Raw genomic sequence first — 144,131 nt, 5'->3', positions numbered from 1 at the left:
AGGTAGAATAAATGGTGAGCTTTTTCTATGTGGTGTCTCCAGTAGACCTAATTAAATCAAATTTGAATAACTAATGTGCTTTAAAATGAATTAGCTTACTTAGTAAATTTCGCTTGCTTTCTTCTCAATTGCTAATTTTAATTAAATAATGAATTCTAATATATACGTATTTATCAGCAGCAGCTCTAATTAAATGCAAATAATGATTACTTGTAGGGGCTTGTTCAAACATATCAATTTCTAATGATTTAAAAATATATCCTACACCTACAAATGATTTTAAAATTTTACATACACTATAATTTTTATTATATTTAGGCAACAATTTTTTTTGACAATTTTGATTAAGTGAACATTATATAAATGTTTCACATTTCAAACAAATTTTCTTAATATCATCAGACGGCGACAACAAGCCTCCCTAATTATTATTATTGGAACCTAAAAGAGAATCATGCAAATTTCACAAACAATTTTTGACAAGAAGGTGTATTAAATTATATACCATTTTATAGAATAAGTCAGGACCATATAGAACTTTTTTTTGGTAATATTAGATCTCACGAAGGGCATAATAATAATCCAACGGCACTACAATTTAGGTCTATTTATAAAAAACTTCTTACTCACTTAGAATTAGGAGACTCGTTTAGGGCTAATTGCATTCCGTTACAAAATATTAGTATATTGTCTCCATCCAACCATATTAATATAAAGTCAGATAGGCTTAGAATTACTGAAGTCAATGATACTGAGGAGAATTTTGAATATTTAAATTTAGTACCAGATTTTTTAAGTGCAAGTTCTCACGAAATTGTGGCATACATAGCCGGCTATGTAGTAAAAAGTTTATACCAACCTTTTATGAGAAAAAAGCAATCTGGTTAAAATGGTCCAAACAGATGACACTTTTTACGGATGGCTTCCATGAAGGACGTAAAATATATTCAAGGCATATTTTCCGCAATTTTGGTTCTAAAGGAAATCTAAAAAACGTGTATAATATTACTAATCTTAATATGTGACAAAAATATTTACTAATGAAATATTATTTTCATCATTTATATTTAATTTGAATATAAATTAACCACTTGACAGTTTTGCCCCAGCGCGACTCGGGCGCGGAGTTTGACCGTGTATTGACGGGCTAAACTTGTTTTAACTTGTTTGGTAGTGATTTCCCCAAATGAGGTTCGGGCTCATCATGTTTTGACTTGTTTTAGTGGTGGGGATGTCCCCGAGCGGAATATATCTATTTACAGAATTTAGTTGTGTACAGTTCTTCGTCGTATTTTGTTTTATGTTATATCGTTGTCGTGTTTTCGGTTTATATATTTATTTACGTATACATATGCTAAATTGAAGTTATCCGTTTTTATATAATTTTTGCTCACACATAGAAAAATACATATATTTTTATAATCGGTTTTATTTTATTTTTCAATTCATTTTAGCCCAAAATGTTTGAAGCAGATTATGAAAGTGATGAGGAAATATTGATAAGTGAATCAGACAATGAAAGTGATTTTTCGGAGTCTTCTGATGATGATAGTGATTTGGAAGACAATGATGTCCTTCCATTTAGAGAATTTGTTGAAATAAATACAGACAATCCAACACCTGCGCCTCCAAGGTTTCCATATGTCAATACAGCTGGTGTAAATTTAAAGTTCGACGATAACATAGAGGCAACAATTTTACACTATTTTGAATATTTTTGGAATTCGGAAATCCTGGACTTGATTACGGCTGAGACTAACCGATATGCAGTTCAACGCCAAAGTCATGGAATTTTGCAAAGATTTTCACGTTTGAAGGATTGGAAACCAACAGATAGTGCAGAAATTTTAATTTTTTTTGCTGTTCAAATACTGCAAGGTATTATAAATAAGCCCGTAGGTGAATGGTACTGGTCTAAGAAGGAAATGATTGCAACGCCATTTTTCCCGAAAATCATGTCATACAGGCGTTTTGTTTTATTGAAGCGTTGTATTCATTTTACCGATAATACGACATACAATGCCAGAACTCATCAAAATCCCAAACTCAATAAGTTATGGTCTATCATTATTCATCTAAATAAAAAATTTTCTTCTGCAATTACACCTGAGAAAGATGTGACAATTGATGAAAGTTTGATGCTCTACAAGGGTAGGTTAGATTGGATTCAATATATCCCCTTAAAAAGGGCCAGATTTGGCATAAAATCTTACATGCTATGCGAATCCAAATCTGGCTATATTTGGTCATTTATCATATATACAGGAAAAAGAACAATAATTGACAATAATTATAAAGATCATGCAATGGGGTTACAAATTGTAATGGCTTTGATGAAGCCAATTTTAAATTTAGGACACTGTCTTACTACGGACAACTTTTATACATCCCCGCAACTAGCAGATATTCTTCTACAGCACAAAACAGACACATTTGGTACTATGAAATTAAATAGAAAAGAAGTGCCAAAAGAGTTGCAAAAGAAAAAACTGGAAAAAGGAAAAATATGTGCATACCAGAGAGGGAAAGTTTGTATAATGAAGTGGAAGGATAAAAAGGACGTAACATTATTATCAACAGTACACAATCCAGAAATGATAGAAATCGAGAGAAGAGGAGATTCGAAAAGAATTCCGAAACTTGTTGAGGACTACAACAATTCCATGGGTGGTGTTGACAGAGTTGATCAACACATAACTAACTATCCTTTCATCAAAAAACGTGGCAAAAAATATTATTATAAAATGTTTTTACACCTTATGGACCAAACAATTTGGAACTCATTTGTTATTTATACAAAGCAGGGAGGTACAAAAACTCATTTGCAATTTAGATTAGATCTTGTGGAAGAAATTATAGGAAAATATGGAATAAGTCAGCAGCATCCAGGACGTCCATCAACAACACCGTCACCATTACGTTTAATTGGTAGACATTTTATTGAAGCTATACCACCTACAGCAAATAAAGATAGGCCTACCAGACAGTGCAAAGTGTGTTGCTCACATAAAAATGAAAATGGCAAAAGAATTCGAAAAGAGAGTAGATATTATTGCCCGGACTGTGATGTAGGATTGTGTATTGAGTGTTTTAAAATATATCATACAAAAAAAAATTATTGAATAAATTGTAACTTTTTGAATAATTTTTTTTTTTTTTATAATATATTACTCGGTGATTATTTTCCTTGAAAAAAAATTATATTACTCGGTAATCTGATCCAACCTTGCGTTTCTTCTCATTTCCCTGGGCCATCAGTTGTCACAAGTTATCGTAGTCTGCTCGCCATTTTCGAACCATATGAAGATCCAACATCTTTTCTTTACATAAGGCTACAAGATTTACGTCCCAGGAGTCCTTCACAATTCCCTTTTTGTACTTTTTGTAATCGGTGTTACAAATGAGAAAATATAAATAGTGTAGCACTAGCAATAATCGCCACATGTTGGCGTTCACCTTATTTTAACTAGGGCTTATTTTCGGGGGAGGGCTTATATTCCAAAAACTCCTGAAAATCACTCTAGAACTTATTTTCGGAAAAATACGGTAGTATGTAAGTATCTAGTTTTTTTCACGCAAAAAATATAAAATAAACTAATAAGCAATCGCCTTTTTTAATAAAACGCCTATTTTGCGGGTGTTTCGATTTTTTTGTGCTGAAACCAAAAGGTTGTCAATCTCTGAATTAAAAAATACAGAAAACTATTTGCTGAGTGCTCACATTAATTTTTATAATTATTAAAAAGGTAGTTTTAGTAGTTTAATATGGCAATTTAAAATTACAATAATTTGTCATATTTTTCAATTGCGCACAAATGTGCTGGCTGTAGGATTGGTTTTTTTCGCATCAGCGAAGCGATAACTGACCGCGGCGACAGGCGGTCCAGTTGTATTATGCGATGTTGCATCAGATCGCGTTCTGTCTGACAGAACTGATGCAACATCGCATAATACAACCGGACCGCCTGTCGCCGCGGTCAGATATCGCTTCCCTCCGCTACAGACCGCTCTCTGTGTGGCCGAGCCTTTAGTGTTAAGATATGTTTATTATCAATGTTACGATTAAATAAGAAAAATACAAACTTTGAAAGAGGAATATTAAAATAAACATTTTATTTTAAAAAAAGTCTTAAGAAGGAATAATAACAATTTATATTTAACCACCTCCCAGTCACAGTACTTTTTTTTTCAAATTACTCAAAAGCGTTTGGCACGGATCCATCCTTTCTTATGCAGTGGTATTAAAAAAAATGCAGCTCTTATAAAACATTTAGATATATTTGTACAAATTTAATTTTTAGCTTGAAATTTATCAAACCCCTAAAAACTCTCGAATTCCTTACTAATAACTTATATTCATGTAACGCTATTTCGAAATTACTGCAAAACTTTATACTTGTCCCAAAAATGATAAAGAAACTGTGACGACCACACAAATAGGTTCACATACAAAAAAGGGCAATTGTCTCATTGTTAATGACTGACCAAAAACGATCATTCATTAACAATGAGACAAATATCATGGCACAAGAGGAATTTCTTTTGACCACACAACACGAGTCGTTAAGAGAATCCCTTTGTGACAAAATGGTTACGGACGCAATAAATCACCACATCGCAAACCCTTTCCGAAAAATTCGAAAGTCTAGACAGACAAGCAAAAAAACTCGCTTTCGAAAATGCACATCCGATTTCTCGAGTTCTACGAAGCGACTGCAGCGATTGGCTAGAAGATCGATGCACAATCGCGATTGCCCAGCAAGCGTGCAACCCCTAAAGGATATAAGCCCGGTGAGGAGAGGGCAGACGGTCTGAGGCACCCTACCAGACAAGCAAACGATCTACCAGCAGCCTTCTGGAGGAACCAGCCACGCGCTCTTACCGACAGACCTGAAGATCACTCCTGGAACTCTCGAACCACCAGCCGCTCGAAGAGTCACACCTGACACCCGCCGCACGTAGCCATAAGAGCCCGGAGCATCATCTACAGCCATCACCACCTGCGCCACCTTCACCGCAGTTGAGAGAGACGTCACGCCGTTAATCGTCCATTTGTCACATGTAAATATAACTTAATAAAAAGTCCACTAGGATTCACAGAAGAGTCTCATTGGCCGCGAGGTCAACCACCCCTGTGGCTACGCCCCCTAAAAAACCATTGATATGTTTCACTTTTTACTTTTAGTCTTTATATTCGTAAAACCATTATCAGTCTACATAACTTCACCGCCAAAAAGTAAGCAAGGAGCGCTAAACAGCATTTCTAATTTTGCAACGACACAACCATCGTATTTTTCATACCATTCGTTGTTGAATGGTATGAAATGTATTTTTTGTTTTTACTTATTGCTGTTTGCTGAATAATAATATATGGAGTAGATCAGCGTTTTCTTTTAATTTCAATGTAATGACATTGAAATTAAATCAACGTATTTTTTTTAATATCTTCCACACTAAAGCGTGAAACAAACCCAATTCATCAGTGTACAATGCGTCATCGCATGTTAACTTGTGCATATTGTTTCTTGTCGAAATCTACATACTTAATACGTCGCGTTAATTCAATGCGATTTCATACGTTGCGATGATGGATAGCCTATTTAAGTTCTCAGTTGATCGTGTCAAGACACAGACAGAAACAATTGATTTAATTGAAGAAAAATTAACAATGTAGGTATGTTTTCATTTTTTTATTGTACAAATATTTTACAGGGTCTATAATGATTGTTGTTGTTGTTGTTCTTGCAATTAAGGTTCAGTTGAGGCCTGCTCTGTATGACAAAAGTCTTGAATTATATAAAAAACAAATAAGAGGGAATACTTATGGAACAAAGTGGCCACTGCTGTTGATTATAGTAAGTAGAAACGAGAATTTACATGTATACAAATTTATTGTTTAGTTTTTACATATCATACATATGTATTAATCGAATTGTATTGCATGTGAAACATATCATGAATTTTTTTGGCTTGAGAAGTAGGCCTTAGATATCTTTTAATATTTTGGTTTTGTGGGTGTTCTTTTTGACTTATTATTGCATTTGGTTGATCCTCCAAATAATTTCTAACGAAATCAGCAAGGGGGACTTGTGCTAAGTAAAATATTGTGCCAAACACAACATGCAATGTTTATTAACCATTTACCAGCCGAACCAGTTGTACCTAATGTCTTGCCCTATTCTTTGTATTTTTGAATTTAAAAAAAAGATATATGTCAAGTGTCAAGATACAGATCAATGATAAGGGCCTCTGGGCGATGTTCCAGATGCATTTGATGTCCATTCTTGGCAGTTAAAAATCGAAGTGCTAGGGTTGTCACAACGAAACAATAATTATGAATTATTTTTTGCTTTATTAGCAAAATAAAAAGTAATAAATAAATTTTGTTGTAAAGTAAACTATCAAAATAACGTTGATAATAATAACCATGTCTATTCCAGAATAAAAATTTAGAAATTTAAATATATAAATTAATTGTAATTATTTTATAGGACTAATTTATAATTTTCAAAGAGCATAGGATTATTACTATTATTAATAAAACAAAATTAATTCGAGACTTCAGTAATAGTAAGGAAAATTAATACGAAGATAACTATTTAAAAAATAAATATTTATATTCATATATTATTTTAGAAACTATAAAATTCTACAAAATCTATTCAATTCGAGTTTTTGTTGTTGACTCCCATGGAAGCGGAAATATTTATAATTATTATTATTGTTTTTATTTTAATGGTTTATATTTTATAAAAACGATATATTTAATTATTTTGTATAAAAATGTTGAATGTTGAGGCCTTTTAGGGTTGTGAAGAGGGTCAACTTTATTTTAAATCTAAAATGCGCACCATTGCACTCGTTGAAGTAAAAGAGATCCTAATTGGGTGCAAAAATGCATATATGTTTTCCACCATTTTTACATAAAATCATCAGCAACTGTTACCCAGTGTTCTTTTGTAATTATTAGAAGATACTTTGGCTGCACAATTTATTTTATGACACTGCAGATTTCTTTGACTATCTCATTGACTCGTTTCTCTGTAAATGAATTACCGGTCGCCAATGTTCTGAAATATACACTAAATAAAATGATAATGCTAATATTATTTTACGATAATCGAATAAGACTAGGACGTTAACATGTCTAGTTAGTTACACATAAATAGTATTACGTCTAATTATTTATAAAACTACGACGGTTGATTTACCTAATGATTTGATTTTGTTTTTAGATGTTGAGCTATGTAAAAACACTGGAGATCCTTACATGACGTCTCCATTAAACAATATAGATCACTAAAAAATTGTCCTAGTGGATCAGCTAGGGGAAAAATAAAATACTGGTGTTATTATAGCCAGTTAGAATTTTTAATTCCGCATGTGGAATTCAAAGAATCCACGGGGAATTACGAAAATGAGACTCTAATAGAAAATCAACCAGCACCATTAGAACAAATAGACCAACCAGAAAAAGACGCAGACCCCTGCAGATGGACAAGCCATGCTATAAAACGAAAATGGCCAAAAAACGAGGAAGATACTGAGCGAAAGATTTTAAATAATATCATATAAAAAAAATTGATGATAATGAAAACTTTTGCGTAAGTTTAGTGCCAACTTTAAAAAGCCTTTCCCCGCAAAAAAATATCAAAGCTCGAATAAAAATTCAGCAATTGCTGTATGAATTAATTTGCTGAACAACAAATAATATATTCACAACCATCTTCAGTTTCAATTCTCATATATTCATAAAACGAAAATGATATATTATTACATAATATGTAAATTTGGTTAATAAAATTTTTTGTGTATTTTTTGAATTTTTACTAAATTATTATAAAAAATTGATATTCTGATTCCAAATAATGAATGAAGATTAGTAAATGGAAATATATTATATTAATTCAAAATTTTATCTTAATTTGTATCATCCTTATTTTATTTTCTATTAGAGAATGCAGTTCCGAACGGTTCTTTAATCATGCGGAAATATTAGAAGTAGCGTTCAGGAACACTTACTAATTATCTACAAAGTCTGTGATATTCTCCGAATTTCTCGCATCCCAACATCTACTGTATCTTCTTTTTCTCTTTAACAGAAAATAGTAAGCTATTGCTTTTTTAGAATTGTGAAATTAGAAATGCTCTGTTTCGCTTTCCTTGATTACTTTTTGGCGGTGAATCTGTAAAAATGAAAAACGTCAGAATTCTAAAAAACATGGTAAATGTGGTTTCATCATTTTTGGGACAAGTATAAAGTTTAGCGGTAACATACAAAAAGCGTTACATTGATATAATGAGAGTTATTCCTCAGAAATTCGAGAGTTTTTAAGGGTTTGATAAATTTCATCGCAACCTTTGATCCTTCATCATAAAATATTTGTTGGAATTTTAATATAAGAACAGTTAATACAGTTTTTAAAAGCAAAGAAATGTTTTTAAGAATTGCAGTCCTTTTTTGTTTTTAAGAATTTTCCTTACATTCAGGTACTTCTAAAAATACTTCATACGCTGATCTTTTATTATGTTGTTTGTAAAATCAATAAGTCAACTGTGTTCAAACACTTTTTTGTCCCATTTATTTCTTCTCTTTCATTAATTTATTACATTGTCTGTAAAAAGATTTCTGAAAATACAATGTTTATTTTATTTTCTTCTTTTAAAGTTGGTATATTTTTCATTCAATTATAACGTTGATAATTAAATTGGCTATTAAATAGCACCTTTGAACTAATAGTACAGTAACAGGTAATATCTTACTACTTATTTCTGTAACATAATATTATTATAAATAAAAAAAATACTATATCCAAATGTAATTGGACACTAATCGAACGCAGCACCCCTATAATTTCAAGCCAAGCTCCCGTAACACTTACTAGAGCACTCGGTCGAATTCATTCGCACGCGGAGACAGTCGTGTGTTGTCGACACTGCCCGAACTAGCAGCTCCCGTAACACGTAACCTAATTATTGTATTTACGGCACGTAAAACTGTGCAAAACCTTTTAGAATTAAGATACGACCATTGATAAGAATGATTTTAATATTTATCTTAAAAATGAATGTTTAAATTTTTAATCAAAGTAGAAAAATCATGATAATACAAATTTAAACATATTTTAACTTTATCATAATATTTAACCCTATAAATATTTATGTTTGACGCGGGAATGATTTATCACAGTAACCGACTTATCAGTGTGATTGCAACCATTTCCGTGCATATCGTTTATTATAGTCTACATACATATATCTACTTGTTCAAGTTAAACAAGTTTAATTTGTATATTTATCACGTCTGTGAAGTTGTATTGTTTTATTTTATGAATATCTCTTTGTGTGAACATTTTGAAAAGTTATACCTTGAAGGTGGTATTTTGGATTAATCAAATAACAGCTTAAAAATATCGAGTTATTTCCTTAATTCTAGAAAACAAAACATATATTTTTTTATCAGTGGGCTCTAAAATCCTAATCCTAAGAGATTGCCGTGTAGCTGTTTACTTTTTGCTCACACTAAACGCACTGCTTCCAAATGTAATTGAGGCAACAATTTGATCTAGACTGTGACACTAAAGGCGAAAATGTTTTCATTTATTGCATTCTGCGGGCCAATAAATAAAATAAAAAAGTTTTATGAAGACATAAATACGGTACTTCTCAAAACAGGTACCTCTGTGTAGATAAAGACACAGGATGCACAGATAAATCGCGTTTATAAAAAATGCGTGACATTCATATAAAAAATAATTAAATGTTTTTGTACTACATGTGTCCCTTAACATACGTTACTAATAATATTTTTATTTTGTCGCACGAAATACTCCAGTGCCCACTATTACCACATAGACTTAAAAAATATGTAATGATACAATTGAATTTATGGAATGTACTGGTAATCAATAAAAACAATATTTATATTATTTAAAATCTTTACATCCAAGTTTACAATTACAAAGAGTCCGAGGAATAGTAAAAATCTAATTTAAAATATTATTTTTTTTATGTCTTGTCAAGATGTATCTAACTGAAATTATTCAAAAATGAAATCAACGATATCTGAAAAAACTACTATGTTTGTCTTGTGCATTCATATATTGCTTGTGCACAATTTCCCTGTAAATGTTATGTATTACTTTTAATATTTATTATTTTACATTTTATATTATTATATTTTTATATTATTAGGATTTAAATCCTCCAAAAATGTCACCAGACGAAGAAGTTGCAAGCACCTCCCAAGAACTAAATCTGGATGATCTGTGTTCAACTCCAGAATCAGACGATGATACGAGTAGTTCTGAAGATGAAGAAAATGGAAATGAAGAAGCTCTCGGTGTATCAAAAAATCTTGACTTATTTCAATGGACCTCTGATACATTTCATCCAAATATACATGATTTTGACTCCAGTCGATCTGGTATAAATGCTGAAATTTCAAACGATATCACAGAAAGCGATGCTCTGAAATTATTTTTCGATGAAAATATGATGAAACACATAGCAAAGGAAACCAATCGACAATTTTTATTTTCCACTGAAAATAAAAGCAAAACCTGGCGTTTATCAAAATGGCAAGACACTACATCTGACGAATTATATTTATTTTTAGCTATCATCTTGCTTTTGTCACGAAATTCCCGGAACCATTTAGAAGATCATTGGTCGATGGATCCTTTGCTTTATTCGCCTATTTTCGGAAAAATCATGTCGAGAAATAGATTTCAACTACTTTTGAAAATGCTTCATTTCAGCAATAATGACTGCCAACCTGCAGGTGACCGTATATATAAAATCCAACCGATTGTTGAAATGCTACGGAAAAAAAAATCGGATTTATTTTACCCACACCAAAATTTATACATAAATGAATTTTTGACATTATTTAAAGGACATCTTTCTTATCGGCAACTTATACCGAGTAAACCTTCACGCTTTGGAATAAAATTGCTTATGATTTGTGACTGTAAAACCGGATACACACTGGACTATATTGTTTACACTGATGTAAAAACAAAAGTCATTCAAGATGAATCTTTGAGTGTATCTGGAAGAACCGTCATGAAATTATTCGAGCCGTATTTAAATCATGGACATACGCTTTATATAGATAATTGGTACACTAGCCCAATTCTATTCAATACTTTACATGCCAAAAAAACAAATGTTTGTGGGTATGTTCGGAGGGATAGAAAAGGTTTGCCAAAGATTATAAAAAAATTGAAAAGAGGAGAATCTATTTCGAATCACACAGATGTGATGATGGCACTAACATGGTGTAACAAAACTGAAGTTACAATGCTAACTACCATTCACACTGCTGAATTTCAAGAAACTGGTCAAATAAACCATATGACGGGAGAACTGAAAAAAAAACCCACCTGTGCCATCGATTATAACAAACATATGGGTAAAATCAACCGCAGTGACACAATGGTCTCATTTATACCATCAATTATAAAATCGATGAAGTGGTATAAAATATTTTTTTTACATTTGGTAGACTTGAGCCTTTACAATGCGTACATATTGTATAAATTAAAATCGGGGAAAAACATAACGCTTTCTGATTTTCAACTACAAGTTATCGAACAATTATTAGAAAGCCACATAGAAACGCGACCAAGAAAAAGGATTCATTCTTCTAATTTACCATCTCGATTACATGAGCGTCATTTTTACGGTGAATATTCTTCCACACGTACCCGAAAAAATGCATGGAGAAGATGTTTGGTTTGTGCGTCCACTAGTATCGGCAAAAAAAAGCGGAAAGAAACAAAATATTTCTGCAAACAATGCGAAGTTCCGCTATGTGTCTTTCCCTGTTTTGAACTTTACCATACCATGAAAATATATTGATTTTAAATGAGACGAATTCAACACAAATGGAAGTGATTAATGGATAACTAATTGCCATTGATGATTGTAAACTATCGGCGGATTTGAAAATCTTGATAATGCTATAATGAGAACACAGAGACAACTATTTTGAGGTTATGTGAACTGGATTTGTGTGTCTGCAAAGTGTTGGAGTAAAATTAAATATTTCAATACTAGAGATAATTGATAATTATATCTAAAAAAATGTAATTATGTACAATACATATCAATAATGTATACTTTTGAAAACTTTTTTGTACCCCTAGAAACTCTAAGAAATTAAATAGATTACATCAAGATGAAACAGTTATTCAAAAATGCCATAAAATGTATAAACTCAAGCGCCAATGTTTCTTCAAATCACAGTTTACTATTCGCTCAAATTATAACCCAACTAAACAGAAAATCTATAAAAATACTTGAAGATAGAAGAATTTATTTCAATGCAGATTCAATTATTTATAACAATAATTTGAAATTGAAAGTCGATTAATAGATGAACTTCTATATATTATTTATAATAGAAGACATTACAAAAACAAAAATGAAAATAAATATTAAAAAACTGAAAAGAACTGTCATTGCACGACCGTGAGTCGAATGCATTATCAGAGGGAAGGGGGTTCTCGGAACCAAAATTGTTATCAACGAGTTTTTTATAGAATGAATTTATTTCTGGTTCCTGGAAGCGTTTTATCGTTGCATATGGTTTCCACAAGACGAGCTAAAACTGAATGATACTCCGAAATTTAATTATATGAGAAGAAACATGAGTTATTTTATCTACACGTCAAATTTAAAGATATGGCAGTGTATGCCTGTACAAAAAAAAAAACAATGTTTGTCAATGCAAACATCTACCAAAACTAACTAAGCAGATTAGATACTGTATAAGAAATAGCAGATATCCGAAAACATAAAGGAGATTCTAACATTAATGATCGATGATATAACATAATGTTTCACATTAATTAATAACTAACTGATCAACCCCAAGCTCATTAAATAAAAATTGCATCTACAGGTTCATTGATTATGATGAAAAAGGTTGAAAGAGCAATCACGTATAAAGTAATGGGAGTTTAAATGCAATTTATAACAAAGGTACTAAAATCACGTCTGTTACAGTAGCAAAAATATCAAGCACAGAGAGTAATGAATATAGTTTAATGATTCATAAATTAACAAAAGATTGTCAAAATACAATATAGTTTTGGAACAAAAATAACTCTTTTCTCTATACAAGTTTTGATACAATTATGTTGCGATTTTAATGTAGATGCTTATCGACTTTGTTAAAGCTTTTGACAAATCATATTAAAATTGCCAGATCTTCGAATTATTGCGAATTTCTATTGGCAACCAAAAGTGAGAATTTCAATGTATAGAACAAAAAATCATCAGAAGTTCAAAATATATCGAAGAGTGAGACAGTGTTGTATTCTATCTCCTATGCTTTTCAACATTTGTTCTGAAAGAATTTTTCACAAAGAGTTGTGAGTACAGGCGAAATAGTCTGTAAAAGAAGAAGCCTAAAATATAACTAGTATTATGGCATAAATCCAAAAAATTGTCTTCCCGTTCTTTGTCATTCAATATGAAGTAGAAGCGTGGACTCTCAAAGAAAAGGCGACCAAGCTTTTAAATGCCTTCGAAATATGGATCATAGACAAATATTGAAGTGATGTTGCAGATGAAGAAACATCTAAATGCAATATAACAAACAATAAAACTACTTCAATTCAGTAATGCGTCAATCTGAGAAATACAAACTTATCATCAATGACAATGTATAAGGAAGAAGAAGAACATCTTGTATGAAGAATACTACACTACCTCCTTATTTAGAAATATAGTAAACAAAATAAACAGATAAGCCATTAAAAGAAGAAACCTTACTATTTGAGCAATATGAAAATCAAACTACAAATCATCAGAATGGTGAGTAAAATATATACATATTTTTTTTATACTCTTAAGTTTGTTTGTACCTTATAGTTAAAAACTAATTGTTGAAATCAGCGTGCAATCTTACATGTAAATCGAGTTATTTTATTTTTGTGGCTTAATAAATGCAATGAACTAATTTAAATATTATATATATATAATATATGTACATCTACTAAACGCAACTATATCTATAATTTCATCTGATTTTTTCCAATATGTCTCGCCCAACAATATTTTTATCTACATTCCATTTATTTTCAACAATCAGTGCACAAAAATCAATGTGTGATCTTAAATTTCTGCCCCGTGATTGGTCGGTCGCACTGAGGGGTGGTACTGGTGTATGTAAGTACACAGGGCGGTATTTCTCGAGTTTATTATCGTATCGCCCCTTTCACTAATTTTATTAATGTATATTTTTTAATTTAAATGAATACTGTTTTATTTCTTTTGTTCTTTGAACTTTGCATGTATTTGTTTTTGTACACTGACTTGCGAAAAAATAAAGCATACAGTTTCTGATATTTGATTCACAGTACATAACGGTAAAATCTCTTGTTTGCCTCACTGTAGTCAAGTATTATAAATTTTCATTTTTTATAGCTGCAAGACATCACACAGCAGTCGTCACACAATGAACATAGTTTAAATTTAAAACGTATCGAGTTGACAAGTAACACAAACGTGAATCGGGACGAGTGTACAATATTCGGAGAAATTGTAGCATGTAAACTTAGAAAGATGGATTCAGATACTCAGCTTGATGTGCAACGTAGCATCGATTTTCTTATAAGTGAAGGAGAAAAGAACAAAAGGAATTCATCCTAATAGTTATACACTTAATTTTTACGTACTTTTGCCGTCAAAGCAAAAGTTTTGCATGAAAATTTTCAAACTTAAAATAAAACTATAGATACTAGATGAAATAACGGGTGTAAAAACAGCGCGCGTTTTTATTTATGAATAGGTTATCGTCTCTTTGTAGCAAAAAATTGTTACACAGTGTTATTTAATAAGAAGAAATTAGGAATACTACGGCAAATGAAGATGAAACATATTACAGCAACTCAATGGTAAATTTTATTATTTTATGAAACAATTAATCCATTGCTTATGTATTTATTATTTTGCATATTTTTTATTTCCAAAGCACCATTTTAAATACTGAAATATACCTAAAAATATTTTTTTTATAATTAGATATTTCAAGTACTTTTTTTTCAGAATGTAACTGAAACTCTTTCACCAGTGGCCATTGAATTAATTTTGAAGATTCTGTCTTTCTTGATTCATCGATAAATAATCATTAAAAGCAGCTTACAACTTTGGCCATAAGACAATCTCTAACCACTTCCATTGTACCATCCACAAAATCATCTATTTATAAAATAAATAATGAATCGTATTGACTGAATTATTGAAATGGCGATCGGAGAAGCCCACATAGAAAAAAAATAGAACAATAACAGTATTTTATATTATAATTTCAAACATGAAATTTTGTTGGTAAAAATTCTCAAAAATAATAACACCATACATGTGCTGTTTATTTACACAATATCGGCGAAAAGACAATTTATGGGCTGTGTCAATTGTACTAAACTGTTAAGTTAATTAACTCTTTACTTACCGAGCCTTTTGAGATTATTATAACGTAAAATATGTTCGGAAAATTTTCATTTACTTTTAAAGCAAATACCATACAATTCATTTTAAATGTATAATGGTATCGGATCTAGCAGTTCTCGCTAAAGTAGATAAAGCCAATGTATCTGATTTTGGCAACCAAAAGGTTAAATTTAGTATTTTTTCCTTTTCCAATCTTTTGTGAATATTTTTATATCACCAAACCATTCAAACTAAATTAGAATCAATATCAGACATTTTAATTTTTTTAAAGTTGTCAATCTAAAATAGTATCATAAAAAGCATTACTTTATTGAGTTTTGTTGTTTCAATGACACCACTAGTTGCTTGTTAACCTGATATTATCATATATTTTAGAATAACTTTTATTCTTAAATTTTATTATGCATATCAATAACAATAAACCATATTAATGTATAAAAATAGTTTTTATATGTTATACTATGTCTGATATTGCTTCTATACTATATTTGCGTTAACACAGTCAGTTCGAGAGCTATCTATTTCATCATTATTAATAATTGCAAGTTTGGGTTTACTATTAGCTCTAAATCACAAATACGTTCCTTCTATTTATATTTTGAACAAATGTATAGAAATTAAAATCATTACTATATTTTTTATATTTATCAATCAATCAATCGTAAACCAAAACTTGCCATCTCTTAGCCAATTATGAATAATGGTGAAACAAATAGCTCTTGAACTGACTGTGTTAACGCAAATAGAGTATAGACATATTTCTAACATGTATGTTAAATTAATAAATAAAATAAACTATATTTAATTATACTATTTTTATTTTACCCATTGATATAAATATAATATTCCTAATATTGTAAATATTATGTATCCATACTTAACTGGACTATTTTTGTTATTTACTAAAGAAGTAATTATTCAGATTGTATATATTAAAAATATTCTTAAAATCATGTATTAACTAATTATTATAAAATTAACATGTAGTGTTTTTAATATGAAAGCTGTAAAATAATAACTTGAGCTTAATCGAAAATCTCCATTTAAAATTACGTTTTATTTGTAATTAACACATTACTAACGAGAAGCCAATTTTTTGATTTTACGCGAAAATTTATTTAAAAGTGTATTGCGTTTTTTATTTTAAATAGTTGCGACGTATTTTAAGAAGTCAATAAAAAATAGAAAGTGTGTAAAATATGCCCGCCTATAAAAGATAATTGGTGATATGTTCGGGAAAAAAATTCTCTTGTGAACTGTCCCTATCTACCAGTATTTAGCTCGCTATTGATAGATAAAGTAAAAAATTGACATTTTTCTGAAAGATTTAATCTAAATAAATATTATTTTGTAATGCACAAAGAATAAAAAATTCTAGGAATATATAACCGTTCTCTGTTGAAATTCTAACTATCATAATATAACAGACTTTAGGTTAAAAACAGGCCATTTAATTAATTTACTTAAATTTAACCCTTTGGCTACCGAAATCCGATATATCGGCTTTCGCTACACTAGCGAGAACTGCCGGATCCGACGGCTCCGAAATCGTAGTATCCAATACATTTTCAACCGTCTGTAGGGTAATTGCTTCAGGGGTTTATAACATTTTTTTCAAATATATGTTATAAATATATTATAATCATTATTTTTGTATATACATATATATATATATATATATATATATATATATATATATATATATATGTATATGTATATATATATGTATATATGTATATATATATATATATGTATATATATATATATATATACATATACATATATATATATATATATATATATATGTATATATATATATATATATATATATATATATATATATGTATATATATGTATATATATATATATATATATACATATATATATATATATATATATATATATATATATATATATATATATATATTTACATATATATATATATATATATATGTATATATATATATATATATATATATATGTATATATATATATATATATATATATATATACATATATATACATATATATATATATATATATATATATATATATATATATATATATATATATATATATATATATATATATATATATATATATATATATATGTATATGTATATATATATATATATATATATATACATATATATATATATATACATATATACATATATATATACATATATATATATATATATATATACATATATATATACATATATATATATATATATATATATATGTATATATATATATATATATATATATATATATATATATATATATGTATATATATATATATATATTATGTATATATATATATATATATTATGTATATATATATATATATATATATATATATATATATATATATATATATATATATATATATATATATATATATATATATATATATATATATATATTCAACAGTCTGTAGGGTATTTTTACTTAAACCATTATTTAAAAATATTATATTTTATTAAATTACGAAAAGTTTATATTATAAAAATAAATAACATATTATATACCATTGTTATTGATTCCTGGTTGGAGTTCGGCCGCTCAGATCTCGTATTTTTTAATACGTCATGCGATAATGACTCTTATTACAGCGCAAATAAGAACTAAAATAACACACAATCGCATATTCATCATTAATTAGGTCAAGTTCACTGCAGACAGCGTCGCACGCCGCGACAGCATGTTTACAAACTAAAATACACATTTTGACTTTTTAATTATTTAATAAAAAGTCCCGGCAGTTCTGGAACATTTTTCCAAAAATGCCCGGCATCCAAAGGGTTAAACAAACCTGGACTGATTATTACAGTCTGTTATTTTACAATATCTATTAGTACATGTTATCCTTTTGTAAAACCGAGAGATTTACAATTATAACTAAATCAGTTTTTCTGTTATTGTTTTAGATTGCTCTCGATAGTCAAGTTAACGAAGAAATCGTTTCAAAAAACGGAAGTTTGAAATTAAACAGAGATACGGGAGTGAGCTACATCACGAAACGCGGTAAAGGAAATTATGTTCAAGAAAAATTCATCGGCGACGAATGTCAGTGTAAAAGAAGATGCTTCGATAACGTAAGTTCGGAGATAAGGGAGCGTATATTTGCCGAATTTTGGGCTAAAGGTGATGATAGTGTTCAAAACGCCTACATATTGAGTTGTTTAAAGGTTAAAAATGTTAAGCGACGAATGAATCAAATGCTATTGAGAAGAAAACATATTGATTATGCAATTCGGACCAATGAAGATGACGATGAATTTATAATTTGTAAATCAGCCTTCCTTTCGATACACGGCTTGCAGAACAATCGAGGAAGATTGGAGAACATTTTGAAGAAAATCAAAAATAATTCAGTCATAGATAGTGGAGGCAAGTACCAATATGATCCGGAACAAATTAATACTGTTCTGGAATTTATAAATAAATTACCTAGATACAAATCGGAGGAAAATGCTATAGAATATATGACTTTGGAGTACAATATTGATGTTATTCATACAAGGTATGCTGAATATTGTGACGAAACTAGTCAGAGAATGGTGTTCAAAGATAAATTTAAACAAATCTTCGACGAGAAGTTTAATATTAAGTTTATTAATAAGGATAGATGTTTTAAATGTGAGCGTTTTGATCGTATGATCGAAGAAGCTAAATCTAAAGGAGACGTTGAAGAAGAAACTCGTTTGAAATGCGAAAAAGAAGCTCATGAAAATAAAGTTAAAGACGGAATAGACAATTTGAAACACGCCTTTAGTAAATCGATACCTTCTATTAAAAATTATAAAAATAATGTCCACACCATAAGCTTTGCCATGCAACAGCCTTTACCGACGCCAAAAATGCTAACCGGAGATTGTTTTTACAAAAAAAAACTCTGGTCGCATAACTTGAGCGTTCATCATTATTCAAACATAGAATCTACCCATTTCTATTTATGGAATGAAACTGAAGCCAAAAGAGGATCCGACGAAATGACTAGCTGTCTTTTCAAATACTTTCAGCATACGAACTTCACAGGTGAGACCTTATACGTGTTTTCGTATCAAAAATCGTGGTCTTTCATATTATTTTGGCTGTGTTTAATCGAAATTGGTAGATTTGATAGAATTACGCACATTTTTGTAGATATCGGTCATGAAATTTTATCTAACGATCGTGATTTTGAAACGATAGAGAACAACGCGCGGGGAGAAGATAAATATATTTATACCACTAAAGAATGGTTGGATTTCATAGAAAAATTAAAAAAACCGACCCCTGCGTTCAACGTAACGAGAATGTTACGAGACGATTTCTTGGCGTTTTCGAATCGAATGGATCATATCATATATCCGAAGTATAACAAAGACGGCACACCGTTTTCTTTATCCGATGTCGTCGCTTTGAAGCTGAGTGTAAATCACCCTTTTGAAATATACACGAAGAAGTCATTCAACGAAGAATATACAGTAGCGTCTCTTTTGAGATCAGGGCGACACGACGTCTATGAACATATTAACGAGAAATATGACCAAACGTTGACTGTGGATGCGGAAAGACTAAGAGATGTATTATCTTGTCTTGAACAGATACCGTCTGAACATCACAACTTTTATTATGACGCCAAATCTCAGGGTTCTGACGATGACGAAGAAGAAGAAAGTGAGTGAAACTTTAATTTTCAATCTTCTTTGGATGTTGTATCTGTGTTCGTAAACTGACTGAAGTTAGTCATGGTGGTTAATGTTGTATAATTATTATTAAAAAAAATATTTTTTAACACCGCACTCGCAAACCTAGATAGATCAAATGTAAAAATATTGACTGACATAGTCATTGTTGAAGCTTACGAAATTATCGAATTGTTAAAATTTATATCTAGTCAAATTTCAGATTGTTTTAACACTTTACCGATCAGTACATTAATTTGCAGATAAAGCTTAGTCTTTTACTGGTGAAGCATAGGCCCTAACACACTACCTTGAGGTAGTCCAACTGATATCTTTCTTATCGATGTAAATGTGTATTTTAAATTCTAACTATGTTATATAAGACTTCAACGACAAACCATATGATTTAAGTAGAAATTTTCTCATTTTAAATTCAAACCCTAGGTGCAGCACATTATCAAAAACGAGCGACGTCCAGGAATATTGCTGAGCATATATTTTTTTTCTTCAACTATTTTTTAAATATAACTTGTAATCAAATGCTCTTTCCGGATGCCAAACTGATGAGTTAGATAATAAGCTAAAAAGTTATCAGTTTTCCTTGTTTTGGTTGTTTTAAATGGAAATTCGTTTAAAAATTTTTCAGTAATAAAATCATACTAAGGCGCTATTTTCACTAATTTTGATATTTATCTGATTCACATCTATATCAATATATAGATGTGAATCAGGTGGTACTTTCGAATGTTGATCTGATATCACTGCCTCTCGAAATGAATGAGTGCGTATATCGTCTCTTGAATTCTTGCAAACCCTTTCGTATGTTCTCTTCGAGCAGCTTCAACGAATGGAAGAAGTGATAATTTAGACCAATTAGATTGTATAGTCAAACATTGACCCTCTAATAAAGCATGATTATTTCTCCATTAATGGCCATGCATGAATTTGTACAGTTGTTTCTTAACCACGAATTTCGAGGAGTACAATACATTGTTTAATGGTGACGAACGGTTATAGAAGTTTTGCTGTTTCTGTTTCTTATATCTAATAAAATAGCGATTTCTCTTGACTTTGTACCTTGCAAAACAAAAAGATGGGTGCATCTGGTTATATTACAACTATTTACTGATATCTCGTTTTTCACCACCAATAGAAATTGTTGATCCCACAAATTATTTTGAGAATTTTAATTGAACTTTTCAATTTGAATAGTGTTAGAAATGTTTTCTGTTCTCAAATGTACTGCTTTTCAATAGCTGTTTGTCTTGAAAGTAGTTGGAAGATGTTCTCTGGATAATTTGGATCAAGTTATTTTTTTGTTTGATCTTAGTACTGTATTCTTTTCGCAACAAAGGCACCGAAAATATTTTTATTTTTGGTTGGCATTCATAAAGAGCATTCCTGTAGTTTTATCCGCAATCGTTGAAAAGCTAATATATGTGCCTTTCAAAATGTCTTAATACGTATTGAAGTGGGTCTCTCTTTATGAACAAATCTCAACAAATTTCTTACAGAACGCTCGACGTTTATTTAAACCAATTGCCCTGCATTGTCAAACTCCGCCTCTCTAATGTACGCCCCATGTGCGTCTTAGTCAACCGATAATTGTAGATAAGTGCGATACCCAACTGGTGGGTTTATCATTGAAATCATTATTAGTCAGTAAAGTGTTAATATAACATATTAAGATATATAAATATATTTTTGCGAGTGCGATATTAAAATGTACCTAAAAATATTATTGTATTTGAAAATTATATTGGATCTGAGATGGCCAAGCCGCTGAAGATTCGAAAGTATTTGTGTTTATAAGATATTTTATATATTATAAATATACATGTATACATATAATAATAAAATGTTTAATCATTCGATTTGTGAAAGATATGTATGTAAATGTTAATTTAACTGTTCTGAACAATCTATTAAAATGTTTTTACGATATTAGTTTCAACATATTTCCATGAAATTATTACTTAAATTTATTATTTTTTATCATCCTCTAATAATGCAGACTTTTTAAAAGTTAACCGCTTTGCAGGCTTCGAGTCCTTAGATATACAGCTCGTCTGAGGCATTTTATTTTACATATTTTATGGCATCAGGCTTCTTATACAATTTATATAACTAATTATACCGGTGCTGTCAAATATCAATCTTGCAATAGCTTTCATATAATATCCGATCCATGTTACATTGCAACTATTATTATTTTGTCTCCTCAATGTAAGAATTGCTTTCTAGCATGGCAATTTTGACACAGTAGATGCAGATACATAAAAATACGTTAATATAGTAAAATATATAATAGTCATAAAGCTACAATAGAATTGTACTCGTAAATAAATAATAACTTATTATTTACAGAAAAAGTCACGGAATATTTATTAACTGAACTTTTAAGCCCACAAAATTTCCAAATAGATTATTATATAGATATGAGATTGATTATTGAAAGTTGTTTAGATAAAAATACATTAGGTATGCCAAAAATCATGCTTTTAATATTTTGTGGAAATATTAATATACCGACTATGAAATTTAAAATTTAAGAAACAATATTTAAATAATATCTTTACAGTAATTATAATTGTTGAAATTAATATCATAAGAAATATAAATTGTCAGTTATAGATTATCATTAGTACACTAACATTTTTTTATTTCAATATACAGATATTGAGTTTTTGGCAACATAAATACAGTTTTTTCAAAAAATTGATTTTACTTTTTGATTATACTTTTTTGCATTTTAAATAGCTCAAAAATTATATGTTGATAGTTACCATGTTTTACATATATAAATCGATCATGTTTATTTTTAATTTAACTTTTCCAAAAATATGTGTTAGTAATATCAGAAAATTATATTTTATAATACTTCTTAGTGTTTTAGAAATATTCGACCAAAGCAGGTTTAAAAAAATATTGAAACTCAATAGTAACATTTTGGTTACAAAATATTCCATCATATTTGAAATCAAAAATATAAAATCTTTTATTTGTTTGTTTTTTAGACGTATTATTGTTCATTCCAAAATTGTAATGTAAATACAATTCATGTTATACTACAAATTTATGATTAAATCATAAACCTTCAAATATCAGTATATAAATTATTGTTTAAAATTATTATAAATAAGTTTATTCATTTGCCTAAAAATGTTCATAGAAACCCCAATCTTTAACTAAATAAGTATATTTTTATTATACAACTATATATTTTATTATTCAATTTAATTTCGCATGCATAAATTCAATTATATTTAATATATTGTATTAGTTTATTTCATGTAATAGTGTGTGAACATTTGGTTATCATGTAAATTTTACCTTAGTATATATTTGAATAAATAATTACTATTTTATAAGCTTTTATATTTTACCTCCATTTATAATAAAACATTACGATAAAATAATAATAAAGGTTTTGCTTCAAAATATTCTTCTCTGGTGATGGATGTTTTACATCATTCTTCTTAAAATAATGAGGTGAGTAAATACATATTTTTTGTTATTTAGATCGGACTTTTAATGCAGAGAAATATGTGTTATGTTCTTGTCGCCGTAGTCTTGCTGGACTAGATCGGATCGAAGTGGAAGAGCCTGTTTTTACTTGAGCTTTTAAAATATTCCAAGTCGGAAGCGAAGTGGAAGTTTAGAAGTCGAGTATGGCAGTGTTCTGGTTTATATACATCTCTTCTAATCCACAATCCTTTTACTATTGCAGATGATTCGGTCCAGAACTAGAATTCTTATTTTTATCTAATACACATATTTTTGGATCATTGGAACAGGTTAATTCAGTTGCAACAATAGATAGATTCTGTAATTCCTACTACCTGATCAGTAACAATTCCTATGGGCTGATCGTTTTTTTGTTTGTAATACAGTCCACATCTTTGCTTCGGTACCATTTATCCCTTAATTGCTCTCAGTGTATGTCAAAACTGCTTTGATTCTTAGTAAATTCTAGGTATTATTATTATCCATTAGCTTTACGACCCTTTAATCAGATATTGCAGAACTAATTTCGTCTCAACGATTATGGACAATTGAAAACAATGAAATTTTAGATGTAGATGTATTTGAAAGCTTATTGCTAAACGAGAACGTCATCCATTTCTTAAGAGATTATCGATAAGCCATTGTTCCTGAAAACGTCTAATAATGGTAAAAATTTTGAAGGAAAACTTATTTTATGAAAATAACCTGTGTATAAGAAAGATCATTTGTCAAGCTTCTATTTATAGAATCCGAAAGAAAATTTAAATATTATATATCACCGAAAAATGTATCTAGGTTTATAATCATAAAATGACATTTGATCCACCTTCCGTTTATCTTTTGAGTTTTGAATATAAACATTATTAATCAGAGTAGTGATGTGACTGTGCAAGAAGTATAGTACATATAGATCACTTCGTATATGCCCTCTTTCCATCACACACTAAAAACTTTATTGTAGTACAAAAATGTATAATAATGCAAGGTTAGGAACCACTACTTTGGAATAAAGACAGTCGACTGGAGTCCCTAAGCAAAGTGTAAGAGTACAAGATATTTTATTTTATATTAATAATAACTAATTATCATCTTATAAAAAATAGTTGCATAATATATTGTGGAGGGCCTAATCGTGTATTTATTACTGGTAAGGCTCGGCGGCGGAGGGCAGCTCATTCTTTTGTCGGATCTCGACGGGAAGACTACGATGGCAGTGCCTCATCCGTCAATCATTTACATAGCATATAATTCACATATCAAATCTATGTGTAATTGCCACCTATATACTTTCTACAATCTATATTTGGAACATGGCGTACATACTAGTTATGGCCGAAGCGAAGTATAACACCTTGTGTGCAAGAGTCGTCGTATCGAGTAGCGATTCCGCTGGATGGTATTCATTGTAAACCATCGAGCGGCCATTGTTTAAAGGCATTAGTTTCCCTGTTCCTTAGAAGTCTCATTAAAACGGCCTTCAAAGCCGCAGGAAAATAAAATAAACGCTTCTCCTCGAAGGTAAAAGTTAAAAACTATCAGGATAGAAGTTGTTTGAGTCAGTTGCTGAAACCTTAAAGACCTGGATTCGCATCCCACATGGACCCTTTTATTTTTTGACTAACTAAGTAAAGAATGATCCAACTTCAGCTTCTGAACTTTTAAAAACATACAAATTTAAGATGTCTTCGGTTTTTTTTCTAATAAAACATTTGATGTTTTTCAATAATTATGCAAACTAATATCAATTAAATGCTCGTCTCTAGACCTTTAGAATAACTGACAGATCGTCAAAGTGAAAGGTGTTCATTTTGAAGCAAAGCCGAACATTTTGGAAGATCTATCACAGACGTCGTGTATACCTCTACTTACTCTCAAAAGTGATTTCGAGATCTTGTGGAAGTTTTTCTAGTGAAAATGTTCCACTGAGATCGTAGGAATAAACTGAATATCTGAATTTTATATGGGTGTAAGTGCAAGTCCTGATGCAAAATATGCCAAAGGGAGCAATAAGAAAAGCCCGAAATCTGCAAATGTCGACGAATCAATAATTCCAAGTCTTTGGCCACATTTCACTTACAGCAGCAATATTCTCGGCTGAACGGACGCCACGGTGATGCATAAGCCGTACCCTATATTCAACGCTTCCACTCTCTTCAATTTTTCTTCTAACATTTGCCAACATGGGAATCTCGAATTGGATCATCCTGTAACTGTTGATTTTGTTTTTCCCGTTGTATTAAGTAATTTATGAAAATTTTACAAAAAGTAAAAGCTCTAATTTCTAGGATAAAGTTTACACACAAATAAATTGTGTTTGATATTACCCCATTTGTGCTTTCAAAATTTTAGTTTAGTATATATTGCCAGAATTGTTTAAATAATAAATATTTTTATTATTTGTATAATTGCCTATTTAAAATATTAAATCTTGAACCTTGTAATATTTTACGATAGCAACACTGACCAAACAACTTGTATTCGAGCTGTCATTACAACTGTCAAAATGTCTCCAGTCTGTCGAACCTGTTTGAACAGCTCAACGCAAACTACTCGCCTAAACGATACTTATAGATCTGCAGATGTTTTAGAAAACAATCTTTTAACACTCACCGACATATTAAATGGACTACTAACAGCAAAAGTGATTAAATACCTAAATTTATATAAACAACCAAAACAATTTTTTAAATATTATTATTGTTTTAGTTGGACCTAGATCATAGTTTACCTCAAGATATATGCTTACCTTGCGCAGACGATGCCATCAGATCATACAGATTTAAGAGAAAGTGTGAAAAATCTGAAGAGATACTCAGATCGCAGTATAAATTCAATACGTCAGAAAATACTGTTTTTATAAAAGACGAGATCGAATCTGATTTTGATAATAGCGAATATATTCAATCTAAGAAAATAAGGCATAAGAAGCGTAAGAAAATGTATGTCGATTTTACTGAGAATTTCTTCAGGTGCGATCATTGCAATTTTAGAACCAATTTCAAAGCTAGCTTAAAGACTCATATGCGCGTTCATACTGAAGAAAAGCCATATTTATGCGACAAATGCGACGTGAAGTTCAAGCAATTGGCTCATCTCAATCAGCATAAATTGATTCATTCCGAAGAACGGCCATGGGCTTGCGATCAATGCGATTACAGAACCAAAGCCAAGAAGTATTTGGATAATCACAAGAGAAGGCACACTGGAGAAAAACCGTTTATGTGCGATCTGTGTCCTTTTACGTGTGCGTGTCAAGTTAATTTGGTGTCTCACAGACGGAGTCATAACGAGACTAAAAAGTTCAAATGCGATCAATGCAGTTATGAATCTAATTTCAAGAGGAATCTGACTATGCATGCAGTTAAACATACGGGAGTTAAAGCATTTTTGTGTCAATTGTGTGAATATAGAGGTTCTTGCGCCCAACATTTGAAAGCTCATATGATAACACATTCACACGAGAGACCTTTTGTTTGCAATTTGTGTACTTATACGACTAAGACGAAAGCAATGCTTAATAAGCATTTGAAAAAGCACAAGAGATAATCGGTTCTGGTAATTTGGATGGTAAGATTTACTATTAACGATAAGAGCTTTGTATGAAATTGAAAAATAATATTGTCATACATAAATAAAGACTGAATATAAAATATTTGCACTTTTTTTTAACACCAAAATAAAACTGTATCACTAAACAGCGTATTGTACGTAAGCAATGTATTGCGCTTATCAAAACTCACATAAACAATATTATAATTACGCTCAACAAATAGTTCTTCATATTTGTGATAGGCTTCATTTAAAGAGGGCCACCCAAAGAAATACTCACGCTTTATTAGAAGAAGAATGCATTAGGGAGATTCAAATATATTCGATGACTATGATTGATAGATCTCGTTTCTAATAGCAACCCAAAAACTATTGGGTATTGTATTGAAAATGTTGCCGAGATGATGGATAATCAATTCAATACCTAAGATTTCGAGATTGTTAAATTGAAAACTTTTGAACTAATCACACATTATGTAGATGATTATTTATATCAATGAGAAAATACATCGTTTCTAAGATAATGATCAATATAATACTTACCTAAACTCTGGTTGCTTTAAGAATGTATTACTAGCTGTGCACTGTAACGCCTCTCATAATCCCATAATAATATGATTTTAATTTTAGTTTTCTTTACTGGAAAAAGTTAATAAATGTACGTTCAGTTTTAATTGGACAGTATTGTTTGTTATTCCAGTAAATATTTTTTGATTTTTATGGCCGTTTTTAATTTTTAGTTGATATTCCTAAAATTTCATACATGCAGGCCAGCCAACGAGAGCTCCTAGCGCTCGGGAGAAATACTAATGCAACTCCAATAAAATATTTAGCACTACGGTTGGTGGGGAACCCGCTTACCTGGCTATTAAAAGCTAGGTGCCCACCCATAAGGGTTGGACTCTTATTGCGCACGCAATGGATAACACGTAGCTATACTTCTGTGCGATAAAATAATTAAATTTAAAAATCCATTGATTTCATGCTACTTGGGTGAATAAACTACACAACTTTTCTTTAAATAAGCTATCAGCCGTTGAAAAAAACAAAAAAATTAAAAATATTTCGTTGTGTAGTCAAACCACATCACTTTCTACAAATGGAAATTTATCCTCAAATTTGCTACTAATTTCTAGGCTAGTAAATCAATTCATCATATTTTGAAAAAAAAATTTAATTATGATCAATCTAGTGATTAACTCGTGACATGTGAGTGGTCAATTTACTGTGACAAATATTTTCATCCTTAGGTTGTATATGTAAGATATATTTTTAAAGTCAGTTCTATTATATATTTAATTATCATATCAAAGGAAACACTTGCATGCTTAGTTAATTAATGGTATGAAAGAGCATAATTAAAACAACGAGTTAAATTATAATATATTTTTATTGCCGAAAAACATTTATACAACACACGTAAAAAACAAATGGGCGTCTTCCTTGTCGACTCATTTGTCATAAGTATTGCAATCGACTATCTTTCTTGTCACAAATTTATACTTTGCTTTCCAAAAAAATATTACACGAAATGTATATTTTTTTCCATATAAAATTGTATTTATATATACACATATTTTTAATTTCGTTCATTATATTTATAACATGTATATCTCTTCTTTAAACTCAAATATAAATTCTCAATTTTATTTTATTTATATACGATATTTGTATTTTTTAATATATAATATATATTTATCCTTAATAATATAAAATATACTTCAATAACAAATTATGACGAGCATAACTTACTTTAAATTCTATCAGATCTTAGTTAATTATTTTTTCTCTTTTTTTAACTAATAAATTAAGAGTATTTGAACTATAACTGTAAAAAAATGCTCAGATCTTCTAATCCTCGTTTGTATATAAATAAATTTATGCATACGAACAATTCTTATAACTTAAAACTCGATATATAATATATATATATTTTTAGAGTATTTATAATTCACATAATAAAGAAGAACTTCGAAAAAATAATATAAATGGTAAAGAATTGCATGTATGTATAAAATTATAGATTTATTTTTTCCAGTAGTTATGGAAATTAAAATAAACTTTCTCTTCGTACAGAACCTCAAGTATCTAAAATAATTTCTAAAAAATGAGATTCTATTATTTTAGTATGCGTGTTCCTCATTAATTTTTGCATTTTCATATAAATATATATAAAATTGTTAAATTAAACATTGTTAAATTATTCGTCAATTCGAGCAGTTAATTAAGGACGGGAAGTTAAATCTAAATTAAGTAAAATCATAGGTGCAGAAGACCCCATTGAAAAGACGGTTAGTTTTTTAAAATCCCCCGTGTTGTTCGGTTACAATTGCTTGAGCATTACTCGGTATCTTTGTTACATCGAGAAGACTATCAAATTAAAACAATTGTAAAATTAATAAACGGCCATTTGCCTTTACAAATAAATAATTTTGCTACACCTGTATACCGTTATATAGCTTTGGTTGAAATCTCTATCTAACATATTTAACTGCATCGGAATTTAGAAGATGAGAATACAAAAACTTGCACCATAAATACTGTTACAATTAATAATAAAAAAAAATAGTTAAGTACCCCAAATAAAAAAATCTGAGGGCCAATATAAGTCGACCCTAAAAATTTATTAAAAAAAAAGACAATGGACGGGAATAAATTAAGAACAGTTCACAGTCGAATCCTCGTTTTTCGTTCTAAACGGCGATAAGTAACTGGCCCTAAATACGGATCATCAAACGAGAACAAAAATTATATATATTCGAGGTACGCAAATGGCACAATTCAACATAACATAAGTTTTTTTCAATAAGCTAACAATCCTTATAATATATTACAAATTATTATATTTCTATATAATTTTTTTTTTAATAAAGGGAGACAAAATATTTGACTCGTTGTATATTCGTGTATAATATCCCTCAGGATCTACGCTTTCAAAATATATAATAATAAAAACTAAATATGACATGATATATAAACGATATGATGACACATATATATTTTTTTATATAAACATGACTAAATCGAGAGACGTGTATTATAAAGTATAAAAGCACCGATGTATACAAATCGATTAGTTTATTTTTCTTTCAACTAATCATTCAGTAGTGTTAATTAATTTCTATATACGTACATATGAAACAATATATCATGAATTAGTTTTTTTATAAGGCACATGATTCGCAAAAAATATTAACAATGCATATACTTTTAAACACTAGATAAAATTTAAACCAATCTGATTATTAAACTATATTAAAAAAACATGTTAAATATATAATAATAATAATAAAAAAACTTGCATCTCAAATACTGATAAAAATAATTGTAAATAAATGAATTGCATGAGTAACATTAATATGTTTGTTATTTGTTTTGTTACAAATAGTTGATTTTTTTACCATATTGATTAAATAAAACACACGATGATGATAATAATAATAAAACATGATCCAATATCGTAACAAATTAGTCAAATATTCCCAACATGTATTATTATTTTATATATATTAATCGTTTCATGATATTTGTATGAATAAACAAGATTCTATCAAGCTTATCATATAACGATTACTATATTTTAATGATACAGGCATTATATATAATACAATCATAACCAGATTGTGAGTTACAAATGATTTTGGTTAACTCATCATCATCAATGCCCATTTTTATGGATGCACAATATTTTAGGAATTGTATTTGATTATCCCCATATGAATCGATCGTACGGGATGAGGCAATAAGTATGGAACAAATCGTAAACCGATCTTTTGGCTTACCCGTATATGTTTTTGATATAATAATATGGCATTGTGCAGGTTTTTCTTTCAGATTTGAGCACTAGTCGATACAAGTTAATGCTGAGTGTGTGCGGTGTGTGACAGAGCGGGCAGTTACAGATGATTGAAGCTACAGATTACAGAGATAATGTACATGTATACGTGGGTACTGGTTACGGAGGTGACACAGGGGAGGCTGCAGGCGGCCGCCCGCTGCTGTTTTGCTGTTAGTCCCGCGCCGCCGGTTAGCACTCCAAGCCTAGCCAGGGTTAACGAGAAGAGAGAAAAACAGAATGTTAGTATCGACCAAAACGTAAACGGGTAACAACTAGTCGTTGGGCAGCTATCGGGGCGTTAATGGCACGCTGTAATTCCTTTTTGGCAGTATTCAATGATCGGAGGGGTACGAGAAGCAAAAAAAACGTACTTGTATGTCGATAAAAAGTGTTTTAACAAAAACTCTCCCCCTAGCAAAAATCATTTAATATTTTAAAAACACTTATATTTTTAATTGTATACAAAATGGTACCCTGAATTGATAGTTTCACATCAAATACGCCATTTTTGCTTTCAAACCCCTCACATAAAATCCAGTCGCTAGTGCGGACCGTTACGTTTCAATCGTGAGTTAGGTTGTTTTGCGATTATATATATATAATTTTTTAGTTAATGCCCAGATTACGCGTGTTAACGCCCGATAGTTCCCATCGGCCGGAAGCGGGCACTTGTCCGCGTCAACGTGTTGATAGTTACGACAAAATATTATTCAAACTTTAAAAATATAATATAACAAAAAACACACGTTGACGCGTATATGCTTATATGTATATACAGATAGCATTACAACAAAACGCTCGCTGCGTCTCGCCGGGAACTTGGCCTTGTGGAGTTCTAGCGTTAGTTTGGTTTTAGTCTAACTATGAATATAATAATAATAATAATAATAAATAAAATAATTTACGTCCGATTAATCAATGTTACTCAAAAATTGAGATTCAATAATGCACGATTAATGAAACCATTCCAGTTGTTAATAAGAACAGTACAAAATGTGTAATTTATTTTGGTGCAAAAATTCAATATCTAAAAATAAAATACTCTTGAGAGGGTTTTGAAAAATTTATTTGATCATTTACGTCGTCGTCGAAAAAAAACAATTGATTAAAATTACGATATATATACGAAATCTCAAATTGATATTCAATAAAAATCTTAATACAGTTGTTCGTCTTAAGATACAGTCGCTATATAAGATCCCGTATGATAGAATACTTTCACTGTGAAATAGTCTCGCTTATGCAAAAATTAAAGCTCAAGCGTATATTATAATATAATATAAATGAAGATAATAATTTGGTGCTAAAAATATTAATTCACTGCATAAGTTAAAAGTACATAAATTCGTTCAATATAATATTTACCCTCTTATTTTTAATAATTTAATAAAGCAATATTTTATCTACCCATATATTAAAAAAAAAAGATCAGCATGTTTATAAAATACAACAATAATATTTTCGATGATTTAAATTATATAAAATGCAGTGAACTAATATTTCCGATATTTATAAACGAAGCGTGCAATGATTCAATCTTATAAATACATAAATGATAATCGGCAAGGTGCATTTGATGCGAGAGAATTTCACAATGGCAAAGATCACAAGTTAAAGCTATACAATATCCACAAAGGCTCAAGTCATGTGGTGTAAAAATACAAAATATACAAATAGTAGAAAAAAATAATCTTAATCTAGAATAATAATAGAGATAAACTTAACTCTCGTACGCATAACTTAGATATAACTCTATTACATTTAAATAAAATAATTTCTGACGTTTCAATAATACAAAACAAAAACAGTCATTCCAGAAGACGACAAAAACAAACTGGAACTGATGATGGCACGCAAAAAAGAAGGACGTCATCACAACCGTCGGTTTAATAAAATAAAATAAAATAAAAATGATCCGATACTTTTGATAATTAAACAATTCACATCCTTCTTTCTTGATTTATTTTATATGCGTATATTTATAAAAAAAAATATACGTATATAAATATCAAATGATGAGAAATTTAACAATTTATATAAATAATAATAATAATATAGAGGTAATGAAAAGAGCAGCCCTGTGTGTATATATTATTATATAATATGTATATAATATATAAATGCAACTCCTGATACAATTTTTTTATTAATACACAGGACTGTATGTATTGTTTTTTTTTTTAAATAATATAGACCTAATCATCATGTACATTGTACCAGTGTTGCAATTAAAAATAATAAATAAATAAATAAATACAAAAAAAAAACACAAAACAAGAAAAGATAGAAATAGGTATAGAGAGAGATAGAGCTCACCTCGCGGGGGTTTGTTAGGTGTCGTCAGTTAAGAGAGAGCCCCGGCACGTTGATAGGGGTGATCGCGCACCTGCGCAAGGTGACGCCGACCCGCGCCCGCGCGAGCCCCCGCAACACCTACTACATCAACGTAAATAATTGTCATTTTGCCTACTATATCTCGATCGATACTATCGTCAACAAGAAAAAAACCCATATTCGCATATACACCGTCGAGCTAAAAAAAACGTATATATACGTGTGACTAATAAACACTGGCTCATGACGCGTAAATATAAGTTGTACTATATGAAATCGTTCGACTTCGTATGGTACAACTTAATCATATTTGGATCCCGATAAAAAGCAATGAAATCTTAATGATATATCCGTAGTTACGTATTAAGTTTTCATCGCCTTTTGGCACATTTTCAACATAATACTGGTAAAAAAAAGTACAGTTTTATTATAGACCCAAATTTTTTCAATATCACTTGTCCATTCTATCCTATTTATATTATAATTATATAAAAAATAATACGCATCTCAGATTGTGAAATAATTTGCCGTCTCCTTTAGAGTCGTTCCGCTTAAACCGTTAATTTTTGCACATCCGGAATATATAAATTGCGATCGATGATCGTCATGTCATGGATCTCGTTAAAAAAATTAATACTGACGCTTGATACAGAATTTAAAAATTGAAAACACAGATATAATATAAAATAATAATAATAATAAAAAATGACTATGAGTCGCTAACAGCACTATGCTTAATGGTAATACTTTTTAAACTACATATTTTTGATTGATACATATAAATAAATATACGTATGTATATATTTTTTATACTCTACAATAAATTAACACTATTTATATAATAATTATATAATATGAATATATATATTTATCAATTTCATCTCGACTACATCTATTTATATATCAAATGGCTCTATTTATCCAGACGCTCTCGAGCCGAACGTCTTAGGTACTTTTGATCTCACTTAATCAGCGTCTATTCTCAATAAACACTCGATAGTAGAATTAGTACAGACGTTAATAGTTATCTCAAAAATTGTATACATATATATATATATATAAATAAATTTAAGATCATATCTTATAAATTGGTCCCGCACGCTTGTTTTACTTATGGAATCGATATATATGTATATAGAAAATCTGTGTTATTAATTAGTTGCGTAAAAATAAAAAAACAGTTTTGTTAAATCATTTCAAAATGTGTGTTAAAGCCATGTCGTCAGCATTCAGCTGTAAGATGAACGATTGTGAATCGTGTGATGGTTAGACGATCTTCTCCCATTGACTCTCGTATTAGATGCTTGTTAAAAAAAATGTTAATAGTTTTAATGAAAACTGAAAAAAAATTACTACTGAAACTCGCATTAATTTAGATTTTATAATTACAAAAAAAACAAATTTCAGTAATAATATATTTTTTGATTAATACTGACGTCGTTCGATCATTCATAGCAAGCGCATAGTGAACATCGATCGCTCGTTAATAAAAAATGCTGAAATAATTAGTAAAATTACAAGCGGGGATCCATTACTTAGTTAGGTAACACGTATAAGTTAAATCTAAAAAATCAATATAATAATCTAAATAATTAATAAAATTGTTGCTCAATTCGCCCGAATGATTCTTAAAAAGAACCACCACCAGTGTGAGTACAGTATGACCAAAAAGCTTCAAAGAAAAAAAGATTAATTTGACTAAATAGTTAAACTCGACTACTTCAAAAAAAAGCAAAACTGCACTTCATGTACCTGTACATAAAAAAAAACGTTCTAAATATACATAAACATATTGGCTACCATCTCACTAAAAAGTACATTTTTTTTTGTTGTAAATAAAAATATTTCGAATACATTACATAATAATATATAAATAATTTTTGATATACTTAAAACATAAATAAATCTAGTATACACTATGTACCGAAAAAAAGACATGGTTCTTTTATAAAGATAAAAAAAAGGGTCTTTTATATGTATATATATATAAACCATATACATATTCGAGGTTATTATAATATATATGCCCACACTGTGATATCTCAACGGTAATTCCTTGCCACAGAGATCCAATCGTGTATATATACAATATAATACGCTATTAATTGGTAATCAATAAGTGGCGTCGAAATCAGTTGGCGAAACACACTGTTCGGCGCAATATTCGTGGCCCAACGCACGGTGATATGGCGGATACGTAATCGAGTAGTGACGGATGGAGAATGGTGTAGCTGTTGATAATAAGTAGGAAGTGTTCAGAGATGAGGGCCGGAGTCAAAACCCGGCTAGCAGGTATCTGGTTGCTGCAAAACCCACACAAACATTCAGCAAAACATATTATTGAAATGATTAATATAAATACAAAATTAATAAAAATAAGAATAAAAAAAAACAAAGAGTGTTAGCACAGTGCAAAGAGCACACTCCTAGACTTTCTATGTTCGTAAAACTCGACGAACCTAAACGCTAAATTAAAGCCTTTAACCCAAGCAGAAATAATCTTTGTTCGACGCATCCGAAAACGTTTAAAATAATTTAAAATTAAAAATAAACACAACCAACATCTTCGGATACGTTTCGTATAAAACAAAAAACATCAACATTATATATAACCAAAACCAAAGACTAGACGTATAAATTATATAAATAAAATAATATTTCACATTATTAACAATAATATAAAAAAAAAAACAAGTTTTATATAAACATTAATCAATGAATCGAATACTTGGTATCCTGATCGTAAATAAAATGATTATAAATATATTATAGATCTTCGATCTGATATTTAAAATGCAATTATTAGAATGGGCAAGTGATAATACTACGTTAAAATAATATTAGAATCGTGCAAATATACGTCAAAATATATCCATTTATGAAACATAAAAATATAGTAAAATCAAATATGACGTATATTTGCAGTGTATGTATGTATATATGTAAAAAAGCAAAACACGTGTCAAATTTATTTGTATTATTATAATTAATATGATATTCTTTCAAATAAGCGATCGAGTGACGTTATGTGATTTTTTTTTGTTAAAATCTGACAGGCATTTTCACCGAGATTTTGGGTTAACGATAAAGTGAAATGTAAATAAATAAATCATATGTATATATGATATTTCTATATATATATATATATACATGATATCAAGGAACCACTCTTATACGTTAACACAAATATCGGTTCAACGCGAATGTATAGTGTAAAAAAATTGAGTCAAAATTCGAGATGTGTATTTTTTATAATAGAAAAATCTAATGACACAGAAACTAGCATCAGATTTTAATATTATTAATGATGGTAGTGGGTGAGAGGTATTGTAATGGACAATAATAGATTTCACATAATATAATAACAAGATATTTGCTACAAAGATACTTAATTTATATGTAAAATTAAGTTGATTTGTGGTAAAATATATAATGATAATTGTGGAGAGGTATTGTAAATGTGTCACAATAATTTTACATTAAAATCTATGGTACAGTAAAAAATTCCAACATAAAAATAATCTAAAGATTCCGATCAAAAACATTGAATGATTAATCGAGATAATGTGTATATGAACAGATCGGTTTACATTAAATATTATAATAATAATATATATAGACTTAAAAATTCAACATCGAAACAATCCAAAGATTAATTAGATAATTGTAATAGGAAAGTTATAGAAGAAATAAAAAAAACGCCAGAAAAATGTATATCGACATATTGGAGTTACATTTAAATGAAACAAAATGGCGTTGCCAGACAGAGGTAAATTAAAATATTGCCAACGATCTTTCTTAATATGAACTAAAATGACAAGATGCATTCGATAAACAAATGAAACAATTCGCATAACAAAAAAATAAAACAAAATGTATTGCTTTTTTTAATTAAATTATTTTTTTTTGCATTTTTCATTACTTGTGTTTTATTATCAACTATTTTTTTAAATCATATAAAAAAATGGTATAAAATAATAAAACCTTATTTTTGGTTTCTTTTTTGTTAAAAAAACTCGAGCATAAAGTGGTTAAGTAAAAATTTGTGTAATTATGGGAAATGTAAATGTATCATTTCAATGTAAATTACTAATATAATTATAGAATATTTTTAAATTAAAATCATATAAACATCTGTTATATATATATACAGACATTATTTTTTTATGTATATTGATTATCGATGATCAGAATTCTTGTTGTTTGAATCACCGAACCACTTGAAATCAGTGCATAATTTTACATATAAATTAGCGTATTTTATCTTTGTTGCAAAAAATGTTATGCATTTGACATATTATAATTAATAACACTTGTTTCATCCTAAAATGGAGGTTAAGAAATTATATAAGATGTTTGTTTTGAGTTCAAAACACATGTGTGGCATTGGGGATTGTCTTATCAACATAAAAACTACAAGTCAGTAGTTTTGCAAATAATGGATTTTGTTTACAAGATAATTTTTAAATCGTCACTAATCTTGGAGAGTAGTTTTTTGTTGATATCATCCGATTAGTAAAACTTTAGTTAGAGCCCAAAATATCAGTGACCACAAAGACACAATCAAAGGGGGTATTAAAAACTTGAAGGTAGAAGTTATAAAAAAATGAGCACACATGTGAAAATCTTACCATCCGATCACAACACCTCTCTTAGGCAAAGTGCGCACCGAAGAAGTGAGTCGGTTAGAAACCAGCTCATAACTTCGGCGCGTACCTAGTTTGAGAACTCCGTGCATTTGGCGAAAAAAATTATAAATAAATAAATCTGACACAATATATATATTTTCTCTATTTTTAATGTGTATTATATGTGTGTCGCTGTCACCGCGCGAATAACCCACCAGTGTGGTCTGCAGCCGCGGCATACTCCGCCGAGAGGAGGGGGTTAGCGGCCAGCGCGGCGTAGTTGGCTGCGTACTCGGCGTACGGTCCTGCGTAGATGAGCTGGTGGTCCAACTGTAACGAGGCCGGGTGGTGGCCCGGGTGAGTCGCATGGGGCGGCGGGGCCGAGGCGGACGGGGCTGATGGCAAACGGGGCGACAGCAACAGGGGCGCACCGAGCGGGGTGGCCGGCGTCCGGAGAGCGCCTAGAGAGCCCGGCATACCGAGCACCCTACTCGACTCGGCGGCAGCGGCGGCTACGCGCCTCCACTCTTCTTCACAAACTGTATATTTGCACACACATACACAAAAAATGCATTAATACACAACAATCGTGATAAATTACATCAATAATTTATATTGTACATATGTATATATAATGAGATAAATACTAGTTATTGTGAATTAAATAAATAAAAGCAACATACATAAGCTAAACAATTATTATTAAGAAGCTACGTTATTATTATCGATCTGGCGCACATTCAAAACTATGTTCGTATGATTTATATTATGTAGTAAATTTTTAATACGAAGAAAAGCTTTGAAGGTGTGCACAGTTTAAACAACGATCGTGTTCAACCCTTTGCCAGTTTTCATAAACTATTTAAAACGTGTTAAGTGCCTTTAAAAAGATCCCAGAAAATGTGAATAAATAGAGAATATTGAATCAGTTTCACAAACTATTGTATATATAAATTAATCTAGAAGAGGTGACAAATTAAAAAAAGATGTTTTGCTCTTCAAATTATCAAACAACGGTTCGGATGTAATCTAGTTTTTAGTAATACCTAATAAACTATATTATGTATTACTAAAAACTTGGGAATTCAATACTTTACAGAAGTATTTTTGCGAATTTCTAGCTCAATGTTTTACTAGCCGCGCACTTAATGCATCACATACCTTCGCAATAATCCTGCAAAAAAATTGTGATTGAGGCATATTTCAAGGCAAAAATGTGTTTATCCCCAAAATTCTGTTAATTCCTAAAAAGATTTGCATTTGCCACAACATATAAAATCATTTTCTCTATTACAAATCTAAAGATTTGGTTTTAAGTTTTAAATTCCCAACTTTCTGTGAATAATGAATGCTTTTCTCATGAAAATTTTATGTTGCAATGTTACGAGCAGAGCATTAAAAACACCTTTATGTGCTATTTAATGCAAATAATTTTGACCAGCACCTAATAAGCTAAAAATATATAACTGGAAGCAAACTTATTTCGGACCCTTAAATTGTTACAGCATTATAAAACAATTAGTCCAGTCAAATAAGGGTTTAACCTCGGAATGAAAGATAACAAGCTGAAATTTTGCATAGACCTTTGTTTTGGCGTTCTAAAGATAGGGTGAAAAGTCTCATAAGATATCGTGTCTGCTAATCAAGCTATTAAAGGTCAAAGGTCATAAAAATCGTTTTTTCGCAAATATCTCGCCTCCTTTGCGTCGCATGTCATTAGATGTTTTACAAAACTTATAGAAAATAAAATTTTCTACAAGTTTGTCTTAAATTATTTCTTCGTATGGTTAATGGTTTTCGAGATATAGCGCGGCGAGTGGGAAGCGCGCATCCGTTTATAGGATAACGCTATGTGAACTACGGAGCCAGAGCTACCTGCACATTTTTCCACAGTTTCATAGGAAACATCGCAAATTGTTATCTGCTGAATGAACCCATCTAAAGCATTATAACTTTCAATCTCCATATCTTCAAAAATCATCATCGATAATGCAAAAATTAATAGCGTATGGCTTCTGATACTTCTTGCAAAAGCGTGACCATCCAACATTTTTTCGACAGAATTCGAAGCATAAATTGTACTGAGAGCTTCCTTGATTCAGCTTCCATTCATTATATACCCTATGCATCTAATAAAAGACATAAGCATATGAAAGCCTCCTAGTTTCACAACTACTCTGGACAAGTCTGAGTTAGCATCTGAAGCTGCTACGATTTCACGTGCTTTTATGTACAACGGCTGATCAAAAGTTATTAAGCATGTTCTTTGTTCATGTTTCTTGGCAGTGTTTGTAGTACACTGTAATGTGTTGTAAATTGTGTCCATATTACTCGCAGGATGATGAATAAAAGTAAGAAATAGAATCCGAGAAGTTACAAAGTTCTCATAGTTTTTGTAAGTTGTTCAATAAATCCATTCCACCCTGGCAACGGTGAGATATTTTTCCACTTTCCGTACATCCACAACAAATCAACTACATTAAATATTTGTTCGGTTAGTTCTTCTACATCATTAAAATTTCGAACTTGAATCTCTTGCTCAATCCGGGTACGACATGATTTTCATACACTAGAAGGGGTAGATGTGATAGTGCTGCTAACTCCTTTGCACTTGGTTTTGTTGTAAATTTCTTTATGCGGTCATCGGATATAACTTCAGATTTTGAAGTTATTATTTTTATCATTCCCATTATATGAACAGTACATCAAGAGTATAAATATTTTTCTGCATTATCCGCTGCATACTGTACTAAGGCACTTCACTCTGATGGTTGATTACGAGGCTGTGGGTGATAAACAGCTGAAATTTAACATTTTACAGTATCACTATATGAAGCGAAAAAACCTAAACTTGACAAAACATCCAAAAGTCTTTATGGATGTTTGGCCTATCTGTATTTCTTCTATGAAGAAATACAGATAGGCCTATTAATAACTGCGAAGAAAAGGACCGTTTTCGTATGGAAGTCATTATAGCATGACTTATAGCTATGTATTTCGTTTTAAAATTCCCCGTCTTTCCTTTTCTGTTCTTTATAATAACTTCTTGCAGAAAATGTAATAAAGTTTTCGGAATTTCTTCATTAATATTTTACTCGGGGGCGGATAGGACTTGGTCTCAACAACAGAAGATCGAATATCTTCTCTAATAATCGCCGCAGCAGCTTCCACTACGCGCAAGTGTTCTTCTTCCAAAGTGCCTTTTTTATTTTCATACCAAGCTATGGATAAAATTTAAGCTTGAGCATCGCGAAAAGAAAAAATAGGGAATGATCCAATCTTCGTTATAACTATAATATCAGTTAAATATTTTTCTCTTAATTTGGAAATGATCTTCTTATCATCTGGTACATACTCCGTAAGGACATCTCTCAACTCTTTCAATTTTTTCGCACAAATTTCTAGTCGAGCAATATTTCATTCATAATTCCTAATAATACAATAAAAAAAGTAATAAAATTATGGTTCAAACGACTTGCCGAGACCACTTTTTTCACGATTGCTTACTTTTTCAAAGCTTATACCAAGTTAAACAGGTAGAAATACTCGCTGGACTCTATAAACGGATGTACGCCTCCCACTCTTCGCGCTATATCTCAAAAACGGTTAAGGATACAAAGCAAATATTAAAACCAAACTTGTAGAAAATGTTATGCTTTACAAGTTTTGTAAAGCTTCTAATGACGTGCGACGCATAAAATGCGAGATATTTGCAAAAAAACAAATTTTGTGACCTTTGACCTTTGATATCTTGATTAGCAGACACGATATTTTATGAGACTTTTCACCCTGTCCTTAGAACATCAATACAAAAGTCTGTGCAAAATTTCAGCTTGTTATCTTTCATTCCGAGGTTTAGCCTTTATTTCGCCTTATTTGACTGGACTAAATATATAAAAACAATAAGACAATTTGCCAGAAATTTTATGATTTTTTTATACTAACAAAATTTATTAAACTGACAAAGAGTTAAACAATAATAATAATAATAATAATAAAAAGATTACAACATATAACAGAAGGAAGTTAAACACAGACCATTTTTCATGTAGCACGGGATTAAAGCAATCAACAATCGGATTCAATTCATTATTATTCACAACGATAGGAAAATGGTCCGTTTCATAGAGGAGCAATTTGTAAAACGATAGTAAATACTCGCTATCGTTTTACGTAGTAAGGGATGTTACGACCATATGCAACGTTAGGATAGGTGCATATGGTTCGAGGCGGATTCGGTTAAAGGTTTGTTATTAGTTTACGTGCCTTGTTCAGAAGACTCGAGGAGTCGAGGTTGTGTCAGAATCGGAAAGAGGGACATTCCGTCCATTCTGCTGAGCCCTGTGTAAGTACAATAGCGACATTTACCTCAGAGCACAATCGATACATTTAAATGTTAATGAAAAAAATACATTAGTAATTAATAAAAAAAAAATATATTACCATACACATGTAATAAAAACTAAAAATTGGTGTATTATTCATAAAATGTTATGCATATAAACGAGACGATCGCCGTCAGACGACCCAGACAACAGTGAGTAGGATTAATCCAAATGTAATTTATTAACAATAGCGTTATTTTGCATCTTAACATAAGCGAATGCGACGTTTCACTTGTATCAAAATGCAAGATTGATCGAATTGTTGTGCGTTGAAAATTGAATATTCAAAGTTAAACATGAACAGCAAGTGACCAGCGTTAATCGATCTATTCGAAGGTATTACGGCGAGATGGAACCATGTGCATAATCATATGGTGTCCGGTTAATACGTCGCGTTTTTCGCAATTACGGTTATTTCTTGTTCACGTTCAACGATAACTCATGCTGTCTATGTATGTAAGTAAGACTTGTGCCCTTAACCACCAAAAAAAAATGTATAAAGATGCAAATATAAAAAGCAAATTACACAAACCGCTACCTGTCGCTGCAACCGCTGCTTTTGTACTAGAATCTCTGTACGTTCCATTTATTATGGCAAGTTCCATCAACTGTCTCTTCTTAAGCTCATCCTCACCATCCGCTTGCTGAAAAATTTAATATATATCTGTCTTTATGTATCTATTCTCATAAAATTCTATACTTATAATTCACAATAAGACCATTTACAAAACATTCCCCAGGGATGTCATTTCAGCTTTTTCCAGAGGAGGGAAAAAAATGGCCAGTCAATGGTAATTTTTCTAATATTTAAATTTCATTAAGATTCATAACAATTCAAAACTATAGACTTACAATAAGTGAGAATTGAAAGAAGCATACTAAACCAAATTTTTACCAATATGAGAGCACAAAAAACAATTATCCCTTCTCAGAAGTCAAAAATTCACGTCAAAAGAATAAAATCGTGCAATAGTTCCTGAGCAGAATATAGTCACGACCGTTCATATTCATTTATGAGCATTCATATAGCAATACTCACCGGTATCAACAAGCGTTTCACTTCTTCTACAGCGCGGGCCAGTTTGGCAGCGGCGCGGTTCTCCGCGTCTTCAACTGTCAACAGAACGTGCAGCTCATCCGTCAAGTGCTCCCAGTTAGGCTTGCCTCTATTGGCATCCTCCTGCAAGACATAAACGTTGCATTATACAGTCAAAAATCATAGATTAGCAAAATAAAAAATTACAGAGGCGATATCTAAACTATATATTTGCTACATTGTTACCTTTTGAAGTGACCTTTCCGATTCATGGAAAGCTATTTCGAAACACATGAGTATTAGTAAAATAGTTAAATATGGATGTGATGCATTAGATTTGTTAATTATTTCATACCACAACCATAATATTGATTGGTTTACCTTCTTTTTATCTCTCATAGAACCTTTTCCTCGCACCATTATTTTGCATCCAGTCTCCTGTTCTAGCTGCTTGGCGGTCATTCCGCGTGGTCCAAGAATCCTTCCAACAAAGTTGAACTGAAAAAATAAAGACAACATACGTTATTGAAATGCAAATGAAACAAGTTTGTGATTAATAGAAATGGCATATTTAAAATAGCATAGGAGATTCAGAGTTACAAAACATTCTCATCGAACCGTCCACAAAAGCTTTCAACGCCCGACAAACAACACGACCGACATTCGATACTATCGTTTTTCAGAAAAGATTGTATTTTCCGTGCGCGGATGTATGCACGATAAGCGGATGAAGCTTCTACCGCACGCGTTCTATGAATACCTCTTGGCCGGCAGCCAAGTGTTCCATTTGCCGGGAAGATGCCTGACTCACCATCACCACACCATCACACCACCACGGCGCAAGCTGGCGAGTCGGAAAGACTAAAACGTCGGATTTAGACGCTTCCGCGGTAAACAGACGTTTCGCAATAGAAAATTACGCGAAAATACGCAATCCTAGTCGGCGTTTCAAAAGTACAACTACGATCATAGCAGCCGCTTCTATCTCAATGAAAAAAATCGTACTACACGGCTTGATATATACATCTCTACATTGAAGCAAAACATTTGTTTTAATTAAAAGTAAACGCTGTCTGTTTCTTAATGAAAGCACAAGGACGCTGTCGCTGCCAATAGAAACTAGCTTCTAACCAGAGGTGACAACATCTAGTATTTTAATGTATTCTACAATGTAAAGAGCCTCAGCTCATTAAAAACGACAATATAGATCGTGATTAACATTTTTATTTTTAACCATCACTATAAAAATAAACTTGATTTTTACATCAACGCGAAAGTGTCCAAGGCGAGTGAGAGACGTCTAATGTTGAAAGATTTATCAAAAATGTAATAAAATATGTGTAAAATGTGCATATAGATAGCCACTCGACCGACCGATAAACAAATTTCACTCGACGTCGTAAAAATATAACTGACCATACCGATATGTTTATCAGTAACTCCTATCTGCGCCATAATCGCAAAATATACTAATTGTTTTACTGTGTTATTAATCGGTCAGGCTAGTTGAACTCGTTTCAACTATCTCTGAATCTGCTCTGACCACAGAGACATGGTTTATTTATTGAATCCAGCTCAACGAGACGTGCAAGATGCGAGATAGTCACCATTTAGCACAATCGGACGTGTTGTTCCAACATTATATTAGTAATCTCGGTTTACATTACAAAAAAAATATCATATCACGCGCATGGACGGTTTTTATAAAGAACTCCAGAACGTAACATAATAATAATAATGATTCTAGAAAGGATCATAAAATGTCCTAACATTGATTCTTCGAATAAATTACTATTACTACAGTACATTTATTTTCAACAGTTAACAATAATCGTTCAACTCATGATCATCGTATTTTTAAATTTATGTCCTGTGATTAGTCGATCGCCCTGAGTGAGGAACCAGTATGTGAAATACACAGGGCGATATTAGTTGTTCTAGAGATTATTATTTTATCATTGTTATTTATTTTGTATTATTTTTAATGTCCTGTTTTATTTAAAAAAATGTATAATTTGTTATAATTCGGCCCTGTATATGGCCGAATTATAACAAATTATACAGTGTAGCTGGTCTGAGTTCGAAGCTAAAAAATGACGTACAAATCAAATTTTAGTCGTCAAAATCGTTAGGTTTTAAAAGTCTAAAATCCGAAAAATTCAGGGTTTGGTCATTAATATTTATTTTTTTATTTATTTATTTTTTAGATTAAATTAAGACCATCGTGGCCTAACAGGTTACCCCAATGCGCCACGATGGTCGAAAACAAATTTTAAATTTATAAAACATAAAAAAACGTATATATACATAAATATAACAATACTTAAACATAACAAAAAATTATAAAATATTAAAATTAAATGATACAAACTGGATCAGATCCTCGTAGCTAACATTAAATAAGTCAATATGTAATGCCAGCGTATTAAGGAGCCGGATGGCCACAGCTATAGGCGAGTCGGCAAGTGCGGACGTCCTAGCCCTAACGGTCATCAAAAGAGGACGCGATCGTGATTCTCGAAAATGTTCCGGAGCCCAAAACTGGAATTCCTCGAGAATAGCTGGATTGTCGACAGCACATTTTAGTAATTTGAAAAAATGCTTAGCGACATACAACTTTCTGCGAGAACTCAGCGAATCGTATCCTAATGCTCCTAAAAGAAAGTCGCTGGAATATATGTACGGATAATAACCAAATGTCCTTTTGTAAAGGTATCTTAAATACCTTTTTTGAATTTTTTCCACTAAAAGGGAATATTTGGCTATTCGGGGATTCCAAATTATAGATCCCGATTCAAGAATGCTACGAACTAAGGCGTCATAGAGGATGTGAATAACTGACGGATCGTCAAAGTGAAAGGCATTCCTCATAACAAAGCCGAGCATCTTGGAAGATTTATCACAGACGTCGTGTATGTGTAGAGAGAACCTCCACTTGCTCTCGAAAATGATTTCGAGATCTTTAGTGGAAGTTTCTCTAGTCAAAATGTTACCACCGAGATGGTAGAAATAAGCTGATGGCGAATGGGATCGAGAAAATGATACAGTATGGCACTTTCCGACTCTAAAGGGCAGACATCTCCACAGAGAGTTTAAATCACTTTGTAGAGAGAAGGAGTACACATTTATATAATTTTAAATCATCTGCGTACAGAAGAAAACTTGAATTTGTAATTGCTGTATTTATGTCATTAATGAATAACACAAAAAGCAGAGGGCCCAGATTCGATCCTTGAGGAACCCCCGAATTATAAATTATTTTGTACATCTATTTACTACGTAAATAAAAATCAATGTATGTATATTCTCAAATATAATACATACATTTTTTCGTACATATCATTATATTTTTCTGGTTATTTTACCATGAATACAATATTTATAAGCAATGAAATTAGAATTTTTTTGCATAATTTTAACTAACATAAAGATATCTTAATTTTCCGAGGACGGTTAAAACCGATTAACCTGTTTTTGATTTGTAAAAATAACGAAAACCGTTTTTTTTTTTCAGAAAGTTTTTTAAAAGCCCTATTATAGTGCTTCCGCATACACATTTTGTTGAACTACGACTACAATACAAGATTTTTTTGTCACAAATCTGATCATTATGACTTGATAATTTACTGCAGTGCGTCACTAAAGTTTAATTTAACCATTTAAGCAGTATCGTGTCGGTCTTTCACTGTTTTGATCTACCCCAGATAGTTATATATTTGCATATATAACTGAAGAAATAATGAATAAAAAACATTATATTTATATAATATCTGTAAAATTAAATCCCTGCAGTACTCCAGAATGAGCGAAATACTCTTCGAAGCTACGAATACCATAGCTCACAAACTTATATAGTGATACATCAACACAATCGCACTCTTTGATTGCCTAACGATACGTATTCGTTCGAATAACTGTCGTGATCAACAAAGCAAGTCGTCGTTGTCGTCATAAAGTTATTCGTTGCGGTTGTCCTCTTTAACCATCTTTCGACGACAATGCGCGGTCGTTTAGCAATCAAAGGGTTATTGAGCATCGACTGCCTGAATAGGCTTTCAACTTTTGAATTAAATTGAATACCTTCAAAACGCATTAGCACCGGCTAAAGTAAAATATGCAAATCTATGAAATGGACACCGAATACGTCAGCCGGTGTAAAATAAATCCGTTGGCAGATCGTTCTACCAAAACACGTCTTGGTGATGTATCGCATTGTTTGCGCTCGCAAAACGCGAAGAGAGATGTACGATTTAATAGCCACCGCTAAGAGACAATAATAATAACAGGACAGCAGCAGCTGGAATCACAAGATCGTCACGAGCCGTCAGATTCGTGAAACCCCCGAAGAAATGGGACAAGAATCATAAGGTGCAATAATCTGAGAACAGTGACGAATATCAGATTACTGCAAATCTGACTATGTTGAGTGCATATTTTTTTAATCCAAGGCTGTCGTCAGTCATTCGATGGTAAAAGTGTGTATATAAAAATCTAAAAGTAGTTGGTGCTTTTTTTAATGAGAGGTGTCGACACGGCTCAGATATAAATCTGTCATCTGGTGTCATTACAGCTTCAGACAGTCATGTAATCAAACTTAATAACGCTACCGCGTAATTAATCTGGTAAATAAGTGTCGACTAGCTATGGGACTTATGGCGAATGAGCGTGTGGTACTGATAATTAATCTCAAACGCATATGTGCAACGACTGCAATGATAAAAGTGTTTCACGCAACGACAAAAAAACATTAGATAGTATTAACCTCGTTTATGAGTTAAGTTAGTAAACTCTAGTATACTGAATGGCAGTGATAAAACATATTAAAAACGATTAGACTATCGTTGTCAATAATTAATATTTGGCTAATATGGAGCATATTTTGTGCATCTGTAGTTGATGTGTGTGTTTTAAACTATTTTTAACAGATTATAAAAGAAACTATACTAGTCTAAATATGTTTTCAAATAATTAAATTCAATAAAAATGTATGTTAATATAATCAACTTTAGATAGCAATTTAGAAATCGAAACGGTAAAGAAAAGTATACTTTTTAAGGAAATGTCATTCTAAATTTATATCCATCGACATTTTTAGTTATTTTATAGCAAAAAACCTACTAATGAAAACGGATGTTCTACTTTGCCTTAAATTAAAATACAATGAACAAATTCCTCGAATCAATACAAAGTCATACACGAATATGTTGATATATACATCACAAATTAAGAACAGTATGTATAGTAAAAATATATATAAATAAAAACACAAAACGTCTACAGGTTTGTTGCTATTAGTGACGGGTTGTTAAAATTCCACGAAACGATCGCGAATCCATTTCAATTTAAAAGGCATAAAAAGTCCATAACGCTAGTCAGGAATTTAGCATGATAAAGTCATTCTAAAGAGATAAAAACGTAAAATAATCTCATAATTACAAAAGATACACTGAAAGTAACACAACGAGGCTCCCCATGTATGAAAAATGCAAAATGAATGCATATGTATGCGCATATTGAATATTTGATACCAGCAACAAAGGACACCTCTTTAAAAAATCGCAACGACACGCCACTTCGCAAAACAACGCTTCTCAAACTATCGTGATTTTTTTTGTGTTATTTCTTTCAATATATCGTTGCGTGTCGTCATGAATTAAATACACGACCGGTCTGTTCTGTGTAGCAAAAGCGACACGACGAGCAAGACAAGACAAGACAGTCGTCCATTACCAGCGAATTAACCATGCAAATTTATTAATATCAGAAACACATCAAAACGCTTTATAGATACATAGCTGCTGTGCGTTGAATCGTATACAAATCATAATGTAGGACAAACTTGTTTTAGATAAATAAAGAGGATCGTAAATCTAGTGAGAATATTGCGCCTCGAGATCTAAAATTAAAACTCATTACTAGTTCAGAACACGTTTTCAAACATATTAAATTAAACATAAGCACACACGGACGTGTCTATAAAAAATAAAGCATGCGCTCTAACAATTTTTTCTCCTCTGGTCTAAGAAGTAAAGAAAGACTGCTCGTGTTGTCCCAATGGTCTGCAAATAATAATTTTACATTTTTGGATTCAGACATTTATGGCAAAATATAAATTTTCGGGGCGGTGAAATCAAATATACACAACTTTTAAAATACTGCGTCATTATATTGTGATTACAATTTGCGCTGCATTGTTTTATTTGCGAGGTTATCATGCATGTCTGCGATTTTAAATATGGTTGAATGACACGAGCAGCGTATCAACAGCAATGTTCGATACAACGATTATACTCATGCAAAGTGAAACAAGTTATGGAGAATCACGAAGAAATGATCACCAACATAAACGTGGCGACCGTTTGCCACTCAAAGGTAATAACTATGTTCATCTGAAGCACTTCAACCCTTTGAGTAGTGAGTTAATTTATACACATGTGTTAGTTTACATCTGGGAGTAGGTAAATTTTACGTAGTTTTTCATAATTATTTCTGTTGTTATTTATTTATTATTAATTTATATTGCATTTATACTAAATTATAGAAAAATATCAGTTATTCTCAACGTTTTATTGCTTTGATTATTTAGGTTATTGCTTGTTTTTGAAGCCAATTTCGATTTATTTTCATTGGGACCTTTTGTACATCACAGTGTACAAGCATATTATTTAAAAATACACCATATTATTTCAAAATACCAACAAAATAGTGTGGGGTCTAATTCTTAAAACTCGCGTTAATTTACTGTGACCAAAATGATCGTTCATCAAGAAGAAAACAAGACAATAGCATAAAGGATGGGACCACACAAAAGCCCTCGTTACGACCAGAAATAATCACATAAATAACACGCAAGTGTTCTTACTGTAAATATTCTCCGTCATTAAAAGAATGTTTCTTTGTTGCGAAGCGGTCACGGAAACAGTAATTACCGGATCCACAAGATTCCCCTTGCAGTGTATAACCTTGGACAATGCCCATCAAGCAAATGTCACTTTTTAAAGGTGTATACCTATTTCGCTGTTGGACGATCGCTACATGATTGTAATTCGTCAGCAAGCTTAGTATTTAAGGCTTGTCTCCAAGGAGGAGAGGGTAGTTACAAGCGGTCACAAGCAGACTCCGGCAGACACTCGAAGAGACTAGCAGATTTACCCCGCCTGGCAGACGTGCACCCACCGACAGACGCGAAGATACGACTTGAGTCTCCCGAACACGATCATTGCAGCAAGAGAAACTGCCTTCAGACACTGTCGCTGCAGACACTTACAATACCCCCGAGGATCTTCCACGGACATCATCCCTACGCCAGCTTCTCCAACACCGCTCGGAGAATAACAAACTCGGCCAAAATAGATTGTCGCAACATATGTAAATATAATGTAAAAAACTAGATTCCACCTGCATCTTACTGGTTGCTAAGTCACGCCCCTTAGAATTATCAAATTAAATTAAATCAACATAATAAAAAAAATCGCAAAAAAATAAAAATAAATCAGATAAGAATCGTGATAATATCTTTCTAAAAAATATATAGAACGCGTGGACTTATTAATTGAAATTTCGACTAGTTATATGTGTTTCTGAAAACTCTTATGCTTCAATAGGCGCCAGGGATATCAATAGTTTTGAGCCATACCAGACAGTTGATCTTGGGTCGTCGACCAAAACAGAAAGGCACTTATTTTTTTTAATAGGCTTAGCGCTAGTTTGTAAAGCGCAGCGCAAGCTGATCGTCCTAATTGAATCCTCTGAAGAGGACCCATTACGGCACCTTCGACCGGGACGATTGCCTTTTAAGATGCTTTCACAGAGCGAGGACTTCATTTAAAGTTCACCCAGAAATTTGCACCACTTTGTCCTTCTAAAAACGACGAGCTCATATGGTGTCACCGAATCCAATAGCATCTATATGATAACAGTATATAACAACACCACAGTGATCTAACGTCACGACAGAAGCATTTGACTAGTTGGTTTAAAATCCTCTCGAAAGTTTGACTTATTCTACAATGAACTAAAGACTACAATAAGAAAAATGCACGAACTCTGGAGAAACTACCATACTTCGTTTATATACAGAATATGCTTCGAAAACTTATATTCTGTATACAAAATGCAATTTAAGCGCAACATATTATAAATAAAATTAAGCGTTCAAGCTAGTTTTCAAGACAGGTTTATCGCATTTAAAAGTAGACTAATCGATACTTTTGACAATCAGTTTTTTATAGAGTGGAATCGATTAAACTAATTGATGGTTTTTGATAATGAATTTGCGCTCGAATTTTTATGTGTAGCACATGTGCAGAATTGTCGCAGCTTTCGTGTGATTCGTTCACGATTTGTTATATCTATCGCCTCGTTATCACTTCGTAGCTGTCGGACAGGTAGTGCCCACGCGACAGGTATTATACCTATAATACCTGTTATACGTATGGACCTGCCCTTATGCTTATAATTCACGCACGTGAGCTCGTGATACCGGCTCTTAAATCACTCCCAATTGCCCACGCTCCAGAGAATACAAGTATGTACGTCTACAATGTATCTATCTGTACAACAATTTTGTCTCAAATCATAAATCACGAAGGGCATCAAGAAAAAAAGCAATTAGCGTCGAGTACGAGACATTGCTCAAATCGGTATGGAGTCATAAGACAAATTGTATAATGTCTATCGTTAACAACAGGAGTAACACAAATGACGCACTGAAAATGCAAAGAATACACCATTGATATGGATAAATAATGGTTAAGCCAATTTTTATCGAGTAAAGAGTGCAATAGCAATTTTGGGGGTCAGACAACTGCGTAGAATGACGCGTTTATAGGCGTTTTCAGAATACTAGTAACGTCATCATGCGACTGATTCATCATACATTAATTAGTTCTTTATATAGCATTTTGGCGTTTAAAATAACTGACAATAAGCATTTAAATAATGTTGTATAACTATGTCTAACGTGCATCGTTCTCTGCACAAGACAGACGCCATTCATCTTAAAATTTGATATTTTTAACCATACGCCCGACCAGCGCAAAGACTTTCGAAAGCTCGAGCGAATTTTGGGCGTGCTCCCCAGAAGAAACAAACAACAGAGAGGCGCACTACAAAAATAGACGTTATGAAAATAGCCAAAATGCACTCGTATCCGATTTCTCGCTGCTCTGTTGAAAACTCGAGCCGCTCTATCTCGCGAATGACACAGGTGAAGCGAGTGTGGGCTATATGAAAGAATCGAACGGAGGCCGTGTAGAAACACCCACGTCGGACCGCAATTAACGTCCAGATTTCCATTCAGGTACTCCCACTTGAGGCCGCGGCGTACGACGCGAATAGGAACGGTTGCCAACGGAGTGAAAAACAAAGTATCAACGCGACATTACTACTGCTACACATTGGAGAAATCCGGACGGATTGATTGGCGTCGGGGATGTGGTAATGGTAACTGAGCGATTTGAGAGACTCGACCAACAGCTGCGGCCAATTAAGATGCGCTGAAACGAACCGTTCATGCGTTCTGAGATTTCATCAAACCTACGCGCCGAATTATAAATAATATATATGTATACGTACAGTGCATCGAGAGATGCACGCGTGCACTAGTTGCTCGCGCTCGAAACGTGGGCGTTTGTAGCGACGTTTGTTGAACATGTTTGCGCATTCGTAAAAAGGTTGTCGACGTCTGAATGCGTGATCGTATTCAATGAGACGGTGTAATACACCATAATCTAATCGTTCATCTACAATTACATTTTGAATAGTTACTACCACTTTTCAAAACTAACGTGGTACGCTAGACACATGTATGACTATGAAGTGACAAGTTTAACCCTTTAGTTGCCCAAATCCATTTTGACAAGAATTGTTGGATCTGACATTTTCGATGAAAAAAGAATAGGGCGAAGAAAACACTAATACACAATGGTCAAAAAATAGGCAACTAAATTTAAACATCTGAAAACCTCTACCACTGTAAAAACATGGCAGATCAGCGAATTAAGCTTCGAAAAATAGTTGCAACTGTGGAAATCTCCTATAAACAGGTTTAAATTATTTTAAACAATGAGTTAGACATTTTACTACTTGTTAGTTAGCACGGCGCCACGCTCAAAAACCACCACGTGACACATTATACTTCGTATTAGAATAAAATATTTTTAGAATAAAAAATAAAATATATAACGACTGTCAAGGACTCTTATAACCCAATAGGAGCTTCCGAGTTCCGTTTCCGGTGCATTTTGACAACTAGGGTTGTCACAACAAAACAATTTTTTTACACAAAGTAAAAAATATATATTTTTTATAAGATATAAACCAGCATTTTATGCATGTCATCCCATCATCTAACGCGAATTGATCAAGAAGTATCGTTTTAGCTTTGAAAAACAAAATTGTTCTAATTATCATGTTATTAAAAATTACGTTTCATATATTACAAAGGCTAGTGACAACCCTGAAAGCAACGTTGAAAAGAAGCACATTAATTTTAGCCATTTTTAAGACAGCTGTTCAAGCGTTAATAATTTTAGATGTTTCTCTATATACCTAAATAGTCTCGTGATATTATTTCGTAGAGTAAATAACAGATAATATAAATGTCCCATATGTGGCTTTTGTAATTACGGTCGCGTACCGACTGAGCCCCGTATATGGCGCGTGGCAATAGAACGGTTAAAGCAGATTTGATTACTTTAAGCGAGGAAAATAAATGCTCTTCGGCGCACTCAATGTGTTAAAGGGAGTCGGTCGATTTTTACGACTCCGACTCCACAGCCTTGGTTTTAACAGTGAAAGAATAGGTTCACAACCCTTCTGTTGGCTTGTGCTTTTCTTGGAACACAAATGGAATATAAATGGTGGAATACAATTTCAAGGGGCAAACATAAAATTTATGCATGAAATAAAAATAAAGCTAATTGGAATGCTAAAGAAAGGTTTGCGGTTCATTCGGGATAAGCAGTTGCAATGGCTAAAATGAATCGATTTTTTTAAGAAAAACCTTGAAATAACTGGAAATTCTTCAGCGTCCAATCTTCTTTCAGATTCTTTCAACAAATAGACAAAAATCCTTCTATAGATTTTTAATTGAAACAACATATGTTATAAACAATACAATCCTTATCTATTCTCCGTCCTTAATTTACTCATCACTGGTAAAGTTGTTCATCAGTATCGAAGGTATGATCTGATTTATAAACTACATATTTCTACAACAATCCTTTTATTACATACCATTGGATGAAGCAAAATGTAATACATTCTGTTGTAAGCCAATCAAAATTATAAAACTCATAAAGTACTCATTTTAACGACCATTTAGGCAACACATAGGTGTTTTTATTTTCTCAAAAAATGGAGGTTTTGTCGAGACCACCTGCGATCGTTGCAACCAAATTGATCGTAAGGACTTGTTAAAAGCTTTTTTTTCAGAATTCAAGAAACGAGTTTTCATCTCGTCTGCGTTTTACAAACGACTGCATTTGTGAGCATATATCAATTACATCTATAGACCAGCACAGAACCGAAGGGTCTGTGCATAATGTGGTGGAATACGCGATATTCCATTAAATATATCATTGGCAATTTTACCGATTTTTGAATCATCATATGCAGATAGCATTGCTAAATATATATGTATTAGACAACAACAAACATTGTTTTTCGCTCCGAATCAATGTATTGGCCAGACGAACGCGAACTGAAAAGGGTGTGTACTTTCCCTAATTCCCAATGTAAATTGTATTTAATTCACTTCTATCAGTTATTTTATGATAGTAAAAATATAGTTATTAAAATAAATTTTATATTATTCGAACTATAAATTAGAGATCGTGACATTAATACCCTTTGAATGCTAAACACCGATATATCGTATTTTTAACCTGATAATTCAGATGAATTTTGAAGCAACTTAGTAAGCAACGGGACGTATAAGTAACAGGCAAGACGTAATAATTGTTTTTGATATACCTCTTAAGACAATTTATTTCGTCACAGTGATGCATGAGTCATCGTACTGCATGTTTATATTCTATTTAGCGTTCTACTGATGTCAGCAGATGCAAATATGATAGTTAATCACGTGCATTTTTCGTATATAATAACTTTTATAAACTATGTTTTTACCTATACAAGCCCAAAAAAACAAAAAATAAAAACCTGTTTATAACTTCATCACTCAGAATTAGATAGTGATTATGAATATGCTACCAATGTAAGCAATAATAGTGAGACTTAAAATTACGAAAAAAAACAATACTGGCAATTTTCTGAAAATTCATCGAGAATCGATATGAAAATAAATGAGTTAGTATACTAGCATTATTTGTCGTGTAAGATAAAACACAAGTCACGTCTAGACAATCGATTAAATCTAAATTAAATTTTCTCAGTCTCACCTGTTGAAAAAAACTATACTAAATCACACGAAGAGACTAACAAATTAACCCATCGCTTATGTTCTAACGCCATTAATGATATATTTTGGCAAGACTCCCAAAATTAAATAACTTCTAGAAGTTAAGTAGATTTAATCCATTTTTAAGCTACTCTTTGACATTTTCAATTGAAGCGGATACAAAGCAGAATATACAATTTCGCACATCGTTTTTTAACGACGTTCGAAGCGAGATAAAAAACGTACGCATTTTGATCGTTCGTCAAGAAGACCCAAGTGTTTCTAGACACTGAAATAATAAAACGATGTTATTCTAACACTCGAAACGCTCGCGAGCGCCACTCGAGTTGAAGAAGACGACTTACTACTCATATAACGACAGTGTAACGAACGATTTCGCGACCATCTGTCGCGGATGACCATTATTAGAAAATAATCGACGATGACAAGACGCTGTCGTTGCGGAGTTTCATCACATCGGACCTAATCGCGGACTCAAACAGAGAGAAGCATTCGACCGTGTGTTAATTTCGGAAAGATTTGGACAATTAACGCGCTTCGTTTCGCGCGCTCAAATATTTACTCAGCTTTAATCGAGAGATAAGTGGACAGTCAGGAGAGAATGCAGAGGGTGCGGCCCGATAGAAGAAGCGGTTCCCACGAGTTTCACCAAGCGTGAAAAGACATCGTCAGCAGTACTCCTTGCCTCCATTTCCTGCGCCAAGACAAAGGCAAAGACAAAAGACCTATGATGGAATCGAAACGATGAGTCGAAACGTTTTTTTGTCGTTTTAGAAAATGGAAACACTTTCACCGAAAACAATGCGAATACAGAGAGAATGAGGTGCACGAACTCGAAATTGCAAAAACAATGGCCCTCCTGTGTTCGTTATCGTGGTACCGCACACTCCATGGACTATGTTGTAATTCAATTATTCGCTCGAAGAACGAGGAATAAACGAAGATTATTCGCGTTTTTAGCACAGTTGAAAGCAATACTTGGTTAAAAGGATCGACAGATATTGAAATATTAGTCCATTCTTAATATGCAAGATCTTAGAAAACGATTCTATAATACGTATATGTTTCATGTGAAACCTTCTCAGATGTGATACACGATTAAAGATTTCTAGTTCATACTTTGGTTCATTTTTTGAATTAAGATGAAACACTATTTTGACCATTCGTTCAGTATTAATCTTATCTCCAATTAATAAAGACATCACGAGTTAATATAAAATAGGGCCCAAAATGCATTAAAGTGGTCCAATCAAACACAGCATCGTTTTAATTGAAAACAGTCTTAATTGAACCAGCGTTGCGCTACCCATTTCACAAAACCTATATAGGTGCTTTGTATATATTTTTTCTTAATTCCATACTGGTCAAGTGAGATATCGCCCAGCTTCTGACACACACGAGAGGCGCATCTGATCGTATCTTTAGACCAGTTTATTACAGCGATCTCTCTCTCTCTCTCTCCCGCCGGTTAATAACACTTGAAAACGGCGCCGACTGGCGCAAAAGACATCGTAGGTGTATTTTTGCCATTATCTAACTGAATAGAAAGGCGCCATCGGCGAATTGGGAAAATGCAAATATACAGTCAACGAGCATATTTCGAACAAATTAAATTACACCAAATCTTATGTAATCTAATTGAGTGCACTTACGAATCGAGCATCCCTCTCGCTCGGGACAAGTTACTAACAGTAATTAACGGTCTTATAATTAAAAACAGGCGCGTGTTGGGTGGATATAAGGTTGAAATTCAATCAAGATGCTAGTGCGTATAATGAAGAAGAAAAATTAATCTATTAATTTATGACAACAGTCTAATTTTTCTATTGGTACAAGATTCTAAAATACGTGATGAATGAATGATCGTCAAGAAGCAAATTAAAAACCAAAATAGATCGAAGCTTCAGGCCGTATATAGTAATTACACTACACAACAAGAGCTACCACAAAAGATAACTCAATTTCAGATTTATCATGTATGTTTTTATAGATAACAAAAAATATTTTTTAATTGGATTTTAATTAACTGTAATATATCAGTGGTCGATGCAACATTGTTAGAGGTCGATTTTGGCTCGAGGGTCAATGGAAAAAATTTAGTTACAAACCTCACTTTATATGACATACATACACGTAATATGAAATTAGAACAAGATCTGGCGCCACGAAAATTCCCAAAGTCGCTTTGGAGCAAGTAACGGTGTACGGAGAATTTGTACGTGATACGTGTCGCAGGGACCATATGGCACACGTTGACCATAAACGTAGTTCTAACGTGGCTCTATAACTAGACGGTGTCCTACGCGTACACGCGTACCTACATACATTTCAAAACCAGCCTTCTCCATTATGTCCCCGCGATGGGAACGAGCCGGACAAAGGCAGTGAAAGAAGCAATTAGCGTCGGCGACATCGAAAAGCGATTACCCTCATTCCGACAAATCTTTCGAATCAATCTTTCCCATGGAGTACACCGAATTGTTCTGCAAATATACCTGCACATCGGTAAATCACGGCGCCGATTGATTTGCTGGCCGCTCACAAGACGGATGATGTATCGCCTCGCGTGAAAAACGTTTTTCGTCATCTATATACATTTTCAATAAGCAACCTCGATTAGAGATAGGTAAAAAAAATGCATATGACGTGAGTCGTGGGAAAGTGAAATTTATTGAAACGGCAAGGTCGCGGGGCGCCACTGCGTCGCGAACTTCGAGCTGGCAATTAGGGTTGCCTCTTCGAACAATTCAATTGGCTCACAAGTACTAATTACTGCTTTTACGAATTGATCTTTGACTCCCACTCACATACACACGAATGACACGAGTCAACAATAGGATTTTTTTCAAAATATAATAGTTTGGCATTTATTTCCCACGAGCAAACATTCGGACATTGTACTTGAACTGTACAATATCATTGCCACAAATATAAGATAACTTATAAAAACAGAATATACTAAGATGATTCCTTATTGCATTTTTATTTTTGTTGATTGTTCTAAGAATATTATTATACAAATTCACACCTCCGTTCAATATTCCCCTGGCCGTACTCGTTTTCTTACACCTATCTAAATCTATATACATCTTTATTTATTATTAAATACTTATTACTTATATATAAATAGTGAAACATTAATCTTCAATATTTCTTGAATATCCAACCATTCCAATCCTTCAATCATACTTCTACAACTAGTAAATCTATTTTTATTTAAAATTGGTCTATTTTTATTTAAAACTATTTTGTAATTTTTGCAACATCGTTTTATCTAACATATATCATATTGTTGCACAATAATTTTAGTGGCGCAATACTATAAATAATGTTGTAATTTTTGTTTTATTTATACTTAACAATTTTTCTACTATTTTTTTGATTATGTAATTACAGTAAACCCCCCTATAGCGTACCCCTATACGGCAGTCTTTCATATAGTGTTCCCCCGTATAGCGTACTTTTTGTTACTGTTTGTCCCTTGACTTCGCTAGACGTATTCTGTGACGAGCGAAGCGCCGCCGGGCTATAACATTTCAGGGATATTCATTACAATACAGTAAGAAAATACTTATTTTTGTACATATAGCTATGGAAAAAATTATGAACAAGCAAAACAGGGGATTTCAAGCATTCTAATTTGTAATACATATCTATTACAAATCTAAAAAGTATTAATGAATCATAAAATATATTTAGTTATATGATATAAGACACTTTATATCCAAGCATTAAAATATCTATGGAATAAGCAACTCTTAATATAAGACAATAAGATATAAGACACTTTAGATCCATATATATAAAAATAGAGGAATCTCTTTTGATTTGTGAGCAAAACCATATAACTTTCGTACCAAGCGGCCAGTCAGAACACTTATAATATCGATTTTCACCCGAGTCACAGTTTAAATCATATTTTTAACTCAACATTTGCAGTGCATTAAGAACGTTCAGAAATATTCAAAGATTGTATAAGAAGTTTAAATCACAAATAAAGTGAATCAAATTTTGGGATTAGCAACAATTCGGCATTCAGTTTATTTTCAAGGCAGCAAATTACAAAAAAATACTTTAAAAAAAGGTAGAAATATTTTATTTTAAAGCCTCCTTAATATCATTAAAGAATCAATACAAATTTATATAAATAATAAAGAAATAAATAATTAAAAATGTAATATTATAAACAGTAATCTAGCGAAATATTGCTTCACATGTACATATGTATATATACATACATATGTACCTAAAAAGAAAATTCTCAGAAAAAATATACATTAAATTGAATTTGTCATACAAGAACAATTCCTAAAATCATCAATAATAAAACTGCATGTGCTAGAAAAAATTATGATACACATATTTTAATTTTACATAAAAAAGGGTGTAAATTTGTAGCAAAAATGTTTTCGTGTGTAATCTCAAAAAAAATACATTATCCACGTTTCCATTACGTAATTTTGACATTTTGTAATATTATTCATATATAGTAAAACTATATAAAAAAATAGTATTCAAAGCCTAAATATAAATCAGTTAAAAATTTATTAGGTACTTGATTCAAAAAAATCAAATCAATTTTTTGATTATTTTTCTGTGTTGAAAAACATATTACAAGGTTTCACTTATGATAAATATAATACGCAAAAGTCGTAGGGTTACTTTAGATGCATCGCCATCAATTTACAACATCCGGTCGACACACATTACGAAAGAAAAATGGTGAAACTTTAAGGAGAGGTCTTCAAGCTGAAATTTCGCATAAATGCATAAGTAACTATGGGAGAATTTCTGTCACGGCGCAATTCATTATTTTACAAAGCACAACTTACAACTCGTACTAAAATCAAGAAACGACAGGTAAGTCCCTTCTACACCTACGCAAAAGATCTCGAGTAATTGCAATGAGACGAAATAGTGAATTAACATTTCCGGACGCGCACTAATAGAAGACGCACTAGAAGTGATGTCATTTACTTCGAGTCTTGATGACTTCACCGACAGGTTCTTTCGTGTGGTCAAAATTAAGATGATCAATCGAGTAAGCAGTCCTTCAGACACGTGTGATTTGTGTTTGATATAAAAACTTGACAACAGTCGTGATGTGACCAAGTCACGCGTTTTGTGTATTTTTATGCTAATTTTACTTCCTGCGACGAATACAATAAAGCCATAGTTTACAGCTATCTATCAGCCCACAATAATTGCCATAATTTCGTGTTGTCGTGACAATAAAAAGGCGACCGCATCGAAATTTTTCGTTCTGCACGGATCGACAGTCTATTTGGTAATCACAGGGTTCTTCAATTGCTCGAAAGTGGGGATGGTGTTCTTCTCTAGCTGGGCTTCCGACTGTGGGTCGGCCGGCCGAGGCGTGTCAAGGTTTGGTCGGGTTGCTTATGGCGGTGACAAGTTTCGATCGAGCGCTGTCAGGCAGCTCTAGACCGAACGGGGCTAAGGCACTGTGAGTCACATATTGGAATACATTAATAAATTACCGGACAGGTAAGCAAGCAAGAGCATGCACGCGCTTCGCATGCAATGGAGAGCACGGCGGATTTGCGAAATCGCAAGGTAACCCGGTCTGGTGCGCGCTTTTGGATTTGTCAAGTTTTTGTTTCGGAAAATGTATCTAATCTATAACGTAATTCTTAAAGTTTGTCCTTCTGTTTGTCTATATTGCGAATGAAACAGGGTCAACATTATTTTTTACAAGACGTTCGGTTGCGAATTTCTAGGTCAAAAAATATTATGAATGAAGGCAAAATTCAATTACGGCAATACTTCTTGAGAAAAAGACTCCATAAACACTTCATAGTAAGTATTTTGTATTTGATATTTTTTTAGTTTATGTATTTATTTTTATTAAATCTTCCGTTGTAACCTGACATGCGTAAGCCCAATGGGTTACAGCGGGCAAATCTGTATCAACTGAGTAAGTCAATCAGACATAACGAATACCCACAAGTAAGTATTAACCACCAGACTGAAAGTCTGGGAATCAGTGACATTTATATTACTAATTATAAATTATTATCTGCTATACAATTCATAATCAATAGATAACACTGCAGCTGGTGTAGTTTTTTTTAATAATAGAGTATTTTTATAAATAAAAATTAGAGTGCCGCTACTGGGGCTCGAGCCCGCAACTTCAGAATTACTAGTCTGAAACGCTACAGACTACGCTATTTCGTCCCTATATTATAGTTCATATTCGACTACAATGTTAGTAACATATTAACATATTATGATGTCTTACAGCACAATTTAACCTTTTGAGTCTTAACCACGTAAATTGGACATCTGTTTTTTACTAGCAGCTCATATATCCATAACATTCTTAAGTTATTTTAAATTATATCTAAAAATTAATAATAGTATGAATAAAATAAATAAATAAAACATATTTTAAATATTTCATTCTTTTGTTAAATTATATAAATATCCATACAATTTATTAAAAGAAGAAATTAATAAAACAATTCTTATAAATAATAAACATTTATAATATAATATGATTAATATTAACACATTTCTTTAATTAATATTCAATTCCATGCAATTCTAAAAATTAAATTTCAATAATAAAAAAAAACTAGAAATCTATACTCAGTTTCATTTAAAACAAAGTCACTTTGATGTCTATCCATTTTGTCATTATTCATAAGTAAAAAAGAGAAAAAAACTTTGGTATAGAGAAAATTGGTGGGGTGTGTACACTGTACACACCCCACCAATTTGCTCTAAAGTACAAGATGCGGATATACGTTATACTTATTATTACTCCTTTATATATTTTAAACAAATTTAGAGAAATTAGAAATGATACTATGATACTAGTGAGCAATGAGCGTTCCCACTGCGACGATGCCGACACGATTTTATTGCTTTTGACGTGAATTTTTCACTTCTGAGAAGTGATAATTATTTTTGCGCCCTCCTATTGACCAAAATTCGTTTTGAATTTACTTTGGTCTCTTTGATCAAAGTGCAGATAAACGATGGAGCAATATGTGAGACGCGACTCTGTCTGCACTGCTTCTACCACTTATTTTTTCCTGAGATTTGAGGTGGCCTAGTTTATATTTTGGACTTGACCTAATGAAAATTCTAAAACTAAAATTAAGTCTACGGTTTGGTTAATTCGTGTAGGTTAGATTTGGATTTGAGCAGCAAATGTACGTTTCGCAACTGGCAAATTAAGTTTCATAGTCATTTTAGAGCAGCATATAATTTCACTAGCGAGTATCCGTTTAATTATATTTTTGCTAGTATAAATATATATCTACTAGTAACATTTATACATCGTACGTAAATAAATATAATGATGGAAAAGTTGAAATCATATAATTTTACTAGCACCTGCCAGATAAATTATATTTTCACTGGTAAAAATACACATTTACCTGTGAAAATGTATTTCAATATAATTTCACAGAAATGACATATTTTAAAAAATATTTTTGGGATAGATTCGACTGTTTTTTAGATTTTCTTTGAGATATAACCCGAGAATTTTTGGTCAGTATCAAGGACGTCATTTCAGCTTTTTCAGACTGACTCAAAAATGACTAAAAACGTCTGGCACGGACCCACCCTTTCCTATGCAGCAGTTGTAAAACATTTAAAAATATTCGTACAAATTTAATTTTTAATATAAAAAGGCTATGGTAATTAAATCGAGAAATTCGCTGATTTTGCCCCCTTCCCTTTCCAAAAAAGTCTTCCCTACGTCGTCTTATTATGCTGCTAATATATTTGGTTCTGTAAAAACTGCATGGAGCTCGGTTGATTGTAAAGGTATTGAAAAGACGTATATATATTCCCAGATTTGCCTCTTTAATCCTACGACAATAAATTAATATGATGCCAATTGCATCATGTTTATTATAATAACTACTAATTTTAAACTTAAGTTGTTCAATTTCCTAATTAGAAAAAAATAGATCGTCAAGGTTGGTAGCCCTATTACACTTCTGATAAATTTGGATCTAACAATGAAGGCACATATATGATTAAAGCAAAGGTCAGAACATGCCCATTTATAGGCGATAATGTGTTAATTCTTAGAATCACATTTTCCTTTTGCTTCAAGTGAAAAATTATGAATAATAAACGATAAAAATAACCTATTATTTTGTTCGAATTCAGATCTACAAAATCTGGTTACAAAACACTGTGTATATCATAAATAAAACGATTAACATGTTTTGGATACACAATAAAAAAAAAACAATTATGTCCATGCCAACTTTTGAACACGATTCCACGAAACAAAGTTTCACAATAGAATACTAAAAATATGCATGTACATATTTTTTAAATTAGCACAAAATTAATTCGCGTTGTAAGACAGCAATTGGTTAGCTTAGCAAGAAATACACGCCGTTGGTTTCACCGGGGCTTTAATAATAGATTTTCTTGCATATCTAATTTATACAAATCACTAAATCATCTACACGTATTCATAAATAACGTACCATCAACATTATATAATCGAACCTATTTAACATCACGTTACGCATTCGTCGCATCAAAAGTCGATAAATCACGTGAAACAGCCCCGAGGGTAAAAAAAATATATCACAACGGCACTATAGTTTCGCAACGGACATTATAAGATTATAACAGCACGCTGCACAACGTAAACGGTTACGTTTATAATGTAGAAGAGAACCATATATATTTATTACATTACACACAAAATCACAGCCTATTTTAACCGCAATGGCAATAAACGCGAAATATAATTAATATTCGGCCTTCGATCGAAACAAATGGTCTATAATAACGCTATAAAAATAAGCAGAAAGTTTATTATATAGATAATAAATGACGCAGACACGTGATGAAATTTAACTGATATTCTAGAGCGCTTCCTTACGCACAGATGATGTGTTACAGACAAATTTATAAACATGTTTAACAAACTTGACAGAAACGCTTTAATCACCTGGCAGCAGCACCTGTCAATCGCGATTATTACAATGTCATAATAAACACGCATACAAATTAAACGTGTATCCATCAATCACGCTCTAAACGAAATCGGAACGATACGTGCAGTATTTATTTAATGTAATAAACACATACATGCATACGTGTTCGTTGCAAATTTTATTCATAAGCATAGAGAAGCAACATTAGGGTGCCCACACATGCAACCGCACATTGCGTTGATGACACGTTATTATCGTGTATATAATAATATAAATAAGGTAGTGTATATTTCCTGTATACCTAAAATAGTTATAAATACATAGAATTCAATCCGGATCGTTTTATTGCACATCAAAGTGGTGTATTATGGATGGGTGTCCTTTGTCGGTTGGCAACCGGAAAACTATCTGCGATGGGCGTGCGTCTTCCTGTGACTTTGTGGTGGAAGTGAAACATGACACAAAAAAGCGAATGACAGCTAGTCGGATGACACGAATGTTTACTGGATGAAGGAATAGCGGGATTCTCGGCTACACACTGACGTAAGCCATTAAGAAATGACGTTTATACGCTAAGCACATGTAGCATTATTGTAGCACATTGTGATTATTTTTATTCTATAAATATAAATATGAATTAAGAGTTAAGTATTCTTGAAATTCGCGTTAAAATCTGTGACCAAAAATGATCATTCATTAACAAGGATAAACTAGACAATAATAGGATCATACAATGGCCCCCGTTACGACTAGAAAAAAGGGTTTTTTCATAAATAACAAGCAAGGATTCTCTGGTGCATTGAATGAATATTTATTTGTTACGAAACGGTCACAGGAAACAATATATCACCGGAAGACAAAAACACCCGTAAGACCACAACATACCATGTACATCAAGCAAATGTCACTTTCTAAAGGCGTATACATATTTCGTTGTTCTAAGAAGCGAGTGCAACGATTAGCTGGATGATCGCTGCATGATTGTGATTGGTCAGCAAGCTTTGCAGCCTTGAATACTTATAAGGCTGGTCTCCAATGAGGAGCAAAAAATGTGCATTGCCAAACAAAACATAATTCAAATCATTATTTATAAACACCAAAAAAAAAGCTGCACAAGTCCACGCAAATTTTCGTGACATCGTGCACTGAATAATATTACTGTACGTAACAATTATCATTATCGGTAATAAGGTTTTCACCGAGTGATAGTTCAGGGGGTGCAGTTGGACGATAATGCTATTTGTCCTAAATTGGGCTTCTTTCACAAGCATCTAAGCTGTCCAAATAAAAGTATAAAATACAACATTTGTAAGGTACGCTGATGTGCCCGTTATTATGAAACTTTTGGGAATGCATGCGAATCTAGCGTCAACATACCCCCCACCGCTATCATGGTGGGGAGTATGTTGACGCTAAACTTAACCATGATTTTTTGATAAAATAAAATAGTGAAATACGCGACAAAATAAGCATTATAAAAATATGACCTTTATGAATTCACTTTTTACCATATTTGGTTCAGTATAGAACGCATATAAGTCAATTACACTACAATGTAACTTCAAAGTTAGATTGCCTTACATGTATAGTAGGTGATGTATTAATATATACTCCTGCCGTCCGAACCCTCGTCCACTGATTAAGTTATCTACGACCTATTCCACCAAATCGGGTAGCGCATGGTCGCCGCGACGAAAGACGACCTTCTCACGTAATGAGGCGAGTTTAAAACAAACATCACGGCGGTGGGCGCTGCGATACGAACGAATGTAAACTGAATGCGAAATTGAAAGATAAATATTATCATAGCCGCGGAAGCACGTGACTAGAGGCGATCGGATTTAACAAGACCGCGATGAAAACACGATTTTTTTTTACGAAAAAGCAACGCGCCTAGAATAAATTATTTCGGTAAAAATGAAGAGGGGCTTGAAAACGTCAAATTTAACAGATGACACGAGAGGCGTACACGATTACTTTAACGAGCCAATATTTTAGAAAACCGGAAACTTTTGATGTACGCAGAGAAGGAAACATATTGACAACTTAACAACCGCTATGTAGCACTAATAATAAATGCAATTTCAACACCACTTTAAATCAGAGTCATACACAAGATAGGAATTCGCCCTTCCTAACTAAACCGCCAGTCATAGATTTGATGTTCGTGTGATGCAAACTTGATACGCGATCGTTTTGATACATCAAAGAGTAGAAAACCATTCTTTCGCAAACGATTTATCTCGTGTGCCACTTTGCGAAAGCAGTGATGAATTGACGATAAAGAGCTAAAGTCCCACGAGCCGTGCCAAAAAGACGAATCATCATCGCTGCCATCGAAATTGCAGTCGCGTCCGTCGGAGTGCCTTTTATTGCAAAAATGCATTATAAAAATAGTTCTTGCCAAATAATGGACAGGATGCAAAAGTCGTTATGAACACGGTTAGAAAATTTCACAATATTTATTATGCGGGACGGAGCTTTTAAAATGCACTCATTGAAAGCTTGCGAAGCTCGATACGTTTAATTAAGCATTTAAGACACGCTTAACAAGCCATTAAAGTTTACTTTGAGCTTCAGGTGCGCCTTGTCATTTTGTTGTAATTACGTCTGACTAATCAATAAATCAACGATAAGAAGTGATTCATAAAAAAAAACACTAAACTATTAATTTGTAGTTATTATAGGTACGTTTTTGATGATGTTGCGCGTTTATATTTAGATATGATGTGCAACGCAAAGTAGAAGAGAAAAATACGCTATTTTATTATGGAAAAATATAAATATTCACAACATAGGATTATATGTTCACGATTTAACAGTTAAACCAGTTGTCGAAAATTGACATATTCATATTCATGACAAATCACGATGAATTCAAAGGTCAAAGGATTTGTTTTCAATTTTAGAGACATGAAAATATAAGATGTTTTGAAGACTATTTCCGAATAAATTTCTGGTTATAACTACATCGCATCACATCTTGACGAGGGGTGGTCCTCGAGAGCTTTCGCAATCCGAATCTCACACCCGCCGCCCACTCTCGCTGAACTTTAACACGAGAGGAATGCGAACGACAATGGCGACGATTTCACGGCGTCCCTTCGCCTCGCCGTGTTCATGGAGCCGTAATATACAGAACGGCCGATGCGGGCGTAACCCGAAATGTCAACGAGCATGCAACCCGGCGACACTAATTACCAGACATTGCTGCTGCTGCTGCCGCCGTGTGGAACGGCGGACACGGTTCACAGGAACCGAACCGAACCGAATCGAAAACGCTACCGAAGAGAAACTTGAGACGGCTAAATCGTGTTTGAATTCGTACTCTTGATTCAGGTGGCAACGTATTGCTTTTGAGATGTGGAAAATAAAAGGGTGACAGTATCTCTAATCATATTTTAAATATATATAATTAGATAGCATTGCTACCAACGAAGATAAGACAACGATGAGAATAAATGGCTATAACATTCCAACGGTGTAAGATGAAACTCATGACAGTGAAAAAAATCAAATCAAAAAGATGATCATTGGATATGAATTATCAAAATACAAGGGGAGATTGAAAACCTTGCAACCAGACATTTTTTATTTTTGTGGAATTTTTTATTATTCATCGACTTAGCTAAAATTTAAATAAAAGTAGAGCATCGAAGCAAATTCACGAAGACATGACAAAAACATTTTCCATATACAACGATCAAAAAGTGGGCAGCTGAATTTAAAGATGGGAAGCAGAGCACTGAAGACGATCCTCACAGTGAAAGGCCTGTAACTGATACCATTAAAAATGTCGTTTTTATGATAAGATCATGTCAGATCGGCGAATCAAAAAAGGTTGTGATGAACTATGAACGGTTTCAAAACATTTTAAGCAATTTCGACTTGCTACTCCGCTATGTACGTAAGAAAATGCTTATATAGAGCCAATCGAATTATTGTTTAGTACCATCTCCGATCCATCCTTTTGATAAAAGCTCATCTTCCTAAGTGACCACTTTTTTTCAGACGTGTCTCGAAGCTAATGAGAAAATTCTAGTTTTTTATGTTGTTGTAATTGATGGCTTTCGAAACTTGAATTGGATGTTCTAAAATGCCGATTTTACTAATGTTTTGTTAAACAAAACTTTCGTTTTTGTAGTTTATGCATTTTTTAAATCGCTTCTAAGCGAGAACCGCGCGAAGGAGGGACGCACGGGAGTTTGGTCCTTGGAAATTTAATTGCAATGGATTGCAATTAAATTTCCAAGGACCAAACGCTTTTTCTTCACGGGGGAAGAAAAAGCGTTCTGCGTATTTTTTTATAAAAATAACTTATTAGAATAATTTATTAGAATGACTAGAGCCGCTCTAAAATTCATGGTCCCTTATGTGCCTTTTTTGCTTCAAAATACGAAACAATGAGACGCTTCTTCTAAACAAAAAAATGCTTACGAAAAACATTTGTGAATGACACGTTTATCGGTGGTGTCAACTATGACCGAAATACGCAGAATTCATTCTTTGAGCGAAACAAAATGTTGGAAAGGACCACCCTTTATTATCGTTTAATGCTTATCTCAAAAATAGTTGTAAATATCGTGTTACGCTTTTGTATTTATTGTTTTAAGACAAAAAGATTTTATTTCGGTCAATTCAATAATTTGATCGGGGATAATTTATTTGCAGTTTGCAAATTCGCACAAAGAAACGCCAATACAGACCCGATCTTATTGCATATCAAATTCGTTCCAATCATTATTAGCTATTGTATGTACAAAAAATTCGATAAAATTATGTATTGCTGCGATTGAGTTATTAATTCAACTTTGCTGAATCGCTGCTGATCTTAATTAATTATTATAAAGCAATAATTATTACTTAATTTAATAATATTTTACAGGCAATTAATTGATTTTTTGCACTAATTGTTTAAATAAAAAAATATCTTAGAATATTCGATTAGTTGAAAACCGCGAATAATTGAGAAACTGGTAGTGCTGATAAACATTCAGACTCTTTACTAAGTGAAGTCGAAAATAGGCACTAGCAAAGTAAGTAAGAGATTCGTTGTCTATGATTAAACCAACGAATACATAACATAGTTCTACGTTATTAATATACAAAATAATATGTATAACGTTGAATGTTTCTAAAAAACCGTTTTAAAATAATGAATAGATAATTTCGTAGATTAAGTTTGTGTGTACAATTTTATATTACAGACTGAAAGGAAACTCACATCTGGATGTTCTTTGACTGGCACGTATACTTTCTCCGTCAGCGTCGTTATCATCCCCTCAGGTTCCGGTAGCACCAAAGGATCCTTTTTAACTCCATTTATTTGGAACAGACTTGCTCTGACTTTGGCAATTTCTGAAACAATCAAACAAAAAATCAATTAAAAACGCACCCTTCACACAATAAACAATATGGCGATGATTGAGCAATAAACGGTGCGGGTACATCATAAAAGCAATGCACCAAGCACGCGACCCCTATGATAAATTAATATAATACGCACGAGTGATTCTCTAAATGCAATAAAACATAACCCGCATATATGTATCTACTCTATACCTTGAAGATTTCTAAACTCGATCTCGCCATTATTTTTACGATAAATTAATAACTGGCCATCAATGCGATAACGTTTATGTGCGCTCTCCTCTCCCGAAGCGTACGGGTATCTCACTGAGAGATGATTAATAAGAGGTTAAAGTTAAAGGATCGTACCCTCCTTGGGAAGAGCGGTGATAAATCGGCACCATCTGTTCGCCGCATTCAATTAGTGCACTCGAAAAGTTCTATAAACGGATCGGCATTTTACTGGACACATTTATGGGATCCTATACAAGTCGTGACGTACATGGTACGTTAAGAGGATGGCAGCAGTAAAGATTGAGATCTGATCGAATTTACTACTCTCGCGGGGTCAGTGTCGGATGCCATCGATCACAATCTCGAAGCACAAAGGAACTACGTTATATCTGCAAATACACGCACATTGTATAACCCTTTAAATACTGGAATGTAAATGTTTTGGTGTCAATGTATCGAGATGTAGAGAAATTTCAGAATGACCTGGATGACTAAGTAGATAAACATAGTAATGGACCAAGATTAGATCCCTGAATTACTCATCAAGGCTCGGTCCATTTAAACAGCGTTTTTTAGACGTTTCAGACCCGTTATCCGCTGGCACGCTCTTTGAGGTCGACCATAGGGAGATCGGAAGATATCATCTTTTTGTTTTCTAATCTGTGCCATCGAGCATTACGAAAAGAAAGAAATGAAATAAAAAAATACATACACACAACACAGAAACACAATGAATTGACATGGAGAGCTCTAGAAATGCGCATTTTTCTGGCATTCGTCCGACTTTTGCGGCCGGTCGGGCAATTAGCGCTTCCTTCGCATACTGCGCGCACGTAATCCAGATTTGTGGTGATAAATCGAAAAAAAAAGCTTTTTCGATCGACCGTTTAACTGAAATATTTTGATGTTTTCACTGTGGATGCCAGACGCTGGCAGTTAGACATGACGCGACGCTATGAAAACAAACACCCAGTAATCCGACAATATAATAGAGGCACGCGTGTGTATTTTGAATTTGGAGCAAATCAGATTTTTTACGAATAAATACAACACGCAATCGATTTATTTGTAGATAAATACGTGTTATGTTATTCAAATTGCATTATACTTGAAAATAAATTGTCGATTAATAAGGTCAAGCAAATAAACGCATTGCGGATGGCATTCATATTTTAACCACTTTAATGAGGGTAAGCGATACATTGATTATATGTATTTATTATTGACGTTGTGGTTCATAAAATCGCAAAGTAAAGTGGTAATGTTTTCAATGTTAGCACTTACAGACCAATGACTCAAATATGCGTCATTGTAAAACTATTGTTAGAAGCCGCTTATTCAATATGGGCAAAGAAGGTGCAGATAATTTTACATGTATTCTAATGTCATCAACATTAATTTTACGAGTTAAAAATATGATATTTTCCTAAAAAAAACAACATAAAAATAACTTATAGTGACCTTCAAAATATTTTATTATAAATTATTAAGTCTGTCCGTCTGTCTATTATAACCAAGTCTGGTTTATTTTTATATTTACTGAATGACTAGCGTGTTGAATAAGCAAAAGATACCTAACTTGATTATTAGATGTCCAACAACATTACATAAATTTAATAATATTATTCAAAAATGTACGAAACACGATGCCCGACATTCTTAAATGTTTTTTTTTTATTATTTCTTAGCGTGATTCTTTTCTGATGATTACCTAATTACTTAAAACGCCTAAAGTTAATAAATAAGATTGAATTGTAAGTTACACCAATAAAGAAACTAAACATCCAATAATTTAGCAAAATATCATTCGATCCTAATTTTGTTAAGCACCGTGATTTTTAATTATATTGTCATTCTCCTTGTCTAAACCTTTTTTCTATTATTTGGAATTTGTTGTAATTCCCAATCTCCCAAGTTTTAAATAAATATTTGTTTTTCTGTTTCTGTGAAAACAACAGTGTGTGGTTATTTTAAATGAAGACATTCTAATTTTGGATAAACTATTTATTGGCAACGATTAATCACTACCGTTTAAAAAAATAATCATGTTGATATTACGAGAAAAATATAATCACGTCCAATATAACAGTTCCACATCTAAAATTAAGTATGATTTTAATTGACCCACAATAACAGTAGGGTTCATTTTTGTCTCCCACATCCAAAACACAGATTTCTAAGCAAATTCGTGCGTTATTGTGTCGTTTATAAAAACATCACGGTAAAAGCAATCAAACTAGTAAAACATAAATATTATAAATTCATAAATCATGCTTATAGTTATTATTTATATATTAAAACCGCGCTGAGACAATTAAAAAAAGTGATTCATTACTTTTAAACAAAGAATTTTCGGTAGAGCATTGTATTTATTTTTGGTGGTTTAATGCCTGAACTACACTTTCTGGAAGTTGTCCGAACCGAAGTTACAACTGAGGTCGGCCGAGTCTTACGACTTCGAGTAAGCGACCATACTGCCGCAAATTTCATATGACATCCGGACGGCGGCTTCCGTCACGTACAGCCCGCATATTTGCGCGCGATCCAAAAATGTGCCAAATAATCGCAATTTATAAATTGTCATATTATTAAAATTACGCTACTGATAATTATAAAAGTTTGTGTGGGTACTCACCAATACAATATCAGTGAAAACTTTTGGGTCGTAAATATTCAATTTACGCAAAATCTTTGTCGGCTTTTGCAAAATGCCTTAAGACATAAAAATGATACTTCAGAATACGAACACCACATCTGTGACTATCCTAGAATTTGTCGCCATCGATTCTAAATAAGAATTCGTTATGGTTTGACATTTATATAAGCCGATCTAGGAAACTACATAAGGATATTCGAAACGATTTTTTTTAACAAAATCAAATACGACTAATTATTTTTTAATTATTTAATTTTATATGAAAAAAATATATAATAACGATATCTGTTAGAAGAATATACTATCAAAAATATAATTAATCCCTGTTGGTGCCCTACAATATTTAAAGATGTCAGTAAGTCTGTTGAAGTCCCCGATAAGCATGTGGTATTATAACTTGACCACGTGACCATGATGCAGCGCTCGACATGCGTGTTAACCATAGGACGCCTACGCGCATACTGAAATTGAAGCGAGTTACTCGTTCTATCCCAGTTTGCGAAACACCATATCATTATCTCTCTCACTCTCGTCACTTAACAAGCAGAGAGCGAAAGGGGAAGTATCTCACCGCTCGCGCTCGAAAGAGCAGCTCCGACTTCGGACTCTTTGACTCCGGTCCTTTTGCCGACAATGTTCGGAAGCGTTCGAAGCTGGCCAAGTTGACTGAATTATCCCCACTTTACCTCCCGTTCTCGGTTCCTCCGAGAGATTTTAGAGCGGACAGAACCGAACTCGACCGAAGTAACCCACTATATTCTCCGTCCTTGGCCAACTTCCAGAGAGTGTAGTGCAGGCATAAGACTAAGATTTCCAAACCGGTTTAAACAGAAAAGGATTAAAAGATTTTTCGGTATTTTTTAACTCGGTTAACCATTTTTTACGATTATTTTTTAAATAAATAAATAATATTAATTTTTTACTATTTATTTAATAGTATTTTTCGATATTTTTGTATTATAATATTTTTAATATATTTTCTTCAAATTTTATAAAATAATAATGCATTTGTATTTTTCTTGTCAATAATGTATTTTATCACAATTTGTAATTTATTTTGTACATCTACTATGAAAACAAAAATAAAAAAATAATTAATGTATGTATCAGGCGCGTGCGGTGAGATACTTTCCCTTTCGCTCGCTCGCGTGTTAAGTGACGATAGTGAGTGAGAGATAAGAGCATGCGGACCGCATGCCATTATCTCTCTAGTAAGTAACTTACAGTGAGCTTATTAGGGAATAGATTTCTGGTGACCCTTTCGCCACTACAAAGGAAATTACAATGATTCTAGTAACTACTTTAAATAAAGATAGAAATCTTATCACACGCTTCCGAGAGGTTACACAAAACCACCAGGCGTCAAGAGTTCGGGTTGTCGGTCAAAGCAGAGAGGAAAGGCACTTCTTATTTTGGCTCGACGCCGTAGTTTTTTAACCTTTAACTTGTCGGACCTCCTCGAAGGCCTCTTAAAGCCAGCACAGCACCAGGGCGCTAATCGCCAAGCTTTCGTCCTTGGCATTTGAAAACTACCTACTTTTAAGGCATCCTCCGGAGAGGGCGCAACCTTCAGAGCGGCATCTACGAAGTTATGCCTCCCTTAGAGGGTCTGCGCCCCCCAGATACATGTGCCCAGTGGTGATGAATCATCCAGTATTTTATCAGTTTTAACTAGTGCTTTCTTCTTTATGTATAAATTGCGTCTCCACCCACGATCTCTTAAGATTGAAGTTTTTCTTTAACCATTCTAATGCCGTGCGAGCATTTTGTCACGACGCTAGTGCCGCGCGAAACTTTTTTCTCTCTCGCAAGAAACTTTTATTTGCGCTAAGAAAACATATTATAAGCTGTGTTGGGTCATATATGAAGAGGTATTAAAAATTATGATGATTTGAATAGCTAGAATTAAAACCACAAAACATTTTTTGTTTTCTTGAGCGGCACCCATGCATAATGTCATTCGCAAATAAACTATTAAAATAAATATCAAGCTCTTGATTAAATGATTTACGTCATTGAAGCCTTTTAGGGATGTGAAGAGGGTCAACACGTGCTTTCCAAATGTTTATGTATATTTATGTATATATATTTATGTATATATATTTATGTATATATATATATATATATTTATGTATATATATATATATATATATATATATATATATATATATATATATTTATGTGTATATATATATATATTTATGTATATATGTATATATATATATATATATATATAGATATATATATATATATATATATTTATATAGATGTATATGTATATATATATATATATATATATATATATATATATATATATATATATATAGATGTATATATATATATATATATTTATATAGATGTATATGTATATATATATATATATATATATATATATATATATATATATATATATATATAAATATATATATAAATATGTATATATATATATATATAAATATGTATATATATATATATATATAAATATGTATATATATATATATAAATATGTATATATATATATATAGATGTATATGTATATGTATATGTATATATATATATATATATATATATATATATATATATATATATATATATATTTATATATATATGTATATGTATATGTGTATGTATGTATGTATGTATGTATATGTATATATATATATATATAAATATGTATATGTATATATATATATATATAAATATGTATATATGTATATATATAAATATATATATATATATATATGTATGTATATATATATATATATATATATATATATATATATATATATATATATATATATTATATATATATATTTATATATATATATGTATATAATATATATATATATATATATATATATATATATATATATATATATTTATATATATATATATATATGTATATAAATATATATATATATATATATATATATATATATATATATATATATATATATATATATATAAATTTAACCGTCTGTAGGGTATTTTTACTTGAACCATTATTAAAAAATATCATATTTTATTAATTTACGAAAAGTTTTATTTACATTTTAAAAATAAATAACATATTATATACTATTGTTATCGATTCCTGACGGAGCGCCGCCGCTCACATCTCGTAATTTTTAATACGTCATGCGATAATGACTCTTATTACAGCGTAAATACGAACTAAAATAACAAACAATCCCATATTCATCATTAATTAGGTCAAGTTCGCTGCAGACAGCGTCGCACGTGCGACCGTATGTTTACAAACTAAAATACACATTTTGACTTTTTAATTATTTAATAAAAAGTCCCGGCAGTTCTGGAACATTTTTCCAAAAATGCCCGGCATCCAAAGGGTTAAATTTAATTCTCAAACACGAGGATATCATTGATCAAGATTACTTACACGAACGTCACAAATATAAATGCAACGGAATTTTCAAACAGATCGTTGCATTTACAACTGTACAAATATCATATGACACTAATGTCGCATTTAGCGTTGAACCTCGCGCGGTTCTTTGACATTTCTGCGTTATTATTTCGGCTCATTCGAGGCATCTCTCGCAGGATTTCGGCGAAAGCCGACGCCGGGTTAATCATTAATCCGAGATAAATCACCGGGCCGGATTTCGCACGCCCACAGCATCTGAAGAGCCGCCATCTGTTCGCGGCCGAAACGTGTCAACTTTCGAAATTTTGAATAAAGAAAGAAAAATTCGGCGTCGTGGACTCCTACACACAAACGCTGTTTGCTTTGTCACCAAAGTGGTGTCACCGAACCGCGACCGGTCGCAGTCTCGATTTAGGGCTCCGGCAATAGAAGGTGTCCAAATTCGGTTTTAAGTAGGCAGTACAGTGGGTGGATCGTGGTGGGGGTAGGCAGGCATCGACCGCTTCCTCCCTATAAGGCGAGAAAGCTGCCAGACCGGCGCCCGCGCCTACTGCGCGGCCGCGTGGGACTTCCCGTTCGTCTTTGGCGGAATACGGCCCATCTGACTGCCACCAGGTGATCGAGATTCAATCCACCAGAAGGTGTGGAATGCGGCCGCGCGTCCGAAATTTATTTCCGCCCACGTGCTGCTGCTGCAAGCGATAGCTGCATGTCGACAATGTTATGTTCCTGACATTACCGGGTTGACAGGTGCACTCGGTCGTTTCGCACGACAACCAGGTCACGGTAAACGATACATAGCCGATACGTGATCAACAAACTGGTGAACCCGAATACTAGAGGTATCATAGAGATAAAGAACAGTGTATAATAATAGCGAGAATTTGTCCAACTGCCATTCTTACTTCCAACAAAAATGAATGAATGACAGATAAGAATATCATTACACGAGTTGCCATATCATAATCAAATGCACACAAAGCGAACTTACTGCATGCAAGCAATTAAGATAAGACACCTATTATTTCTATAACAATAAATAAACTAGCGGAATGACTGGCAATCATTCTGAGTTGTTTATGCTGTATCATATTTTCTGCGTTTTGCAGCAGAGCTCACAATTTATGTTAAGCACTTAACGTTCATTATATTAATAGTGTAAAATCAGTCAGTAATATGGGAAGGGGGGGGGTGTAATTATACGTATTACTACTGATCAGGAAGAAAAATACAAGAATGGCGTGAAAGCCATTTTCACTCTCGATCGGAAAATTCGCCTCCGCAAACGGCGAATTCCACTCCTTGCGAGCTTTCACGCCACACAGGAATGCGGTCGCAGATGCGTCTCGACAAGATTGAAACGGAATATCACTTACGCTCATATACACATACATTATGCAGCTTTATTAGTCTGTAATAATTATTATGAAATGAATAGCTGCAATATTTCACCGAGAAGTTAATCCGAGACTTTTTAGTGCCGAAAACGTATGAACCTATTCGGGGTCCTTTTTGAATTTCTAAATATTTTTTCTGCGGCTCTCTCATTCGTATCTATATATAAATAGGCATATTTTTACGTTATCATTAGTTGTGTGCCATACCTAACGGTGCATACGTATATTTTCATAGTTTGTTTAATTTGTCGAACCTTTTCGATTCTGGAGATTGTTTAGTTGGACTTTCTATGGCTTTTAAGGGTCACTTCGGTCGACCTAGCTCAGCTGAATTTCAAGTCGAAAACAAAGTGGTGGTTCTATGACAAGTTCTGAATTGGGCACTTCCTGGTGGAAGTTTCTGACGGGAATGAATTCAGCACGGTCGTATTCGAGCTTTAAAGCTGTTGATCTTATATTTTTAAAGCGCGTCTTTTCGTTCGATATGCGTAGCGCGAATGACCACTATTTTATCCCTAAAATTGATAAGTAATGCTGGATCTGTGGCTATCACTCGCGACAGCTTAGGTAGGAGGTCGTATTTGCTAATGCGCCAAAACTCCAGAGGCGGAACTACTGAGGGCTGGGTGCCCAATATACACATTTTCAACAACCTCAATACGTCACCTCAGTGCCTCTTTTTTTTTAGAATTTAATTAAAAATTATGTATATAAAAAGGGTTAATCCAGATTTATTTAATGTACAAAAATAAACTTTATAGCAATAATTGGAAGAACAAATAACTCAGAGGCAATCATCGTATGAGATTCGAACTCAGGACTTCCAGGTATTAGTCAACGACTATACCACCGGAAATTAACAATAGATTTGAGATCCAGCCGTCCCTATGTTCACAGAAGATTTACATGGTTAACAGATGTTCCCGTTCAGAAAAAAATTATAACAAATTAATTTGTAAGCTTTTACAGGCGGCCCTCGACTTTCGCACAATTCGCTATTTCGCACATATTAAAAAAAAGAACATTTTTTTTAAATTTAATTTTTTTTTTTTTTAAATTAAATAAAATATAAACACGAGTGAGAAACGGAAAAACTTGTGTTGATACGAACAAAAATAAATCAAGGACTCATAAACTTCACACGATTCAAGACATAGATGGAAATTATTAGACGTTCTGATAGCGGTGAATCTTTTGCTTCAATTAGATGTTCATATGATACAAACAGGTCTACGATATGTTCAATTTTGCAAAATAAAAATATAATTAAAGAATACGTTCAAAATTGTGGAAAATAAAGATATATTTCCGCAATCTTTAAAGATATGTTTCCACAAAAACACAGCAAAAAAAAACATGGATGAAATGGAAAATCTTTGTCATCGTGGATCGATGACCAACATCAAAAAGATGTCCCTCTGAGTATTTCAATTATTCAAGCAAAAGCTCTTAGTTTGCACAAAGATTGGAAGGATAGATTAAAAAAAGATTTTAACAAGGTTTTTCAGGTAACGGTTGATTTTACAATTTTAAAATGAGGCATTCTTTTTATAATATTAAATTTACTGGAGAATGGGCTGATGCGGATAAAGATGCTGCAAAAGAATTTATTTCCTAATTATCCAAAATTATAAGATGGAGAATATTTCTCTAGCCAAATATTTGATGTAGATGAGACAGGTATATTTTGGAAAACTCTTTAACAATGAAAAATATGAATGAAGCTTTCACGCACCTTGACAAATTTTTAAATATTATGGAAGATTGTAATCCCAATGGAAAACGCATATCTCAAGTGCGTAGGGTGATCAATAAAAACATAGCATGTTATAAATACTATATGAAGAAAAGAAAAAGAATAGTGGAAAACAGTTACCTTGATAACTTTTCAAAGGAAACACCCGCAAACCCCACTTAAACGTGTCTCTTAAACGCATCTTAAACATCTTATATTAACTTAATAAATAAATATTTTAAAATACACACAATTTCAATTTCTTTTACTTACCTCGACTTTCGTACATTCAACATTCGCACACATTTTCAGGAACCAATTATATGCGAAAGTCGAGGGCCGCCTGTAGTAAGTTTTTGTGACAAATATTGTTACAAAAAGTCGTTCATTTCATGTCATATTCAATATGACAATCTCTGAAAACACATTTACGTGTTGTGTTATTAAACAATATACCTATTGATAGAAACACCTTTAACATTATCCGATTCATATTACGCTCCGGCTGCATCCATCACTCCCCGGCTGATTTATAAGTTTTGCATCACGGCCGCGCATAAATTACGCGAAAACAGGTCAGAGATGTCGAGAGATAATTCGTTTCGTACAAAAGCTCTAAAAACAATACATCAACCTGTATGCAGGACACGATATAAATTGCGCCCCGTGCCTATCTATGACTAACGTTTGCGGCGAAACAATGCCCGCATATTAACCCGTAACTCCGGCAAGATTGACAGTTAAATTGAACGTCATCGGCGGTTGTTTGTATTCCGTTTGTCGGTCAGATGTGTAAATGTGTCAGGCGGCCATTATCGCGCTATTAACCGCATCCACAATATGTTCATAACAATCAAAAGTATCTAATGCAACATTAATCAAAAACAAACGTGTCACTTTGACTCAACAAAAATAATTATGATAATGTGTTGAAGCCTCTTGTACTATCTCAATTACTAAAATATATACAATACTTTAATTTACAATACAATATTTTAGATTGCAATAAATTTAACCCATTCTGTGTCAACATACAATGAAACTGTTTATATCCGTAAATAAACTACTGTTTCAGTATCTATTTCAGTTTCAAACGAATCAGGTCAAGTAATATAAACTAGACACTTTTATGATTGTTTATAGCAAATTTGGTAATATGCTAAGGTTTGTAATGATAACTTAATCGCTTTGACTTCGCTACATCGAGAACTGCATCAGTGTTTATATTATAAGCGTAAATATTATTAAATAAACATATTTTATTATCGCGATCGTAAGTACTTATGTCCATTATGCAAACATTAGCACAATATGAATATTTTGTTGTTCAAGAACTTCATCAATCAAGAAATCGTGATATACATCATCAAGCATTAAAATGCGTGTCTACTTCATCAAACGAAGGTGATGATAAAAGTGCGTGGGTGTCCATTACATACGTATTTCTAGCATATATAGGTACCGAAAAGAAATCAAGTTTATTCACTTTCCTTCAAAATAGCGTTTACTTCCCCCCATCAATAAAAGTTTCGATTTAACGCAACGAGTAACAGACACGCCATCTTGCCGGCAAAAAAACATCTTACGACACGTCGCAGCCGCCGTAACATACCATCTTGTCTGGCACACACGCATTACGGCAAAACACTTTTCCGCCAAGTGTTCCGGTCTGGCCGTTCCGAAAAGGAAGGCATCGTTGAATAATTCATCTTGGAACGGACAGCGAAATTCCACATTCGAACGTTGCTTTTTTCCATTCTTCGTGAACAAGAATGGATATCAATTACGTTTCACTAAAAAATCAATTTAGATGAATAATGACAATGCCCGGAGGCTTTGACCAGATTATTAATGATCTATAGAGAATGAAATTGAAAAAAAGAAACAGATGCAACGAATGCAACAATAGACAAAAAACATCGTTTAGATACGCTTGCCAGTAAATTCAGTAATTGCCAAATTCACACGTCTGTAACGCAATGGAGAATGTAAAAATAAGATAAAAATACGATTGAATCACTTTCGCCTAAAGTTATTAACCTGAAACGTGCTGGTTTAACTGACGAATTATCCAACTCCAATTAACATTAACAGCAGTATAAAAAATATGGATATTATGCGTGGTCAAAATAGTTTTACAACCGCCAATTAAAGCCAATTACATAATTACGCATAAATAAACTCTCGAGCGTTTAATAATTTACAAATTATAATACATATACATATGTATATAAATAAGCAGCTATAAATTTAACAGTTAACACACAAAATAATACTCCGTCATGTTGATGCCAAAATTATTCATAGAACTATCATATTTTGTTAACAATTTATGTTGGTCGGGAACCTGGATTGAAGCCGGCTCGGAATTTATGTATGTACCAAGCTTAATGAGGACATGGCGAAAAATTTTATAGCTGCCGCAATTATTATTTGGTACTGTCGCAGAAACGCGTCATCCTGCGACTATTGTGCATACATATTGACTATAATTATCACCGCGATTCGCTCAATCTGACGTTCGGTTAGGAAAAAACTCGATAACATTCTGAAACCCCATCCGGGCGAATAAAGCGAATTGAATCGTTGCCAATACGCATTATGTTTTGACTGATTACCGCCCGGCGGACGGTCGAAATAAAATATTGTTATAACCCGTTGGAAAAAATAAATAAAATAAAGCACATTGTAATAAATCCGACGGAAATAAACCAGAGACGCTGTTTTTTCCAATCGACCGTCGCGAGCGTGTTAAAAGGATTAAACCGTCCGAGTCGACAGTGTGAGAATTAACTCGGTCGCGTTTATTATGGGAGTAGGTAAGGCGATTAACCCTTAACACCTCGAAAGCGAAAATACAAAGTTAAAATTAAGTATAAAACAACAAGTGGGTGAAATATAGCGTTATTTTACAGGTTAACTGCCACAGTATTCACCGATGCCAGGCGCAGAAGTATGGCATTGCGCCATAGTGTGCGCCGGTGCCCGGCAAAGTTTGCTAACGAAAAAAATCCGTATGCGCTATGAGTAATTTATATAGTGAGATTTAGTGTGCCTGACATGCCATCATAATCCGGGGGAGGGGGGGGGGGTGATACTTTAAGTATTAATACTATTTTTTATAAATTTTGTAAAAAAAACCTAAATTTTGCTAATGGCGCAGAACGAACTTTCAACGCTTTAGATCAGTGGTTCTTAACCGGTGCACCGCGGTGCACCAGTGCACCGTGAACTTATTGCAAGTGCACCGCGAGAAAATTGGTAAAAACAAAAATTCCGCAAAATAGTAAAATCTTAATGTTTCAATCAATTTATATTTTATTAGAGTCGTGATACCCCACAATGGATAAATTTATTACCAAACGAAATTGTGAATCAGACCAAAATATTAATGACACTGGGAGTACAAGTGGAAGAAGTAGTGACGATGTTACTAGACATCATACGTCTCATACAAAAGAAAATATATCCAGTAAAATCAAAAAAAATAATGGACAGTATTCTGAAGAATATTTACGTTTCAGTTTTACTAGCATCAATGAAGAAGGATATCACATTCCACTATGTGTTGTATGTGGAGAAAAACTGTCCAATAGCGCGATGTATACTGACAAGTTAAATCGCCACTTCACTACGAAGCACGCCGATCTTGCATCAAAAAGTAAAGATTACTTTAAAAGATTGTTAAGCACGCAAAATAAGCAAGCGAAATATTTTGAAAAAACTGTTAAAATTTCCGATAAGGCACAACTGGCTTCATACAAGATTGCTGAATTGATTGCTGTACAATTAAAACCACATACTATAGCAGTCTCTAATTTTACTTGCATATTGTGAAATAGGAAAAATTATGTTTGGTGATGAAGCAAGAAGAAAATTATGAAAATTCCTCTTTCAAACGATGCAATAAAAAAAATAATTAAATATGTCGGATGATATTGAGAAAACAGTTAACGATAAACTTTCCAAGTGATATTTTGTTTTACAAGTCGACGAATCTACTGACATTAGCGGTAAAGCACAAATAGTAGGATTCGTTCGTTTCATAAATCAAAACAAAATAGTGAATCAATATCTATGCTGCAAAGAACTTAAGGAGCATACGACAGGACAAGATGTTTTTGATCTTATCTATTCATATTTAGAACAATTTAAAATATCATGGGAGTTATGTGTTGGAATTTGTATGAAATGTGCTCCTTCAATGGTAGGCTCATTTAAAGGATTTGTAGCCCTTGCAAAGACAAGAAAACCTAATATTATATCTACTCACTGTTTTTTACATAGAGAATCTTTAGTTTCGAAAACATTACCAGCAGCACTAAAATCTGTACTAGATCAAGTTGTAAATATAGTGAATTTCATAAAATCAAGACCTTTAAAAACACGCATGTTTAAAAAACTTTGCATTTCTATGGAAGCTATGTACGAGTGTTTGATTTTTCACACTGAAGTCAGGTGTTTATCTAAGGGTAAAGTTTTATCCCGATAGAACTTAAGAATAAATTTTTAATCTTTTTTCGAAATGAAGGTATGGATGATTTTGTAAAATGTCTTCAGAATAATGATTGGTATGTTAAAGTGGCTTATTTAGCAGATATTTTAAATTACTTAAATAACGTTAACACAAGCATTCAAGGAAAAAACGAAAAATTCATGACATCCATTGACAAATTGACAGGATTTCGAAAAAAAATAACTCTTTCGAAAAATCGAATAATAGAAAAAAAAGTAGATATGTTTCCTTCACTTAACGAAAACATTCCCAAGGGAGTTATTTCCGCAATATTAGAACATTTAACTTCATTGGAAAAAAAGATTGCACATTATTTTCTATTCTTAAATATAGAAAATTATGACCGAATACGAAATCATCAAATTAGTCTCATTGTCGACTGATCGTACTCTAAAAATTAAATTTTCCGAAATAACTATGAAGAATTTTTGGATTACTGTCCAAGAGGGATATTCAGGTCTTTACATGAAGGCACTGAAAATTTTGTTACAGTTTTCAACATCATATTTGTGTGAGCTTGGTTTCTTAACAACAACTAATATGAAAACTATAAAACGAGAAAGACAGAAAAAAATGTAAACGAAGAATTCAGGGTAACTACATAAAATATTCGACCTAATATTTCTGATATCTGCAAAAGCCAACAAGCTCAGGTATCACATTTATTAATTTTTGATTGATCATATAAATTCCATTATGTTAAGCAGGAATGTTATTTTGGGTAAACAAAGGGGGGAAAATGCACCACTTAGATTTGCCACCCAAAGAGCACCTTTAAATATTAATACAAATATTTTTAATAAAACACGTAATTAAAAATTGGTTCTAGGGCAAAATTAACTAACTAAATTTATTTTCAATACTAAACTTTTTTATATAATTTAATTTAAAAAAATATGTAAAAAATTTGTATGTAACTATTATTTTTTTAAAATATGTAATAAAAATTATGTCCACATATTTTTTTCGACCTCTAAATTCTGGTGCACCGCCACTTTTTCCCATGATCAAAAGTGCACCGTGACTTTGAAAAGGTTAAGAACCACTGCTTTAGATAGTAAAGATCAGCAATTTAATTTTTGGGAGGTTTTTAAAAACCTTTATATACTTTTATAGTTTTATAAAACATAACGCATTCAACGCTAACTAATCTTTTTCACTGATTATACGACTTTGGAAAAGTGGGAAATGGATAAAACACCTTAAAGCAAATTATGTTGTAAGTTGCCTATTTGAATATGATGTTTAATTATGAAATAATTTGCAATAGAGAAAAAATGTAAATATGCCATCTCTGGTTAAGAGTTATATATTTTTCATTGCCAGTATCTTCAGATTTTTTTAAGCTTTCTTTTATAATATAAATAAATTCAATGAATCTACAAGAAAAACATCGTTTCCTATATGAGCTGTAATCTGTTCTTTACAATCGATATTTTGACTTCTTCTAAGATTTGTTAAATATATTTATTTTACTGTATTCTATATTTTTGTTTAATCAGCTCATAAAATCACATCTTTCTCGGTGAGATTTGAAGAAATATATAAATTCATATACTCATCCATCGATTTACGCGGTAGATACGTTCCACGGAAGATCACGTAAATCGACTCAATGTATTAACAGCAAAAGTTTCAGCGACACAAAGCAACTCAGAATACACTGCATGGGCAGTGGGAGAGGTTCCAGATGTAGAGTAAAAGCAAGAAATGGGAGTGGATTTAAACTAATTTCTAAATCAAATTTTTGGTACTCCTCTGTGGGGACGTCGTTTCAGCTTTTTCCAGAGGGCGGGGGGCAAAAGTTAGTCAGTGATATTCAATTAAATTACATGCATTATTCAAATGACTCCATGTGCTCCTTCTACAAATGATGTCCCTGCTTTATCCACATCAAAAGCAATAAAATCGTGCCGTCACAGTGAAAACGCTCACTTATCTTAGCGTTAATATTAAGAGTTTTTATAACACTATTACGATTCACAATAAGTGAGAATTAAATGCAACATATGTAAACCGAATTTTGATCAATAGGAAAGCGCAAAAAACAATTATCTCTTCTCAGAAGTAAAAAATTCACTTCAAAAGCAATAAAATCGTGTCGCAGTGGGAACGCTCGTTACCGAGCGTTCATTACATTTGTTTTTTAACACACAATTTCTACCTGGAGACATCTTCCTAATATCTATATTTTTTATTCTTTATATTTTATATTTGGCATCTAGACATCAATAATGCATTATAAATACACATCTTCAGTATCTTCTTCATCATTTTTAGTATAATAAAACTATTCAGAACAGATACAACGAAAATGCTACTGATCATAGGATTGTTTCAATTCTGGTTGTTATATCATAATGTATGCTTTTATTGAGCAGAAACACTAGTCACTTTTACAAGAAGTTGAATCTTTGAATGCCAAACAACGATTTATCGTTGTTCGTGATACCAGCAAATAAACGTGAACTAATTTGGAACGATCAGGTAGGACTTTGAAAAACATAGCAGTCAAAGTGTTAAGAAGTTGTGTAGATATCGCCTCTCTATATGCGTTGAATCAAAAGTAAACATCCTCTAGGCGACGATTGGTAAATGACTGGTTATAAATAGCGGAAAGATCAAAGCGAACACTCCATTCGATTAGCGCGATCGTTAATTGCCGACATCGATTGGGTATTTGATTGGATAAACGCGTTGTGCTCCTACCGCGTTTTCCAATGTTGCGAATCACTAATTATACGCGCGACAGGTGTGTATGTAGTAGCATGGTAACCCAAAACATTGTCAAAGCAGCAAGATTAACTAATTAGAAGCGAGCACTAATTTTTAAACCTCTTCTTCTGATAAGACTCTATTTGACATATAGTAAGACATTTTTTAAAACATAATTGGTTGTATTTAGGGAACAACTTTAAAAGATAATACAATCAGAAAGTCATTGCACGTGCCATACTTATAATCTATTATAATTGGACATGTTAAAGTATCACTTTGATGTTGCTCAGACTATAAACAAATTCTTGTTTCAACTCATTTTAAAGGACATGTTTATTGCAATACATACGTATAATTTGAATAACAGATTTTCACTTATCTCATGCAATGGTTATACTGCTATGATATACGTTCATATATATACTTTACAATATCTAACGCTATCCGTCTAATGATTCTGCTCCTCCAGGGGTTAATTGAGTCAATATTTCACAACATCGACAAAGCACAACGGTTCGCTCGAGCCATTTCTCCGGCGATGTTAACAACGTGAACCACAACACCGCCGATGTTGTTCTCCAATAATATGCATATGTACACACAACTGGTACTCGCGTGCGACGGTAACGAGCGCAGATCGTATAAATAGCGTTCGCTGTTTATGGCACTGCACTCTGGCAGCGTCGGTCTTACGCCCAGTTTACGTTTCATTGTTTCCCCTTTGACAACAACTGTCGGCTTGATGTCTCGCTAATGGCTAGGGCCCATATCGGGCGTTCCAGAGAGAAATCCCGATCGAAAAATCGAGGCTGCGCTTTGCCTGATTATGGCTGGGTCGGACGCGAAACTGGGATAGACTGGTCGGTCTTTGGTCTCGAGATCCGGATGTGAAACAGTCGCGGCAATTTGCTCGACCATTGTGACGGATCGGGTATTTGGGCGCGTCGACTCGGCGGTGAATCACGGTTGCTGGTTGACGAAATTGAGCTCTTCTTTGGAAAGTTCTTTCGTTACTGTACATTCGATCTAAGGAAACTGAACCAGAACGTAATATGCCTTATGTTCAGAACACATGTATACTGCGCGAAATGGGCAAAAAATTGCCTAATTCATGAAAAGTGCAAGCCCGTTGCCTTATTTGTGAATTATGCAAATTATCTGCAGAATGTACGCATTAAGCCAGTGAAATAGTAGCGCTCCGGTAGTGTTTTTTGATTATTAGCCCTAAGGGGGTGTGACCTCGTAGCCAGAAATAAAAGGCTAAAAATATAGGCTTTAAAAAATAAAAAGTGAGATTCCTTATACGACAATATAATAGTCAATAATCAATATATAAATCGTGCAAAACACCCGGTATTGCACAATAACCACAAACATTTAACTCCCGGTGCATAAAACTAAGGAGTCAAGACACAACATGAACAATACTTTTGACCTTGCATCTAATGCTATTGTCGTTCGGACTTCTTGGTTGATGATCATAGGCATAATAGGTCTTTGATATTTAAGCTGGATCACTAAACGTACCATTGCACTGATTTATTTATACTAAATAGCTAAAATATCAATACCCTCGACTTTCGCACAATTCGCACATTTAAAAAAAAACATTTTTTTTTTTAAAACGTTCTGATAGCGGTGAATCTTTTGCTTCAATCGGACGTTCGTATGATACAAACAGGTATACGATATGTTCAATTTTGCAAAATAAAAAAAAGAATACGTCCAAAATTGTAGAAAATAAAGATATATTTCCACAATCTTTAATGATATGTTTCCAAAAAAACACAGCAAAAAAAAACATGGATGAAATGGAAAATCTTTGTCATCGCAGATCGATGACCAACATCAAAAAAATGTCCCTCTGAGTATTTCAATTATTCAAGCAAAAGCTCTTAGTTTGTACAAAGATTGGAAGGATAGATTAAAAAAATATTTTAACACGGTTTTTCAAGCAAGTAACGGTTGGTTTTACAATTTTAAAATGAGGTATTCTTTTCATAATATTAAATTTACTGGAGAATCGGCTGATGCGGATAAAGATGCTGCAAAAGAATTTATTTCCAAATTATCCAAAATTATTGAAGATGTAGAATATTCCTCTAGCCAAATATTTAATGTAGATGAGACAGGTTTATTTTGGAAAACTCTTTAACAATGAAAAATATGAATGAAGCTTTCACGCACCTTGACAAATTTTTAAATATTATGGAAGATTGTGATCCCAATGGAAAACGCATATCTCAAGTGCGTGGGGCGATCAATAAAAACATAGCATGTTATAAAATACTATAAGAAGAAAAAAAAAAGAATAGTGGAAAACAGTTAACTCTTGATAACTTTTCAAAGGAAACACCCGCAAACCCCACTTAAACGTGTCTCTTAAACGCCTTTTAAACATCTTATAGTATTTACTTGATAAATAAATATTTTAAAATACACACAATTTCAATTTTTTTACTTCCCTCGACTTTCGTACATTCAACATTCGCACACATTTTCAGGAACCAATTATGTGCGAAAGTCGAGGGCCGCCTGTATAATATGCATCAACATGCCGTTTATAATCGCAACTGTTTGAAACACATTTTGGCAAATTTTCCGTAAAAAGTGGTGCAGTTTTCCACGGTGTTGCACACCTCAGTCACGGCCGAACTCTCCAAAATTCGATCCGGCCGCATTTAGTAGCCGTCATCGTCCGATACGACAACGATTGCCAAAAGTCAGCCGATAAAATTCACGCTCCCGTAAATTGGACGGCGTTCTGCTGCAATTTCGCGAACGCCCCTGCCAAGAACGCGAACGAGGGGAACGACGCTGCATCCGAGATAAATCTGAATATAGCGCGTTTTATAACCAACGAATACAAATCTCGGCAGCTGGCGGTAACTCGCGCTTGGAGGCGAGCCAGCGGCAACAAAGGAGTAGGCAGAGAGAGTGTTATGGAAAAACTTCTGATCGATTTAGGGAAATAAATCGCGCAGGCGATAAGGACGACGCGCACGATAGCGCGAAGAGAATGCGAGAGTTTAACCCTTCGGGTGGCGGAAGGAATCTTGGCTCTGTGACAAAGTTAACGAACGAACAAATAGACGAATAAATTACGCGCGCGCGCCACGTGGACGTGAACATCTTCAAACGCGATTTATTTTATAAATATGTTCTAGCTTTCATAATATACGATGTTTTCATAGTATGTACTATAATCCAAGTAATAAAAATGACATCGACTGAAATTGGTTTGAAGACAGTTTGTTTGAAGATCGCAAATTGTATGAATTAAGAATGATGCATGATCGAGCTATCATGTTATGGAGAGAACATTACATCAACGAGTGTTTGTATAGTTATATCATAGATTTTTTAAAATAAGGAAAAACTTAAGAGACGCCTTTAAAATATGATATTGGAGATGAACGAAAATTATTAACGAGCTATGCAAATGCATGTACATCAAATTCCAGTGCTTTTGCCATTTTTGAGCTGAAACGTTGAGAGATGCAAGAGTAGATCTTCCAAAATTAAGTTTCCAATCGATTAATAAGCTTATGAATCGATAAATAAATTATCAAAATATTAACATATTGATACAAAAACTTAGCATAAAATACCAATAAATTATTATGACGTGCAAAACATCCATCAACGTCCAAGAATAAATTCGCATTCTTTCAAATACATACATCTTTCTATTGAAAGTAAACTTTAACGTCAAAACATATATACGTATATTGATTGAAACAAATATATCTCAAATTATCCATTCATGATTAAAAAAAGGCATGACTAATGTATGCATATCGAAAATATACGCGATAATAATAGTTCTCACATATTTAAAAAAAATCACACACAAAAGCATCTAAACGCAGTTGCATTTGTCAGAAGTCCCGCAGCGTTTAGTTAGTTTTTCGCGCATAATAACAGTTATTAAGTTTAATTGATACAACACGAAAAGCGCATTATAGACTTAGGCCGCCCGAGGCCATAATTCAGAGCTTGTAAAAATATGTATGCAATTATATGCGGAACGTTTTGTTAACGCGGTGCGAAAATTAGAAAAAAAAACCGCATAGAAAATGCATTGTTTACTTAATCTCGCATAGGGGACATACAAATTAGCGCATACGTGGGATTCGAACCAAGGATGTTCGAATGCATCGGTCGTCGGAAATAGAATCGGGGTCTCCTCACACAATTAAACTCGAATGCATCCATCATCATCGTTCATTCTGCAAGTGGAACACAAATAATCGGACGTTCACGCTAGATACGGTCCAAAAGAAATGCTATTTTTAAATAAAGGAATTTTCGCGATTTTTCATCTTAAAAACTGTATAGAAAATTTGAATCACTAAGAACCAGGGCTGTGGAGTCGAAATCGGAGTCATAAAAAATCGACCGACTTTTTAGCCCTTTCCACCCCGACAAATATTTTTTAATTTTTCGCCATGCGGTAGTCGGTAATATGAAGTAAACAAAAGTTATTATACACTTAATGCCACCGGCCGGCGTGGTCACACGTACACATACCTACATACAGTGGCGCGGCACTAATCCTAAGAAATATCACTATAATTATTTTTTGTTCTTTTTTCTTTGTTGTTGGGAGTCGGGAAAAATTTATAACGACTCCACAGCCCTGCTAAGAACAGTCAATAATTAACGTCACACGCAGAAGAAGAGAGCCATCATATTATTAGCACTTCAGTGGTTTTAAATATCATAATAATAAGGAATCAGTTTTAAAAAATTGTATTATAACAAATTAAGTAATAATAATCTTTGTAATTATTAATTTCATACACAGAAATTAGCTCAAACATATACACGCACACTTTAAAACACATATTATTATTAAAAATCCATATACTAAAAATGATCAGAGCGTACACCTGAAAGATATGTACACCATCCCACATAAATTGTTCCAGCTCTCCGTAGCTATCGACGAAAACATCATTGTGTATTCGAGGTCTTGCGTTTTAGTCCGTAGTAGAACAAGTACGCAGAATCGAAGAAGTATTGACACTACTCCTCAACAATTTTAAAAAGTACTTCATTGAATACACGCTACGTCGAGAATGCAATGAATTGTATCCAAAATTCATGGCAAAAAAACCTCAGGGTACAAATACCAAATCGATCCGTACTTCCTTTTGTTGATATCTGATTTTTTTTCCTGAATCCTATCAAACAAGTAGTACTTCCATTCGCTGGGATTCCATTCCAATCGAGCCATAGAGGACGCTACAAAGTAGCGTATCGTACAGTATGCGAACCGCCAAAATGACAATCGCTCCGCATAACGAACCATAAACGCCACTAGAAACAAAAAGGGCTTTAAGAGCATTAAATTATTCGTGTAGAGTAAGTTATCGAATTATCAATTGCATCGCACATCAAACATACCGATTAAATTATAATCTCAATTATTAACAAATTGCCACCGATTACAAAACCTTCGCATAGAAAAAATCTAGCCTGTCAATAATCTAACACACGTTAAATCGAATTACGTACGTGCTCGGGAGCACTAATCAGATCGTTGATTGTGCGTCACGTTTCGCCGACAGCAATGAAAAATTCGTAATGAAATTATTGCAATATGCAGATTCTCGACGGCTAAGCTAATCGAACGCCCGCTGACCGCAATCGTAATGCACTTAGAGCTAATAATGCAGAAAACAGCATCCGCGCAAAAACCCACCTCGGAGAGAGAACAAAGGCGCCGACTTTACGACGCGTTATTGAATGTTAATTCGCGAGATGACTGCGCGAGATAAACGAACCGGACGATTTAATAGGGAATCTGCTGCCCTCTTCGTCGTCGTGTGCAGAATTGCAAAACGTGCGTTATGTTATGGCACTTCTGGCTCTCACGGATGCATATATGCATGATAATCGAAATTACAGCGTGTGGATCCCTCGAGGTGAATCGTTTCCTAGTGATAGTTAACGACGAAAAATGCTCACTGTACAGTTGGGTTGGCATTTGCCAGAACTGCCTAATAAACCAGCTACGTGGATACCGCCCGAGGCCAACGATATTTCATATTTAAATTCGATAACTAAAACGGTGGTATTATTATGTACAGCTTACGGCCACATTATTAATTTTAGATTATAGATGTTGAATTAATTGATGGGGGAGACGGGAGTTGTAAATGCTTAGAATCTATTCTATACAACGTATACCTTTAACAAACTAATAAATGTTGATAGATAGCCAAAAATAAATAAAATCAATAAAACATTAAAATATTTTATATTGACATTGAAAATATGTTTAATGTCATCAAATAAAAGGGACATTGCGAAGCAACTTACAATATGTTCAAAATGTCAAAAGGCCGTCCATGGTATAATATTTATTTAAATTAAATTAATACCATCGTAACCTAACGGGTTACCCCAATGAGTCGCGATTTTCGAAAACAATAATTGTATTATCTAATACACAAAAAATAATAGTACAAAATAAAAATCATAAAATATGATATCAAAATTAAAAGATACGAACTGGACCAGCTCCTCATAGCTAACATTAAACAGGTCAATGTGTAATGCCAGCGTATTAAGGAGCCGGATGGCCACAGCTATGGATTCCAATCCCGGGATCTGGGATTTTCAATACCTGACGAGTCCTGGGATTATAAAACATAATCCCGAAATTTTCGGGATAGATTGATTTATCAAGCACAATCGAATTATTATTAACAAAATAGTTATATTTCGTGTACATACTTGCGCGAGTTGCACGTGTCTTCTGTGGAACACCGGATGCTCGCGGATAATAAATTATTTACTGCGTTACGCATTCATGGTAACATGGAATATAAAAAATCATTGCATTTAAATGAATTCGAGGGAGAAAAACATAAAATTGCAAAACAAAAGCTCACTTAAGGTAATAAATAATGTTTTAATGAATGTCAAACATACAATTTTAAAACTGAACCCAACAACCTGAGAACGTAATGGATTTGTCATCAATAAAACCTTTATTTATTACCTTTAATGAGCCCTCATTTTACAACAATAACAAACTGAAATTAAAAAAATGACAAATCAACAAAAAAAAATGCTTCTGTTAGATTGTATATAACCAGGAATATTTTAAATATAAATTAGTTATCAAATCGCATTCAAATGAGACCCACACCCTCGTACATTATATTTCAATAAAATATTTTCACCCTTCAATAATGGATAAACAACCGAAATGTAATATTCATAAAAAATATGGTGATATTAATTCGACATGGAAATACTTTTTAACATCAACGGATAGAGCTACAGTTAAATGTAAAGAGTGCAGTGTGCTTTTAAAAACTGGCGGAGGATCTACCAGAGGACTGCAGTACACAAAATGAAAACTCATGAGCCATATTCTGTCAATTCTACCGAGAAAACCACCAAATCGCCTGATCGACCGTTGAAAAGAAAATTAATATCAGACTATTTTTTCCCACAGAAGGTCAATCACTAGACGCTGTGCTTGCACGGATGACATCTCGAGATGGTTTACCATTCAATATATTTACTACATCGATTAATTTGAGAGCAGCTCTTATAGCCAAAGGATACCAATCTCTTCCTTCTTATGTAACTTCGATAAGGAATCGTGTAGTCGATTACAGTGAGAAAATTCGAAATAATATTATTGATGAAATTGATGAATGTAAAAAAAATGGAAAACGTTTTAGTTTGACGAGTAGACATCGGTCACCAATAAAAGCTACATGAATGGTTCGCGTTGGGACTTGTAATGCCTGAACAGCAATTATGCATCGTTCATGGAATTCACCTCGCCATTTCTGAATTATTTTACAAGAAAATTCTAACTGAATATTTGGAATCATGTTTTGAAAAAAAATATCAATATCAATTTACTGATGGATACGAAGATGAAGAAGGATTTGCAATGGTTTATTCTGATTCTGAAAATATACTTTTATCTGAAAATCACCTCATCAACGACATAGTAAAGTATTAAAACCTCTAAAATTAGCGGTCGAAGCACTCTGCCGACGTGATACCAACTTGTGCTCAGCCGACGCAATTTTGAAATTCAGTTTCAGACAATTGCCGAACTTAAGTCATGTATAAAAACGAATCCGAACAGATTTAACTGATACACTAAAATATTTATTTAACCCTTCATCGTTTAATGACAGCAAAACAACTCGTAAAACTATAAAGTAAACTATTCAAAAACTTAGTGAAACACAGCCATAGGCGAGTTGGCAAGTGCGGACATCCTAGCCCCAACGGTCATCAAAAGAGGACGCGATCTCGTTCCGGAACCCAAATATATGTTTCACTAATCAAAATTGTAATTATAATAAGTACACATAAAATGTTTTGCAATTTTTTTGCGAATTAAAAAACCGGTTCTTTGAGAAATTAAGAAATGGCTATTATTTTTCATCGACAAACAATAGATTATAATAGATAATAGTACTAAATTTTCTAAATAAGAGATATTGTATACTTCAAACTTGGTTTAATTCGTTTTTAATTTTCTTTAATAAACGATTATATTGTTTTATTTTTGTAAAATATAGATATTATCCTTTTTTATTATTACACTTCGTATATAGAACACGGTTTTTTATTTTATAAAAAAAAATTAAATGGTAAAAGATTTTTTTTATAAAAAACACTGCAGTTTTCGCACATCTAATGTAAAATTATCTGGCATTAAAAGGGTTTAAGTAATTAATTATGGTAATATTTTTAGGTATATCAATTAAAAGTTGTCGCAATCCATTACCGAAAATAAAGCCAACATCAACTAAATTGACGGTAACATGAATCAATGGCGTAGCGAAGGGGGGGGGTCCGAGGGGTCTGGACCCCTCCCCCTAGGCGGAGCGCAGCCGGTGATTTTATGTTAATTAAATATAAATTACAAAAATTATCTTGCCCTTTTTATTGACAAACCCCCCCCCCCTTGACAAAATCCTGGCTACGCCACTTACATGAATAATTATTTAGTTTAAAATATTTAATTCTCTATTATTCTTAAAAGTAAAATTATTAGTCTGGATACGTTTTATTGTAAACATAAATATGTAGCCTTCATAACTTGACGAATATATAATGAATAGTTAAAAATAACTAATATTTGTAAACAAGACAGCTCGAGTACGATTTTCCAACTCTAACTATAGCAAAGATCAAATTGGATTACAGATTTAATCCTGAAGACTACTAAGATTTAAGGAGCTTTCGTAACTAATCGGCGTCACATACACTAATTTTCCACGATAACGTCATTCATTCTTACGCCGTAGATCTTGCGATCTACGGCGAAGTCTATGCGATCCTGTTGATCAATAAGCTCGTGCGTACCGCCGCTCGTCGTCTTTCGTTAATGAGAAATATTATTATAAATTTATAGTGATCAAATTATAAGTAAATGTTCATGTTTAGATGACCATGTATGTTATCTGATTAAATATCAGCATCACTAAATTATTAATGTTGCTCTATGTATGCTTTGAATACAATACTTCTTGTTTAATGTGCGTTTCAGTTACATCACACCACAGCCGAGCGCATACCAACGCGACCCAAAACGACGCAGTCAAATTTTATTGCGTCTGCCGTTAAATTAATGGCGAATAAAGCAAATATTTGAGGGTTGCAACCGGTGCCAAGAACATTCTCTACAAATTTCACACAATATCTGCAAAATTTACTGCAGCCACACGACGATCGGCCAAGTATTCCAAGGCGAGATGCACCCACGTTTCCGATAATACGTATTCGAATAGGCGTTAAAATGTGGAGCAGCCCACTTAATGGACTGTCTGTCGTCAGACCCTTTTGAAACCGAAACAATTTTCACACAGTAAAAAAGATAGAGGTACAATAAGATCTTGAATAACAACAACAAAAAATAACCAGATCGAGCGTGTGTGGTGTGGACATGAATGAGAACGAACAGTATTTTTGATTTTTTTGTATGGTATGTATGGTAGCCGAATGAACGCTGGGTCACGATTCCGGTTAAAAAGTTTATAGTATCATATACGTCCATCATACATCATTTTATACGGTACTGAATACTAATTCGTACAATAGGAAAACCGCAACTTACTATATTGTAGTTAGATCCTAGCAATTATTCGTTAATTGTTACAGTTTAGGATTGTGTGTGCACAGCCTGTCTACGGCGGAACAGGAAGCAATTATTATGACACGGCTCGATCGCGATACATATTGAATATTGATGAAAACACACAAGTACGCTTTATGAATGGCATGTGTGTGTGGGTGTAGTAGGTATAATGCCCACGTTTAATGCATCGCCAGTCTGGCAACACCTTCGTTTTGCCCGAGATGACATCACTGTCGTTCTGCAACTCTAATCCCACCGGACCATATCGAGACTATCTTGCCAATATCCCAATTCTTAATGACGCGATGGATATTCAAACTGTTGATCAACTTACTTTAGCAAGGTTGCAGCAATACTACAATGCTGTCTATTGATTCGTTCGATTCGAGAACAACACAAATTCGGCAAGGCTCTTTTTGTGCAAAGACCTTCAATGATAATTCCGTCTTGCAAATTTACATCATTCTGTGAATTGAAACAAGCGTTCAAAATATACTGCATATTCATATTTCACACAATAATATTCTGCGAAACCCTCGTATTCCGATAAAAAAGAACACTAAGGGGGACACGTGAGAAAATTACATTACATACTACACAATAATATTACTTTTTATTAAATATTCACATTTAATTATGAAGGTATACAAATAACAATAACTATACGATCTCATAAGTAATTGATCGTTTTAAGTAGTCATATAGCAAATTCCTACATTTATTAGGTATGATAATTTTAATTCTCACATTAAATTACTGGTTACAGTTGCACCTTAGCTATAAAGGGTTATTGTGGCTTCTTAATCGACATATTTATTTTTTAGAACTAATTGTATAACACCAACAGGATATTTGTCATAGACATTTCGCACTACATGACTCATTCGTTCATATAAAATGCCTTTAAAAAAACAGGTAACCAAAATTTGTAAGAACGATGACTACATCGATTTGACATTTTTGAGAGCAATCCGATCCACGTCAACTACTCCCAACCAGGGCGAGGTGTAAGATGATATTGGCGCGTATTTATATTATGTGAAGTGAAGAAGAGTAGTCGAAGAGAAGCTGGAGGAGCGGATTATTATTAACCGTGATATAATAACGTCTGCAAGCCGGAGATTTAATGGCGAATAAGCCCGTGTACTATGCGTGCGTTATATCGGTGGACGGTGATATAACGAGTATTTGCGGGGCCAGCTTCTTGGCCTTTGAACAGACGAGACAGGCAGTCACCACAGGGACAGATGGAGTGCTAAAGGGGACGATCTCGTGAATGATGGATGCATCTGCGACGGCACTGTTGCTTGGCTTTCCAACTGCAGTGGAACGAAAAATCGAACGACTATTTCGAGATACGGAGTGTGTCTCGATTTTCAGCTAATAGCTCTTAACTACGACTGTATTGATTTATAAATGTATACAGGAAACTACAAGCAATTCAAAATCAGAAAGAATGAGAACATCTTGACGTAATTTCAGATCATAGAGAAGAAAATATCGAAAACAAACAGATCTATAAACCTCTAAATATCAACAGCGACTGCTTGCTATATATTTAAGATCTCATGTGCACTCTCTAATGGCATTTTCTTTACATACTCATAAAGCAAACACTCAATTTTTTTTTTTAATTATTGTACGTTATTATGATAATTTTACTTGATCTGTTTTCTAATTATTGCTTTATCATGATATATTTTTCGAATATATTGCTAAACAAATACATTTTTCATTATCGAATGATCGCCCACAATTAGCCACCTGTAAGTTTAGTTTTTTAATACCTCATTATTAGAGATATTTTAATAACTAATATATAAAACCTAGCTCGTGAGATTAGGAAAATCTAATCTGCGATGATCGACTGGAATTAGAATTATATAATAATCACTAATTCTAATCACCCAGACACGTCTAAATCAATGTGTTATTCAATGAGAAAACAAAAGACTCCTACTCACACTCTCGATTTAGCTGACCACGAGGAACAAGAGACAAGAGAGACTTTCTCAACATCCGACACTTTTTGAATCAATATGGACCATTACTCGTTTAACACTGCCGTTGATACCGACACTTATATTTTATTTGTATATCGGCAGGCCTGCCGAGAGGGGATAAATTCCCAGGGCCCAACTTATAGCAAGAATATATTTATTAAAAAAATAAAAAACGACGTGAAATAATAAATTAAAACTAAACTACAGTTGTTTGAGATGTACATATGTATATACTGATGTATTTAAGGTATAAGTTCCTTTAGCCCTTTTTATACATATTATACAATAAATAAAAGGAGCGGAACAGTCTTCAAAAGCACCTAATTTTTCAATATACATTATTCAAAAGGACAGATTCAGTTCAATAATTCTGCATATCTATTTAAAAGCATTTGTGTTATTAACCCATGTGAACCAATAAAGCAAAAAATGCTATTATATATTACGAAAATCTATATACTACGCACTCAATATATTTCACTAATAAACAGCCGTTCAGTTGTGGTCAGATTGTTCTATTCTACAATCAGATAGCGTTGAAAAAACGACCGGTTCTCGCAAAATTATTAATTATCAACTTTCAACATGACAGCGAGCAATCGAAGATTGATAGATTATTTCATTATGTGACTATTTCAACTTGGAGAAGACTCACTTTAAGTCGCGGTTTTCGCACAGAACTAAGCGAACACAAAGCGTCTACCATTAGCAATTTCACAATCGATTAACCACAAACGATGGCGATGCATCACGCAGTCGATGGGAAAATGCGAAAACGAAGGCTGTGCGAAAAGTACGCGTAGATAATAAAGCGTAAAATATATTCATATATCAAACATATCGAACGTTACCAAACAGCACCTCAATCTCAATAAAGTCATCGGTAGATTTGCTCACCTGAAACAAAGAAGAAAAAACAATTAGCAATGCGAAACTTGTACTTGTACTTGCACATAATAATACTACATGCAATTGTGTTCGTTTTCATTCACGACCATTACCTTGCGTGTGTTGTATACGTACGTATGATTATAATAAAATGTTTACATTGCATAATCTGCGTGCGGGAATCCCCACAACAATAACAACAGCAAAAAAGGCAAGTTCCCTCAGCCAATATTAGGAATACCTGAGAGGAGTTCACCTGTTGCATGTTCACCTGTAGACTATACACATTACAAGGATAACCGCAGGTGAACACCATAAAAGAACCCTCGCCGAATAAGCGGAGCGTAAAAAACGGTTTGCTATACAATGCGACTTCACGTATAGTGGGGGATATGGCGAAAGTTCTATTCAACCGAAATTTAAATGGAAAGAGATTTTGGATGCCGACACGCAGCGATAGTGACCTAGAGGTAAACGAGTTACATTTTTTTAAATAATATTTTCAGCCTTGGTATGTTGCCAAACTTGTCAGAGGAGCAAACGAAGGCGATGGTGGCGAATCTTAAAGGTCACTCGGTAGTAAAGTATCCGCAAGGTCTAGGTTACACGCGCTAAACTTTTATAAGATACATGCAGTTGGGGAAGTTGTTTCTTCACAAAGATAAAAATAAAGGCGATGTGATACAATACGAAATTATAAGCTGAGTCACTGCAAACTTCCTGCAATATGCGCAGGTGAATTAATATTTGAACAGTTTTAAAACGACGGTCGTTGGTTGGTATGGATTATATTGATAAGAAAGTTACTGTGCACCGTTAATTGTATAGAAAAACATATTGCAAAAAGTGCTAATATAAAAAAATACATTTAATGCAAATAAATTACCAACTAAAATATAGTAGTGATAAACACACAGTTGCGCAAAGATTTTAAATAAACAAATACATACTCTGTTCTTATATTATCTACTACACTAATAACGTACCCGTTGAAAAATCAACGGTAAAATGTTTTAAAACTGTTTTTTTCTAATATAAAATAATGTAGTATTATATTTCATAAATAGATATACTTATTTATTATTTGGTAAATAAAATGTGAAAAAATAAATAAAATTGTTTAAGAACATTAACCCTTTGTAGTTCAAAGTTTTTTAGCAAGTGTTGCCCCAGGCTCTTGTTACGACTAGAACTAAAGGGTTCCCCCATAAATAACACACAAGCATTCTCCGGTGAATGAATATTTATTTGTTACAAAACGGTCACGGGAAACAATATATCACCGGAAGACAAATAGCATCGTATGGTCACAATATTCCATCAAGCAAATGTCACTTTTTAAAGGCGTATACTTATTCCGTTGTTCTAAGAAGCGAGTGCAACGATTGGCTGGATGATCGCCGCAGGCTTGTAATTGGCCAGCAAGCTTTGTAGGCCTGAATACGTAAGATTGGTTACCAGGCAGACTCTGGCAGACACTCGAAGAGACTAACAAACGATCGCCATACATACGGTCATGGTAGCTCACAACCTGAGAGGGATATCACCATACGAGCACCGCAACAGAAGGATCAATCTCCGCTATACTGTCGCTGCCACGCCACCTACAAGACCTCTGAGGATCTTCTACGGACATCATCCCTCCGCCAGCTTCTCTACCACTGCTCGGAGAAAAACGATCTCGCTCTAATCTGTCGCAATATGTAATATGATCTAATAAAATTCTCACTAATATCCACCTGTGTCTTACTGGTTGCAAGTCACACCCATTGGGTTACCAAACCTGAAATAAGTATTAACCGCCAGACTGAAAGTCTGGAAATCTGGAAATTATTATTTATAAATTATTATATGCTATACAATTTAAAATCAATCGATTTTACTGCAGCTAGAGCCGGTATTTTAAGAATTAATAAAATATTTAAAATAAATTTTATTTATTTATTCTAATTTTAATATCATAAGATATAATTTAAAATAATTTGAGAAAAAAATATCCAGAAGTTATGGACATAGGAGCTGCCAGCAAAAAACAAATGTACCATACGCGTGGACAAAGGAATCCAAAGGGTTATTATCAAATATATGCATTATATATTTCATTTGTGACTAGCTTCGTGTTATCCACGCGAATTTGTGTGTTTATTATATGAACACATATACTTATTATTTTAAAAATAAACGCAAAATTGTGGGGCTTTTGTAAGATTAGTTTGTTTAAATTCTTATTATTGATGGCTAACGATAAACTGAATTATAAAACATTTATACGTTTTAAATGTCAGTGGTCGGCCATGTACTAGATTTAACGAACTGTAACAACACTAATACTAATTTTTGGAGTTTTCATTTGTTCTTTAAGAACTACATTTATACTTAGACGGTCGTCATGTAGTAGAAATCGCAAACGCTCGGACACGCACGCTGAGTCATACATAGCACCGCCATAAACAGATTCTTGACAGTTGTTTTTTAAACTGTATGTATGTAATATATTATTTTTAATAACTTGATTTTAAGTTAGCTGTTATTTTTATACATATGCTATCGCATTTAAAAAATGATTACAAATCCTATAGAAAAGTCGTTTGTTAATTTATCACATCAACATATTAATAAAACTGTATTATACTAATTCGGCGAACATATTTTCCCAGTTCATCAATTCACACGTGCATATTTGATATTCAAAAATTTACATTAACTCACACATCGCCAAAATTATCATAATTCACACTTACAAATCGCCAATTATGGTTAATTTTTACAAAATCGAAAGGAGTTTGACAGATCTTTCCCAATCGCTCGCTAGTTAACTAACTGCGATGTTAATCTCCGTCGCTAAAAAAAAGTTAAACGCTCGGTCCAAATCACGAACCGACCATTATCCAATAGCTCACATTGCGCGCTAATTTGACAGAACCGCCAGTTCTGATAAATCGAACCGTTTAAAAGGTGAAAGACTATGACTGCACGTATTAAAAAAATTACACACACACACACAGCACTACTAATTGCGATAAAATGGCGACCGGCCAAGACGATTAGAGGAATGTCGTCATTTTTTTCGAGCAATGTGTCTCACGCGAAAATCGGCCGCGGGGTTAAACTCGACAAGTTAACGGGTTAACCGTATAAGGAAATAACCGGATTAAATGATGTTGTAGAACAATATTGTCCGACGCCGACGGGCGTTATAGCAAATGGATTAAACCGAGACATAACTGTGTGAGAAGGCGTCAGTTGGTGGCTGTTGTGTGTTATTTTCATTTTTTGTCGGAGTAATGAATAAGCGATTGAGTTATTGCGTAATGAACGATGATATCATGTGAGTGATGATGAGATCACACGTATTACACAAATTTGCTAGTATTGTTTAACGCCTTGAAGAGCCATTAACGTTATAATGTCGATGTTTAAATTGAGCTGTCGGCCGTAAGGGGTTAAACTCCGGCTACGATCAGTAAATTATTAGCGAACGATTCGCGACTATAATATGAATCAAACTAATAATAAAAAAACGCAGACGTCATGTTAGAAATAATATAAGAATTACATCAGAAATAATTAGACGTTTGCATTTTTACAAATGTTACCACACGCGTCGTTAGACGACGCCATGTGGTCATGACAGGGTTAATACAAATTCGTTTAATTTTATTATAATCATCTTGGAGTACCCCCCGTCGCGAACGGGTCCATCTTGTGTAAAACATAAAAATAAATGTTGAAGGAATTTGGTTCTATAAGCAAATAATCATATAGCTCTGTTATGGCAACTAATCTAAATATAATATTCAAATTTTGAATATGAGGTATCTGAATTATCTCTAAGTTGGGATTCAGCCAATTATATCCATTCATCTGGAAAATTGTATGAAAAACTCAATGAAAAATTTCTAATAAATGTGTCAAGTGAAATATGATCATTAACTATTAAAATTTTTCATTGAATTCCATATAAATGTATCATAAACGGGGTTTCCGGAATTTCCAATTGACGTAATTTAGTAGTTAACCAAGTAGTTTCCTTAAAAAAAAAATATTTTCTGAAAATTCCAAGTAAATCGGCTGCATATATTATGATATGTATAAGCGAATATTAAAGACAAATAATTGACAACCCTAAAAGGTATTCGCTACTGATACATTAATAGTATGTATAAAAGCAATATAAATTCATAACATTTTTTTCTTCAAGAATAAAATATAAACATGACACGTAAAAGTGCATGGTGATAGAGACAGCCAATCTTAGCATATCACGAAAAACCTCAGTTTTTTATTTATATCATCTCTGGGAGATCGTTATTAGTGATTATTATATAATTATAATTCCGATCGATCACCATAGATTTGATTTCGTGAATGAATATCGTGATGTATATTTAAAATCAAGCTTGGTCGTACACATATTAGGCATGAAATATTCTTTAACTGTGGAATTTACATTTAAAAATCCCCTTTTTTTTATAAAACACATTTTATTTGTAATATAAATGGAACATACCACTAAACATTTTTATTACTTCTTACTGAAATTCGGAGTTTTTATAGTAAATGATAATTTTTATATCACACGGCGAGTATACATGCTAACGACTAAGTTTTGGATTGACGTATATATACGTCTAACGCAGTTAATAAATAATCTGCATTAGCTCATAAAAAAACATACATATGTAACCTATTATTATGACCGAGTGTTAACGGATTGTCGACACCGCCCCCTAAAAGTTTCAAAAAAGCTCGATTGAGTACACGCTACATCGAATCCGAAGAACTACACTTTAACCAACCTAAAGATACATTTACTGAATTCTATTCAACATCTGTTTCGAGAACTCTACGAGCTCGCGTATCTCAGTGGTGCTGTTACTATGATGAAACGCAATGCATGATATGCAATGTAACGCCGGCCAGCCAGCGAGAGCACGTCTCCCTGAGCGCTCGGGAGAAACACTGGTGGGAGATTCGCTCACCCGGCCGTCACAAGCTGGGTGCCCACCCATAAGGGTTGGACTCGTAGGGCCTTATTACCGGTAACGGCAATGGTGCACGCAATGGATTCCGTGTGGTTATACTTCTGTAGATTGATCATTAAAACCTTATAAAACTAATTTATTTGTAACTTTTGAAGATGGTGTTTTCTTATTCGTGAGCTTGATAAAGGACTTAATCGGTCGGATACAGTAGAAGCTGTGGGAGATCTTCATCCAAATGCGCAGACAAATATGCCTAGCGACACTTGCGAACGTGAAAAAAATGATAATGGAATATAACGTGACAATTTCGTAATTCAAACAAAGGGTTAACGACATATTAACACAGTAGACTGAACAGACCACCACGGTGTCTAGAGAAAAACAATCCTTTTGGACATAGGAATGCATAGACAATGTGTCAAGACACGCTCATTTATCGCGTAATTATTACCCTCGTAATGACCAAAGAATACATACTATTTTGTGCATTATGGATTGCATAAACAATACGTCATCTAGACATAAATAACACAATTTTTATTACCCCTTTATATTATCGACCTTCGAAATGTAATCATCCAGCAAATTTCGCTCTTTCATACAACATTTGGTCAACTGATTTCTGTAGAGACGTACCGAATCAACCACACACATGATCTGACTCTGAAGAGAGAGAGAAAAGCAGACGGCAAAGGACGAATCAGTGATTTTGTAATCATTGCCGTTACGTAGAATGAATTATAACGATATTTAGTAGACAATAACAAATTGTCTGTTTCTGCCTCGAATTGTCGGCATTGGCCAAAAAATCAAAAGTATGAAAGGATAAGAACTTTTCATAGCTCCGAGAGAGTATATAAGCGCAAACACAGCGCACTTAGCTTGCTTTCTTCAGAATTTTTTAGTCAAAATTTCTGATCTCGAATAAACAAGAGTTTATACGAACTCGCATTAAGCGAAGTTATCGTAGAAAATCGAAAAGCAGTTGCTTTTCACCGGAATCCAAAATTAAAACTGGATTTTTTGGCTACTTGATGGAAGGTATATGTATGTAATAATCGCACAAATTATGCGTAGATTTAAATATCTATTAAAAAAAGTGCACTTTAGAGGCTGCGCTCGAGTAATTATACAAACTACACAATGTTTCCGAGCTACTCAAATGAACAGTGGATGCATAGTGAATTTGTAAATTAAACTGTATCAGTGACATTCAAAATTAACAAAACAAAACGAAATAAAAACACCTACAATGGACGGAGGTACGCATGCATGACTCCCATTCTTCATTAAAATAACAACACAATTTGCACTTGAATCGTCCGAGCATGTGTTAATGGGTCGCGTCAGTCAGCCACTGGGGCAGTGGGATCCCCTCGAGCGGCGCGCCGTTTGAGAGCCGCTGAACTCGGGCTTTCCTCGCGTCATATCGCATGCGCGTATGTCAGTGATAGTGTTGTAAATAAAGAGTCGACAAAAACTGGAACGCAGCAGCATATCGTGAACACAATGGCGAAACTGGCTCGACCTTGCCCGACGATATTCGCGTATGCCTATCTCGCTCAGCCGCAAGCGAAACGAGCGAGACGGGAGACGCAACTAAAATTATTTTACAGTTAAATGTTAACTGGTGTGTGACACGCAGAACTAGTTTGCGAAAATAATGGGCGACGATAACGCCATGGGAACGCTTCTGGAACTATGTGAGGCTCTTGCGATGGAAGTAACAAAAGCAAAAGCCGATGCGAAACACATCAGTGTTGATTATAATGCACTTACGATGCAGTGCCCGTATGTGTGCGGAATACGAAGGCGTCACACATGTCTGGTTGGTATCAGATATTGTTAGTGTATGCGAAATGCAAATGTACACATGTCACAACACATATTGTTGGTTACGAAATGGACCTTAATCGAAATAGCAAACCTATGACGTCACATCATAGCAATTCCCAGAAATGATTACAATGTTCATAGATAAGAAACAGTACAGTATACGCTTAAACCAGTGATTCCCAAAGTGGTCTATATCGACCCCCAGGGGTCTATGATAACCTGCAAGGGGTCTACGTCAGCGAAAAAAAATTTGGGGGTCCATGAAATAAAAATGGGGGTTCACTGAAGTGGATCTCAACAACCACTGATAGTACCTATCTACTTACGTTATAATCTTATAAAATAAAGACATACATTATTTATAAAAGTACCTATGAAGTAAAAAAAATATTATATATGTTTATAAAATTGTGTAAGTTGTAGGATGTAGGCATTCGCTTTGTGGTCGCAATACATTTTGAACTTGTAAAAACCTGCACCGTGATTCTCAAAATGGTCTATATCGACCCCTAGGGGTCGACGACGACCTGCAAGGGGTCCGTGTCAGTGAAAAATAAAATTGGTGATCCATGAGATGTAAATGTGGGTGACTTTATTTTTGGCTTTCAATGAATGTAATAATCCACATACACATATAGTAGAAATCATTCAAAGTGAGTAGCACGATACCAGCTGTCAAAAACACATTTGAAGTTGATGAATTTGCAAAAAATCAATATCAAGCAAGCAGGGGGTCTACCCAAAACCGAAAAACATGGCAAGTGGTCTATGAGACAAAAAAATTTAGGGACCTCTGGCTTAAACCCTTTGCAGTCCAATGTATTCAATCACAACAATTAAACTTCTTTCCTATTATTTATATATCACTTATTTATGGTATACTCTGTACACGTTCCAGATGTTGGAAACACGACCTAGAAAAAAAACACCCGCGAATGCAATGACAAAAGAAAGAATGTTTCGATCTATCATTGTAAATAGTATTTTTAATTAATTATTCACTATTGTAATTCACACAAGGCCAATGATTCTTAACATATTTTTAATAGAACGGAATTTATTGTTTGTATTATTACTTTCATATATCATATAAAACACTAAATATATTTATGTATTGACATTACAATTACTTATATATTTACATACTTGATGTTTGGTTATTTGTGCATCGTATGATATTTTTCGAAGCAATCTTCCATACAAAGATATAATTTTTACTTTATTTTTCTTTACATAATATAAGTATAGTACTTATTCAATAAGTCAAGCCTAGTGGACATCGCGAAAAAAATTTTTGTCATTCCATGCAAATATTATAATCTTATTGTTTGTTTATCTATATGTAAAAATTTCTCTCTTGTTTATTTTTATATTGCTTATGAAAGTCCTCTTCTATATTAGTTAAATATCATTTTTGGAAAAGTAAATAGTTTTTTATTTTTCTACATTCATTTTTACTCAATTTATCCGTAAAAAACGATTGAAAGCAGTCGATAGGTTCCTGAAAACCTTCTGGAATTATTGGTCTGAATCATTGCCTAAGCAAAATAGTCATCGTCTTAGAATGTCATGGCTACTACTTATATTTATCCAATTGCATAAAAAAATCCAAGAGAATTTCTTTAAATTCATCATCGTCATTGTCAATAAATAAATGTTTACGATTTAAATTCATATGCAAAACTCACTAGGTATTATCACTTTTACTAACGGATATTTTTGCCTTTATTTCTTGATTATATTCACTAACAGAAATATTATTTTCATAATACCGCAAATGTTTTTTTTAATATTTTATCATAATCAGCCACATTATAATTATAAAATAATATTTTTTCGTCACTGCTTTAGTAATTTACTTTATTAGCGCGGTCGGCTATAGTTAAAAATAGTTGATTTAATTATTGTAAAGAAAATATGTACGTACAGTTAAAAACAAAACTTTTTATATTAAGAACCATAGATAACAATTCGCACGCCTGGGCTTTGACAAGCGCGGGGTACTCGACGTGCAGCTGGCGCAGACTGGTCAAAAATTGTTTACAAAATCGATATCGATGGATAAACAGATTTTAGTAATATATTAATATAACTATCCCTGAGTAACCAACTTTAGCACCAAGTCACTAAAAAATGCTTCAGAAAAATAAATTATATTAGGTATGACATAGATGCATTTGGACTTTAAAGGTTTAAAATTTGACAATAATTATTCTGACGTCAAATTGCAAATATGCAAATTTATCAAGCAATAGTAGGTTAAAATATAGGTTCAATAAGTAACACAAAAGCTGTTTTCGTGTGAACGAAACTCCGACACGCCTCCATTTATTACGATCCGGAGACAGTATGGCGAATTTTGATTCATCACGGTCTTTCGTGGTTTCGTGGTGAAACGTGCACAAAGGCTAGACCCAAAAATATATTTTATAGACTAAAAGTGTCAAAGAGAGTATGGAAACCTAACATTTATATTTTCTTCTACTTGATCAACGTTAAAAATAAAATAAAACAATTATTTCTATAAATCTTAGAAAATTACTATACATGCACTACTATTCCACAAGACTTAAAGTTACTGCCGATAAAAAGCCATTATTGATTAGACGATTTAGGACAATTATATATGTATATAATATATTTATATAAGATAGTAAAGGTATGTGGAATTAGCGTGAACAAGCTTATCTAATGACATAATGTAACGAGGTCCCTACAATTTCGTAGTTAAATGCTATGTTAATAGTTTGTCAGCTAGTTTGCAGGGATCGCGAAAGACTCATATCAAATTTCAGAACATAGTAGTGAAATTTATCGATATGTTTGCAAATGGATCTGTCAAAAAAATGGTTCATAACGTGGCAAAATGGTACGAATTAACCCTTTCTATGCTCGATTATCAAGCGTTTATATTAGGACATTTTATAACAATAATACGAGTAAGTTTCGAATAAAGCGCATCTAAACCGAGTTTTGACTAACTGGATAGCGCAAAAAACAATTATCACTTGTCAGAAGTCAAAAATCCACGTCAAAAGCAGTGGTTCCCGTTGCAGTGGGATCGCTCGTTACCGAGCGTTTCCACTGCAACGGCACAGACACGATTTTATCTCTTTTGACGTGAATTTTTGACTTCTGAGAAGTGATAATTGTTTTTGCGCTATCCTATTGACCAAAATTTGGTTTGAATATACTTTGATCAGTCCTCTTATATTAAAAGTCTATATTAATATCGGTAAGGATAGATATTTTATTTTTAAAACATAGTGTAATATCAAAATGGAGGCGAACTCTGGAGCAATATGTGAAATGCGATGTACTTATTCTTCCACTTATTTCCCCTGAGAGATGAGTTGGCTTAGTTTGTATATTGGACTTGACCTAATAAAAGTTCTAAAACTAGAATTAGTTTTAGCCTTAAAAAAATTAAGGCGTTCAACCCGATTGGCTCATGTGTTCTAGTCCTAGCGACTTTTCTCATGAATGCTTCTCTCATCTTCAGTCTAATGTCGTAATGTGACAAGCGGGTCATCCGAAACAAAATATGCATATGGCACCAACGCTGAATCATCGTCACACATTTTCTTATATTGATTATTGTTATGTTATTAAAAAGCCGCAGTCGGCAACCCTGGTAAGTCATAATAACCGGTACCGGTGATGTTCAGACGACACTCCGAGATGAAAAAGAAGGCAAATTAAATATGTGCACATTTTGTCGGACTTCCATATCGGACGTCTCAACTGCAAACAATCACAATTATTGCGCAATAAGCACACACAAATCTGAAAGTTTGTTGCGAAAGCGAGCGGTTAATGACCAACTGCATTCCGCGCGCCGCCCGCCGCTCAAGCGACATTTTTTTTTATCATCACCATTTTTAAAATATGACAGCGGCGTCAAAATAAAGCGGAGTGCTGCAGAAATTCTAAAAATAGCACACAGTCGTCTACTACGCTTCTCAATTGAAGAATCGACGCGACGCGACGCGACGGTTCAATGTCGTTCAATCGCCGATAACAATGGCCATCTGATACGGTCGCCGCGCTTGAAAAATTGCAATTTTGCCGACAGTCTCAAGAACTTTCCAACGCGACACAATTTTACCGTTTTTGTGCACGGTCGGTCGGTCATTCCGTCGTTATGCAAGTCATTTTTACTAACTCGAACTCGAAGAGATCGAACGAACCACTTTCCTTCTGGTTCTGTGGCCTGACGCCGTTCAAAAGACCCGTTTTCGAGCTCGACCTCGCCTTTTACGTTTATAAACACACATAAGACCGATAATGATTTATATAAAAATGTTAAGAACCGCTGACGACGCGAAAATTATTATGTTAATAATGCAACAATAACGCTAATGCGTACATAACGCGACAGCAAAATTGTTTCTAAATAGTAGCACTTGCAAAGGAAATTTTGTACACATTAGAATTACATAGGTGATTTTTTTATTATCAAGAACTGATATTTTACTAATTGAAAACACTAAGTAGGGTGAATTTTACAATATTTTTGACATTAACTAGCATTAATCATTCGTTTGCAGAGGGCGTATTACTTTTGGGCGTATTACATAAAAATAAAAATATTTTTTCCACTGAAACAAATACACTAACATCTCATTAAAAATGTATTCGTAAATTATTTTAATAATGATGACGTCCGGATCCGACAATTTTCGTCAAATTAACAAAAGCGGATTTATCGAACTTTGGCAAACAATGGGTTAAACTGAAAGTAACGCTACGCCATAAAAACATGCATTTAACTGAAGTAATCATTTTCTCTCATCAATAGAAATCTAGCACATGTTTGTCAAGTAATTTTACGACAAACTTAAATTGAACAATATACGTGTTGACCAATAATTGATATTCACACTAATATACAAATTGATTTATTATTATTATTATTAATGATATGAAGCAGTAAGTAATATAAATGTTTCACACGTCTATAAAAAAAACCGCAAGTAGGTGAGAAGGGGTCAAAATAATACAATATTTGTAATATGATATAATACTAGCGATAGGCCGCAGCATTAAGTGTCAAATAAAGAAGATATTATTTTAATAAATATTAAATCAGAAATAGCTGTGGCATCAAAGCATATAAAAATGTATATACAACATATGTATTGATCTTTCGGCTGACACTAAAAATAACTAAAACTATATATTATGTTTAAAGCTTTCAAATGAAATATCAGATCAACTTTTAAAAGGAATAAAGCAAAATGTTGGAAAGGCACTAATTGGTTAAATAAATTAATTACGATAAAAATCGAGAAAAAATTACGAGTAGTATTCGAATTATTGATAACCCTATCACCACAACACCAATGAGAAATTATACGATTTTATTTAGTCAGTTATTTAGTAAAACAGTTGATAGCATATATACAAAAATTTGATGTATAACATTTACATTCTTTCGAAGTAAAAATATGCGTTTAAAAAGTTTTCTGTGAGACTTGTTGATGAAAAAATCATCTCGAGTAAGGTTTTCGCTAAAAACATATCTTTCAAGTAGTACTGTTTTGGCAAAACATTTTCTGATCTTAATCGAAAATGAAAGTCAGGTTTAGTTTTAATTTTAAGCACTTTGCAAAGTGAGCTGAACAAAAGATACGGACAGTGCTAATACAATGTATAATACGACTGGAAGGTAACTTATCCGGAGAATATGTATTTACGCAAAGGATTTTTAAGACATTCTGTACATAGTAAATTGTCCGTTTTCACCCCGACAATACGATCGAGAGTATGAAGAGCTAAGGACATTTCATAAAGTACCACTTCGCTTCTGACTTGGAAACAACAAGAGTTCAGCTGAACTCGCACAGCGTATCGACTGAGAAAATATTTGCCGACTACTGTAATATTATTTTATTTTTAGCAAAAAAACATGTTACTGCATGACCTTTTAAATTAAAGTTATTTTTAAATAATTTATAAATGAAATATCTATGAAAAGGTGCGGTTGTAAAATCCTAAAAATTCAAATTTAAGCACTGAGCAGACCGTTTATTTAAATGTCTAGTAGAATCCTAAAGTTGTGTCATCTCTGCTTAAAGATTACACGACCAAGTCATCAATAGTAAACAATAAATATTATATAGCTGCACCAGACGTTCGGATTTGTATTCGGTACGTTGAACTAGCAAATATTTTAGGATGACATCAATACAATGACATCATCTGGATTTGACGAAGAATGCTCAAAATAACCCATTCGTATCGACGAACCCAATTAGAGATTCCGATCAAATCGTGTCGTTGGATAATGCGTATGAATGAATGGACTACCAAGGATGCCAAAGCAGCCAACTGAACAAGAAAGTGGCACAAATTCTTGGATGGAGCGAAACCCCCCACGTGGGTCGTGCAGTCAATGCTAAAGATTCGGTTCAACGGCGGCGCGTTCCCGATCAAAAAGAAGTCCGAAGGGACCGAAGGTCGAAGGATCCCCTCACAGAAATATACGTTTTTATAATTTGTGAGTAAATCTGGTGACATTTATGCACCGCGCTGCGAACGCCCGTCGGTTCGTCGACCCTCAGGACTATTTTTACCGTCCTGTGGTGGATGTGGATAGAGAAAGAATGAGAGAAGGAGAGAGAAAGAGCGCGTGCCGCTTGCTTCCGTTTCGAACGAGCACATATTTGCACGTCTCGAACGATGATCTAAAGCGGGCGTGAAAATCATAAAAAAATATATTCAAATAATCGCCTGGACACCTCTGGAATTCGGGTTGAGAAGGCGCAGCCCTCTGTCAAAGTCAGATGACTCCGATCATATTTATAAAATGATGATGGAGACGTTAAATGAATTCATAAAAAAAACATCCTTTTTATATCACGCGATGCTTCAGCAGCATCAATGGACTATATATAAAAATAGGTATTCAACCTACACCCCTCGCTCAAAATATGCACAGGAAATATAAAATTGAAACGAGATTCTGCGAAACCAATCGAACGTGTGCGCAGTATCATCGTCAGATTTTATAAAAATAAACAAATAAAAATCAATCGGACCGGTCGTAAAGGATCGGAAATAAACCGAGGGGTTCTCGGGTGTATAAATAAACCGACTATGCACGATCCGCAACACAAAAAAAGAAAATCAATCTGGCGTAGATTCCTTCGATTCGTTACACATATTCTTCGCTCGCTAGATGCAAATCCGAAAAAGAAGAACAAGCGATTGTTTGCATATTTGCCATAATGCCAAAATCAACACGGTCGAAAACGTATGCGTGTAAACACGGACGAGATAAAACATTCTCGGAAAAATAATATTGTACGACCGAACATGTATGTATCCTTGAAACCGGTCATGGATAACAAACAATTAGCAGAGCTAGCATTTTTTCTTGGAGTCGTCCAGCGGGAAAGTACACTTATTTGGGCTCTGTAATTTTCACATGCCGAATTTGGAATTAACGGAATTTTAACATACACATGACTAGACAACATTTAAAAATTAGTATGAAGGTTTATGTAAAACGCTTTGAAACTTAATTGGCTTCTGAGCATTAATTCGGAATAATATCAATTAATTATTAAAATTATAAAACGTAGTAAAAGACACACACACACACACCATCATTAATTCATTACTATGACTATTACACAACGGACGAGTCGCAGAAGCTTCTGTGGTTCGTTATCTTTGAATCAAGTTTTTCTCGTTTTCAGAAGTATCAACTTGTATAATCTAAGCGCGAGAAAAATAATTATATTCAAACAAAAAACACTTGGAAAAACTGACATTACACGAGAGAGCAATTCAAATATATTTACCAACATAAATCAGAAGGTTTTTCAGAAAGTGAACATCAAAAAACTCCTAATAAAATCAATGATACACAATGAGAAATAGCAAAGGAATAGAAACATAGCAAGGGAAGGAGTGAACAGAGTCCAAATGAGTAACTATACATACATTATCCAGTTATCCGGTTTGTGGATTATCCCCTTGATTGAAATATTATATTAAACTAATTTAAAAAAATTCAAGTAGAGAAAAAAACTTGGATCATTTAAGAAGATGATAATACAAGTCTTCCTGTTGATTATTGAAACAAAAATGGAGCATGAATGCATAGAGATCCTCGAAGATTGGTTGAAAACAAAAATAGGTTCCTGAAGTGAGAGATATTTAAAAAGTAAATATTGCCACAGAAAGCAGTATTGTTAGTAAATAATGCTCCGTCTCATCCGAATTGGGGATTTCAATACTACCAGTATTACAAAATTAAATTTAAAAACCGAAAAAAAAATACTTTTTTTTCCAAATAGCTAAGCACACACGTACGGATTTGTCCGACGGATACTCGAACAGATCTGTCCGAGCTTACAACATATAAGTACATATATTTTGAAAACGATATCTGCATGGCTTAGGACTACGAAAATGACGATGCCCATATTGCTTGAAAGCAAAAGCGAAGAATACAATAATAATGCTCATTGTAGGGGATTAAACTAAATAGTGTTATTAGCGTAGGATATCAGAGTAGAATAGTATTATGCAGTATTTACGTATTATTTATCGTATAATGTTTTTTTTATACATTTTTGTTTCGCATCTCTGGTGAGTGATATTGAGAGATTAACTGATCAATAAGATTTAGTTGGAATCGGAAGAAAAAAAAACACTTGTCACATGGAAATAATTGTATTGGATTCTGAAGAGACTGAGGCACCTGAAATATTCAGATTAATAAAACATTTAAAACGCATCGAAAATGACCATTGAGTTTTTTTCTATTTGATCGTTACTCAAACAGAGGAAGGGAGCACAAGTGAGAATACAAGTGAAGAATATACAAACAATTACATTAGTCATAAGTAGGATCTTCAATTATTCGTAGTTTTCAACTATATGAATATTGAATAAAAAATGGATGAGTATTCAAATATTCGTAATTTTTTTCTTGGTACATATTTACCGATATATTTTATTTAACCAATTAGTGCAAAAAACAATTAATTGCCTGTTAAATATTATTTAATTAAAAAACAATTAATCAGTAATTACTTTCAGTAATTTGTAATCGTTTTTGAATTTTATAAAATAAGCTGTGAAAATGCATTATGTTTATTATATATTCAGTTTTATTTTAGATTTTTTAAATCACCTGTATTAAGATCAGTTGCGATTGAGTTAATACAGCAAAATTGATGGAGCATTTTAAATATGTACATTATCAATTTTTTGTACAAGCCATCTAATAATAATTGGAACGAATTTGACATACATTAAGATCGGATCTGTATCGGCGTTTTTTGTGCGGATTTGCACATAAATTAAATAACAAGAAATAAATTAACCGCTATCGAATAATTAAATTGACTGAAAAAATCTATTCGCCTCAAAACAACAAATACAAAAACGTAACACGAACTTCATAAAAATTTGCTACGCGCACCTGTTTTTGAGATAAGTGTTAAACGATAATAAAGGGTGGGCCTTTCTAAATTTTGTTTCCTTCAACGAACGAATTCTACGGATTTCGGTCATAGTAGATACCACCGATAAATATTCTATTCACAAAGGTTTTTCGAAGGAGAAAAAGCTTTTTATTATTATTAAGAACAAGAGTCTCATTGTCTCGCATTTTGAAATAAAAGAAATGCATATAAAGAACCGTGAATTTTGGAGCTGCATTAGTCATTCGGGTATGTTGAGAGAAAAACGACTACCTGTGTTGCTCAAGAATACAAGCGGCTCCATTCTAAGATTTTTCAAATTTCATTCGAGATAGTATAAACGAATATTCATTCAATTATTCTAATATTCATATAGTTGAAAATCTGATGAATAATTCAATTGAGAGCCCTAGTCACAAGACTGCACTGACTTCTGTTGAAACTTGACTTAACGGATTCGAATATAACGATATAATAGCTCTTACAAAAAATCGTACTACAAACGTAGCAAAAGCAAACGAGAATCACATATTTTTTACTTATACATATTTTCAATTATCTGAACCCTTTTCTATATCTATATATATAGTATATATAAATATTGAATTTGTTTTATTTATGTCGCATATAGCAATATCTCTCATGGATATAAAGATTTATTAAACAATTTTCCACTAATATATTCAACGACATTTCAAGTACATCTTTTTAGCTTAGTCTAGATAGGAGTTATTATATATATAAACGCTTTAATTGCATCATAAAAACATTTACACATACTTCAGATTCAGGAAGGCTTGCAACAGTATTTTATTTTTCAATAACCACTCTCGAAGGTGACTAATAAATCAATCTAATCAGCAATAAATCCATTTAGAATACCACTTCAAGACACTAATTTAATCAGTAAGTACGTCCATTAAGCTCAGTTATAATAAGTGTATTTATAACCAGATCAAAGGTTTGAAGCAAAACAGAATTTTTAAAGACTAAAAAACAATAAGAAAGAATTTAAAATATATTTTAACATAAAAAAATATCCCTATTATAATTATGACCTTTGGTGAACTTCTTCCTAGGAATTCCTACAAAAAAACTGTGATCATAATTAAAAATGATTGATACGTCTTTAATTAACGAACGTCGTCTCCCGCCACGTCACAGGAAAAACAGTCATCCAATTAACCGTCTCCGAAGACGGAGACGAAAGAATCAACAACAAAATCCGAAAATAAGTTCCGCGTTTGCGCGACAGCGGCAGGGGGAGGGTCGACCACCCGGTGTGCCAGTTCCGAGTTGAACGCCTTCTCCACCTCTTGGAGAGGAGATTGGCGGAGCTGTGGCCTCTTCCGGCGATAGGAAGTCGAAGGACGGAAGTTCGGCCCCCTGGGGGCGCGCAGGCACCGCCGGAAGGGAAGCAAATGCGCACGTGGCGCCCCCTCCCGCTGCCCGTCGCGTGTGTATATACCGACCAGGTGAGCGAGAGTAGTGGCATAAGCAACGTGACGAGACTTCCGCTCGATTCGACCTCGAAAACACAATATCGATGTACCGGTAAAAATTGCAGTTATTCGCGAAATGCGATATTTGGCGCTGCTTACGGTTTTCGTGTCATATCATATCAATAAATAATAAACTGTCAAATTTTGATGATGAGATGACAACAGCTCTCTCTATTCGAGGATCGATCACGTAGACAGTTAAGCAATAATATTGCTATTTTATTTTGTAAGTTATTTTTTTACGTCATCCAAAAACGGAAACACTTGACCTAACTCCAGGTTAGGTTTATTTATTTGGTTTTCGGTCGTGTAACAACCCCAAATAACAAAGTTATTTTTATTTATTTGGGATTGATAACCATCTTTAGATAATATATTTGCATTTGATTACTCTTTTGCAAAGTATCCTTCAGATTTTTAGGCACGCGTTGCAAAGGAACTATGACATATTGGGAGGGCTTGTGTTTGTAAATGGAAGGTAAAAAAGCAAAATGCTCTTAGGACAGCCGAATTATAAATCCACTGCTTGTAACAAACACAACAGGCGTTAACGGCGTTAGATAGATACTTCAGACAAAAATTACTTTTGGTTTCAGTAGGGACATCTTCTATCAGTTTTTCTAATGTACGAGAGAATAATATAAATAGCACAATTGTCCGATAGGTATAAAAAAGCTTGAATTGCTTTTTTGTGCGTTAGTTACCGAGCTTATTTCTCCCTGAGAGTTGACTTGGCTAAGTTTGTAATTTACTTGACCTGATGAAAGTTATGAAATTATAATTAGTTTTAGAACTTTCATTAGGTTAATTCGAGTAGGTTAGGTTTGGGTTTGAACAGCAAATTTACGTTTCGCAACTGTCAAAATAAGTTTCAGAGACATTTTTGAACAGCATATAATTTCACTAGTGATTATCAGTTCAATTATATATTTGCAAGTAGAAATATATATATATCTACTGGTGAAACTGTATTTGGACTTCTCTGAAAAATACAACCATCGCATGTAAATAAATAATAAGTGTGTAAATGCATATATTACTACGTATGGAAAAGTTGAAAGCATATAATTTTACTAGCACCTGCCAGATAAATTATATTTTTACTGGTAAAAATATATATTTACCTATGCAAATGTAGGGACATCATTTATGCTTTTCCATGGAGAAGAAGGAAAAACTTGGCCAGTCAGTGATAGTTTAATTTTATTTAAATTCATAGTACTTCATTTAATGACATACATTTTTCTGGCCCAATTTAAAGGGGTGGGGGGGAAGGCCGTCCCTGATTTTGGACCCCATTATAAATGTGCTGCAGCGGCTAAACATTTCACACCACGAATTTTTTTCAAAAAATGATCCTTCTATTGGCTCGAAAACATTACACGTTGAAAGAGTCGATTTAAAAAATTATATTAGGTAGCAAAAAATGTTGAGTTTGCTCTTTGGGCTAGCGTACTTGACTAAAAATATTGGCCTAAATACATTGTTCATTTGACATTTGGAGAGATGGAATTTAGGAACATGTCAATCAGACTACTATTAAACGAAAGAGAAATTATTCGTGGATTTCGCAAGAACATTCTCGAAAAGACATTGCGTTTGATATATGCTCTGAATTCTATTCACATTTTTTCAAGTGAACGTGAATGCGGCTTTTTGCAAATTAATCTAATTATTACCCCAATAAGAGCTTCGTTATAAACCAATACAGTTTTGGTACTTTTCTTCATCAAACTCGTCGGACCACCTTTGCCACTTTTCGATCCTTAAAAATACGTTGATCTGTGGTTTCTCAGATTTCATTCGGCCATAGACACCAACACTAAAAAATGGAATCGAGACGATTCATCAGACGAGAATTGGTCAAAACTTTGGAAATCACTATAAACTTACAATTTTATTTTACATTTAATCTTCAGTTGTATATTTGTATTTGTTCGTTTAACTTTAGATTTGACATGTCTAAAGTAAAGAACAACATATGATACATTTTGTTTATTTTTTTATGCGCTTCGTGGCATAGGAAAAGCTGCTTTAAATTTAATTTTCTTTAATAAAAATCTTGACAAGTGAGTTTTAGCACATTTTTTGAGCGCGAGCTTTCCATCAAAGGAAAACATTAATTCTACTGGCATAGACACTAGAAGTAAATTCAATACCGAGATTGAATAGTCGTTGAAAACCCGCGGTTTTAATATCGTCATAAATCACACTTTACTGCGAATTTCGAATGATCTTTGCAGAACTAATATTAATTCATCTGAATAATGGCACCTATAAATATCATATTATACGACTAGCTGCATAGATGCAACTAAGAGTTAAAGGTTAAAGATACCGAGTTATATTACACCACCCATCGATGTTTTAAATTCAAAGCTAGGATCCAATACATGATTTTTAAATCGGTAAAGATGATCTCACGTACCATGGTACTGAAAAGTGAAATTTTACGACTCTGCATTTATGCAAATCGCCGCGTATAACACTATTTTTTAATGTTAATCGCCAGCTCGGTCGCGAAATGACAAGATGATGATACACACGCTGGATTAAAATTTAAATTCGCGTTTTAAAAACACAGTCGACTTTCACTCGTCGCGGGTCAGCGATCGTTAATTGCCATCTATGTGTCGATTCACTTCTACGGATTGTGCAGACGTTAGCTATATATGCGCGGGTACAGAGCAGATTTTTTCCAATCACGATTGATCGTGTCCGAAACGCTCTATAGAGGGGTCACAACAGAACAGCTCTTTGTTCAGAAACGATTATTGAATATTAGAATTGCACAACAGTACAAAAAAAATGACCCAGATTCGGGAGTACAAATGTCGTTGAACTGTCATTTTCCGCTTATTAGCACTTTTCATAATAAAAATTATAACAAAGCATAATTGCGTATTGCCACATTCTGGCCGATATGAAGAACGATTCGCAGATAAACCGCAAACGGCGATCAGATACGACGTTCGATATTAAAATGTGCATCGAAATATGCCATCGAGTGAAAGCTGCAACGTTGGTTCTACATTGGTGAAAAAACAAATAAGACTATATTTACGATTAAATTTTTTTGTACAACACAAAAATCAGATGTAGATGATACTGTATGGATAGTTTTGAGTCCGTTATTTTATTCTCAAAGTATGATAATCAATTCGATTAATAATGAGTGAATGCCATCCGTAGTGATTGATGATGGGACGTGGTGTCACACTTTTTTAATGATTTTTTGATAGAGCGAGATATGGAAAAAACTGAGAGCCAATCGCGTTATTTAAAACTAAAGCTCCACCTTTAAATTCAACACTTTGGAAAAGTTGGTTTTAAGGTGACCGTCCGATAATTACAAAGGATATATTTGCTGCGAGGCCATTATAAAGAAAAGGGTTTGTGGTATTTGATGGCTTTAGAAAGTCTGCGTGGCTATTATGAAATTCTGGGTGTTCTGCTGATCTCTAGTGGTTATTGTTAAGCCAAAACGACGACTTCTAATGTCGCAGCATATGGCACATAGAAATTTTTCCATATCGATAATATCAATTGACTAAGAATAGCAGTTTTCTTTTTGTTTAGTTAAAGGAAAGCGGTCATCATGTTTAATTGTATATTACATAAACATAAAAGTAACGGAAAACCACAATTGAAGTTAAGGTTATGACATAATTAAATTGTATTGAATCCGCAATGACTGAATGATATCAACATTGTTAAAACTTCTCAGTAAATATGACATTTAAAAGTTAATCTGGAATTGATAAAATTATCCTCATAATCAACTGAAAGTCGTCCACAAAGCTGAAGAAATGCCTGCAATATATTATTCTATTTCAGAACAAACGGCTAGCAAAAGTCTGAAATGAGTTCAGCAGCACTATCACTCGACACTTTTTAATTATTCAAAAGTTTAAGATAAGTTTTATCCGACCCTTGTTTGTATATATTAATAAAAATAGTGTAATTTACCATTACGTTTAAATTAAAATGCCAAGTATTAACACGTTTTCAATGATTAATTTGGAATAATAGAACATTTCCAAATATGACATTAGGGGGTTGGGGTTTTTGAATTAAGTCTTATCAGTCGCATCAGCCTTAAATCCAATAAAGCTTCTAGTTTACATTTCATAGTTTAAGGTTTCCTTACACAACTGCAAATACAACGTTATCAGTTGATAGCAGAGATTCCAAGCTGATTATTTGTCAAACAAAAGGAAGATTTGCAACAAACTAAAGTATCAATACAGAACGAAACTTCTACGAAGTATTTTATCTGCGTACTTAAATTTGGGTAGCGAAGACATTTCTAGATATCCAATATCTGTGACTAACTTGGATTCAAGCATTTTCTTTTGAACCCTTATTGCAAGCAGTGAGTGAAAGCAGCGACGTTTTTGCCCTTTCACCGCAAAAATATTGCATATGCCGAGCGTCGTAAATTTGTCATCCGATTGTCATATTTTTGAACCGTTCGTTGCGAAACATTTAACCCGTGAGAAAGGCAAACAACTAAGCGACCGACCGACCATACGCAATGACTTTTCCATAATGCGAAAAACGTGACTCTCTTGCGTTTAATTACTCTTTCTCATTTCCAGATCCGGATTAGTCAGCCGGTCGATCGATCGGGATGGAACTTCGATCTGTTGAGTCACACGTAACGCGACAATTATAATACGAACATAGCCTTATACGGCCGTGCGATTTTGAGATGAGTCTTGGCTGTTCGAGGTCGATCGTAGATAACGAGCGCGTGGGCGGTCTCTCCGCTGATCGGATTTACCAAGCAGATAAGGAAAATATGCATTCACGTACATACATAAACTTTCCATGGTGCGACCGATAACGATTCGGGTTGAGCGTGTCACAATTTCGGCGATTGTAAAGCAGGTAATACGCTATCTGGAATGCCACTGAACCGATAACGCAACATATAAATAATAATATTGAGTGATAACAGTGTTTATTGTTTGTATAACGTTGTCGCGCGCCAGATAGAAAATTACGATAGGACAAGGCAAACGAGAAGGTCGCGCTCGAATCTGACGACCGATTAATGTAGGTAACTATAACAGACCGTAAGTAAAACGATTATTTTATTCTAGATTAATTAAATAGGTAAGAACAAATACACACTATATTACAACAGCGGTAACATTTTAAATATAAACTTGTTTTGCCGCGAGGGAGGTTTAGTGCTCGTCCACTTATTGCCACCACAGCCAATTATGACGATCTGGAGGTATAATTGGATTAGCCTATTTTTACACTAGACTTTGATGACCGATGCGCGATTAAACAAGCTGCAACCTGTCATCTAAATAAGTTTGGAACGGACGTTAAATATTTTGAACAAGCGTGAGATCTGACAATTTTATTAATAATTGCAGTGCTAATATTGAATAATTCAATCGCTAATACGCAATTTAATTAGGCGAAAATTTAATTAGAATATAATAAAACATTTTAATAAACAGTATATACAAATTACTCCACGGACCACTGGTTGGCAACGCTGATCTAGAGAGTTCTCGATCTTTAGAAATTCTAAATAAACATAAGATTTTGTAAACACGCTACGTTATTTTCATAATGCGGTTGGGGATAGCAAATCGGTGGCATGTGCCAAAATTGGCACATGAAAATTTTTCAACGACACGCTGAAGACCTCCGACTGATAATTAGCTCATAAGTAAAACAATTCACCATAGCTAAATTCTATATATTATATATTTATTCGAAACAGACTTCCCATGATAATTTGCCATTTCGCAACTTAAAAAAAATACTATTTAATATAAGCAACGTTTCTCTTTCATTCACAATAATTTGCATACAATTGACTTTTGTTGCAGTCAAAATCTAAATCCGCCACACTTTTTACTATGAACGACTTTATAAACGCTTCCAAGAAGCATGACAAATGGTCGCCAAGTGCTTTCAGCGTCCCACAACAGACTCTACATCACCACCACCCACCAGCTGCACGTTGTGCAAGGTCGCCAAAAAAGTGGGTGTAAGACACTCTTTCAGGTGTGAGTCACATTTCGCTAAATCATCGTGCGTTCTCGGAACAAACAAGAGGTTTTGCCAGTCTCGATGGTACTGTTGTGGCTACTATCTGCTGAAATCATCATAGCTGACTCTTTATTCTTCGTACCGTTGGGGGCCTTAACGGATAATGCAGCCGACAACTTGGACCAGTTCTCAGCAGATCGGGCAGATTAGTGGACGCGAGCCGAGCCAGTTCGGTTTATTATTTATTTGTATAAAACGGCGGAGAATCGCGAATGTAAAAGCGGTTAATTAGCAACAGCGGAACAAATAAATGGGCGGTAAGATCGTTACCGCGAGGGACGTTCTAAAACCATAGGTTTACAACATGCGAAATAAAATAAAATAATGTCTTCAGATGTTTCGAACAAAGCCGATCGAATTCACATAAACTATTTAATACCTTTTAACTTTCACAAAATATTCCGAGAAACAAACATAAATGCTCATATAAGGTAATATTTTTATGCTGATGATATTTGCCATATAAGTAGCACTATATGTTCATATGCAATAAAAGCACGTCAATCTCGGTTAATGTTTTCAAAACAACCTCGTATTGTCGACTTATTTATGACTATTTATACAATATGGATATTGTACAACTTAATAAATGACTAATATGGTAACTAAACATACACCAATACTTCCTTTTACATCGCCAATGTTTACATTGAATTTTCCATTCTACACTCGACAGGATGTTCAAAGACCCAAACATTACAGGTGTAGTGTACGCAAAAAATACTACAAAAACCGCAAGCTCCTTTCAATTTCACGAGATTTACGCTGAACATCCCAAATCCTATTATTATACGTATGCGTGTTACCTGCATCTTTTCAACGCGTGCCGTTACAACAGTGGCACAACATACCTTCGCATTTTCAATGAGATGCTCTTTCGAGCGATAAATTTGCACAAGTTTTTTTTTGTTTCATTCACCAGTGACCGAACGCCACGGTTCAACTAGTAACTAATTGCGGGCGAACCACCGTGACCAATCGGCTCATTTGCGGGCGACCTAAACAATGGGTCGTTATGTCAAATCGTTCAAAAGGTGAGTCCCGCATCTGGGTCACGGCAGAATTTATACACCGCAGGCATTAAGGTAAGATTAAAGCCCGATCTGTCGCCATTGTTCTCGACGGGGGAGTAAATTTAAAGCTGCGACACTGCGGCTATGACTTTCGAAAGGGAAGCGAGTGTATCCTGTTAAAGGGTGGAATAAATGCTCGAGAACTCAAGGGATCAATAGAGGTCAAGGTGCACTCTCTAGCTGGCAAGAAAGCCACGTCTCAAGACTCGGAATCCCGACAAAGGAAGGTATTGGCCTCGCACGGTGTTTGCTCTCGAGAACTCTCGATGTGGAATTCCAATCTTAGACGTGCCGGCCCGCTCAATTAACAAGTTAATTAATTAGAGAAGAGTTGAACTCTTGATATAAATTCGTTGTTTTATAAGCTATCGCCAAATATGTCTAAAATAGTATCGCACATGTTAAAAAAATCAATCGAAAACATTAAGATTTATTTATAAATACTTTTTAAGGCGAGAGTAATGAGGGATCATATTTTATCTTGTTTGAAACCGGATATTTTCAATCAAACTCCAGACCAGTTCCGTTTTATTTTCGGTCGTGTAACAACCCCATTAAAAAAACAATGACTGAAATATATGTTCAGTACAAAAATGTGTAAAAAACTCGAACGTGCCGTTTTTGGTTTCCAAAAATTGATCATTGGAAGATGAGCGCTGCTTATCGCGGTTTATGACGAACATCTACAGACTAGAGTGGAAATAGGCCCTCAACTGACCTTAAGCGCTTAATCCCCATGAATATGTGATCCAATTTCCCCATGGACGAGTTAACCCGTATTGACTTTGATTTATGATAAGGAGGCGCTAACTGAAAATTGAAATATATGATATACTTTGTAATTTAAAAAAAGAGTCCGAGATTTTATAAAGTTTTTTTTAGGGATTTTGTCAAGTTTTTTGTGAAAAAATTCTTGCAGAAAGATTGAATATTCCTTCCTTAAACGCGGGATGTTTGGGTGCCGCACAATTTGTCACACTATAATTTAATAGATAGGCAAATGAATACTTGCGGATCTATATACTAATCAGACAAAATCTGGAATCAATCTTGAAACAGGTGTAAAAGTGGTTAAAATTCTGTTCTAGCCGTAAACAATTAATTGCACCAAAATAAGAATATATTGGATAATTTTCATCTGACTTTGATAAAAAAGGCGACATTTAGCAAACAGAGAGGGCATTATGTTCCACCACGATAATGCCATACTACATGTGGCATTCATCACACATCGTTACCTCCTTTAGTTACTACAACCCTAACCATCGGTATATTTCAGGATTTTTATTATTATGCGAAAATAAAATAAATAAAACAGACGCAGAGAAACGCGATATTTTACAAAGATTCGAAAACGATACAACGACAAGCTTCTCAATGTGACATTGGAGTAATCTAATCCGCCTTAAAGCGACGAAAAAAATGAATATTAAAATTCCAATGAATTCCAAATCTTTTCTCAAAATCGAAACGGTACATAGGGAATTCCTCGGCTATTTGTATACTCAATGATCGAGTGTTTGCTTGTGAAGCATTTGAGAGTCACATAAACATGCTTTCGACTTCAACATACATATACTCGTACATATATGTATGTACTACTGGGATATCAAGCACACACAGAATAAATCTGAGAACTCATTAGATTAGTCAGTGTTCGCGTAGGAGTGCAATTTGGGTCTATCCTTTATTACTGTATGAGAATATAATAGGTATACGGACGCGGAATCTGAACTGGTAAAACAAAAAAAAAGAGTTCATACGCACGTAGGTTTGACGGATTTCGGCCGTCTCTGCGGTGAAAGAATGCGTTATTTATCGTCGAATCCTATAAACGGCTGGAGGCCTTATTAGAAACGTCGGTAGGATGTCTTCGTCCCACGGCACGGCCGATTCCAAAAAAGGGAATCTCGACAATAATTGGCGTATCATGACCGCGAGAAAAACGAGCCGGACCGACGTATAAACATCAATATATGTGAACGATAGGGTTGCCAAAAATGTCACGAAACTCACCCATCGATGTACACGGCAAATAATTGTACTAAAAAGCAAATAGCCTCACCTGAAACAAGAAAAAAAAAACAATAAATTAGCATCACTTTACATAGTTCTACACACGTTTATAACAATACAGTATGATCGAAACGAGCGTTAAAATAATTTATGGCATAATTGTAGATACTTTAAGGCGGATATAGAAGATTCGCTATAATGAATGACGATAGTTATACTAAGGTGTGCCTCATAAAATCAACAGAAAATTAAACATAAATATGATGCGTTTAAATTCGATACGTTCATTAAAAATAGAAGGTTTTTACGTGGCCTACTGCTTTCATCTACTGCTGGGAAATGAGTCACCTAAGTAATACCGAAAATGTTTGAACAACGATTGACCTCTTCATAAATAAAAGGCAGTGAACGGTATTGAAAAGTATGCTTTACGATTTTCTAAGATGTGTACAGTTAGACCATACGTGACATCAGAAAAAATCGTCCAAATTAAATCGACTTATGACTCATAGTTGTCTAAGCGACCTAACCTAAGTAAACAGTCAAAATTTCTTATAATATAAATACAAAATCAGACACAGAAGTATCTAGCTTCAAGCTAAGACTGAACTATGATAAAAAACATATGATATTGTGGATTTAGCAATTTAGAATTGAAGCTATTTATCTTCTACTGAATATAAACAAACATCTTCATCGAAATAACAATTGACTTTGTACATACTACTGCGCATAACATTGGCTCATTTTACACATTTGCACCAGAATAGATGTTTTTTTTCTTTCGCTGAATTCGTTTTTGCAATAACAATATTCTATAGAGCGACTAGCCAAACCTTCGTCCATACGACGAGCGTTTATCTTGGACAAACACCACTCTTGACATTATCTCCAACGGTCTAAAAACAACAGAGAGAAAAAAGTCGGCGACGCGAGGCATTCGAAAAATTTCGTTAATTGCTCGCGAGGTAGCCCGGGACATTGTAACCCTTCTTCTTCCTTCTGCATAGAATAAGAGAAGAAGAAGAACGGGTCATCGGCTTATAGCGTGTCAATACACCCGCGTCGGCCTTCGCTTCGAAGATTTTCAGTATTATTTGAGCAAACGGCGAGAACGACACATATTTGCGCGGAGCAAACAGTTACGTGCGTCCGCGTAATTGTTCCGCGGGACAAAAGCCGACGAAATATGGTAAAAGTATTGCGATCGTGGGCGAAGAAGACACTCGGATTACCATAAAACCGAATGGGGGAGTAAATGGTGAGACTCGGCGGGAGCGAGAGACGCAGTATACGACCAACCACGAGATGATCGTTGCTCCGGCTATACAAATTCCAGATTTAGATCACGTTATAAATACGCGGAATCGAAGCAGACTCTGAGGAGAACGGCGCCAGCGGGAAGCTCGACTTTTCTCTAATGGAGAAGAGCAAGCTGTTTGATGCTTGATTAAAAATGGATAATATTTCACGTTCCAGCATAAATTAATAATGAAAATAATTGGCGGGTCTCGATAAAGCTCACTGAAGCCACCAATTTTATGTTGTTATTTTGGATGTCATTGACGAATCCAGTGGTTGAGGTTTCGGGGAGGATCTTCAAATTTGTGCGTTAAATCATACAAAACACACGTTAAACTACGTATTTATTTAGTTATTGTTACTAAAACCATATTAATTAAAATAGTTTCTCTCCATCCCTCTTCTATCACTTGCATCCCGTCACCGTCTATCGACCTTCCTACGCATATTCATCAATCCCTAACTTGTCTAACCGAAGTTTTACCACTAATATTTGGCCCTGAAATCGTCTCGACCTATTTAAAGTAGGTCAGTAGCTCCCAACCATTTATTTTATTGGTACGCAATTCACAGTTTATTGATTTTACAATTGCAAATACAAAAAACAATCTTGCATTTTAAAATTGTATGATTATTAAAAAAAAAGCTTGTTCTAAATATAGCAAATTAGTCGCGGTATTCAACTTAATCGATGTTATCTGTGTTCTGTCGGACCGTATGGTACGAAATGCAATATGACAATGCCTATTTAAGACGTAATGTTAATATTCCACTCGTTCTGGAGTACCGCAGGGATACAATTTAGGTCCACTGCTCTTCCTTATTTTTATTAATGACACAAGATAGTTTTATGAATATGAAAATCTTCATATTATTCACGTGTTAAGATTGAAGTACCTGTGATTCCAGCAGGACAGTGCCAATATACACATAAAGCTAGACTAAAATGGTATCATTTTTGAATTAAGCAATACATTAAAGAATTGATTTATGATCGCAAATTCGCACGTGCACGTCACACCACTATGCGTCTTCCTTGCGCCCTGTCAATGTGTCACCATTTGTCACACACAAGCACACAACACACTACGCGCCGGTGTGCATTCGTGACGCGACATTTGTGATGTCACTGCATAAATTCCGCAAAGCGAAAACAATTCAGCACACGCGAAATTCCATTATAATAAATAGGACCATAGGTAGCAATAATTATTACAATCATCGCAGCAGCGCGGCGCAGTGTGATACATTTTATGTGTACGATGAAAATGATTCGACTGACGATGGTGCAGAACAGAAACCGGTCCCGCACCATCATCAATGATAAACATTCGTTCCCAGCCAATCCTAATAAACGAGCGCATATAAATAAACAACGAAGTCAGACGAAGCGAAGATTCGTTATATTTGTATGAAGAAACTGATACTGACCCCAAAAATTAACAAACATGGCGTAAGTTTAAAACAAAGAACGACATAATCATTATCGGGATTGTAAGAGTAATAGATGGGGCGCTAAAAGGCGCTGACGAACGAACAACGCCGAAGCAGAATTTGCACTAGTTGACGTCAAATAGTAATTATTCACATATCACGAGACGTTGGATACAATTGCACAACGGAGCGTTATACAAACTTAGATTGTGGTCATATTATATGTGCATACATTGACTACAGAATTGGGAGTAAACGTGGACAACGAACGGAACACGATTTTGCAATTTTACAACTTTCAGAACAAAAGTGCTGACAAGACATGCGAGTAGAACACAATGCATATGAAATAAGTGCATGACATGGTCAAGGTAGCAGGAAGTCTATAATGAGGCTATGTGAATGCAAGAATAATGGACTGCTGCAATGTCTTACTGAATTATTACACTATTACCATTTTAAAATTCTCCACAACTAAATGTCAAACCATAAAAAATATACAAATCTTAAATTTTAGAAAGGATCGTGGAAATGACTGGCAGTAAAATATAACAGTAATGAAATACACATTTTTCAAAATCATGCTTTGAAGCTTTTTCTCGACGATTGAGCGATTTCGAAGCATTTATTTACAACGACAAAAAAACCCGATTCATCAAAAAGACAATTATCATAACAGCACAAAACGTAGAATGCTGTGCGCATTCCGAGCAACACGACAGTGTCCGGTTATTATTTTTGGATTCGTACTGCAGGCGCACACAACCGCTAATCCGACAAAAGAACGGATTAGTCATTAGAAAAAAATTAGGCGATCAATCAACGTCTTCGTAATTCGGAATCTACAATGGCGGAATGATACCACCCGCGGCGTTCAAGTATAACTCACTAAAAAAATTATAAATGTCGCAATTTCACAGTTGATTTTTGAAATCGGAATCGTAAAAACGCAGCGTTTATTACTATATAGAGGGCATCGTTAACCAAACTGGGCACTTGGAATACATGGACCGTGTAGTCTATGGTTATGTGTGTCTATTACGATTATTTCTGCTTTTCGACACGCGACCGTCTAAAATTACAAGGGCGACGCGTCGGAAATTACTATGCGACGCTGTCAAATCAGTTGGATTTCTGAAAACGCCCATGTTTGTTCGAAAAATGTGTATAATTCACTAAACAAAGACACCCGGGATGCGGTGTTAAGTTTTTCTCTACATAATCTGGAAATTACATATATTTGTGGGATAATTTCCTGTGTCATTAGTACCACTACCGGATTGAGAAATATAACCAACTGACTCCTTCAAATGATACTCAGCCATAATTGCATACCTTCATACATATAAGTAGATATAGAAACTAATATTATTATTATATGTACATACATTATATAAAAAAAACTATTTGAAGTAAGTCGTGAGTAGAGAACCCAATTAGGTTCAGAACAATTTAAAATACTCATGAATCCAGTAATTAGTAAACAAAACTTATTGTTAAGAGCAATTGAGTTTCAAACAAAATTAAGAATGTTCAATACGCCTGCACTTGTCACGTGCGGGATCACACGTTATAAATACAAAATTATTATGTGAGTAATCTCATTATTACAATTAATTTAGAAAGCGAAATATATTAAATAAAAAAACAAGAGTTCATTAATTGTATAAATAACGATCTGAATTACTTCGAACATTATTCAATATGAAAACTAATTTTATCTAAAAATATATAAAAGTACCTTAAAATATTTTAAAAACATTTTTGATTTATTTTATCATTTGCTAAATCACATAGGAAATGCCTTTTTGTTTGAAAACATAGTGCATTTTGCTACCTGCTTTTTTCAAGCGAGTTCAACAAATCTCATTTATCGTTGCCTTCTATATCTATAGGCAATACTATTTTATATGCGAGGGTATAGTGTGTATAGGGATTGCAATAATACCGGTATCACCGAGAGAAAAACAGGCAATACCGTTATTCGAATTATTACTATTATTTTAAGTTAGTAGTAATAAAAAAGACCGAAAAAAACAATCCGAGTACAGCTCGCATGTTTTACCATGTTTCAACCAACAATATTTCTACGTATGTTAAAAAAGTAACATAAATTATTATTAGTTATGTATGTTTATGTAAATATTATAGAATAAATAAGTACCGCATATTATTCTACTGTCATAATCCGCCACAACGAGCATTGTTTTATTATCCGCTTCTGCTTTCAAGCAATATCGAGATATTGTTTTCAACAAATAAAATGAACGATTTGAAAAAAAGAATGTTTTTTTTTCCGGTACTATGACATGTTACGAAAAATAAACAATTTTATCAGTAGGAAAAGTTACATACTATGTGGGCCGATTTAATCGGTCCATGGCATAAACAACAGTGATAATTACATCTAGGTAAAGTATAAATGTTTTTTAGCTTATTATTTTCAATCACTAAATACTTTTGAGGACAATTTAAATGAGCAATATATAAAATAATTGTTCCATAAAACGATTGTTTGTGCATTAGTGTTGGACAGACTAAGTGCGAGCGTGCATTGATCAGAACAGTGAACACCCCATGAATAACTCCACGCAAAGAATTCTTTTCCGAATAAATAATTCGAAGATTTACCTTATACAAATGTACAAACAAATTATTGCATGGAGCAAAGTATTTATTTAAATGCACATCTTTTAAAACATATGCATTTAATACTTGTGTATGGCCAATTTATTTTGTATGAAGACGCAGTATAGAATAGTAAATTATTTAAATTTTTTATTGATCTTATGCGTCATAATCTATAGGTTGGATTATAAAAATAGGATACTATAAAATATGTCAATATTTTTTAAGACAAATATTTATATTCTTATGTAAGTGACTGTAAATGATTTATTACGTGACTGGTAATTTACTTTTACTATGATATCATTAAATTATTTTTTACTTAATGTATAAATAAAAGTTAAATGCATTTTTCAAAGCTGCATAGCTCATAATGAAAATGGCACTGTAAGCTGAAATTCTAGACATAATAATTCGTGCAAATTTCATGACGCCAGATCTTATCGTATGTACTAGTTTTGCTGTTTTTATATTTTGTTTATAAAGTGCATCGTAAAATTTTCGAAATTTTAGATGTATATTTGTTTTCACTGTAATCTCCAATACATCTCAAAGATCTGGTTGAATTCATGTGACTGCTTATAGCTGAACATTGTTAACGGCCGGAGTTCAAAAAGCGGCTATTTTCTCTGGTTTTAATGGACCACATGGTTGGGAATCCGGCTGAACTCTCGTTTATTCCAAGTCGGAAGCGAAATTGTATCAAGTTCTGACTGAAGTGTCTGAAGGTAAAATATTCCGATGGAAATGATTCAGAACGGGCGTGTTCATGTTTATATAGCAAACAAGATACCAATGCAGTTTTTGATCGTCTGGCCAATGCGACGATTCGGAGCGGAAACAGAATAATTGTTATTGTCTAATAAATATGCTTGGTACATGTCGGCGGAGATTTGCAGATTTATATGCACACTTGTTTGGTCAGATAAGCAATATCGTTTGTATAACGCAGAAGAAAAAGTTTTATAAGCTTATTACAAAAAAATATAGATTAAATATTAAATTATCATAATATCGAACGGTTATAAAATATTATAGAAAAAACAATAAATGAACGCCATCGAGATGGTGGAAAGAATAGGTATGACACAAATCCGGATTTGCTCATAATCTGGCGTCGATCCTTTACATTGGGAGGATTACAAATAAAAACCCACACCTATCTATATACACATAAATAAACACGAGTGAAATAAAAATAAAGATCGTGGGATAGCGGTCAATTGGCCGTTCGTTATCGATTAAAACTAGTCGGTTTGACCCTTATACGACCGCGTAAATGAAATTAGTGACAATTAAAAATTGGGAATAATGACAGGGCAGATGAAAATTTATTGTACACATCGAATCGACTCTAATTGTGTAATTGCGAACGAAACGACCACGACATTTTTGTCTACTCGCACACTATTATCGCTCTCGTGTCAAATCTACCATTAACCCTAAACATCCACGAATCTCTGCGAAGAGTTGAACGAACCTTTCGAGAATCGAAAACTGCCACTTGATACGTATAAGGCCGAACATGTGCAAATTTTCAACGGAAAATATCAAACTCGCATTCGAAATAAAGACATTTATTTCTTTAATATTTTAAATCTCTCAGCACCGGAGTGGGTTAAGCGATGGATCTTATCGCTCCATGACGCTCACAGCGATTAATACGAAAGATAAATTTTAAATTGTTATTTATATATCTATAAACTTTATCTGCGAGAATATATTCGCATGCTATTATAATATAATAATGAAAATTTAATTGGTTTATATTATAAACAAATATTATTTACCATCACTTGATCAAATCGAGGCGTAGCAGCGAGTAATTCACCAGATATATTTGCTAATTCATCTCAATTTTTAATTTTTAGATACTGAATTGAAATGGGAAGGAAGCACTCGCGATAAATTGAAGTAATCAAGTGTTTTCGCATATGAAGATGCCGATTTTTATGCGTCTTATCATCTCTCATCGAGAGAAAGTCGAACATCAGCCTTTTTCTTCTTCTCTCGATAAGGAAGTGCGTTCACGAGCCGTGTCATTATCAACCTTATTTATTATTAATCTCTCCGTTTTGGACTAACGTTATTGGAAAGTAAAAGAAATCTCATTATATACAGTAAAATTATATTAATCTCTCGAACATCTGGAAGTGATGAAAATCACAGCAGAATAAGAGGTCGCGAGGAGCAATTCTGAATTTGATCCTGTAATTTTGAGGTCAAAGAGGCAGATACCAGACGACGATCTTTATTACATCACATAGGATTTTTGCTATTTTCAAAATACTAAGACCATTCATTCGCGAGCATCTTGGACGAGTTCCAAAGCGGAATATTCTGCAATACAAGAATGCCATTACAATACATTATTTATATGCTTCACGGTTAATTGTGGCGAAAATCGAAAACTAAACGAATGCAGGATCGTTCACGCTTTCCCTCTCTTTTGCATTTTCGCCTCTCACCTGTTGTTGTTCGCTCTTTTTCACTCGATCGACTTTTTTTACGTTCTCCGGGACACGTGGATCAGAAATAACCGCGCGCCGAGTCGACGATGCGTTTACGAACGCTTCAGACACATTATTACTTCCAAGTCTTGTTAGAGCGCAGTTTATGTCTCGGCGATGGAGATACACCGCGAAATTTATATAGTACCTCTGAAATAGATCTATGCAGCCTATTAGATCATCGCGGAATGACGCAAGTCCGCTAAATGTCGATTGATATGCGAGAAGCGATCGCCTCGCAGATCGAGAAATGCTTTTGTTTCAATCGTCGATCTAATTAAATCCGAATGCATTTCCCTTCTCTCTTTAGTGTTAATTCTTTCTACGCCCGATAAACCCGGTTCGAGAGCAACTTTTACCACTCCGTCGATGACGGAGAGGTAACAATCGACTGGGACAAGTGGTCTCATAACGGTAGGGTTTCAGGGTCAAAATCAACCCACCTACTTCTCTGGAATGTCGTGCCCTCGAAGTGAACCGCGTCTCTTGAACTTTTATATACTTCAGTTTCATTTCTTAGTCATCGTCGTTACGTTTTCTATAAATCAAACGTAAACAAGAATAACTTTTTCGATTTTGTGTATTTATTATTACAGATTATATCATGGATTTATTGGTAGACCTATGGTAGTATGTTTTTCAATCAGGTTTGTGTCTTTTTCGTGACTGCCCAAAGCGAGAGCCGAGATAATTCTACGAACTCGATAGCGACATGTAAATTATACTGTTACTTCGATCCAATACATCCTGAATCAATCGCCGTTCCCAGATTATTTTCATATAAGTTAAATTCACACGGAAAATTACGTTTAATTGGGCATTTAAATGTACCTCGAGATCCATTTACGTAAAGGGCCTTCACGCGTTATGGTTTTGATTTATTTCATTTGGAAATTATTCACAAATTCAAGATATATTATTAATTATTTGATGCATTAGGCAAATATATATGTTATTCCGATATAAAGTATACAATGACTAGGCAAAGTATGCACTAAGAGTTTTAATTAAAGCTTACAATGTTACATTTCGTGTATACTTTCCCTAGATAATGTATGCTTTGACTAGTAAGTGTATGAACTCTCCGCCGTGACTAGTTACATGGTCAACGAACAAGATTTGACAGACGAGTGTGTTTGTCAACCAACCTAATTGTTAAGCCAATTAAAAAAAATATCGTTAGTCAGTGAACACCCAATGAATAACTCTGCAACGAATCCATTTAAAGGAGGATTATACAAATTGGCAACAAGATTATTCTGGCATAAATGGTTTAAAATACCTATTGAATTTATAAATTATTTAATTTTGAATAATTTTTCTTTCTAAATTATGAATAATGATGAAATGGATAGCTCTAGAACTGACTGTGTAAACGCAAAGTATAGATAATATATGCATTTTCGAAATTCACACTTGCCTCTAACATATGTAAGATAAATTATGAACCATTGCGGGGGTCGAGGAATTCTTCTAATTCACTTCAAATGGGGTAAAATATACACCTTGAGGATAATGGAGGCTCGTTAAGAATATTGAAGAGCCTGAATGATGCATTTTAAGAACTTTGCTTGAACAATGAAACAAATACTGAATTTTAGTCGTAGACTTTACCATTGTCAAAAATGCACATGAATAAGGATTTTACACTTTCATAAACTGAATGGCATATGTACAGAAAAAGCCACAAATTTGCTTTGACAAGTTAGGGATCGAAATGTGTTATTACAAGACTTCAATTTTTCCACCTGGATTCAGCAAAAGTTTTGAAAGGGTTCTGCGTTTATGGGCCAAGACAACTGAGATGAAATTCAATAACTTTAATAATAAAACAAATATTCATAACTTAATTAAATGAAGCGGATTGGATTAAAAATGGCATATCTTGCAGGTATTTTTGCGAATTATAATGAACTTAACAGTTCCCTCCAAGCGACAAATATCAATATTTTCAAAGTACAAAATGAAATAGATGCTATGATATTATTCTCAAATTAAATTTTTGGTCTATGTATTTTAAAAGGAAATACTGAACAAGGCGCAAATCAATAAAAAATATCAAATATAATTTGCTGCAGCATTTATCAGATTTACAACAAAAACTTCTGGAATATTTTCCTGGCCAAAAAAAATCATCTTGGATTTAAAATCCTTTTAAACCCTTCAGAGAACAACACATTATTATATCGACAAATTTTTTATTAAAATTAACATTTACTCAAGTTGATATTATGTATTTTTGGATTCAAATTATGAATGAATATCCTGAGATTGCTACGCGAGTTGTAAAATATCGTTTGTATCAATGCATGTATATCTGAAAGATCTTTCTCTCTGTACGCAGCAACAAACACTAAATACAAAAACAGATTAGATGCAAATGATTCAAGAATTCGTTTGCAAATCTCAACGATTACTGCGAATATAAATATGCTTTATGTTAAAAAACAAGACAAACAAACATTTATGATTTTTTTACATCAATTTTTGTGTTTCTTTGTATTTTTTTGTCCTTATGTATTAATGTTTTGTATTTACGAGTTTCATAGGAAATACAGTTTTATTTCGTTTTTTCTTTTTATTTTCTAAACCAGTGTTTTCAAAGAATAGTCTGCGATTACATTTACATTTGTTTATATGGACTTTTGAGTATATAACCAAAGTTTAAGAAACACTGTTATCTAAATTTAGGGTTCCTTGAATCATATTATAAACTAGATGGGTTTCAAAAGCCGTGGAAGGTTGTAAATCTGACTTAAACAAAAAGGAGGATATAGATTTTTTAAATCTTTAACTAAAGGGAGAAATAAATATGCAGTTTTGTGTTTTTTTCGCATCAAGTTGAAATTGCAAATCGTTCAAATTTATACACACGGTATTTAACGTGTAAATATTGATGTTAATTTATCAAAAATTAAATAACATCGTTTCTCCATTACTTAGGTCCCTAATAAGAGTTCTAGTTAGATATCCTAAAAATTTGCGCTGCGCGGCTTAAAACATCTCTGCTTTTTTTTCATGAAAAATTGCAATTTATAAAGACAACATAAAAACACTTAATTATACGGATAATTGCATTTAAGAGTTACTGATATTTTTTGGGTAGGGAGGAGTGGGGCATGAGTTTTTACGCTTAATTATTGTTTTTTTTAAGGCAAATATATTTTGTGAAATAAAAATAAGTGTTTTATATTAATGAATTTAGATGAACGTTTTACTTGTTTGTTCCATAAAACGAATTATATGTGCGTTTATTTAAAGGTGAAACTCGGAAAATGATTCATTGATGCATTGCCTAATCATTTAAATTGTACTCGTTTAATTTCAGGAAAAAACTTTGAAAATATCATATTTTGATAGTTTTTACGGCAATAGATATCAGTATTCATGCAAAAAGTGGTATTTTGTGTATTATATATCGAGTTGTTTGAAATATTTTAGATTTTCGTTAAAAAAGCTATTGTTTTATTTTTGTCGCTTAGCAAAATTTTTTTGGAAATTGTCGACAAAACAAAACTAAATCGGTAGTTGTGTCCCAATTTTAACGGTAGGATATTCGACACTAGTGAGATGATGCAAGTTATTTGCTATTTTACTTTTAGATGATTTTGGATGATAATTTTACGTATGCAAAGTTCACTATTTCGCAAAACTATTATAACGAGTTCATTTTTTTGACGAAATTGGATAATAGTTTGTTTAGAGTTCTATCTATTACGACTCGACAAAGTCAAAACTTCAACGAAAAACATTTCGCGATGTTCAACTATCCAATGCACAAAATTATTAAAAAGGTTGGCTCATATATTGGTAATTTTTAATTTCAAGTAGTGCGTATGTTAGGTACTTTCCTGTAATCGGGCAAAATAATTATTCATCTGTTTATAAATTTTATTTATTTATATAAATCACTGTTTTGACTCGTACTGCTCGTTCGCACTTTACCTATTTAAATTTTAAAACGTATTTTATATAGGTTTGGTGCGAACGAGCCGGCAGCTAGTGAACGTCCGTCAGAACATCGATGTATACAAATAAATAAAATGTATAAACAAATAAAAATCGGATATTCATATTAGAAATCATTGTTTTTAAAAAATAACGTTCGCGTATGTGTAGTGAATCAATTTGTAATCTACGTTGAGTCGATAATAAAAATATTTAAAAAATGTTTAGAGCCCCTGGGTGAAATCGCACATCACGGGGATGCAACGCAAACACTTGTTTGAATCGCGGCGGCGCAACAGGTCATCGTTTCGTTTTCGGCCAAAACAATGGCGGACATAACCTAGACACCCTGGGCGACGGCGGTGGTGACGGATCGCGCATGCGTACCTTCGTCGAGCAGGCGTTCCATGTGCATGAAGACGTTGGGGAAGGCGGCGAGCTGCTTGCGGTCCTTGAGCAGCTGCGCCAGGTAGTCGGCGATGCTCTGAGTAGAGGGCGCGGGGTGGTGCGGGTGCGCCGGGTGCGCGGCGTGCTGCGGCTCGCACATGTCGGGTGCGGGCGCGGGGGGCAGCGGGGGCGACACGAGCATAGCCTGCCGGCGAGAGCCCCTACACGGGAACGGTGGAACGGGAACGACGAAAACACCGACGGCGACGCGACTCGCTTGCGCGAAGACCACTGACGCACTGCCGGCTCCGATGCCGCGGACCCGAGACGCTGGCCGACGCCGACGCGCATGCGCCTGCGCCTACGCGTAGCACACGAACGAGTTGACACTCTTTTATTTTTTATTTTCATTACAAATATTTTTCAACGTAAAAACTATATTTTACTTAATTAATTAAATAATGACTTTTATTATTACAATTTCGATCGATCATAGCAGATGAGGTTTTTGTAGCTTTGCTAATTGTTATATAAAAATAAGTATCGGTGGACAAATATATTCTAAAAAAATATCTATTCATTTGTTTATACATTTTATTAATTTATATAAAATAATTATACATCACTGTTCTGACAGGTTAAGTGCAAACAAGCGGCATACAATGAGCATCGATCAGATAATAACCAGTACTATGGGTTGTGAGGATCGCTCTCCGTGATGAAAGGGTGCGGTTAGCTCGCCCAATTGGTCGGAATCGTGAGGCCTTAATACCAATGACATGGTTTTGCAATGGGGTAATGTAGTAACTCTCTTTATATATATGAATTAAATGTATTGTAAAGAGTGTTTTTTACAAGTTTGTTTTTCGAATTGGCTACACTTTTTCCAGCGACAGCAAATTTTACAGCTGACAGCTGATTTGTGCTCAGTTTGCTTTGCAACTTCACTATGAATAGATTTATGCCAGAAAAACGCTTGCAAATATATTTTTTAAATCGTGGTTCAGTTTGCAAAACTTACCGTGCGCTATGTCCATTTTACAATTGATATAAACGTCCATCCGAGCAAGTAATTTGAATTACCATGGATCGTTTTTACACCACGCATACTCTTAATTAATTGAAGAGTTTTGAAGAGCATGACGGCGCAACATGTCACGCAGCGTGTGCCACAATCAATTTATTGAAGGAAACATTCGATAGGCGCATAATTTCACGTAATGGACCTCCAAAATCGTATGATTTAACACCTCTGGTTTAATTTTTCTGGGGATATGTGAAGTCGCTAGTCTACGCCGATAAACCTGAGGCAATGGATGAATTGGAAACCAACATTTGCCAACATTGCTTATTGCCGATATACGGTCACATCTGCTCGAAATCATATTTAAACACTAATGGTATAAAATTATTTTTCCAGTAAAGCTAATACAATGGCCATTACCATGATTTTTATGTCTTTTCTTTCAATTTAAAGTTCTATACCTCTAAAAAAAACACCCTTTATATGTTGAATTTAAAATATATTTATATAAGATAGAATAGGTACTGAGAATAAAAAATATGCTTACACAACTGTTAAATTTGAGATATTCGTACAAGTACGAGTTTTACTATAGAAACGACTTAATGGTTTTGATTTTTATTTTTTATTCAAGCAGATAATACAACTTCAAAGCTTATTTTATAGCTACCAGACCATAAAAAAGACAAACTATTGAAATATAATAAACGGGAATTTTTAAACTTATTAACAGATGGTTGTTTTCTAAAAATGATTTTATTGTTTAATAGTTATGTCAGTTATGTGGCATAATTACTAATAAACTCTCGCAATAATCAAGTAGATTTCTGTGATTTATTAATATTATATTAAAACTACGGGATGTTCACGAAAACCGTTATATCACTAACTATATTTATTTGCCATCTTGTTTTAAAATACCAGTTGTTAAAATAATTAATACCGATAATATTGCTCTTGAAGAAATTTCAGAGCGATGTATTGTATTTTCTTAACCTTTAAAAGCTGCATTAAAATATGTAAATACGTTAGGATAAATATTTTAAAATATTTATTTTAAATATAATTAATATTTTTCGCTACGAATACTTTGCAACCGTCCTATGATTGTGTCCGTATCGCCGGTCTACGCATGCGCACGCGCCCACTATTCTAAGATGGCGCCAAATCAAACTTTATTGTGTTGTGAATATTTATAAGCGCGCCCATACGCACGCGGAAACACTCAAAAGTTGATTTTCCACTTGCGAAATTCGTCAATAAACACTCATTACGTATCCGTCCCCTGTGCCTACTTCGGCTGCGATCTATCAAAGATTTATCTCCGAAAACATGCATGGTTCTCAAACTTTCAAAATAACTAATAAATATAATTTAATTTTGATATATACGAGGATTAGTTTGATCTGAGCACTAACGTTTATTATGGATTGGGCAAATTTTTTTACAGCGGTTCTAAAACGTCGGTGATGCACGTTTGGCAAGGAATCGGAAGTCATGGCACTCTTTATAGGCAAGTAACCGACGTCAGTTGGGCATGTGGTATACATATTTAGTCTCACGACACATATGGCCCATTCATTTCTATTTTAACACATCTACGACCAAACGCCCGTTTCCTAAGGTGGTCCTGCATTGAGAATAAATAAACAGTTTTTTTAACGAGCGCAATTTGATTTTAATTGATTTTTTCTTCAAAACCTCTGACTTCTGCTTTCTGCCTTCATCTTTAGAATACTCACAATTAATTAGAAGTATATAAAGATAATATAATATCTTAATTCATTTCTCTTTGCTTGGTATACCTACTAGATTCTAAGTACCTCGAACATAAAACGCACTTTATAAAGATTGCAATTCAAGGTTCGATAGACGATAATTCCAACTGATTCTCGGAGTAACAAACGACTCTTAACCCTTGTGTTTGAACATGTGTTTCTCGTTCAGTAATCCGATACTTTAATCCGTTCGCCAGGTGAGTTATGTTAACATTTCCTTTTTAAAGTTCAACGTATTTCTTATTTTTTAATCCCAAAATCCCAATTTGGAAACCAGTCCGTGTATGGTGGTGTAGAGATAATGACTTTTCAGCGTCGATGAGTAATCATCCGCTCTAAATGGGGAAAGGAGGATCATATTTTTTGCACTAGGACTTTATTAAGAGCGGGGTTTCTTTAAAGAAGGAGATCACCAGACTTCCATGTATGGCGGCAAGTGACTGGGGCCACGGGGGCCCACGCTCACCTGTCGCCCACTCTGACCGCCCACTTTGTTTACCTGAAAGTGCGAAACTCTTGCCGATACACACACCACCACCTTTGCACCTCCTCAGCCTCTGCTGATAACCGGGGGACAGGTTGTAAATTCGTATTTGTCGAGCTGACGTCATGACTCGTTGTGTTTTGCTTTCATCGAGATAAATATGCATCGATTAAATTGAGAAGGTCTGGGTGTCATTCTAGAATCTCGTTCAAAATATGCGTAGGATAACTGACACTATAACTGAAATTAAATTACTATTTACTTAACAGTTTAAGTGCATAAAATGTTGAAATTTTGGGCGTTGATTGTGGGATTCATGAAAAAACTTTTACGGCGCTAGAGCCTTTGATCTCGTTCGTCAATTTTCGAATTCGGATCATCCAATTATTTCCCACGCATAAAACAGACTAGCAGATAATACGGACACCCACATGTAGGTAATCGAACGTTTGTAGCAAACGCATATGAAATCGCTTAAAAATCGAAAATTTATTATTTTTATAGATAATGTGGGTGAAGAATTTACAGCCCGTGTTAAAATTATTGGCAAAATAATCTTTGGTTTGTTAAATTTAAAAAATATTGCTTGTGATGATTGCTTGTTTGCGGAAAAATATTTTAAAATAAAATTCTGTAGAATATAATAGATAAACGCGTATTTTTTATTTTTGGGATATCGTTCGTATAAAAGATAAAGAGGAACGGCCCGAGTGAACTACCATAGGGAACTCCAACTGGAAGTTTACGCGGATTCGAGTGTTTATTATTTAGTGAAACAGCATAGCTTCTATTTTTCAGATATGAGTGTATTAAGCGTATCAGATAGCAAGGGGGTTTGTTCATACTGTGTCGAAAGCTTTTTCTATATCTAACATTAAAAGTCCCGTACTCTTTTTCATATTAAAATTAGAGCATATGTGCCCCGTTAAACTTTAAGTTGATGTGTTGTCGGGTAGTTTTTGCGGAAATCAATCATAAAATCAAAACTGTTCGTTAATGATTTTATTCCCCAAAGATTATTTTAAACGCACAATGACGGTAATACAATTATGAGGCGATAACTAATCGGATTTGTAGGATTCTTCTCGGGTTTTTTATTGGATGAATTTTAACGGTTTTCCTCCAAGACATTTTGATGTTCAGTTATATCGATCACACGGTATAAATCCTTAATAATTATGTATCATATAGATAGAGTAAATAAGGTGAGAGATCCAGGGATATTGTTTGATGGCAAAATAATTTATATGGCACATGTCAATAATATAATTTTGAAAGCTTGAATAATTTTGGTTTCATATTTAAAAAATCTAGAAACATATACATTGAACGAATTAGATCATTTGTACCTTTTTAAATATTTAAGCACTCCCCTTACTTACTTGTATGCACAAAATAAAATTTTTGCTACATCTCAATGATGTTAATGCATATTTTTACATAACCAGCATGATATAGTATTGGTACAAGTCGGTGATTAATACCTGAAAGTCTTGGGTTCAAAACCTATATGGACCTTATTGTTTTTCTATTTCTATCGTATCTAAGAGACCGAAATTAGTGATTATTATATAATTATAATTCAGATAGATCATAACAAATTTAGTTTTCATAGATTTACTAATCTCACGGATGTTTAAATAGAAAAAAACGAACTAAAACGTGCATAGTGACATCTATTGACAGCAGTAAAAGTAATTTATATTTAATAAAATAAATTCACTACTAAATTAATTGTGTTTAATTCATGAAAGGACTATCCGCCCTAACGTATATATTCAATGGCAAAATTCCCGGAACGAAATTTTTAGAACCACATTTGACACTTTCTAAATTTAATGGCATCCCGGCACATTGCATTACATAAGTTTTTAAATGCTATTGTCACTTTATGGCTGAG

General features: G+C 33.4%; 2 protein-coding genes and 2 long non-coding RNA genes across 4 annotated transcripts; 2 read left to right on the top strand and 2 right to left on the bottom strand.

The window, feature by feature from the left end:
* Positions 1-26,103: 26,103 nt before the first annotated feature.
* Positions 26,104-27,298, top strand: LOC148234845 (uncharacterized). The gene is made up of 2 exons (XM_088185570.1): positions 26,104-26,289; positions 26,355-27,298. Exons 1-2 carry the CDS (start codon positions 26,152-26,154, stop codon positions 27,192-27,194), a joined length of 978 nt encoding a protein of 325 aa, XP_088041696.1. The 5' UTR covers positions 26,104-26,151; the 3' UTR covers positions 27,195-27,298.
* Positions 27,299-31,019: 3,721 nt separating this feature from the next.
* On the bottom strand, positions 31,020-139,246 carry how (protein held out wings). The gene is made up of 9 exons (XM_088186590.1): positions 138,946-139,246; positions 70,009-70,142; positions 43,800-43,916; positions 43,422-43,562; positions 42,915-43,026; positions 42,264-42,338; positions 38,213-38,536; positions 33,352-33,471; positions 31,020-31,238 (listed from the first exon to the last, which is right to left on the bottom strand). The coding sequence occupies exons 1-8, from the start codon at positions 139,145-139,147 to the stop codon at positions 33,380-33,382; spliced, it is 1,197 nt and encodes a 398-aa protein (XP_088042716.1). The 5' UTR covers positions 139,148-139,246; the 3' UTR covers positions 31,020-31,238; positions 33,352-33,379.
* On the top strand, positions 81,886-89,686 carry LOC148234844 (uncharacterized). Its single transcript, XR_015809695.1, has 2 exons — positions 81,886-82,731; positions 85,118-89,686. It is a non-coding gene; the product is annotated as an uncharacterized LOC148234844 (long non-coding RNA).
* On the bottom strand, positions 98,622-106,641 carry LOC148234843 (uncharacterized). Its single transcript, XR_015809696.1, has 2 exons — positions 106,565-106,641; positions 98,622-99,809 (listed from the first exon to the last, which is right to left on the bottom strand). It is a non-coding gene; the product is annotated as an uncharacterized LOC148234843 (long non-coding RNA).
* Positions 139,247-144,131: the final 4,885 nt, after the last annotated feature.

This window comes from Plectrocnemia conspersa, unplaced genomic scaffold (genome assembly GCF_051122295.1).
Source record: "Plectrocnemia conspersa isolate PC_06_02 unplaced genomic scaffold, ASM5112229v1 ptg000005l, whole genome shotgun sequence".
Lineage (NCBI taxonomy): Eukaryota > Metazoa > Arthropoda > Insecta > Trichoptera > Polycentropodidae > Plectrocnemia > Plectrocnemia conspersa.
This window is presented reverse-complemented; position numbering and strand designations above follow the sequence as displayed.

Bases quoted from the DNA above. Each gene is read 5' to 3' on its own strand.
- LOC148234845 (XM_088185570.1), top strand. From the start codon at position 26,152: ATGTCTCCAGTCTGTCGAACCTGTTTGAACAGCTCAACGCAAACTACT. The intron at 26,290-26,354 runs GTGATTAAATAC...TTATTGTTTTAG, and splicing joins ATGGACTACTAACAGCAAAA to TTGGACCTAGATCATAGTTT.
- how (XM_088186590.1), bottom strand. From the start codon at position 139,147: ATGCTCGTGTCGCCCCCGCTGCCCCCCGCGCCCGCACCCGACATGTGC. The intron at 43,917-70,008 runs GTGAGTTTCCTT...TTATTTTTTCAG, and splicing joins CAGTCAAAGAACATCCAGAT to TTCAACTTTGTTGGAAGGAT. The intron at 33,472-38,212 runs GTGGGTTATTCG...ACGTTGATGTAG, and splicing joins CGCGGCTGCAGACCACACTG to TAGGTGTTGCGGGGGCTCGC.